Source organism: Rhinoraja longicauda, chromosome 1, assembly GCF_053455715.1.
Source record: "Rhinoraja longicauda isolate Sanriku21f chromosome 1, sRhiLon1.1, whole genome shotgun sequence".
Taxonomy (NCBI): Eukaryota; Metazoa; Chordata; class Chondrichthyes; order Rajiformes; family Arhynchobatidae; genus Rhinoraja; species Rhinoraja longicauda.
In genome coordinates this window covers 65,533,196-65,654,606 of record NC_135953.1, presented here as the reverse complement: position 1 = coordinate 65,654,606, position 121,411 = coordinate 65,533,196, and the positions used below count along the sequence as shown (strand labels likewise).

The 121,411-nt window shown below is 41.9% G+C and overlaps 2 protein-coding genes across 4 annotated transcripts; one reads left to right on the top strand and one right to left on the bottom strand.

The window, feature by feature from the left end:
- The first annotated feature begins 15,187 nt into the window (after nucleotides 1-15,187).
- Nucleotides 15,188-37,144, top strand: gnpda2 (glucosamine-6-phosphate deaminase 2). 3 transcript variants are annotated; one of them, XM_078399107.1, is made up of 7 exons: nucleotides 15,188-15,256; nucleotides 19,275-19,417; nucleotides 21,503-21,604; nucleotides 29,555-29,737; nucleotides 31,366-31,550; nucleotides 33,921-34,095; nucleotides 34,862-37,144. In XM_078399107.1, exons 2-7 carry the CDS (start codon nucleotides 19,294-19,296, stop codon nucleotides 34,924-34,926), a joined length of 834 nt encoding a protein of 277 aa, XP_078255233.1. In that variant the 5' UTR covers nucleotides 15,188-15,256; nucleotides 19,275-19,293; the 3' UTR covers nucleotides 34,927-37,144. The 3 variants fall into 3 exon arrangements, with proteins under 3 accessions (XP_078255233.1, XP_078255253.1, XP_078255244.1); XM_078399127.1 differs by having other exon boundaries at nucleotides 15,207-15,252; XM_078399118.1 differs by lacking the exon at nucleotides 15,188-15,256 and adding an exon at nucleotides 15,765-16,196.
- An 8,955-nt stretch (nucleotides 37,145-46,099) lies between these two features.
- Nucleotides 46,100-84,770, bottom strand: guf1 (GTP binding elongation factor GUF1). The gene is made up of 17 exons (XM_078399094.1): nucleotides 84,595-84,770; nucleotides 80,962-81,073; nucleotides 78,821-78,969; nucleotides 77,375-77,455; nucleotides 76,381-76,456; nucleotides 76,151-76,236; nucleotides 75,412-75,476; nucleotides 73,072-73,275; nucleotides 72,340-72,479; nucleotides 69,542-69,665; nucleotides 64,236-64,368; nucleotides 63,946-64,089; nucleotides 61,964-62,097; nucleotides 61,325-61,426; nucleotides 55,097-55,216; nucleotides 54,375-54,411; nucleotides 46,100-46,702 (listed from the first exon to the last, which is right to left on the bottom strand). The coding sequence occupies exons 1-17, from the start codon at nucleotides 84,757-84,759 to the stop codon at nucleotides 46,565-46,567; spliced, it is 2,010 nt and encodes a 669-aa protein (XP_078255220.1). The 5' UTR covers nucleotides 84,760-84,770; the 3' UTR covers nucleotides 46,100-46,564.
- Nucleotides 84,771-121,411: the final 36,641 nt, after the last annotated feature.

Here is a 121,411-nt window from a genome sequence, read left to right as displayed (position 1 = left end):
TCCTGGGAATAATGCAGAGGTTGCAGGATCAATTTATCCCAAAGAGGAGGAAAGATTCTAAGGGGAGTAAGAGGCACCTGTGGCTGACAAGGGAAGTCAAGGACAGCATAAAAATAAAAGAGAAGTATAACATAGCAAAGAAGAGTGGGAAGCCAGAGGATTGGGACTCTTTTAAAGAGCAACAGAAGATAACTAAAAAGGCAATACGGGGAGAAAAGATGAGGTACGAGGAAAGGTGGATAGTAAAAGCTTTATTAGGTATGTGAAGAGGAAAAAAATAATCAAGGCAAATGTGGGTCCCTTGAAGACAGAAGCAGGGGAATTTATTATGGGGAACAACGAAATGGCAGACGAGTTGAACCGGTACTTTGGATCTGCCTTCACTAAGGAAGATACAAACAATCTCCCAGATTTTCCAGTGGCCAGAGATCCTATGGTGATGGCGGAACTGAAGGAAATTCACATTAGGCAGGAAATGTGTTGGGTAGACTGATGGGACTCAAGGCTGATAAATCCCCAGGGCCTGATGGTCTGCATCCCAGGGTACTTAAGGAGGTGGCTCTAGCAATCGTGGACGCATTGGTGATCATTTTCCAATGTTCTATAGATTCAGGATCAGTTCCTGTGGATTGGAGGGTAGCTAATGTTATCCCACTTTTTAAGAAAGGAGGGAGAGAGAAAACAGGAAATTATAGAACAGTTAGTCTGACATCAGTGGTGGGGAAGATGCTGGAGTCAATTATAAAAGACGAAATTGCGGAGCATTTGGATAGCAGTAACAGGATCGTTCCAAGTCAGCATGGATTTACGAAGGGGAAATCATGCTTGACTAATCTTCTGGAATTTTTTGAGGATGTAACTGGGAAAATTGACAGGGGATGGCTGGTGGATGTAGTGTACCTTGACTTTCAGAAAGCCTTCGACAAGGTCCCACATAGGAGATTAGTGGGCAAAATTAGAGCACATGGTATTGGGAGTAGGGTACTGACATGGATAGAAAATTGGTTGGCAGACAGAAAGCAAAGAGTGGGGATAAATGGGTCCATTTCAGAATGGCAGGCAGTGATTAGTGGGGTACCGCAAGGCTCGGTGCTGGGACCGCAGCTATTTACAATATACATTAATGACTTGGATGAAGGGATTAAAAGTACCATTACCAAATTTACATATGATACAAAGCTGGGTGGCAGTATGAACTGTGAGGAAGATGCTATGAGGTTGCAGGGTGACTTGAACAGTTTGTGTGAGTGGGCGGATGCATGGCAAATGCAGTTTAATGTGTATAAGTGTGAGGTTATCCACTTTGGTGGTAAGAATACGAAGGCAGATTATTATCTGAATGGTGTCAAGTTAGGAAAAGGGGACGTACAACGAGATCTGGGTGTCCTAGTGCATCAGTCACTGAAAGGAAGCATTCAGGTACAGCAGGCAGTGAAGAAAGCCAATGGAATGTTCGCCTTCATAACAAGAGGAGTTGAGTATAGGAGCAAAGAGGTCCTTCTGCAGTTATACAGAGCCCTAGTGAGACCGCACCTGGAGTACTGTGTGCAGTTTTGGTCTCCAAATTTGAGGAAGGATATTCTTGCTATTGAGGGCATGCAGCGTAGTTTTACTAGGTTAATTCCCGGAATGGCGGGACTGTCATATGTTGAAAGACTGGAGCGACTAGGCTTGTATACACTGGAATTTAGAAGGATGAGAGGGGATCTTATCGAAACATAAGATTATTAAGGGGTTGGACACGTTAGAGGCAGGAAACATGTTCCCAATGTTGGGGGAGTCCAGGACCAAGGGCCACAGTTTAAGAATAAGGGGTAGGCCATTTAGAACGGAGATGAGGAAAAACTTTTTCAGTCAGAGTTGTAAATCTGTGGAATTCTCTGCCTCAGAAGGCAGTGGGGGCCAATTCTCTGAATGCATTCAAGAAAGAGCTAGATAGAGCTCTTAAGGATAGTGGAGTCAGGGGGTATGGGGAGAAGGCATTAACGGGGTACTGATTGAGAATGATCAGCCATGATCACATTGAATGTTGGTGCTGACTCGAAGGGCCAAATGGCCTACTCCTGCACCTATTGTCTATTGTCTATTGTCTATTGCATTTAGGAAGCATAGATCATGCGAGTCTCAGCTTATCCTGATGACAAATGGCCTGGCCAAGAACCTTGACAGCAATGTCATCATGGATTTAATAGTTTTAGACCTTTCTAAAGCATTTGATGTCATCCCTCACCAGAGACTGCTTTGGAAGCTTGACGTCTAAGGTGTTCGTTCCAACACGAAACGATAGATTTCCAGTTTTCTGACAAATGTCTTCAGCGCGTGTGTGTGAATGGAAAAAGCTCCGATTGGCGTCCAGTGTTAAGTGGTACACCTCAGGGCACAGTATTGGGCCCACATCTGTTTTTGCTTTACATTAATGACATCCATGAAAAAGTTACAAGCATGACCAGACTATTCGCTGATGATTATTTGCTGTACCGTCCAATTAAGTCAGCTTAATAAAGATTCAGGATTCAGGATATCTTTATTTGTCCAACAATAAGAGCAATAAAATAAGCAAATTACACAACCCCAACCAACACAAAACCCCAAAAAAAGAAACATCCATCACAGTGAGTCTCCTCCAGTCCCCTCCTCACTGTGATGGAAGGCCAGAATGTCTTTTCTCTTCCCCTGCCGTCTTCTCCCGCGGTCAGGCTGGTGTCGTTGCCACGTTCCAGGCCGCGCCGGATGGCCGACCCAAGCCCCTCGATCCGGGGTGGGTGAACACGCTGCCGCTGCCGCTGCTGCTGCACATCGGGGAGGTCATGGCTCCCGACATTGAAGCCCCCGCCGAGCAGAGAAAAATCCCGCGGCCTATTTCCAGGCCGCGCCGGATGGTGAAATGTCTGCGGCGGGCCGACCCAAGCTCCGCGATCCGGGGCGGGCGAACACGCTGCCGCTGCCGGAGCTGCCGATGTCAGCATCCACGCGGCCCGAGCCTAAGGCAAGTCGCAGCCGCTCCCACAGCCTCCGAAGACGGCCAGCTCCGCTGATGGTGAGTCCGGTCCGCGGGCTCTGCGAACCAGAGCCCTGGAGGCTGCCAGCTCCAGGAGTTTGGCCAATGGTAGGCCGCAGCAGGAACGGAGACCCGACCCAAAAAACAAAGGTCGGATCTCCGTTCGGAAGGTACAAATTTACAATTTTACAGGTCCCCCCCTCCGCCCCCCACACACACACAGTACACAACCACAAAAACACGACATCACATCTACAATTAAGACAAAAAAAACAACAAAAACACAAAGACAAACGGACCGCAGGTAAGCCACAGCTGCTAGGGCAGCGCTGCCATTTTGGCCATTTTCGCCTGGTTTCTTCAAATGCTCTTCAAAAATATCTTGATACTATGGTTGAGTGGTCACAACAATGGGGGATGCAGTTCAATCCTTCCAAATGTGAAACCATGCGTGTCACCAGGAGGAGGAAACCAGCAGAAAAATTATATAATATCCTGGGTGCCACCCTTGAAGAATCCAAACAGACCAAGTATCTTGGCATCAAATTACAGAACGATCTACATTGTAATGGTCAAACACATCCTGCAACGGTGAAAGCAACGGGTGTCCTAAATTTTCTGAGACGCAACTTTTATCATCTTTCAACTTCGATCAAGAAGTTATACTTCACCCTTGTTAGACCTCATTTCGACTACACAGTTGCAGCATGGGATCCATACACCCAAATAGAAAAATCTCTTCCATCGAACGTGTCTAAAGACAGGCAGCTCGATTTGTTACAAATACCTATGAGAGAGAAGCGAGTGTTACCGAACTTCTAAATTCATTGGGGTGGAACCTGCTCCAGGACAGACGTAAAGCCCAACGTTTGACCTGTTTTTACAAAATGTTAAATGCTCGACATAGATTACCAAATCTACACCAAACCCAAACCTATCAGGAGCAGACGAGAGCATTCAATTCAATTTGAGATACCAGCTACCAAAACAGATGTGCAACACAATTCATTCTTCCCTCGCACAATTAAAGCATGGAATAGTCTTCACCCTACTATAGTTACTCAACCAGATGCAACTACATTTAAAGTAGCTCTTCTTCTCCAAGAAGCCTTTCTTGCTTAAGTCCATACACCGCGACCTCCAGTTTAAATTCCACTTGGAATATTTTGGAGGATGTAAGGGGTTTTCTGCGCCGAGCTTTCGCCCGACCTAAGGTCCCCGTGCCTTGCTCTGGTCCCTCGACCAGGCCGCGCACACTGGTTCCCCGTGAGTGGTTCAACCCACTCACCCCCTACGGTTCTAGACACTGGACTTAGATGCAGGAGCGTTGATAGTGCAGAAAAACTCAACCAGACCAGATTTGAAGACCAGGGTTTAAATGGAAAAGGCTTTTATTGAGCGCTTGGGACTATTGTACATGAATGCTCTTCACAGTTCTATAGGACATATCTATAAGACACATACCGAATTACATGAATACTTTTGACTATGAATCATAAAATGCACAGTTCTACAAGACATATACATGAATACTTTTGACTATGAATCATAAAATGCACAGTTCTACAAGACATATACATGAATACTTTTGACTATGAATCATAAAACGTACAGTTCTACAAGACATATACATGAATACTTTTGACTCTGAATTCTAAAACGTACAGTTCTACAAGACATATACACGACTGTAAGATGGGGAACGTACGACACATCGCAAAATTGGCCAACACATATTTACTTATACACCCACGTTAATTAAACCACCCTCCCCTCTACACTAAACTATGTCCAGGATGTGCAGGATCGGGGTACATGCTCACCATGGGGCTATTACTGGGGTTACTGGCTGTTCGTGCTGCTTCTCCGCTGTTCTCCGTGAGGGTCGTGCTTGTTCCGTGAGTTTCTTCCTTCCGTTCTTCTCGGTGAGTCTCCGTTCTCCGTGCCGTTTGTTGCGTCCTCTGACTTCTGTCTTGCATCAGTTCTTCTTCCTCCTGGCTTGCGTTCCTTGCATGAGTTTAAAACCTAAAAGTCGTGGCCAGTTATACTATTCTGACCCGTCCTATCTCCCGCCAGATCTCGGGATCTCTTTGTTTCAAAGATGGGTATTTGAGTTTTCTCTCTGTTCTGCGTTATGTCCGGGGGTACCGGTGATGGCTAGACGGTCTGTTAAGCTATTTTCCCTTAAGAGGTGATGGGTGTAAATGGTTTCCCATCACTTGCCAGGTATGTTTCTATGGGCTATTGTGCCCCCTTAATGGGATTAACTGTGTAGGTCGGCTTGGGGCATTGTGAATATGCTGATGTCAGCGCCCCAGTGTCTGGACTTCGACCTGGTTTCGCGGGTTTCTGCACGGCCAATATCCATCCATTGTTCTGGCCGTGGCTTTGCAGAAACCTAGAGACTGGGCTGTAAGGTTTTTGCTTTTGTGGCTGGTCACGAGGTCCCGCGGCCATCTTAGGACCCACGGATTGTGACATCCCTTGGTAAACTGACCGCAGCCTTTCTCCGCTATCAGCCCCAGTCTCCCGTGTAAAATGTCCAAACTGCAGCTCTTTGGTTTGGTGTTGATTGCAGGATGAGGGAAAACTTCTCAAATCTTACAAGGACCAAGAACCAAGAAACCAAGAAATCTTATGCACTAAAAGTATTAGTCAATACAGGACTTATGATCTACCCTTATCACCTTAATCTACACTGCATTAATATTCGATGTTTGGGGTTGGTGCATCTAATATCTGATAGGCGCCAAAAAGGGTTGCACTGGTATGCTTGCCACCATTCTTATAGACAAGCTATTAAGATGGGATATAGTCCTATTTCTGATGCATACTGAGAAAATAGCGCCCAAGGGCGATTTGTCGTATACTATGCCTATACTGTTCAATTTCACTTCTATCACAAACTGTGATCAATTTGAAAAAACAAAAGACACCATCTGTAGAAAGAGAAAATGAATACGTTAGCAATCTATAATGCCCTCTTAGATGGAGAGAAATTGGATGTTGTTGATTGAGGCTTTCATGTGGAGGACAAAATGGAATGGGCGGCACAGTTGTGTAGCTGGTAGAGCTGCTGCCTCACACCTGGTTTGATCCTAGCCTTGGGTGCTGTCTGTGTGGAGTTTGCACATTCTCCCTGTGAGCAAGTGGGTTACCTCTGGATGCTGTGGTTCTTTCTCACAACCCAAAGATGTGCAGGTTTGCAAGTTAATTGGGCTCTGTAAATTGCTCCTAATGTGGATGCAAAAGTGGGACTATTTCTACCCTTCATAATTTCAACTGCCTCTATCAGATCTCCACGCAACCTCTTATGTCCAATAACAAATCCATCTTTTCCAATCTAATTATGACCCCTCATCCCGGAAACATTTGGTAAATATTTTCTGTAACCATTATTGTGTGCTTGCCTTGTCCCATAGCCCTTACTACCTTAGTTTACGAAACGTTATCAACCTGATTTAATATTAACAATTAACCAGATATCAGACTTCTACCACCATTTCTGTGCAGGAATACATCGTGATAGGATTGACCCCAATCTTTAGACTATGGCCCTAGTTCTACACTCTCCAAACCATGCCAATCATTTCCCATTATCTACCTTATCGGTTCTTGTTAATATTTAGTACACTTTGATCAAGTCAGCCTTTAACCTTCTAAGCCCCTGTGAATACAACTTTAGTGTGTGTAATTGCCGCTTGCTATTTAACCTTTGAATTCCAACTATCATTCACTCCAAGGCTAATATATCCTAACTAAGGTGCGGTACCTACAATTGCTCTTAGTACTGCACCTTATATCTTTCTTGGTTGTACACAATACCCTCTCGCATTGTAGCCCTGTAGATAAAGAGCAGTAGTCCACTGGCCTTTTTGAATACGTTTTACATTTGACCATAGTTTTAATGACCATGTGCACACACTTACATGCTTCGTTGATCCTGTACTATTTCTGGACGAACTCAACCAAACAAATTCCAACAATATCCCAACAACAGATGTTCAGCAAATAATGGGCTGGGTTGAGCCGCTCACAGGTAATTAAGCTACTGACCTACATGGCACAGCCATATGTCCAGCACTGCTGAGTGGCAAATGTGGGCACATCTGTCACTCTGCTCCATCTTATATTTATAATACAGAAGGAGGCCATTCAGCCTTTTGGGTCCATACTAGCTCCGAGAAGAACAATCTCACCCCTCTCTCATTCTCTATGCCCCATAACATTTTCTCCCTCACATATGGCCATCAATTACCCCTTGGGCCAGCATCAAATCCAGGTCCCTGGAGCTGTCTGGCAACTGTCAGACAATTGTTGCACCAATGTGCTGTGATGTGACATTTTCAGGACTGCGCAGCAGAATGCGATTATGAGCTGCAACACCAAAAGCTGATTTTTGGCCCTTTAGGTTAAGTAGGAAAAGATAAATGAAACAAGTTCATTGAATATCTTTGTACTTGTTATTTTTGATTCAAAACTTTTAATTATTTCTAAGTGAATTTTAATACAATTCAAATATTTTATTCTTTACATTTTTTAACATGTTTCAGGAATTTTAAATTTTATAATCATAAAAATATTTACATTATTGCATTGCATAGATGCATTGCTTCCTTACAGCGCCAGAGACCCAGGTTTGATCCTGACGACGCGTGATGTCTGCACGGAGTTTGCACGTTCTCCCCATGTCCTGCATGGGTTTTCCCCGGGTGCTCCGGTTTCTCCCCACACTCCAAAGATATACAGAATTGTAGGTTAATTGGTTTGCTAAAAAATTGTAAATTAACCCGAGGGTGTAGGATAGCTTTAGAGTGCGGGGATCGTTGGTCAAGCACAGACTCGGTGGGCCGAACGGCCTGTTTCCACGCAGTATCTCTAAACTAAACTAAACATTGAAAAACTGTTGCTAAGCATCGCAGACCTTTATCCAAGATGAAGCTCCATCCTTTGGCTGACATCTTTCGATGTCCTCTGCAGACAGTCCTTCATCAGTATGGTGCTCGAGGTATACTTGCTGCTGGGGGCTGTATCACACACTGCTGGATGTCTTTTGGGGGTCTGGGGATGGAGTCAGCTCACTCTGCATCAGCGAATGGCAAGTCTGGGCAGTAGGCCAAATGCCTTTCGATTCATTCTGATAATTTTCTGCTTCCCCTTTCTAATATTTTATGAGTTGCAAATCAACAAACAGGAATGTTCAATCAAAATGAATTATTTCTAAGTCAAAGGAATGTCAGCAGTGTTTGAACATTAGGCCCCTGCAATATTGTTAGCTAACACTTTTAAACAGCTGAAATGGAAGCGGTCTAGTTCTTAGGATCTGTCACTTTTTTGAGCCATTAGTTTCTTCATTACTGTCACTGTGCTCACGTTAACCTAGGTGAGATGATATTTGAAAAAAATCTTGTTTTAAAACTAAGTTTATCTTTGTCAACATCTGGCAATTTCAGTTCTGGAGAAACGGATTTACACATAGAATAGTAACACTTGTTTCTGCCAGCAAAACCTGCATTGACCATAAGCCAAATCAGTGCGACAACATAACTTTAAAAGGAATACATCATATAAACTTAGAAAACTTAGTACTTAGAAAAGAAATATTCTATCACCAGACTTGAGACATGTGTCAACTGCTTCACAAATAATAAAAATCTTGATGGCTAGACATCTATTAAAAATTGCTCTCCAGCCACTAATGCAACTTCTTTCTTTTCAGCTTTAAATCTTCACAATTACTGTGTTGTAGTAAAATTCATAAGCAGGCATTTGACAACCAACTTGAACTGTTTAAATAGAGACTGTTAGTGACGTTGATATTTTCTATTAATAATAACCTTGCCCACTTTAGTTGTTAATGTTAGATTAGCAACTAAATAACACAACTTTATTTCCAATGTTAGTTGTAAAATTGTTAATTCTACAAACCTTAAGTAAAGCAAAAGTTTACACCAAATCAGGAATTATTCCTTTTCTTGACAGTATGAAGGAAGATTAGTGAACGAACAGAGTTTAAACTTAACGAATGATCGTGTTCAAAACAAGACCTACAGGCTATAAATAATGTTCTAATTTTAGACTGTAGACAAATGGGCATCCAAATTTAACACACTATGTTACTTGTAATTTAGCGCCATTACTATATAAAATTTAAATAAAACCATAAAGATTTTGTAGTCGACAAATGTTAGGTCAGCCACTTGCTATTATTTTTTGTATGACTTATTATAGAGTTAACAAATGATCTTATTAAATGGAAGAGCTGGCTTAAAGGGCCATGCAGTTTATTTCTGCTTAATTTGGATGTAAATTGAAAAGAATGAGGCAACACAAGGAAAATATGAGACAAAAGTACAAAAGAAATGACATCCAAAAAAAACAATGGATGTCTCAAGTTCCAAATGTGTTGTTTTAATGAAGTCGAGCAGGTGGATCATGTAGATTGACCACTTAAATAAAGGAGGAATAAAAATTATTCACAATCCATATCAATGATTTGGATGAAGGGACCATGTATTATACATGAACAATTTTGCAAATAACATTAAGCCAAGTGGCAGTGTTGTAGGGAGTAGACAGAAAGGTTTCAGGATACCTGAGCTACTGTAAGTGAATGTCTGGAGACTTATCAGAAGGAATATAATCGAGAAACGTCAGCAGAACAGAATAGAATATATTATTTAATGATGTGATTAAAAGGTGTTAGGTATCAGAGGAACTGGGGGGTACAAATCACTGTAAATTAATGTTCAGAAACAGCAAGCAATTACTGTAGTAAAGCATATGGTATGTTGGCCTTTTTGTGGGAGGATTTGATTACACAAGTAAAAATGTTGTACTGTAATTAATCACGTCTTTGGCGAGACAACACCTCGAATATTGTATACAGGTCTAGTCTCCATACTTATGATTGTGATAAAGAGAATGCAATAAATTTCATGAAATTGATTTCAGATAATTGTGCATTTTCACCTTTTTCAAGTTTTTTTGTTACTTTCCATTTCCACTACTTTTCTCATTTGACCTCTCAATGTACTATCTATCCTAGATAGAATTTCACCATGTAATGGTGAAATCTATATACTAAACCTCTCGTTTGTTTGTTTGTTCCTGAGCTACAGCCAAAACGCTACACGATAGCGCGGCTTTGCTGTGACTGCTGAAATTTCGTTCGGTGTTGTGCCGAGTGACATTAAAGTTTTGTTATGTTATGTTATGTTATGTTACCTTACTCACCGTCGTCCCTTTGGTGCTAATGGAAATGTTTCATTGAAATTGGTGTTATATTTTTTAAGTTATTCACATTTTAAAGTTTAAACCTATCTTATAGAGAGGGAGGGGGAGGGAGGGAGGGAGGAGGAGGGAGGATAAGGGGAGTTGAGGGGGATGGAGTGGGGGGAGGGGAAGGGGAGAGGGGGAGGGGAGGGGGAGGGAAGGGAAGAGGGAGGGAAGGGGAAGGGAAGGGGAAGAGAGGGGGAGGGGAGTGAGAAGGAAGGGGGAGGGAGGGGGAGGGGGAGGGGGAGAGGAGGGGAGGGAGGAAGGAGAGCGTGCTGCACCAATGCAGGAGAGGTTTGGGCCCAACAGGTCCACTTGGTCTTGTTTTATCTAAATTCAGTGAAGTGCAGATCTTTACACAAAATGATATCCACTCCAAACAGAAACTGGTCCAACGTGTACTCGATGGAAATGTTCTTGTTCCAGAGCATGTTAACTGGTTGCATCACGGCCTGGTTCGAAAACTTGAATGCCCAGGAATGAAGTAGATCATAAAAAGAGGTGAACACTGCCCAGTCCATTGAAGGTTCTGATCTCCCTAGGGTTGCCAACTTTCTAACTCCCAAATACGGGACAAGGTGACATCACCACCCATGCCCCACGTGACCTCACCCAGCCAGCGGCCACGTGCTCCCATTCCACCAATGACGGCCGCCTGGGCTGGGAGGTGGCTTGCTATGCAACCTCATTAGGCGAACACACTCGGCCCCGCTTCCCGAACACACTCCATTAGCCTACACTGTCCGGGCTTATAGCGGTGTCTGGGCCTACAGCGGCGTCCGGGCCTACAGCGGCATCCGGAGCTACAGTGTCCGGGTCTACAGCGCCCCCCTGGACCTAATATGGGACAAGGGTGGTCCCATATGGGCCATACCAATTTAGCCCAAACTATGGGATGTCCAGGCTGATACGGGACAGTTGGCAAACCTACATCTGCCATCAGGAAGAATGTATAATGTTGGTTATGGGAACCTGAATTAATATGAAATTACTTTTAATATTAAATGACTTGCGCGATTGTACGCATGCACAAAGGAGACTTAAGATGGCTCTAACATGAATACAGGCATTTTTGAATACTTGTGTGTGTCCGAGACTTATTCATAGTCCAATTACAGCACAAATACACAACAATTTGGCGACGAGGATGGGATTCCTCCAACAGGAACAGATTGCGGTCATTGTGAAGTTTTCGCACGACCGAACATGAAGTAAATGACGCGGTATGTAATTGGAAAATATGGAACACACGCTCGCGAGTGCAAGTCAGCCCATCGATACAACCTACCGTACAAGCAGTTCTGTAGCCGTGCAGCGCAGCACATAGAGGCAGCCATAGCCAGCAGAACTTCAATCGTGTTCGCATGCCAGTAATAGCTAAGCCACCCTACATAGGTGCCGTGCAGCCCAAGGCCCAAGTTCAGCCGCTGCCATTTTGTCCCCAGCAACCGCCACCGACGGCGAGTATCCGAGAGTAGAGCAGCGAAGGCGATAACGGTTAAATAGTGTTGTTGTGAACCAAGTATTAATAGTGTAACCATGGCTAATCCAATTGTTGGGAATGTGCCCCAGTTAGAATCTGGTTATACTTTTGAGGAATGGACTGAAGTCTTGGAGGCATGGTTCACTTCAAACGATATCACGTCAGAAGAGAAGAAAAGCGCATTGTTCCTTACAGGTTTAGGAAGCAAGGGTTACCACACCCTACGAGCATTGCTGCAGCCAGCTAAGCCTGCAAGTAAAATGTGTCAGGAATGTAAGGATGCTTTAATTGCTTATTTCTTGCCAAAACCAACAGAAATAGTGCAAAGGTATAGATTCTATACCTGCACCCAAGCAAATGAAACAATCGCTTCGACAGTTAAGTGAGGGGTGTAATTTTTAAGGAACTGGAGAATATGCTGAGAGACAGATTGGCGGTAGGGTGTGCAGATGTGAACATCCAGCGGAAACTGTTGGGTACACCAAAATGATCCTTTGAGAATGCAATCAATATGGCGACAATATGGAGGTTGCCAAACAAGATGTAGAGCAGATCAAGAAGATCGGAAGGCCTCCAGAGAATACTACCTCCGTCAATCAGCTTCAAAGGATGCCGTTTGAACTATAGAAGACAAGGAGTAAACCAAGGACACCCAAAGACAAGGGTCACTAATCTAAGAAATGCTGGAGGTGTGGTGGCTGCCACGAGCCAGCAAGGAGCAAATTTCGAAATGGCAGATGCTTCAGGTGCTCTGGAATGGGTCGCACTAAGAGTCAGTGTGAGGTTGTTAGAGCCTACCAGCAGAGGAGAGGACAGTCTCAGAAAAAAAGCAAACTACTTGGAGGAGGCAGCTTTGAATTCATCATCAGAGGAAACCATGAGCCACTTGGACGATGAATCAATCAACAAGTTGTCGAACTCTGAACCGTATAAAGCCACTTTGATAGTGAACGGCAGGGAGGTACAACTAGAAGTTGACACGGGAATCCATGGACTATCGTACCAGAAGAAGTCTTCAGCAAACTCGATAAAGACGCTAGGCTAGATCCCAGTAGCATCAAACTAAAATCCTACACTGGAGTGAAGGTGGACATCTACGGTCAAGCAGTGGTACAGGTACAGCTCGAACCTCACCGTGAGCCCGAAAATCTGACCATAGTGGTAGTAAAGAAAGGTGAAGCCTAATGGGAAGAGACTGGTTAAGGAAGTACCCTGGATTGTTGTCAAAGCTAGTCAGCCAGAACACACCAGATTCAAGATTAAGTCCACCGAGTAGTATGCACAGTTTGCAAGATGCCATGGACACAGTACTCAACAGACACGCCAAACTGTTTGATAACAGCAGCCATGGAGTACTGAAGGGATACCAAGCCAAGGTATATCCACAAGATGAAAACAGGGGAACAAAGTTTTACAAGGCAGCTCCTGTTTCACATGCTGCTAGAAAGCAAATTGATGCTGCATTGGATGACGCTGCAGGATGGGATTATCAAGCCTGTGAAGACAGCAGATTTTGCATGCCCGATCATAGTTGTTCCGAAGCCAGATGGGAGAATGAGAGTCTGCGGGAACTACAAGTTCAGAAGAAAGATCCACACTAAACTTGACAGTCTGCGACCCGATCTCAGCAAAACTGTTCGAAGGAAGCAAGCCTCAATGAAACAGGCAGCAGATTGAGGAAGCAAGAAGCGAGTCTTTGATGTGAATGATCATGTCATGGTCAAGAACTTTACATCAAGTCCCACTTGGCTTTACGGAATGATAGCAGAAGTCATCAGTGAAGTCCTGTACAATGTAAAGTTGAGCGAGGGAAGAGTCGATCATCGTCATGTCAATCAAATGAGAGCGTACTTGCCAAAAGGTGACGAACACACCCACTTCCAAGAAAGAGAAGTGGTTCAAGCAAACTATCCACTGATAGTTAGGCCAACTCCAACCATAGGTGTAAATCCTGGAAGCACTTCAGAGAGGGACGAACATTTAATCCACAGTGATAACAAAACATCACAACCAGAGCCGGATATTGACGAACATTTAATCCACAGTGATAACCCAACATCACAACCAGAGCCTGATATTGACGAACAAATGAAAAATCCAACACAGACAGATAGGCGCAGGTCTAATAGAATTACAAGAACACCTAAAAGATTTGAGGATTATGTTCTGTATAAATGAACCTACGTATACACTAGCAATGTATTGTGTATTTTGTTTGACACATGTTCAATAGACAATAGACAATAGGCAATAGGTGCAGGAGTAGGCCATACGGCCCTGCGAGCCAGCAGCACCATTCAATGTGATCATGGCTGATCATTCTCAATCAGTACCCCGTTCCTGCCTCCTCCCCATACCCCCTGACTCCACTATCCTTAAGAGCTCTATCTAGCTCTCTCTTGAATGCATTCAGAGAATTGGCTTCCACTGCCCTCTGAGGCAGTGAATTCCACAGATTCACAACTTTCTGACTGAAAAAGCTTTTCCTCATCTCCGTTCTAATGGCCTACCCCTTATTCTTAAACTGTGGCCCCTGGTTCTGTACCCCCAACATTGGGAACATGTTTCCTGCCTCTCGTGTCCAACCCCGTAATAATCCTATATGTTTCGATAAAATCCCCTCTCATCCTTCTAAATTCCAGTGTATACAAGCCTAGCCGTTCCAGTCTTTCAATATATAACAGTCCCGCCATTCCGGGAATTAACCTAGTAAACCTAAACTGCACGTCCCCAATAGCAAGAATATCCTTCCTCAAATTTGGAGACCAAAACCAAAACTGCACGATATCGTAGGATATGCAGGTCTGTTGGTTGATATTATGTGACGTTAGAAATGAAATTGTGTTACCTACCTCCAGGTAAAAGGGGGAGGAATGTTGGGTATGGGAACCTGATTTAATATGAAATGACTTTTAATGTGAAATGACTTGCGCGATTGTACGCATGCACAAAGGAGACTTAAGATGGCGCTAACATGACTACAGGGGTGTTTGAATACTTGTGTGTCCGAGGTTTATTTATAGTCCAATTACAGCACAAATACACAACATATAAGAGTCAGAAAACTGCAACACAGAGGTTGAGGAACAGCTTCTTCCCAACAACCGTTGAGCTATCGACCAAACACTACCAACTTGAACTAAACTCTGAAATGCCTGGGTTTCATTTGAGGCTTTGTTTTTGTTTTGCACTATTTTGGGTCTTTTTATTTATTGAACTTCCTTTTTTTGATGGTTCATTATATTATCTGTTGAGTATTGTATTTGCAAGCCTGTCATGCTGCTGGTGCTGCTGGTGGTGGTAAGAATCTCATTTGGGGACATTTGACAATAAAATGCTCCTCTCTCTTTGCTCAACGACCCGTTTCAAACGGCCCGCGCCGAGCGGCCGGAGGTGACGTCGCCCCGAGCCCGCGCTCCTCATTGGCTGCAGGCGGCGGGAGGTCACGTGACTCGAGGCGTCCCGTGATCCAGGTGCGGCCGCGCGGAGACACAGAGTGGGTGAGTGAGTGGGGGGGAGGGTGAGAGTGAGGGGAGGAGAGAGGGGGAGAGATAGGGGGGAGGAGGAGAGAGAGGGGAGGGGGAGAGAGAGGGGAGGGTGACAGGGAGAGAGAGAGAGAGGAGGGGGGGAATGGGAGAGAGTGAGACAGGGGGAGAGGGGAGAGGGGAGAGGGGAGAGAGAAGAGAGAGAGAGATGACCACCACGTTGGGGGAGAGTGGTGGAGGTGGGGAGAGGGAGGGTGTGGTGAGGGGTGGAGGGAGAGGTGGAGGGGGGAGGGAGAGGTGGAGGGGGGAGGGAGAGGTGGAGGTGGGGAGAGGGAGGGTGTGGTGAGGGGGGAGAGAGAGAGAGGGAGGGTGGTGGAGAGGGAGGGAGGGAGGGGTGGGGGAGAGGGAGGGAGGGAGGGGTGGGGGAGAGGGGCTGCGAGGTCAGGAGAAGGGCTGCGGGCAGTAAACGTTGGAGTCAGGGGCTGCAGCAGCTGATCAGGGGTGGAGGATGAATGGGAGGGGGTGAGGGAATGATGGCTCAGGGCTATTGTACTGGGGGGCTGCTATACTGGCCCAAGGTGAAGGAGTTGTGGGGTTGTTTCCACCCAGATTTGTCACCTTGTGTGGAACAAATTGACGTACTGAGGGGTGATGAGGTGTTCCTGACCCCTTATATGCCCCGCACCCACCCCATAGAAAGGAGAAAACCTGGAGTTGCCTTTTCCTGTGGTGTGCTGTAATTGTGGACTTGCAAAATGTGTCCGAGACCAGTAAAGTGTGCTGTGTGCAGGGTGCAGAGAAGTTTCAGGGAGATGTAGAGAGGGGTGAGGGCATGGCAGATGGAATACAATGGACAGGTTACACCTGGCTAGGTTGTTAGAGCCAGGGGCCCTGTTCTCAACACAAAGAGTTAGTCATCCAGGTCTGAGATCTGAAAAATCTCTTCATCTAGAGGGTAGGGAATCTGAAAAATTCACTAATGAAGATGGATATAGAATCTTGATTACTGACCATGTTAACCAAAATTTTGGGGGATATTATCTATCACATTGGAGAACCTTGGACTATCTTTAATCGGATTGTACTGGACTTTATATTGCACTATATGTTATTATGTAACTTTATCCTCTATCTGTACACTGTGTATAGCTCAATTGTAATCATGTGTAGTCTTTCTGCTGACTGGATAGCACACAACAAAAAGCTTTTCATTGCACCTCATTACACATGAAGTACAAGGCATGGGCTTGATACCAGAAAGTGGCACTGAAATTGAAATAAACATCCTATCCTCCATATTTAAATGTTCAAAATTCAGGAGATTGGTGCTGGGATAGAAGAATAACCCTGATTTTAATGAGGAGCAAAAGTGTTGTAGCTGATATTTGGCCCCTCGGAGTGTGTTCTGAAGCTGTGGAACCTGAAAATTTGGCCCATAAAATCCTTGTTGCACTTGTTCCAGTGTGACTGTCAAGGATAAGGGTGTAATTTTTACAAAGTCTAACCATCGAGTGCCCATGTGCTAAGGCCTCCTTTGTATATTCAAGGGAAATATGCTGGGAAAAGTGCACATTTTTCCCTGGGGCTAGTTTCCAGAAAACAGTTCACTGCTCAATCAATCACTTTTTGGAAATGTATCTGTTCAGTGGTTTAGTTAACTTCACCCAAAATAACATGGGGATGTGGGTGGAATTTGATGTCTTCTTTCTTCATAAGCCCTTGGCTCCTCTAGGGAGCATAGGCCATTGACAAATGTCCTCCACCTCACTCAGTTGTTGGCAGTTCTTTCGAGATCTCCCCAGTTGAGCCCACTCCCAGACATTTCTGCCTGGACACCTCTTCTTCAGCTGTTCCTGAAGTGACCGCTTTTCCTTTTTCCTTGGGGGTTCCATTTCAGGGCTTGCCGAGTGATGCTTGTGGCAGGTTTTCTGAGGATGTGTCCAATCCAACTCCATTTTATCTTTCGAATTTGTAAGTCAATGGGATCCTGACCTTTTCCACAGGTCCACATTGCTTACTTTGTCTCTCCTCCAGATGTTTAGTATTCTCCTGAGGCAGGTGTTAATGAATGTTTGCAGCCTGTTTGTTGTGTGTTTTGTTGTTCTTCATGTCTCTGATCCATACAACATTACCTGCTTCACATTTGAATTGAAGATGTGTATTTTGGTGTTGATTGAGATGTATTTTGAACTCCAGATCTTCCTGAGCATGTTAAACACCACCCTAGGCTTATTGATTCTGTTTTTTATGTCTGCATCTGCCCCTCCGGTGGTGTCCACAACACTGCCTAGGTATGTGAATGTTTCTACCTCCTCCAGGGCAGTGTTGTGCATGAGGATAGGGTTGCTGGTTTTGGAGTGGATCTTCATCACCTGTGTCTTTGCTGTATTGGGTGTAAGGCCAAGTTCTGTTGCAGCTTGTAAGAGTCTGTCCGTCTTCTCCTGCATTTGTATCTGTGTATGTGAAAGGAGAGCTATGAAATGTGTATTTAAAGAGTCTTGCCTGATATTTTATAGTGGTTACATAGTGAAGGATAGAGGAAGAAATAGAGCGCGGCAACATTTTATCCCCAGTTCCTCTACATCATAGCTAAATCAATTATTTTGATCTTCCTAAATGCTTTACTCCATTTTTAAATAATATTCAAGTGATTAGTTATGGATGTCAAAAAGATACCCCCAGGTGAAGTGCAAGATACTCGAGAGCTTTGTATATACAAGTAATTAAAATTCAGTTTCATAATTATTGCCACCAATAGGGATCAGCCCTAATTTCTGCAAGTTCCTTATGTAATATATAAACGTCAATAAACTTCCACCCTTAATCACTTGTATGTAATATTGTACTAAATAGTTAAACTGAAAAAAGAATTTGGCTGAATTATTTTGACGTTAACATGCTCTATTGTATGATGCACCATAACTTTGAGTAAAGTTCCATTTTAAGAACTTAGTATCTTTGTCCTGTTGATAAAGTACCATTCCTTGTAAATAGATGTTTTCGAGTGCTGTACTCCCATGTGGCTGAAGCAACTTGACATCAAACGGAGGGCAGTTTCTGCAAACTAGGCTAGTTAATATAGTAGCTTTGTTATAGTCTGACCTGCTTTTGAATAAAAAAACCTTGCCATTTCCATTCATTAAATGAAGGATACCAATGCTGAACCAGAACTATTCTAATTTTTTGATCATCAGAATGGGTTTCACATCAGAGAGATTTTTAACAGAAAAGCAGAAAAATTAGAGAAATTGAAAACTTGTTCAAAACATTCAGTAGGTCAGGCAGCATCCATGGAGAGAATTTATCTTATCGCAAATGCTAATTGACCTTTTGCGTAGCTTGTACTTTTTCTTTTGTAAGTTAAGATTGAATGTTCAATCTATATGACTTAACCACAATTCCAATAACTGCCAAGGCATTTAAAAAAAAAGTTATGAAATACCTTTAACTTTTGAAAACTCTGCTGGTCAAATGCAATACAGTTAGAATTGTTGCTCTTCCAGTTGTTATCTTGGGTAGATTTCAAGGCCACTTGACTGGGCATGGAACTGAATATGTGACTCATCTCATGATTGATTGTGTTTATTGACAATGAGAGGCATCATGTCTTAGATGTTAAGTTACTTAACTTTGACACTTAAATTTACACTTGGCTTGACCAGATGAAAATCATGTAATTCCTAACTAAAATTTCTGCATTTACACAACATTGAATGGTTAATTAAGAGTTGGAAATTAGATCCAGAATGTTAATTATTAATAATGTTAAGTATTTTTATGTAAATGTGATTATTTTGTTCAGGAACCTGATATGCACCTGAAAGCCACAGGTAGAAAATATTTTTTTTGCTATCGCTTAAAATTCTATTGCCAAAGTAATTTTTCCCCTCATGCACTTTTTTCACCTCGGGTCATTAATGTGTAAATTGATACTTGAAATGCAATCTTAACTGCTGAAAAGGTTAGTTTTCATATTGACCTAAGATTGAATTTGTTTTGAGATTGAACTAAGATTGACAATCTTTCCCTGCAGAGATTTATTTTTCATTACAATGCGGTTGGTTATTCTTGACAACTATGACAAGGCCAGTGAATGGGCAGCCAGTTACATCTGCAATTCCATTGTTCACTTCAAGCCAGGCCCAGATCGATACTTTACGCTGGGTTTGCCCACAGGTATGTATTTCTTTTGCACAGCCTGAAATTGTTTTATTCAACTGCTTGATTATTTTACTGGGTTTTGTATTTTTAGATATCATTGTCTTTTAAAGGAAGACATTTTATGGTGAGTAAATGCAAGTGTACCTTTATTGGGAATATATTGCAGTCAAATGCAGTGACAGACAAATGGTACTATATTGGTCATGTGTGTCTTCTCATCCAGACGTGTGTGTCCAGTTCTTTCCAATTATTTTTAACTTGGGCCTGGGATGGTTGGCTTATGGTGCCTGCTAAAAACATATTAAACAACTTTGTACCCTTGTTGTCCCTTCCTATCCCTACTGCCTTGTAATTACCGTCACTGAAAAATAAAATAACCATAAATGCTGGAAATCTGAAATAAAAGCAAGAATGCTTGCAATGCTCAGTAAGTCAGAAGAGGAATAGTTAACTGATAGTTTATGAGGAAGTATTAGGACCCGAGTTGTATCTGTTTCCCTTTCCACAAATGCTACCTGATGTGCTGAGTGCTTCTAGCATTTTTTTATAATTGCATTCATCTTATCTGTGTTCCTCTTCAACCATTTTGGCTCCTTTCACCTGCTGCCTCAAGATTTATCCACTGACTCAAGACTTAATTTATCTGCATGTGTAAACTTGTAATCACTCTGTTTCTCATTTAGGTTGTTGATTAACCCTTGGGGGTATGTGATATGTATCTACTCTTGAGATTGCCTGCAAGGTCACAAATAGTCTGTTTCAGTTTTGGATAGTTATTGGCAGAGGAGGTTATAGTCCTGCAAACATGGAATTTAATGGGATAAATACCAACTAGAAGGATGTGATTGGACTAAAAAAAAGTTGTGTGGAAATTGAAAATTTTATGAGGTCTAGGGAATTTTAGTTGGGAATATTGATTTTCTTGGAAAAGGGATGATTGAATGGTGATTTACTTTAGGTGCACAAAGTTGAGTTGATGAATATGAAAGACCTCTCTGGCTTAATGAAATGAAAAACCAAGGAGCACAAATTTGAGCTATTTTGCAGAGGAAGTATAGTGGATTGGCAAAATCGTTACTCAGGTTGTAAGAGCATGGAACTTGTAAAACTGGTAGCGCCACAAATCTTAATTGGGTTCAAGGTACTTGAAGTATTACAGTCTATAAAAAAGTGTTTTTCTCTTGATCATTCTTTTTGACAAGCATCGATGCATTGAGCGAAATGACTAACCCCAGTGTCATAAATTTCTGAAGTAGAATTCTATAATTAGCTAATAGTACAGAAATTAATCATGAAATCTAGCAGTGGACAATGCTATTTGAATTCCAAAACATGTTTGAACGTTGTTTACCTTCATTTTGATATTGCACTTTGTTTCTAAGCTACTATCTACATTTATAAATGCAAATGGTAATTAGTTGGCAGTCACACAAATAGACAACATGAACCAAGTGTCCGGTATAGAACCTGTGTTTGCCATTTAAGAGGGCAACAATGTTCATAGGAATTCAGGTTTTGATTATTCCTGCACCCTCAAGATAGAGATAAAAGCCAGCTGTGCGTGTTTGCCTAGTTTTCACTTGAATTATGTGAATTAAATAGAATAGTTCTTTCTCTCCTAAGTTGCACTCAGAATTGAATGCACTTGCAGTTTATGTTTGTTTGGAGATACAGTGCGGAAACAGACCCTTCGGTGCACCGAGTCTGCACCGACCAGCAATCCCCGCACATTAACACTATCCTACACACACTAGGGACAATTTCCACTTATACCAAGCCAATTAACCTACAAACTTGGATGTCGTTGGAATATGAGAGGAAACCGAAGATCTCAGAGAAAACTCATGCAGTCACTAGGAGAACGTGCAGACAGCACCCGTAGTCAGGATTGAACCTGGATCTCTAGTGTTGCAAGCACTGTAAACTGTTGCAACTTTACCGTTGTGCTGCCCGTTGGTCACGTGCCGCCCGATGTTTATATTCCCTATATTCTCTAGTTATTTGTAAAGTTGCTATAATAAACCTTGTGGCTATTAGTAATGCATAACAAATGCTAACATAAAGTTTAAATATAAATTAGGTGTTTAATTATACTTCCAGGGAGCACACCTTCTGGATGTTATAGAAAGCTGATTGAATATTATAAAAAAGGCCATCTCTCGTTTAAATATGTGAAGACATTTAACATGGATGAATATGTTGGTGAGTTGCTTAGATTTAAATTCAACAATGTGAAATGAGTTTGTCAGTATTTCAGCAGAATCAAATATTGAATTTGAAACTGATCTCAGTAAAATTTGTTTACAATTGAAAGATTGTACAGGAAAACATTAGTCTGAAATTCAGTATTCAGCAATTGTTCCAAATTTCATACTACTTTACTGACCTTGAATGAATGCAGATGAATCAAGTGACCCTGTAATGAATTAAGGGGTACCATCCAAAGTCTTGTTACGCACTGTTGTAATATTAACATGCTTGCCAACTAGAGAAGATAATTATAAGTCAAGAATTTCATTGTATGTGCTTATTCACATAATATTATAGACAATAGACAATAGGTGCAGGAGTAGGCCATTCAGCCCTTCGAGCCAGCACCGCCATTCAATGCGATCATGGCTGATCACTCTCAATCAGTACCCCGTTCCTGCCTTCTCCCCATACCCCCTCACTCTGCTATCCTTAAGAGCTCTATCCAGCTCTCTCTTGAAAGTATCCAACGAACTGGCCTCCTCCACTGCCTTCTGAGGCAGAGAATTCCACACCTTCATCACTCTCTGACTGAAAAAGTTCTTCCTCATCTCCGTTCTAAATGGCCTACCCCTTATTCTTAAACTGTGGCCCCTTGTTCTGGACTCCCCCAACATTGGGAACATGTTTCCTGCCTCTAATGTGTCCAATCCCCTAATTATCTTATATGTTTCAATAAGATCCCCCCTCATCCTTCTAAATTCCAGTGTATACAAGCCTAATTGCTCCAGCCTTTCAACATACGACAGTCCCGCCATTCCGGGAATTAACCTAGTGAACCTACGCTGCACGCCCTCAATAGCAAGAATATCCTTCCTCAAATTTGGAGACCAAAACTGCACACAGTACTCCAGGTGCGGTCTCACCAGGGCCCGGTACAACTGTAGAAGGACCTCTTTGCTCCTGTACTCAACTCCTCTTGTTACGAAGGCCAACATTCCATTGGCTTTCTTCACTGCCTGCTGTACCTGCATGCTTCCTTTTCAGTGACTGATGCACTAGGACACCCAGATCTCGTTGAACATCCCCTCTTCCTAACTTGACACCATTCAGATAATAATCTGCCTTTCTATTCTTACTTCCAAAGTGAATAACCTCACACTTATCTACATTAAACTGCATCTGCCATGTATCCGCCCACTCACACAACCTGTCCAAGTCACCCTGCAGCCTTATTGCATCTTCCTCACAATTCACACTACCCCCCAGCTTAGTATCATCTGCAAATTTGCTAATGGTACTTTTAATCCCTTCATCTAAGTCATTAATGTATATCGTAAATAGCTGGGGTCCCAGCACCGAACCTTGTGGTACCCCACTGGTCACTGCCTGCCATTCCGAAAGGGTCCCATTTATCCCCACTCTTTATCATATCATATCATATATATACAGCCGGAAACAGGCCTTTTCGGCCCTCCAAGTCCGTGCCGCCCAGTGATCCCCGTACATTAACACTATCCTACACCCACTAGGGACAATTTTTTTTAACATTTACCCAGCCAATTAACCTACATACCTGTACGTCTTTGGAGTGTGGGAGGAAACCGAAGATCTCGGAGAAAACCCACGCAGGTCACGGGGAGAACGTACAAACTCCTTACAGCACAGCACCCGTAGTCAGGATCGAACCTGAGTCTCCGGCGCTGCATTCGCTGTAAAGCAGCAACTCTACCGCTGCGCTACCGTGCCGCCCTGTCTGTCTGTTGCTTTCTGTCTGTCAACCAATTTTCTATCCATGTCATTACCCTACCCCCAATACCATGTGCTCTAATTTTGCCCACTAATCTCCTATGTGGGACCTTGTCGAAGGCTTTCTGAAAGTCGAGGTACACCACATCCACCGACTCTCCCCTGTCAATTTTCCTAGTTACATCCACAAAAAATTCCAGTAGATTTGTCGAGCATGATTTCCCCTTCGTAAATCCATGCTGACTCGGAACGATCCTGTTACTGCTATCCAAATGCTCAGCAATTTCGTCTTTTATAATTGACTCCAGCATCTTCCCCACCACTGATGTCAGACTAACTGTTCTATAATTACCCGTTTTCTCTCTCCCTCCTTTCTTAAAAAGTGGGATAACATTTGCTATCCTCCAATCCACAGGAACTGATCCTGAATCTATAGAACATTGAAAAATGATCTCCAATGCTTCCACTATTTCTAGAGCCGCCTCCTTAAGTACCCTGGGATGCAGACCATCAGGCCCTGGGGATTTATCAGCCTTCAGTCCCATCAGTCTACCCAAAACCATTTCCTGCCTAATGTGGATTTCCTTCAGTTCCTCCATCACCCTAGAACATTTGGGAGATTGTGTGTATCTTCCTCAGTGAAGACAGATCCAAAGTAACGGTTTAACTCGCCTGCCATTTCTTTGTTCCCCATAATAAATTCCCCTGCTTCTGTCTTCAAGGGACCCACATTTGCCTTGACTATTTTTTTCCTCTTCACGTACCTAAAAAAACTTTTGCTATCCCCCTTTATATTATTGGCTAGTTTACCCTCGTACCTCATCTTTTCTCCCCGTATTGCCTTTTTAGTTAACTTTTGTTGCTCTTTAAAAGAGTCCCAATCCTCTGTCTTCCCACTCTTCTTTGCTATGTTATACTTCCTCTCCTTAATTTTTATGCTGTCCTTGACTTCCCTTGTCAGCCACAGGTGTCTCTTACTCCCCTTAGAGTCTTTCCGCCTCTTTGGGATAAATTGATCCTGCAACCTCTGCATTATTCCCAGGAATACCTGCCATTGCTGTTCTACTGTCTTCCCTGCTAGGGCCTCTTTCCAGTCAATTTTGGCCAGCTCATGCCTCTGTAATCCCCTTTGCTATACTGTAATACTGACACTTCCGATTTTCCCTTCTGCCTTTCCATTTGCAGAGTAAAACTTATCATGTTGTGATCACTGCCTCCTAATGGCTCTTTTACCTCTAGTCCCCTTATCAGATCAGGATCATTACACAGATTGATAGAAAAATAACTTCATGTTCTGTATTTCAAATTTCCTGTATTTGGAAATACTATTTATAGAGTGACACTTTTTACTTCAGCATAAATTTTCAATCCTGGGATTTTTGGGTTAGTGGCTGAACCCCTTGAATGGATAAAAGTAATATTTAATAGATCATGAAAGGCTTGAATATTGTAGCTGGCCTGGAATAAAGTGAGGATGGTTCTGGAGGTTGGGGGGAGGGAGTGGAACTGGACATGAATGTAAAATAGCTACCTTTTCCTCCATTTAAAATTTGACTGAAATTTGACTTTTGACTGAAATTGTCTATAATTAATCTTTGCCTCATCTCTTCTAGTGTTTGTAATCTCTCTCCTAGCAATGTTTATTGTTGCACAATGGTTTTGGATTGAAAAAATTCTGGTTAATGTTTTTGGACTTTTCAACTGAATGGGGCCAGTATGAGATTAAAATAAGGATCAGATTAGTTTATGTTCATACATCGATCAGCCAAAACATCATGACCACTGACAGGCGAAGTGAATAACATTGATTATCTTGTTACAATGGCACCTGTCAAGGGGTGGGATATATTAGTTAGCAAGTTAACAGTCAGTTCTTGAAGTTGATGTGTTGGATGCAGGAGAAATGGGCAGGAGTAAAGACCTGAGCGACTTTGACAAGGGTCAAATTGTTATGGCCAGACGACTGACTCAGAGCATCTCTGAAACGGAAGGCTTGTGGGGTGCTCCTGGTCAGCAGTGGGGAGTACCTACCGACAGTTGACCGAGGAGGGACAAACCACAAACCAGCGACAGGGTGTTGGGCGCCCAAGGTTCATCGATGCGTGAGGGCAACGAAGGCTACTCCGTCTGATCTGAACCGACAGAAGGTCTACTGTGGCACAAGTCACAGAGAATTTTAATGGTGGTCACGGGAGGAATGTGTCACAATACACAGTGCATCGCACCCTGCTGCATATGGGGCTGCACACGGAGGGCTAACAGGATATTAGGCAGGTGGTCATAATGTGTTAGCTCATCAGGTCATAATGTTTTGGCTGATAGGTATATGCAGTGTGCAATGAAGCTCCAATTAAACAGGATACATACAACAATGATGAACAGTAACAAATACAAAGAGTGCAAAGTAGCATAATGATGCAAGATTGTAGTGTAATCTAAAGTAGTGCAAGTGAATAAAAAAAGTACAATATAGGAATAATAGGGGTATGGATGAGGTGGTTGATTCAGGAGTCTGATAGCAGTGGGAAAGAAGCTATTTAGTCTGACATCTGGGGTTTCTCAGAAGGTAAAAGAAAAGGAATGGCTTGGCTGGCAGCAAGCATTCGACAAGGTCCTGTATTAAAATCATGAGAGGAATAGGTTGGGTAGATGCACAGAGTCTCTTGCCCAGAGTTGGTGAACCGAGGGCATAGGTTTAAGGTGAAGGGGAAAAGATTTATTAGGAATCTGAGGGGTAACTTTTTCACACAAAGGATGGTGGGTGTATGGGACAAGCCGCCAGAGGAGGTAGTTGAGGCAGGACTATTCCAACATTTAAGAAACAGTTAAGACAGGTACATGGATAGGACAGGTTTGGAGGGATATGGACCAAATGCAGGCAGGAGGGACATGTTGGCCAGTTTGGGCAAGTTGGGCTAAAGTGCCTGTTTCCACACGGTATCACTCTATGGCAGACATCCTTGATGATATAACCCACCATGAAGATGGACTAGATGCAAGGAATTGATAATGGACAGGTGTGTTCACCACTCTGCAGGCTTAGGCAGTCAGGCAGCGCAGTTTCCATCCCTGGCTCGGGTGTATCCTATCAGAATACTTTCTATAGTGTATCTGTAGTAGTTTGACAAAATTCTTGTGCACGTGCTAAATCTTCTCAAAAGCCTGAAATGTGCTTTCTCGATCACTGCCTCAATGTGAAAGACCAGAATTGATTACTGTTAATATGGATGCCAAGCAACGCATCTTTCCAGCAGACACAATCCTCATCACAACTCCATTGATGAGTACAGGGCTGTGTTTACTCCTAAACTTCCTTAGGTCAACAGCTAACTCTTTTGGCTTGCTGTTGTTCAGGGCTAGGTTGTTTTGATACCATGGCACAAGGTTCTCAATCTCTTTCCTGTACTCTCGTTGTTGATCCAGTTTATAAGTAGTGTCACTTAAAGAAAGGTAACTTTGAGGGTATGAGACGTGAATTGGCCAAGATAGACTGGCAATTGATTCTTAAAGGGTTGACGGTGGATATGCAATGGAAGGCATTTAAAGACCGCATGGATGAACTACAACAATTGTTCATCCCAGTTTGGCAAAAGAATAAATCAGGGAAGGTAGTGCATCCGTGGCTAACAAGGGAAATTATGGATAGTATCAAAACAAAAGATGAAGCATACAAATTAGCAAGAAAAAGCAGCCTACCAGAGGACTGGGAGAAATTCAGAGTCCAGCAGAGGAGGACAAAGGGCTTAATTAGGAAAGGGAAAATAGATTATGAAAGAAAACTGTCGGGGAACATAAAAACTGACTGCAAAAGCTTTTATAGATATGTGAAGAGAAAAAGATTAGTTAAAACAAATGTAGGTAGGTCCCTTGCAGTCAGAAACAGGTGAATTGATCATGGGGAACAAGGACATGGCAGACCAATTGAATAACTACTTTGGTTCTGTCTTCACTAGGGAAGACATAAATAATCTGCCGGAAATAGCAGGGGACCGGGAGTCAAATGAGATGGAGGAACTGAGTGAAATCCAGGTTAGTCGGGAAGTGGTGTTAGGTAAATTGAATGGATTAAAGGCCGATAAATCTCCAGGGCCAGATAGGCTGCATCCCAGAGTGCTTAAGGAGGTAGCCCCAGAAATAGTGGATGCATTAGTGATAATTTTTCCAAACTCTTTAGATTCTGGAGTAGTGCCTGAGGATTGGAGGGTAGCTAATGTAACCCCACTTTTCAAAAAGGGAGGGGGAGAGAAAACGGGGAATTACAGACCAGTTAGTCTAACATCGGTAGTGGGGGAAAATGCTAGAGTCAGTTATTAAAGATGGGATAGCAGCACATTTGGAAAGTGGTGAAATCATTGGACAAAGTCAGCATGGATTTATGAAAGGTAAATCATGTCTGACGAATCTTATAGAATTTTTCGAGGATGTAACTAGTAGAGTGGATAAGGGAGAACCAGTGGATGTGTTATATCTGGACTTCCAGAAGGCTTTCGACAAGGTCCCACATAAGAGATTAGTATGCAAACTTAAAGCACACGGTATTGTGGGTTCAGTATTGATGTGGATAGAGAACTGGCTGGCAGACAGGAAACAAAGAGTAGGAATAAACGGGTCCTTTTCAGAATGGCAGGCAGTGACTAGTGGGGTACCGCAAGGCTCAGTGCTAGGACCCCAGCTATTTACAATATATATTGAATGCAACATCTCCAAGTTTGCGGATGACACGAAGCTGGGGGGCAGTGCTAGCTGTGGGGAGGATGCTAGGAGGCTGCAAGGTGACTTGGATAGGTTAGGTGAGTGGGCAAATGCATGGCAGATTCAGTATAATGTGGATAAATGTGAGGTTATCCACTTTGGTGGCAAGAACAGGAAAGCAGACTATTATCTGAATGGTGGCCGATTAGGAAAAGGGGAGATGCAACGAGACCTGGGTGTCGTGGTACACCAGTCATTGAAAAGTAGGCATGCAGGTGCAGCAGGCAGTGAAGAAAGCGAATGGTATGTTGGCATTCATAGCGAGGGGATTTGAGTATAGGAGCAGGGAGGTTCTGCTGCAGTTGTACAGGGCATTGGTGAGACCACACCTGGAGTATTGCATACAGGTTTGGTCTCCTAATCTGAGGAAAGACATTCTTGCCATAGAGGGAGTACAGAGAAGGTTCACCAGATTGATTCCTGGGATGGCAGGACTTTCATATGAAGAAAGACTGGATAGACTCGGCTTGTACTCGCTGGAATTTAGAAGATTGAGGGGGGATCTTATAGAAACTTACAAAATTCTTAAGGGGTTGGACAGGCTAGATGCAGGAAGATTGTTCCCGATGTTGGGGAAGTCCAGAACAAGGGGTCACAGTTTAAGGATAAGGGGGAAGTCTTTTAGGTCCGAGATGAGAAAGTTTTTTTTCACACAGAGAGTGGTGAATTTGTGGAATTCTCTGCCACAGAAGGTAGTTGAGGCCAGTTCATTGGCTATATTTAAGAGGGAGTTAGATGTGGCCCTTGTGGCTAAAGGGGTCAGGGGGTATGGAGAGAAGGCAGGTACAGGATACTGAGTTGGATGATTAGCCATGATCATATTGAATGGCGGTGCAGGCTCGAAGGGCCGAATGGCCTACTCCTGCACCTGTTTTCTATGTTTCTATTGGTGAACTGAAAGATTGAGTACTTGGCCACGCACATGGGTGTATGTAGTTGAGCATAGGGGTGAGCACACAACCCTGAGCAGCACCAATGTTGAGGATTAGCATTGAGGAGGCTTTATAACTAATTCTGACCAATTCTGCCAGTCAGGAAATCCGAAAGCCAGTTGCAGGTCAAGGCCCCAGCATATAAATACCTTCTGTACATTGAAGCTTTAATTCAGTTTCATCAGTTCTGTTAGTTGCGGGAAAAGGGAAATTATTTTGGGTATCGTCTGTGTTTGAATTTCAATTTTATAAAAATGACATACAAAGTAGTAGTTGGAGCATGAATTCCACTCAAACAAATAACATTCTTTCCAATATTGTCTATTTTAGCATCAGCTCTGTACAGTATATTCTAAAGTGCAGGGCTAATGTATAGTAACAAACAAATGGTGCTGAAGAAAGCTTTAGTGACTGAAACCTTTAGTGCTGTACCTTTGTTATTTATTTACAACAGTTTGCTTGCAATCATTTGGAATTTAACATTGTGATTCTTTTTAGGTTTAAAATCTCTTTTTATTTTGCTGTTTAGCACTTCCAAGAGATCATCCAGAAAGTTACCATTCATATATGTGGAATACCTTTTTTAAACAAATTGACATAGATCCAAATAATGCTCATATTCTTGATGGTAATGCACCAGATCTGCAGGCAGAGTGTGATCTATTTGAACAGAAGATTGCTGATGCTGGAGGGATTCAGCTCTTTGTCGGAGGTACATTTTGTGTTCTTTTAAAGTGTAATCATTCTATATGTATGCCACAAAATGTACAAATTGAACTAAAAGCCTGATACTGAGAAATAAGGTGCCCAATGCTTTTAAAGTGTACTCTCAGACAGTCAATTTTTTTGGACGCAGGAATGTTGATGTTTTATTCTATAATTAAACTATAGTGCAATGTCCATTGCATTGTGCTGCAACATTATTCAAATGTTGTTCCGATGCCATTATGTAAAGTTTACCATATTTCTGGAAATGTGCAATTGACTGAGTTGGCCCTTCTTTGTTATTTTTACACTTGAATAGGAATTTAAATGTACTTTACTTGGGAAATGGCTCCATGAATCCATGGCTTTAGTGATTATATACAAAACACAGACAGAATACCTTTATTGTCATTCGAACCGAACGAAAATCATTTGCCAGCAGTCACAACAGCACAGAGCAAAAGAAAAAAAGAACACAAGACACACAACCCCAACACAAACATCCATCACAGTGACTGCAAACACCCCCTCACTGTGATGGAGGCAAAAAAACGTCCTCTCTCTTCCCCCATGCCCCTCCCACGGACAGACAGCTCGACCCCTACCGAGGCGACCGACCCGCGCAGCCCCCGCAAGGAGATGGAAGGTCCCGCGGCCGAGCCGTACCGGGCGCTGGAAAGTCCCGCGGCCGTACCGGGCTATGGAAGGCCCCGTGGCCGAGCCGGACCGGGCGCTGGAAAGTCCCGCGGCCGTACCGGGTGATGGAAGGCCCCGCGGCCGAGCCGGACCGGGCGATGGAAGGCCCCGCGGCCGATCCGTACCGGGCGATGGAAGGCCCCGCGGCCGAGCCCCGTCCCGAGGAAGAGACCTCAAAAAAGAAAGGTTTCCCCCACCACCCCCCACACATACACAGCCAGAAACAAACCACCCCAACACAAACGAAAAGGAAAAAGGACAAACAGACTGCCAGCGAGCCGCAGCCGTTACGGCGCCGCCACACGTGACAAAACACCTATTTTGTGCCTCAATTGGTAAGCCTACTAAATGGAAATTTGCTAATGATTTTCAAATTATCATTCAGTAGCATTTATATAAGAGAGAAAACTGGTGTTAAGTTTCAAATGATCAAATTCGAACATGGTAAGGTCAAGTATATAATAGTGAATTGATATTTTCAGTATTTTATTTGTAAAATTAGTCAGCCCAGATTAAATTATGGTGAAGAACATTTTGAGAGTTTTCCACTTTATAGTTGGACACTCCTTGTTGTATATTTATTAATTAATGCCCATTTTAATTTTAGCATCAGTTTAAACATTATTAAGGCTTCCTCTTGCAGGCAGAAATGTTGTTATCTAAAGCAGTACACTTTCACCAAATATTTGTGTGCCAGAATATATCAACCTAAATTGCCTCTCTACGTAAGGTATAATGTTTAAAGGCATATTTCCTTATATATGTTAAAGTTCTAAATGATAATTAGCTAAAAGTCCACCTTTTGTTTAATCATTAAGAATCTTATTAATGCATGGAAGGCTTATAGCTTTAATTTTGCTAAACATTTTAATATACATGTTTTTGTTGTTTTGCTATTCAGGTTGTTGTTTGTAAAATATGTTCACATTTTCTTTCTAGGCATTGGTCCTGATGGACATATCGCTTTCAATGAACCTGGATCCAGCCTAGTGTCAAGAACAAGGGTGAAAACATTAGCCAAAGAGACCATTCTTGCGAATGCCCGATTTTTTGATGGTGACCTGAAAAAAGTGCCTAGCATGGCATTAACTGTTGGTGTTGGAACAGTGATGGATGCTAAAGAGGTAATATATAGAAATCTGAAAACATTGCAGATTTGGAATTACAGGACATTTGCTTCTTAAGGTGTACTCATTATAGACCACTTAATTGTTTAGTTTTAGTGGAGACTAGACCAAGTGGACCCATTGGGCCCAAACCTCTCCTGCATTGGTGCAGCACCCTGTTCTCTCCCCCTCCCCTCTCTCCTCAACCCCCCCTCCCTTCTCCCCCCCTCCCTCCTTTTAAACTTTAAAATGTGAATAAGGGGTAGGCCATTTAGAACGGAGATGAGGAAGAACTTTTTCAGTCAGAGAGTGGTGAAGGTGTGGAATTCTCTACCTCAGAAGGCAGTGGAGGCCAGTTCGTTGGATGCTTTCAAGAGAGAGCTGGATAGAGCTCTTAAGGATAGCGGAGTGAGGGGGTATGGGGAGAAGGCAGGAACGGGGTACTGATTGAGAGTGATCAGCCATGATCGCATTGAATGGCGGTGCTGGCTCGAAGGGCTGAATGGCCTACTCCTGCACCTATTGTCTATTGTCTATTGAATAACTTTAAAAATATAAGATCGATTTCAATAAAACTACTTGTATTATCACTAAAGTGACAATGGTGAGTAAGGTGGGCCTAAAATTGTCACGCTATCGTGTACCGTTTTGGCTGAAGTTCAGTCACAAACAAGATAACAAACGAGAGTTTTAGTATATAGACTAGAAAAGAGGGCCCGTTGGGCCCGTCCCCACACCCCCCATTCTCTCCTCCCCCAGCCCCACTCTTACTCTCCAAGTGTGCCCGTTGGGGAGGGCCCGTTGGGCCCGTCCCCACACCCCCCATTCTCTCCTTCCCCAGCCCCACTCTTACTCTCCAAGTGTGCCCGTTTTTTTTTTTTTCCTAATCAGATGTTTTTGTTTTTTTTCCTAATCAGATGTGCAGTACTTTGGTCAACGTGGGTTGTTTTTAAATGTGCTATACAAATAAAATTGACTTGACTTGACTTGACTTGACTTGCAATAACAAAAAAGACTTCTTGGAAGCTTTTCGAAACAATGTAGCCGTCACAAGCTGAAAACTAAATCCTTGCTGAAAACTAAATGATTTTCTGGAAACTTTTGGAAACAAATGTAGCCCCTTGAAGAAAAGGGTTAGAAATGAAAATTTAAACTTTAATATCTCTCTAGCTTTAAAAAGGTAGCTTCAATTTGAACGAAAGTACTTACAATAGTTGCCCAGGTTAATGGTGAATACGGCGGTACAAAAATCGTAGCGCTTTGGTGTACCGTCTTGGAGGAGTAGGGTTTGTAAGTTAACTTCCGTACATACACACATACATCCCTACATACGAACGCAGAGTTTTAGTATTATATAGATATAGAAGATAGATATAGATATATAGTCGTTTGCCATATTCCAAGGAATAATACGTGATAGACAAAAGGCTAGAACATGAAATACTGTATTAAAAATATATATATTTTTGAAGTTTGTTACTCTGAACTACCAGACTATTTTGTATGCAAAGTCAAGAAAATGCATGGTCAGGTAAGTCTCTGAGGTACTGCAAAGTTTACACTCAACCGGAGAGGTTCATTCTGTTCCTTCCTGTCCTTTTCCCTAAAGGCAGTTTGGAATGGAATACTTTATTGTCACATGTGACAAGACACAGTGAGATTCTTTGCTTGCATACCCATTGTATACAAATAGCAGTTTGTGTCTGTGATACATAATGTGTTTGGAATTTACTGTGCACCAGCAATACATCAATGTCTGATTCAAAAACATCTTTGAGCAGTTTAGATGGGGAGTTCCCAGAATAGGATACTGTATACTTTATAAACCAAGGTTTTTAATGTTTTGGGGATCTGCTTGTAGTTTGTGCTCGATTTGGTGAAAGAATATCATGCATTAATTATATGAATACAAGCTTCTACATGGCTATGCTCATATTTTGGGGCAGTCCAATATAGGTTCAATGGATTGGGGAGGGCAGTAATGTATGGACAGATGTGATTTGTATCCTGTATTTTATGGTAATTAAAAGTTCTCCATAAGCCACACTTCAATTGGTTCAATGGTATGAATTAGCAATGTGGTTTAAGATATGCATATTCAGATATTTATTTGAAAAGTAGAAACTAATTTGAATTAAGTTGGAAAAACTCAGTCCACGTTTATTGCTCAAATGCTATATTTTGCTGTTAATAATAATAATAATGCATTACATTTATATAGCGCTTTTCAAACACTCAAAGACGCTTTACAGGGATTATTAGAACATAGAGAAGAAAATAAATAGATAAATAAGTAAACGAACAGAAAAAGGAGACCAGTTTAATACCAGTTTCTTGATCAAGATGTGTAAGATTAAACTAACTTCGGTTTGAAACTTGTTTTTATAGGTAATGATTCTCATCACAGGAGCGCACAAAGCATTTGCATTGTACAAGGCAATAGAAGAGGGAGTCAATCATATGTGGACAGTTTCTGCATTCCAGCAACATCCACGTACAACCTTTGTTTGTGATGAGGATGCTACTTTGGAGCTTAAAGTTAAAACTGTGAAATATTTCCAAGGTAGGTAAAAATGCTCAATTGAATTTGGGATAAAGATAACAGCTGGTTGTGATTGAGGCTGAGCATGGGGGAAGTGGGGCCAGGGTTGCATTTTGTTTTGGGCATTTTTGGTATTGAGTTTTAGTTATTAGTGTCTTGTGGGTGTGTGCCGAAGCAGCGCGTGAACTCTCAGGGTAGCTGGTGATAAAACATAAGCATTCACTCTGCTCAACTTATTCAGTGCAATGATTATTCCAGGTAAACACAATTATTCTTTATGAAACTTGATATAAGCACCACTTTAATTTCTTTCAAATATAGAAATATGTTGAACCTATTCATGTGACCATTTTTTTGAACAGGGAATTAATTGTGCTGTTCCTATACAAATTTAAATGTATCACAAGTTTAAAATGGCCATTTAATTAAAAAAAAAAAATTTCTGTTCTAATATAAACCAAGCCTCAACATGGAATTGTTTTGCATATTGTTTGCATGATTTTGTTGAATCGTGTAAATATTGATCAAAACAGCTGTCATAATCTACTCCATTATTGGAATGATTCTTCCGCAATATGATTGTAAAATGCTTTCACTTATTTAAAAGGTTTATTTGGTGCTGTGCCATGCAAATCATTTTGATTTGCCGTTTTTCCTGTGAATGGTAGTACTTTGTGATGCTGGTTATTTTGATAAGGTGACTTGTGCTTCAATAGAGGATAATGCATTTAATGTATCCTAGTGTCTTTTTGGAGTCCTGCCAACTAATGAAACATTTATTTCTTAGGTTTAATGCATGTGCACAATAAACTTGTGGAACCATTGCATAGTATGAAAAGTTACAACAACTGAAGAAACTAAAATGGGAAAACTTCCCATCATGCTCAGCTGACCAGAATGTGAAAAGGGCATTGCTAAATTGAGTACTGTGCAACTTTTTTTATTGACAAACTCATGTAAATTAAGCAAAATGATTGTGCTGAAGTAACTTTGAAATTCCTTTTGCATATTCAGTATTCTTCTTTCCTGACCTATTTTTTGTACTCTGATCATTAACCATGAATATTTAGTTATTTATAACAAAGATCTTACAAAGAATGTACAAGGGGAAAAATAAATGGGTCATGGGAAACATCAGCAGGCAGTCTCTAGGTTCCGCGTGTTCCATTTGCTGAGAGTTGGCAACTTCACCACACACTTTCACACTAACAATCAGCAAGAGGCTTAAATCTATTAAACCATCTGTGACACGCCACATATTTGGCATTGGGATATCTGTGCTTTCCTTCATAAAGACTTCTCGCTTTAGCTTGAATCTCCATTGGGCTGATCCTTTGTATTTCATTTCCCATCCACAAGGTGTTTTCTATCTCAGATGCCACCTGATTGCTGCTTTGTAATTGCAGTTGATTTTAATGGTACCGGACCTTTCACATGTTTCTTTATACATTGTCCTTCAAATTCATATTTACAGCTGACATGAGATTAGAGTGTGTCTTTGGCCCCCCTTCAAACTTAATTATTTTCATCTTTTGCTCTTAACCACTTCACCCGTAAGAGGAGATCCAGCACTCTTGCTATCGCTTGCTTTCCAATCCTTTTGCAATGTTTTTGAGGGTGATTATACTAAACGTGAGTTGGTGTATCTGCCAATAACCTAGAGTATATATGGTAAATGTTGCTTCCTAGCACGTGCTTCCAATTGCAATATTCATCTGCCTGCACTAGTTTGCATTTCTACAACTTTCCTATCTTGATTTTTTTAATTTTGGGGAAAATTTCCATGAAAGTCAGATTTCTGTAAGTCAGGTAACCCAGGCAACCCTTGTACTTGCAAAGATAATGTCCATTCCAAAACATAATTTAAATAAACATTCCAAATTGGTGGTGATCCTCAGTTTGTTTTCTCACATTCAGTAACTTGGGGCACATACACATTGAAAGACCAATTTGCTGAAATATTTACTGAAGGTTTTGTTTATTGCAAGTTCCTTGGCATCTTTAGAAATATTCAGTTACTTGCATCTACTACATGAACTTTAAAAGTGATATAATCAAATTTATAATGCGCACCAATTGTTTTGTTTCACAATCTAAACAACCCAAGGAACAAACGCAGTTTGTTTTTTGTTACTGCCTCCTTCACCTATTACAATGTGGCACATTGTGCTATTGTTGGAGTACATTGAAATTAGTAATGACATACAAAGTTACAAATTTAAGATTTAGCTAAGTGACTCAACATCTATTTTACAAGCCAGATGTAGAAACTTCAAACTGCAGATGCTGGATTACAAAAAAAGACCGTGCAGAAGTAAATCATCGGGTCAGGCAACAGCTCTGGAGAACATGGATATGTGATGTTTTGGGTCGGTTTGAAGAAGGGTCCCAACCTGAAACATCATCTTTCCATGTTCTCCAGTGATGCAGCCTGACCCCTTGAGTTTCTCCAGCACTTTTTTTAAATTTTACAAGCCAAATGGAAACCGTATAACGGTTAATTTCTGTTATAGATTTGATTTCTGTTGCACTTTTAATGCTTTATTATTTCACTGCTCCATTTGCCTTGACATTGTAATGACCAATTGTTTGCTTTACTTTATATTTGTAGTACTAGTGCAATTAATGAGACCATCTTATGTTATTTTAATCATGGCAATTAGTGGAAGAAAAATCATAAATGAGTCTATTTCTATCGACTGGAAACATTTCAGAAAATGGCAATGCTTTGCAAGGAAATGGCATCAGAAGTATTACTAGATTAAATGTTTACCAGCTAAGGTATTATGTTAGCAGGTATGGATCATTTCAGAAAACCTAATTTAAGATATTTTCGCACACTTGAGCATTAAATTGAATTTGATAGATGCTTGATTTCCTAAAGATGCATAAATTGTACTGAATACAGATGTTTGCTGCATTAAATACTGCTTCATGTTATAGTGGATCTGAATGTTAAACTTTTTGTATTAGCACCGTTCCTGGATGACGAACTTGTGCATTCATATGCAGCAACTTATCTTTATGCCTTAATCTAAATTACCTGAACTGATTTATGTATAATCTCAATAAAGGCTTTTTAATAACATTTGTATTGTTATTGTACAAATTTCAATTCTTGAGAGAGATGAACACTTGGGAAAGTGAATGGCATGTCTTGAAGACAGTCTGCATTACAGTTGAAGTGCTAGATATTCTAAAACATGAAGTTGGAGTAACTCAGCAGGTCTGACAGCATCTCTGGAGAAAAGTGATAGGTGACGTTTCGGGTCGAGACCCTTCTTAAATACCCTGATTAATGAAGGAAAGTGTGCCTAATGTTGTCTTCGCTGTGTACCTGTGTCAGCACATTTAGGGAACTAGGTACCTGTACTCGTAGATCTTTGTTGTACAGCCCTCTGACTCCTACCAAGCCAATTCTGTATCCAATTGGTGAGCTCACCCTGCATACCATGCGATCTAATGTTCTGATGGGGCCTATCTTGTCAAAGGCCTTGCTGAAGGTGATATAGACAATGTCTACCACCCTGCCCTGTCCAAAGGTACAGCTAATTAAGTGATTGATCGTATTTCTTGGTATCCTGTTAACCTATTTATTATATTCAGAGGTTTATGGCTGTTACTGTTTCATTTGCCTGGCTCTTTTATTGCATACTGCCTGGAAAAAATATCCTTCTGACCGTTGACAGATTTTGATACTTCCTAACACTAAATAATTCATGCTCAACTGGACTGTCTGACCATGATGTATAGCCATAATAGATTTGTAATGTTGTAATGGGCCTGGTTCTGGGGAATAAAATAGAACAAATGGGGTGTAACAACAGAAATTGTTAGCTACAGTGACTTCAACATGATTCAGTTTGATAATGTCTGGTCTATGAAAAGTAAATTGCTCCTTTGCACAAACGATGGCCTCAATAATTTGAAGGGAGGTTGGAGGGAAGGGGGGGGGGGGGGGGGGGTCCAAGATTGATAGATTGAAAAACAAGGATGTAGGGTAATTGTACCTTTCATAACCTCAAATCACCCTGTACACGGCTGGAATATAAAGTTCTTCTAAATTGCCATCTCTGTGGTGATGTAGTAAAAGTCAAAGAGCAATGAGATGAGGATTAGATCTTTAAAGTTGAGTGAGGGGTACATTTGGGATCAGAAACAATGATTTCTGGTAGTATTTCTGGGTCTCATTTAAAACATGGTCTCATTTATGTGACTAAAATATAATTTTACACTGCTCTGACCATTATCACAACTGTTTGAGATTTACAATGCAAATTGAATTTTCATCAATTTTAGGTGTGACTGATCCAGGAATATTTAAGTGGCTGGAAATCACTGAAATGTATGGTTATGATTTTTTTTGTTGCTGAGATTTGAAAGATTTCCTCCCTAAAATAGATGTTTACCATTTTTTCATATTACATTCTTTGCTCTTTTATATATGCATGATTGTGCTTATACATAGTATAATTTTACCGGATTGTATGCAAAACAATTTCACAATATCATGGTACATGTGACAATAAAGTAACTTAAACTATGACAATATCTGGACACTCCCCAAACACACTTCTAGATGTGAATTTTGAAGAAATGTTTTTGTGCAGGTAGGTGAGAACCTAAAAAAATTGTGGAACTAATGAACAAAACTATGAAGTATGAAAATGTTATTTCACAAACATTAAACTTAAGTGGATTTTGAAATTAATCGTGGATATTTTTTAAACATTTAAATTGCTGCAGTAAATTCAGATTACAATAAGGCTGATTGTGGCATTACAGGAAGTATGTGGGGGCTTTGGAGAGGGTGCAGAAGAGGTTTCCAGGATGTTGCCTGGATTAGAGGTTTTTATCAGAGGTTGGACAAATTTGGATAGTTTTCTTTGGAGCATTTGAGGCTGACCAGTGACCTCATAGAAGTTTATAGATTTATGAGAGGCATAGATACGGTTAATGGGTTTTTTTCTTCCCAGAGTGGAAGGTAAAAATACGAGAGGACATTGCATTAAGGTGTGATGAACAAAATTCATAGATTTACAAAGCAAGATTTTAAACTTTTTAAAATCTGGAAATGATGGACAGACATGAAAAGTCAGGAAATGAAGGTATATGAGCTGTTTAAATTAGCATCATGGTTAGCAAATACATTGAAGGCTGAAGGACCTGTTCCTGTGCTGCACTGTTGTGTTCAGTGTGTTTTACTATTACAGTATTTAGAACAGCAATGATATGTGAGCATATTAGATTCAAAGCAGCTAGATCCTTTAGTAAATGCTTTTGTTGACACTTTTAACAATTCAAATAAAATGTCATTAATACGTAATATCAGCTAATACTGTTCTAATACAAGTGAATGATTTCCATAGTCTAATAGCAGCCGTGTGAGTAATGAATTACCTTTTGCATTCATTCGTGATTAATGGATGGTCCTTCCCGAAATTTAAAAACGTTTATGAATGCCAAAATATGACAAATATTGCCTGCTTTCGGAGGAAACTTCATTGTACCGAATGTTAAAATTAATCACCTGAAAAACTCCAATCTAAAATTGCAGAGAGCACCTGCCCCATTAAAATCAATAGACACTTGACACAATGCGCCCATCTTTGGATTCGGGAGGTTTTGGATGACTCTAGTGTTATTTTATAATGACAATTTAATGATCTTTTCTGACAACATGGTTATTACTGTAAATGCCTAACTTCAATTTTGTGTAGACAGGGAACTGGTCTTTGCTGATTTTCCTTGCTTTCTCTTTGTCTTTACACATCCAATTTGAATCATTCACCAACCTTTCCCTGCATTTGTCATTATTTATTGCACTTAGTGCCAAGTCCTGGTTGTAAGTTAGAGTTTATGATGTTTTACTGTGGGTACAAAGATTATGGATCCAAAATATAATACAAAATCTGAATAACAAAACTCTGTATTTATGACATCAAAATCAATTTGTCTTTTTTCAAAGTGCTGTAGGTATCCCACCAAGGAACTGATTATATCAAGTTATCTGGGAAGCTTATGATCGCAGGTAAATTTCTTCAGTTTTCGCATTTTTGAGCTCCCTGTCTTACTGATTTGTCTCTCTTCATCCAAGCTATTCATGTTCTTCATGACTGGATTTGTTGCAAATGCAATTTTACCCCTTGTTTCACTGTTATTTTCAAGCCCTGCTCCCATTCCTATCTTTTTTCCTTCATTTCTTGGTCACTAACATGATCTCATCCTCACTGATTATCAACATAAGTGTACCTCTACGCTGCTGGCTTAGCCCCCTGCTCTTCTCCCTTTACTCCCAGTGTGGCTAAACATAGCTCCAGTGCCATTAGAAATTCGCTAATGACACCACTGTTGTTGGCTGAATCCCAGATTGTGATGAACGAGTGTACAGGAGAGGGATAGCACACCTGATTGGTGCCGCAACAACATCTCTCAACATCAACAAAACCAAGGAACTCATGTAGGAAGGAACTGCAGATGCTGGTTTAAACCGAAGATAGGCACAAAAAGCTGGAGTAACTCAGCGGGACAGGCAGCAGCTCTAGAGAGAAGGAATGGGTGACGTTTTGGGTCGAGACCCAAAACGTCACTCATTCCTTCTCTCCAGAGATGCTGCCTGTCCCGCTGAGCTACTCCAGCCTTTTGTGCCAAGGAACTAATCGTTGACTGCATAAAGGAGAATTCAGGAGATCACATGCCAGTTTTCATTGGTGATGGAGTTAGCAGCTTCAAATTCCGGGGGGCTAATTTCTCGGGTGACCTCTCCTGGGCACAGCACATAGACATAATCACAAGAAGGTACACCAGCATCTTTACTTGGAAGTTTTTTAAGAGATTCGGCATTTCCCCGAGTATTCTGACAAAGTTCTACAAATGTACGGTATCATCACCGGTTGCATCATGGCCTGGAATGCAAGAGGCTGCAGAGAATGGTGGACTCGGCCCAGGCCATCATGGGCAAAGCTCTTACATCCATCAAAATCATCTACATGAGAGGGATGCTCCATCAAGATCCCTTGTTACTACTTTGTTATACCTTGTTACTACTGTCGAGCAAGAGGTACAAAAGCCTGAAGTCCCACACCACCTGGTTCAATAATAGCTACTTTCCTAGAACTATTGGGGTCTTAAACAGACCAGCACAAGCCTAATCCTACATTGGCAATAAAACACAACAGACTGCCTCTTGCATTACAAACGACTAATTTATTGTTATTTCTGCAGATTTTTTTCTTTTGCTGCAGAACTTGCGTAATTTTTGAATAATTTATTTTGTGTGTTGTCTGAGTATATGCTTGCTATGCTGCTGCAAATAAGATTTTCATTGTATCTATCTCACCAATGTTGTGTGCATATAACAATAAACTTGACATGTTCTTTCATTATTTCCTGTTTCTCTAGGTGCGGTAGTATCGTTCTTTCAAGTGTTCCCTTTGTTCTTCCTGAAATTGTGCCATTGTTGCATTGTCAGATCACTGTAACCTCTTTCATTTCCTCTTGTTTCTTGTTTCCCACCTGAAACTTCAACGCTAGAAACCCACACCCATAGTCCATTGTATTGTTCCCCTTTCAATTGATCTCATACAATTCTTTGCTGATCTTAATTGAGGAAAATATATATTTTAAAGTTAAAGACCATCCACTTCTTCCTCCATTCTCGCCTAAATACAAATGCTTTTTGCTGATGTGGACAAGGAATTTGCATTGCAACAATAAATATTTGCCACATTTGGTAAGTTGTCATCTTCTGTTCACCCGTTAAGCATCGCTACAACCTTCCAACTTGGATTGAATTATCATTCTAGATCCTTTGAGATAAAGGCTATCTTTACCACAGATTTAGTTTTGAGTCTTGCTTCATCCACAAATGACACAGATATTTTATCATGGACAGGCATGTGAGTGAGGTAAAAAAAAAAGGAAAAGAGCCAAGTGCTTGCGCGAGGCGTACAGCGGGATCAAAACAATTGGAACATTTTTGAAAATGTACACAATTATCAGTTTCAAGCCTCTTTAAGTGCATTTCAAAGTAAAAACAGACATTACAAAATAATGTGAATGTCACTGTACACTAATAATTTTTTTTTAATTGACTGAAAATGTTTAGTTAGTGATTTGTCATTTTATTCTTTTCCTTTGCCATGCCTTTTTGTTACCTTCATGGTGTGTTTGTGTTTTGCTTTGGCTGCTGCTGATAACAAGTTCATCTTGGATTGGGCTTTGGAGGTGGGGGCTGAATTTGGGGATTTTGTAATCCCAACAACTTTTCTTTTTTTTCTCTACTATGTGGCGTCACCCGAGTGTTTTGCCACTCCCTGATCGAACCCGCGGCACGGAGATCACGTCGGGGTCACCAATGTGGCGGGACTCGGTACGGTCCAGCTCAGAATTAGACTAGGCGCCTTGTAGTCTGGTTAGGAGGGTTTTATTTGCACAGCAAACGAACAGCACACACCCAAAGCACTCTCTCTCCTCACACTCCTCGTGACCTTATCACCAAAGCCTGGTGCATGAGAATCCTTAATGTTGAAGCAGTCCTCAAGCCTATGATTAAAACTTGCTCAATGGATCACTGGATGTTCTTTAGAGCCAATCTGCCGAATGATGCAATGTAATGTCATTATGAAGACCTGGTAGCCTACATATACTAATGTGTTATGTGCACAGAAGTGGCAGCAACACTGGTGCTCCATGTTCTTAAAAATGGTCCTCTGGGCAAAAACACATCTTGTGACTATTGGGTGGCGCAGCGGTAGAGTTACCGCCATACAGCGCCAGAGACCTGTATTCAATGCTGACTATACATTAATGACTTGGACGAAGGGATTAAAAGTACCATTAACAAATTTGCAGATGATACAATGCTGGGTGGTAGTGTGAACTGTGAGGAAGATACTGTGAGTTTGCAGGGTGACTTGGACAGGTTGTGTGAGTGGGCGGATGCATGGCAGATGCAGTTTAATGTGGATAAGTGTGAGGTTATCCACTTTGGTGGTAAGAATAGGAAGGCAGATTATTATCTGAATGGTGCCAAGTTAGGAAAAGGGGACGTACGAGATCTGGGTGTCCTAGTGCATCAGTCACTGAAAGGGAGCATGCAGGTACAGCAGGCAGTGAAGAAAGCCAATGGAATGTTGGCCTTCATAACAAGAGGAGTTGAGTATAGGAGCAAAGAGGTCCTTCTGCAGTTGTACATGGCCTTAGTGAGACCGCACCTGGAGTACTGTGCAGTTTTGGTCTCCAAATTTGAGGAAGGATATTCTTGCTATTGAGGGCGTGCAGCGTAGGTTTACTAGGTTAATTCCCGGAATGGTGAGATTGTCCTTTGTTGAAAGACTGGAGCGGCTAGGCTTGTATACACTGGGATTTAGAAGGATGAGAGGGGATCTTATTGAAACATATAAGATTATTAAGAGGTTGGACACGTTAGAGGCAGGAAACATGTTCCCAATGTTGGGGGAGTCCAGAACCAGGGGCCACAGTTTAAGAATAAGGGGTAGGCCATTTAGAACGGAGATGAGGAAAAACTTTTTCAGTCAGTTGTAAATCTGTGGAATTCTCTGCCTCAGAAGGCAGTGTAGGCCAATTCTCTGAATACATTCAAGAGAGAGCTAGATAAAGCTCTTGAGGATAGCAGTCAGGGGGTAGGGGGAGAAAGCAGGAACGGGGTACTGATTGAGAATGATCAGCCATGATCGCATTGAATGGTGGTGCTGGCTCGAAGGGCCGAATTGCCTACTCCTGCACCTATTGTCTATTGTATATGGATGCTGTCTGTAGGGAATTTGTACATTCTCCCTGTGACCATGTGGGTTTCTCCGGTTTCTTTCCACACTCCAAAGACGTACAGGTTTGTAGGTTAATTGGCTTTGGTAAAAATAGTAAAATTATTCCTAGTGTGCAGGATAGTGTTAGTGTATGATTGGCACAGATTTGGTGGGCCGAAGGGCCTGTTTCTGTGCTATTTCTCTAAATCTCACTGTAAAAGATTACAGGCGGCAGACTGGAATAAAAGTTTTAAGGTCAAATTTGGTGGTTGATATTCAGTGTAATCTGAATCCTAAGTATTTGCTTACATTTATTCATGGCTCAACATTGGACAATCAATCATTTAAAACTGAAACAAAAATCAATCTTTTCTGTTTACCCTCATTGCATTAAAATGGAAGGAATTAAGAAACTTAGGGATATATGCGTATGCACACTAACAGTTTCAAATGTTTTAAGCAGATGAATGCTAACAATCCATCAATATGATCTAAAAGACTGACATGTTTGTTAGAAAAAAAATCTCTTGTCATACTTTCATAAAATATTAACCAAGATATATTTGGCATACTTCCAAGCGGTTCTAAAAAATGTCATTGGGCTTTTAAAGTAAATTTCAATCAGAGTGCACCATACATAGTTCAACTTCTAAAATACAAATTTGTCGAAACCTTAATATTAGATTTAGCATTTAACATTAATGGCAATGTTCGTTTTATTATTAGCAGTTTATTTTTTCCAATGAATTTGCAGTACATTAGTGTTTGAGGAGTTGCAAACTTTCTCTTTTCCTATTTGAATAAAGGCTAAAATATGTCATCTATTGTGTCTACAATGGCATGCACTCTTTCAGTAGCCCTGGGAGTTAAGATAGTTGGCTTCCGTTTGAATTCTGGCAACTGAGGCCAATGTAGGAACCTCAGACCCAACTACATGGAGGTAATTGTGTAGGTAGTAGATGGGAGCTTGCTTGTGGTGATGTGCATTAGAGGTGAGAAGATTGATAAGATGGTGGTGGAGGAGTGTGGATGCTTCACATCGGTGTGCACTGGAATTGATTATGATTATGCCCTGATTATGCTCATGGATACAAGTCATGAAGTGTTGTGTATCTCTTCTGCAGTTTGTGGATGATCTAAGCTTGTTCCCTTTGGAGAGACCTAAGGTGCCCAGTCTTTTTCAGATATTCCTTCACTCTTAAGAGGTGGAGGGGTAGGGACTTTAATTGAATGGCAGGCACACTACATTTTTCAAGAACAAAATAATATTCTTGGAGATTTTTTCTTTACTCTTGGAAATCTGAGAATAGGGTGTTTGATGTGGGGAGGAACTGCATCTCATGCAGTTGCATGCGAAACGGTCCTTCCATAATACATAGTCATCACCCTGGCCATATCTTGTTGTTCATGTTGTGTCCAGGAACAGTTATTCATAGTCATACAGCATGGAATCAGGCACTTTGATTCAACTCGTCCATGTCAGCCAAGATGCATCTCAATAGTCTGATTAACCTGCGTTTGTTTTTAAAAAAAAAATCATGAGTCTTGGATCTGCAGTCTCTTGTGACTCCTGGTGGAAAAGACTGCAAAAAGTATGTACAAGTAAAGTCTTTGAAAATCATCCTGAAACGGTCACAGAACCCATGGCCCAATGATTTGTGCTCATCTAACCGTTTCTAAGACCTGGAATATCTGCAGCTGGTATCTCAAAGCACTGGAGAGCTAATGCTGAGCAATCCTGCAAAATCCTCAATTTATTAGCAGAACAAATGGACCAACATTAGCATCATTTCTCAAGCCAACATCCGTAGAGCTGAGGCCCTAAATGAATGCAGTTCATGACAGATCACATTAAACATGCTTGATGTTGGACCTGGCTTTTTCTCCTTTCCTTAGACCTATTATGACATCACCCAGATGGACGGCAAAAAGGTGAAGGGTAGACAGTGTTGCAGGAAAAACAACACATCCCCACTGACTCTTGGGAATCCCTAGACCATAACCATTCAATGTGGAGAAAAATATTTCAGGATGACATTGAGAACCCCAAGTCCATGTGCTGGGAACACACATAGTCCTGCCAATAGAGACAGACTACTTCCCCAATAGTCCACCTCACCCTGCACCTCCCCGCCCTCGTTGTAAATTATGTACTTTCCGCATTGGCTTCATCAGCCACCTAGAACTGGAGTAGGTCATCCTCAAACAAAACATATATTAAAATTGCATTTATGTTTCAAAGTGAATTTAATTCCACTTGACAAATATTTACAGTAAAAATAAATACTTCTGAAAAAGCAATCTTCATCACATCATTGATACAGAGAATTATGAAACAATTTTTTCTCACTGGTCTTAATTTTGGATTTGAAATGGCAGAGATTATGCAGACTGGCTCCAACTGTTTGAAAAATTCCACACTATTGTACAATTGTATTTATATACACCCATCATACATGTTTTGAAGTATGTGACTGATGTATATGAAGAATCCATTCCACTCTTAAGCTTGGCCATTTTATCTCCTTGCCGTATGTGCAGAAGACAAAGAACTTAATATTTGATGCAACATTAACTTAATGTCTGAAGGGTCTTGACCCTAAACGTCAACCATTCCTTCTTTCAAGAGATGCTGCCTGTCCCACTAAGTTACTCTAGCATTTTGTATCTATCTTCGGTTTAAACCAGCATCTGCAGTTCCTTCCCACACATTAACATTTACTTTACTTGTCTTTTTGTCTTTTTAGTACATTTATGAAGGCATCCTTTGGTATTTCCACATTGCCGATTTTCCTCATCCTTTTCTTCCCTTCAGCTTGTCTTTTCAGAAGCTTCATTTTTCGAGTTATGTCTCCACCATACTGAAAACAATAAGGATTTTGAGTACACACATGCAACAAAAAAAGTGGTTGACAATAGGAGGCAAGTTTATGGCTGCAGGATATGAATGAACTGGACAGGGGCAAATGACATTCAAACCAGAGAAGTTGGAAGTAATGGATTTGGGGAAGGACAACAAGGAAACAATGCGAGAGAACACTTAAAGGTACAAAGGAGCACAAGCATTTTTGAACCACAGATCCTTCAAGATGACAGGAGTGATTAATGAAATGATTCAAAGAACATGTGGGATGTTTTCCTTTACTGGCTATTACATAGAGTATAAGAGGTTATGCTGAAAGTATATACAAGACTAGTTTAGCCACAGTGCGAGTACTGCACATAATTCTAGTCACCACCCCCAAGCAAATCTAAGACCAGTGGAAAAAAGAGAGACATTACATTTTCTGGATCTGTTTCCCTTGGAATAGTTTGAGCTGAGATTTAATTTTGACAGATTAAATAATAAGGGAAATGGATAAAGTAAACAGAAAGGAATTCTTTCACTTAACAGTGGGGTGAAAAAACAAATTTAAATTAATTGGTAGAATTAACAGGAAAAGGACGAATTTGTTCTACATCCGCAATGTAGTGGAGGCAGAAACCTGCAAGGATCCTGCAAGTTTCTTCTCCACAACCATACTTTTAACATAATTCACTGGCAGAGCACGGCCAGAAAATTGCTCGTGTAGATTGGCCAATAAATTGTAAACTTCCACACTCTCATGAGAATGTCACAGTAACTGCAACATACAAGGGTAAATGCTTACAGTTCCAGATGGAACGGTGTGCATAAACCAGTAATTTTGCTGAGCACTGTAAGCATATTTATTCCCAGTGGAAGTTAGCTAATCTGATTAAAAATTATTTAAACAGCACAGGTGCCACCTTGTGGCCTTTTTAAGAACTGCAGGCATCTAAATATATATTCAGGAGTTAAACCTTTGAATTTGTGAAAGCATAATTGTACAATTTTAATGCACTAATTCCTCCAGTTCAATCTTTTTTTTTAACCTTTCATTAGAGCAGCGCAGTAGTAGAGTTGCTGCCATACAGTGCCAAATACCTGGATTCGATCCTGACTATGGGCAGTTTAGACTTGAGATAAAGGGAGGAAAGGGGCCCTTCGGCCCACCATCCTTGCTAACTAGCGATCACCCAGTACACTAGCACTAGTCACCATTTTTTACCGAAGCCAATTAACCTACAAACCTGTTTGTCTTTGGGAGGAAACCGGAATAATCAGAGAAAACCCATGCGGTTGCAGGGAGAACGTATAAATTCCGTGTTGTCTGTATGAAGTTTGTTCATGCTGCTTGTGACCAGGTGATCCGGTTTCCTCCAACATTTCAAAGACAAACAGGTTTGTAGGTTAATTGACCGGTAAATTGTCTCTAGTGTGTAGGATAGAACTACTGTACGGGTGATCGTTGGTCAGTGCGGACTAGGTGGGCTGAAGGGCCTGTTTCATGCTATATCTCTAAAGTCTATTTAAACTACACTAAGTTTTCAAATTCTCTTTAGTACTATGAAATGTATGTGCCAAATTATGGTATTATGATCAGTTATGTACTGTGGAGTAGGAACTTGTTGAAACATGTATCATGCACCAAAAATGTAACTTCCCCTTCATCATTAGCACAATGTATTGTAACACAATTATGATGTGTAAAAATTAAGAAATATTTCGGAAAAATAGGGTAGACTTGTAAAGTTCAACAGACAAGTGCATTTATCAATATTTTCACTTATTTCTGAATAGTGTTAGATCCAAAGTGGTGTGGTCATGTGATAGGAGCAGAATTAGGCCATTCGGCATGTCAAGTCTGCTCCACCATTCAATCATGGCTGATCTATCTCTCCCTCCTAACCCTATTCTCCTGCCTTCTCCCCATAACACCTGCATTAATCAAGAAACTATCTATCTCTTCCTAGACTCTCCAACTAGTGGAAACATCCTCTCCACATCCACTCCATCCAAGCCTTTCACCGTTCGGTAAGTTTCAATGAGGTCCCCTCTTATCCTCCTAAACTCCAGTGAGTGTAGGAAACAAAATTACCAATGATCTAATTATTTTATGGCACAGATAGTTATACTATAACAAGTGTTTCCAGAACACAAATTGGATACAATGTGAGTGACGAATTAGGAAACAATATTTGCATTACGCGGGCCAAATTGGTTATAACACAAATTTGATTGGGAACTAGAGTATATTTTAAAGTTATTTTGGAAAATGACAAATATAAACAAAGCTGTCTTCAATTAAAACTGTTTCCATATAACCTCCCCAGAGCAATCAAACACTGCTGTCTCTTAAAAACATGTCACTGCTTTAACTGCAGGTGGCCATTAAAATTTGCAAGCAATCGCTTCTAATGACACTTGTGCAACTATACCTGTAGATCCATGTCTGGTTTTACTGTTGTGCACCCGGTCCATAATCCAGGCCGGGTTTTGTACTGGGTTACACTGGAATCAGGCGGGAGACTGGAGGTAATGGAAGCCAGCATCTGTACTGTAAGGCCCTGCTAATAAAGGACTTGTATATATACCTGAGTGCCTCTCAATGAACACACTCACAAACATGGTGTCAGAGGTGGCCGTTATTTAGCTTTTGGGTCACCACAATTTGTTTCCTCAAGACTTTTGACGTCTCTAGCCATGGCTGATTCTTTTCGGAAGCCTGATCCACTTGTCTTCGACGGCAATATTGGTGAACGTTGGCGCACCTTCGAGGAAGATTACGATGTATTCATTGCTGCTGCACACCACGACAAGAATCCCCACGTACAAGCATCCATTCTCCTCAATCTTGCAGGTTTGGAAGCAATCCGTCGGGCGAAACTCTTTGTTTATGCTGAGGCTGTGCTGGATGCGGCTGATGCAGTTATCACACCTGCCGAGACGATTCACGACCCTGTGTGCCTTAAGAATAAATTTCGGCAGCTGTGTGCTCCGCAGACTAACCTTATCATGGAACGGCACAAATTCTTTACATGTTCCCAGAAACCGGGTGAGCCGGTTGAAGCCTATATCAACTCTTTGAAATACGCCGCGTCAAGTTGCAGATTTGGTAACCGCTGTGATGAACTCACGAGAGACAGGCTGGTGTGTGGTATCACCAACGACAAATTGAGAAGGAGCCTTCTGCGTGATTGCGATCTTACCCTCGCTAAAGCGATTAGCACCTGTCGGATTTATGAATTGACGGATGTCGACACAAGGACTTTGAGTGCCGTGCCTCAGCCTGTTTTCCGCGTTGACTCGACGGGACCATTTATCAGAAAGGAACGTCGACCGTTCAAAGTGACACAAGCCCAACCTGGCAGGGCTGGCATCAGCCTCGTTAGTGATTGCACTAATTGTGGTTACTCTCATATAGCCAAATGGGAGAACTGCCCGGCTTTTGGACAGATTTGTCATGGCTGCAAACGGAGAAATCATTTCTTGAAGTGCTGCAGAAGTTCCAAGACGATTGGGTCAACACAAGCTGTACATTTGATACACCCAGAGCCTTCACATGACTTATCAGATTGTGATACTGTAAACTTCAATACACCTTCAGTGGATGGAATTCGCCTCAATGCACACTCTGTCCAGGGCCAGTTAATTAAGCACAAAGATCCCATGGTCACATTAAAGATAAACAATGTGCCTGTTGTTGTGAAAGTAGACACAGGTGCGGCGTGCAACGTCATATCTCTTGCCGAGTTTTCAAGGCTTCGTAGAGCTGAGGAATTAAAAACATGTGACGCAACCCTCCAGGCATACGGGGGGAACGAAGTGCTTCCTATTGGAGTGGTGGAGCTACGGTGCCACCTCGCAGCACAATCGTACAATGTACAATTTTACGTTGTTGATGGCACAGTCGTGCCTCTCCTTGGCGTTGAAGCATGTATCGACATGGGACTGATTTCATTCGGCAAGGCCGTGCATCAGCTTACGCCAGTCCCAGACTCCACACAACAGATCCTCGCGAACTATAAGGATCTTTTCAGCGATGAACTGGGCAAGCTGCCTATCACTTACTCAATGACTATTGACCGGGATGTGAGACCCGTGGTCCGCCCTGCTCATCGCGTCCCAGTTGCCATGCGAGACCGGGTCAAGGCAGAGCTTGACAGGATGGAAGCTATAGGAGTTATTACTCCTGTTACGGAGCCCACTGACTGGGTATCCTCGATGGTGGCCGCGACCAAGAAGGACAAGCGGGAGATACGTATATGCATCAACCCGCAGGATTTAAACACTGCACTCAAGCGACCTCATCACCCGATGCGCACTGTGGAGGAGGTGGCCGCACACATGGGCAAGGCCACAGTGTTCTCCGTTCTCGATGCCAAGACCTCGTTCTGGCAAATTCCCCTGGACCACAAATCATCTCTGCTCACCACTTTCAGCACATCCTTCGGACGCTACAGATTCCTGCGGATGCCGTTCGGGATTAACGCGGCCAGTGAAGTGTTTCAACGCTCTATGGAGCAGCTCTTCGACAGATGCCCATGTGCGATTGTTGTCGATGACATTATCGTGGCGGGTAAGGACGTACAGGAGCATGATGTTAACTTAACGAAGGTACTCAATCGTGCCAGGGAGGTACACTTAAAACTCAACCCCAACAAGTGCATGTTCCGTGTCAACAAGGTAAAATATGTAGGACATGTTTTCACCAATGAGGGCCTCAAGGCTGATCCTGAGAAGACAGCAGCCATCAGTGAGATGGCAGTTCCGACTGACGTCACCAGCCTACAGAGGTTCCTGGGCATGGTGAACTATCTTGGCAAGTTTATTCCTCACTTTAGTGAACTCTCCGCTCCACTGCGACAGCTATCTCACAAAGACATTGCATGGACGTGGGATGAGCAACAACAGCGGGCTTTTGACGCTCTCAGACACCTGATGTCGTGTCCTCCCACCCTGGCATATTTCGACGTCAATCGACCAGTTACTCTGACCTGCGACGCATCCCAGTATGGACTCGGTGCTGCGTGCCTGCAGGATGGCCAGCCCATTGCTTATGCCTCAAGGACCATGACAGACGCGGAGACACGCTACGCACAAATCGAGAAAGAACTGTTGGCGGTTGTCTTTGCATATGAAAAGTTCAACGATTACATTTTCGGCAAGGCTGCCATTGTGGAGACCGATCACCAACCACTGATTTCCATACTGAACAAACCACTCCATGCTGCCCCGACGAGACTGCAACGTATGCTGCTGCGTCTCCAAAAGTACGACATTACACTAACCTACAAACCCGGCAAGGACATGCACCTAGCTGACACCCTGTCCCGTGCGCCTAGGAAGACCTCTAACGAGCATGCTGCCGAGAAGGATTGTTTTGATGTCATGATGGTCGATCATCTCCCCTCGTCTTGTTTGGAATTGTTGGTGGCACACACGGCAGAGGACGACACGTTGCAGTCGCTTGCGTCCATCATTCGACACGGTTGGCCGAGCAAATCGCATATGGTACCATTCTCTGTACAACCGTACTTCCCCGTTAGAGATGAGCTAGTTATCGAGAACGGGGTCATTATGAAAGGCCACAAGGCGGTGATCCCTGCCTCACTACGGCAGCAGTATTTTGACGCAATACATAGGGGCCACCCTGGCGCTGAGGCAACGGTTCAGCGAGCCAAAAGTATGTTTTTCTGGCCTGCTATGTCTGACTACGTGCACCAGAGGGTGCAATCATGTGCGGTGTGTAACAGTTTGGCCCCACATCAGCAAAGGGAACCACTTTTGCTGCACCCGGTTCCTGATTTACCCTGGTCCTCTGTGGCCACTGACATTTGTGAGTGGCGTGGCAATCAATATCTGGTTCTGGTGGATTCCTATTCCGGATGGTTCGAGGTCGATTTGCTCCGCACAGTTTCCTCAGCGGCGATAATTCAAAAACTGGCGAGACATTTCTCGGTCCATGGGTCTCCTCACACCCTCATGTCGGATAATGCCGGTCAATTTACCAGTCAGTGTTTCAAGGACTTTGCCATGCGCTGGGATTTTAAACACATCACCAGCAGCCCGGAGTATCCACAGTCAAACGGGCTAGCCGAGAGGGCTGTCCGTAGTGCCAAACAGGTCATGGAGAGATCCAGAAGAGCCGGGTCTGATGTATTCCTGGATCTCCTCAATCTCCGTAACGTTTCACGTGACCCGGTATTGGGTTCGCCGGCCCAACGATTGATGTCCAGACAAACTCGTACCACCCTTCCTGTTGCAAGACACCTGCTGCAGCCCCATGTTCACGAGCCCCAAGTTGTTCAGGCTCAGCTGCAACATAAACGGCAGATCCAGAAGGCGTATTACGACAGGTCTAGCCATCCTCTCCAGCCTCTGTTGGGGGGTCAGACGGTCCGTCTGCAGACCCAGAAGGGTCATGATCGTCTGGGTGTAGTTAGTGGGACCTGCCAGGAGCCGCGGTCCTATCTTGTCCAATCGGAAGGAGGAACCTACCGGCGGAACAGAAAACACCTTCTACCGGTGAATGAGCCGGTGCCATCTCATCCGCGTTCACATGGCTACACGGAGGTCGCAGATGGCAGGTTACAGACCAATGGTGGCCAGGCGTCGGCAGACCACAAGCTGGTCTTAACACCAACAAAGGAGCCGGTGATGGAATCACCCATGACTTCACTGGTGCAGTCTCCTGTGCAGAAGGCCGTTGCGAGACCAGTGCCGTTTGAACCACCACCCATGGTGCTGACACCTACAATGGGTACGGCGGAGGGCTGGTATTGTACTCGTGCAGGACGGGTCTGTAAGCCCAATCCCAAGTACCAAGACTGTGGCTAGACACTTGCTATGGACTCTGGTTAATTACGGTTGTTACCGTTCCCCTTTTGTTTATCTTACTCGAGTTGTATCCTCCTCTGTTTAGCGTTGCCGTGGTTGTCTTTTCATCCCTTGTATTAGGATGGGGGTAAGTTGTAAGTTGTAGTTGTTTCATATTGTTATCTAGTTTGGGGGGCTTATGCTTAAGAAGGGGGATGTAGATCCATGTCTGGTTTTACTGTTGTGCACCCGGCCCAAATCCAGGCCGGGTTTTGTACTGGGTTACACTGGAATCAGGCGGGAGACTGGAGGTAATGGAAGCCAGCATCTGTACTGTAAGGCCCTGCTAATAAAGGACTTATATATATACCTGAGTGCCTCTCAATGAACACACTCACAAACAATACCCTCTTAAACAAAGTTACATATTGTATTTTAGTAACTTTTTTTGCAGTAACAAAAAAGTTTTTGCAATTAAAACTTAACTTGGCTGTTGCAACTTTGTGAATTTCTAGCCCCAAAACCCCCATTCTTCCTCTGACATATTGCCTTTACAATATGATTTTTTATAATAGGTTTCTTAGGAACACAATGATCGTATTATAGCAGAACAACCTGCGATATTTTGTAACAGATGTATTAAATTTTACTCATCACAATTTATAAAAAGGTAAATTAGCAATACAGTTGCCTGACATTAATGATAATTCTAATTACATTCTTTGAAACACTGCAATACAATTTTAAATTAACTTAAATACAGTTAAAGCACAGTTTTGCAACAGACTGAACATTGAATTGGTACTTTGATAATACATCTTAATCGTACATAGAGACTGTTTTTCTTACACAGGAACAACAAAACTACTTACACATTTTGCCAAGACATTTTTTCTCACAGCTTTAATACTGAAAGGGAAACAAAAACATTCAGAATAAATCTTTGATGGAATGTAACATAAATCCTTGAGAACCTGTGTTAAATAATTCAATTAGTGATATTTTCACATAATTCATGAGAGAATCCTGAAATTGGATTGAAAACTAGAGTTCATCCCCAGGTAGTTACTTAAACAATGTTTAGCAAAGTTATCCTTAATATGTGTTGGGAATCAGAGCCAATGATGTGTCTAAAGGTATTAAGACTGACGATGAAGCTTGAATCTGAGGGGTAGAACAGCACTTTATGAACAGTGTTGAAAATGTTTCACTTACAATAGCTTGATGGTTTATTGTCATCTAGAATTCACGTGAAGTGTTTAAAATTCTGAAATTGCTTAATTATTGAAGTTTAATTACTTTGCACAAAAGCAAAAAAATGTTTAAACATAGGTTACAAAAAATCAAATTTTCATTTTGTAAATGAAATTTTAGAAAAGTAAATGTAAGTGAAATTCAAACAAATCAAATTTTCATTTAGTAAATGAAATTCAAAATTAATCAGCAGACACTGGTAATCTGAACAAAAGAGGAAAGTGCATTTTTTTAAACTTCTTCCTTCAAGGCTCACTCAACCTGTTATTGGAGAATAATTCACTAATTCGTCTTTATTTGACAAAAAGGACAAGTGGCAGTAAATATATTTGGTACTCACGTTTCTCTTGCTATGACTTTGCTGCCTATTGCTGCCTGAATGGCGATTTCAAAAAGTTGCTGTGGTATTGTCTCCTTTAAACGTTCTGCTATTGCTTTACCAGAAAAATAAGCTTTCTCCCTGAAATAGACATACAAAGAACTCATGAGACAATACAAAATGTAATAACACTGGAAATTAAAAAAATGAAAATACTGGAATCACTCAGTAAGTCAAAAGGCTCCAAAGAGAGAGGAGGGGAGATGATGATGTCTCAGAACTCTTTAAAGAGATGGGATTTTTTTTAAACAACAAACAATTGTCAAGGATAGATCAAATCTAGATCCAAAACTACCTTTCCATATTTTTACTGGTCCAACCGCAGGGTTAATTTTGCTAGGTGCACAACCAGCAATCTTGCAATTAGTGTTCAAGGGACATTAAATTTGTTGCACACATAGAACATAGAAAAAAAGGTGCAGGATTCGGCCTTTCGAGCCAGCACCACCATTCAATATTGTAGATTGGTTATTTCCTACTAACCAATTGTAGCACATTACAACGTGTGTACGACTCCACTCATTACAAATATGATCGTGGCCAATCATCTAAAATCAGAACCCCGTTGCTGCTTTCTCCCCACATACCTTGATTCCTTTATCCCTAAGAGCTATATCTAACTCTCTCTTCAAAACATCCAGTGAATTGGCCTCCACTGCCTTCGGTGGCAGAGAATTCCACAGATTCACAACTCTCTGGGTGAAAAGGTTTTTCCTCATCTCTGTCCTAAATGGCCTACCCCTTATTCTTAAATTGTGACCCCTGGTTCTGGACTCCCCCAACATCGGGAACATTTTTCCTGCATCTAGCCTGTCCAATTCTTTAAGAATCTATGTTTCTATTAGATCCCCTCTCATCCTTCTAAATACCAGTGAATGCAAGCCTAGTCAACCCACTCTTTCATCATATGTCAGTCCCACCACCCCAGGAATTAACCTGGTGAACCTACGCTGCACTCCCTCAATAGAAGTAATGTTCTTCCTCAAATTAGGAGACCAAAATTGCACACAATACTCCAAGTGCAGTCTCACCAGGGCCCTGTACAACTGCAGTAGGACCTCCTTGCTCCTCAACTCAAATCCTCTCGCAATGAAGGCCAACTTGCCATTAGCTTTCTTCACTGCCTGCTGTACCTGCATGCTTACTTTCAGTGACTGATGTACAAGCACACCCAGGTCTTTATGCACCTCCCCTTTTCCTAATCTGACAGCATTCAGATAATAATCTGCCTTCCTGTTCTTGCCACCAAAGTGGATAACCTCACATTTATCCACATTATACTGCATCTGCCATGCATCTGCTCACTCACCCAACCTATCCAAGTCACCCTGCAGCCTCATCGCAGCTCACACTGCCATCCAGCTTTGTGTCATCGGCAAACTTGGAGATGTCACATTTAATTCCCTCGTCTAAATTGTTAGTATTGTAAACAACTGGGGCCCCTGCACCGATCCTTGCCGCACCCCACTAGTCACTGCCTGCCATTCTGAAAAGGACCCGTTAATTTCTACTCTTTGCTTCCTGTCCTCCAGTTCCATGTCAATACCATGTGCTCTAATTTTGCACATTAATCTCTTGTGTGGGACGTTGTCAAAGGCTTTTTGAAAATCCAGATTCACCACATCCACTGGCTCTCCTTTATCCATTCTACTTGTTACATCCTCAAAAAACTGCAGAAGATTAATCAAGCATGATTTTCCTGACTTTGACTGATCCTGTCACTACTTTCCAATAACATCTTTAACAATTGACTCAAGCATCTTTCCCACTACCGATGTTGGGCTAACTGGTCTATAATTCCCTGTTTCCTCTCCCCTGGCTACGCTCCAGTCCAAAGGAACTGATCCAGAGTTGAGAGAATGGAAAATGATCCACAATTTCAAGGGCCACTTCCTTGAGTACCCCTGCCCCAGAAGAGATCCCAGTACCTCACACATCCAATTCACTGTTACATTTTGCTATGTATAAAGGAAAGAATGAGAAAACATGTCAGGTTTTTTTAAATAAATTGTATATTTCAAAGAATGCCTAAGAAGGGTTATTTTGCACATTTCCGTCCAAAAATTCACACACTAAGATTTGCTAGAAACTGTACCCTGATAATGACATAAGCGATCCAAGTATCTTGGATACTGGTGAACAATGGGAATATGTACCACCCGATCCACTGAACTAAATGGACTGGGAAAAAAAAAGGGACTGAGAATGTATTAGAATAGAACTGATGGACTAAAGGTCAAATTAAGTGCAGAGTAGGTAGAGTGCAGAACATGATGGAAAAAATAAAGAGGAAGTCTTATAAAGGCAGCACAGAGTGAGAATGCTTTCTCTGTCTGACGTTGAGACAACTGAGTAATTCCTCTATCAATCAAATCTGGGGACCACATTAGTGTACTAGTCGTGTACTAGTTATGCGCATAATTTATACACAACGATTACATTTGTTCTGCAGATATTTCTCTGCTTTCAGAGGAGAAGTCATTGCCATAAGTTCTACTTCCTAAGCTCTTTAAATAGACATTGTTTTCTGACTAAATTGACTTTGGTTGCTGTACAATCAACAGTAGTGTGCTCAGTCACTTCCACCATAGGTCTAAATCATAGTGTTATCAATATCTGAAAATTATTCACAACCTATATGTATTAATAAACTGTCAGTTGATGAGCATGATCCCAGTGATGATGGGGTAAATATATGATGTGTTTGATGGTTCTGGGCTTGTACTCACCAGAGTTTAGAAGGTTGAGGGGGGGGATCTCATTGAAACCTACCGAATAATGAAAGGCCTGGATAGAGCAAATGTGGAGAGGATGTTTCCAGTCGTGAGAGGGTCTAGGACTAGAAGGCACAGGCTCAGAATAAAAGGACATACCCTTAGAATGGAGATGAGAAGGAATTTCTTAAGCCAGAGGGTGGTGAATCTGCCAAATTCATTGCCACAGATGGCTGTGGAGGCCGGGTCATTGGGTATATTTAAAACGGAGATTGATAGGTTCTTGATTAGTAAGGTCATCAAATGGTACAGGAGAAACCAGGAGAATGGGGTTGAGAGGGGAAAATAGATCAGCCATGGTTCATGGGGCTTGATGGGCTGAATGGCCTAATTTTGCACCTATGTCTTATGATCTTATATATCTACAGTTTATTTTTGAAAAAAAGCTGATCAGCAGTGATTTGCAAATATTACAACATTAAAACTGATTGCTATGCTGGCAATGATTAGACTTACTATGCTGCAATGATTTTACTGGGCAATAAATTGGTAAATGCAGTGTGTTTGTGAACATCACAAGGTGCTGATTTTGCACAGTTGAGTGCTGGAATTTGGCCAGCAACCCGTAAAGCAAATTAAAGTGCTGTTACATCCTTGCTGAATGCTCCAGAGTGATTTGTACTTATATAATGCAAGTTTCATTCTGCAAAATTGGATCTATTGTTTAACTATTAAAATAAATCTTCAGAAATTTGGGCAAGAACCTTGGACTGCTCTGGTAAAATGGACATTTCTAGTGGGACTTGACTATTTCAATCAGTGAAAAAAACTTCCCTACTGTTATTGGTTCTTAAAATTCCCGATTGAGGCCAACATTGGACGTTTCAAATATTTCATAACTTTTCGATGGGTTCAGCTCATTACTTTTGAGAGGCTGGGTAGTAGGATTTTGGAGGAGAAATTACCATTATTATGCACCTTTAGTCTGTTATGTGAAGTATAGAGACACAGAAGAAACGGCAGAAATATGCCGATGAGTCCAGTCCAAGGCAAATCACTAAATCACCAAAAGAGTAAAGACCTAAAAGCATAACCTCAGGTTTAGTGTGAACATTTTGAAAGGGGAAAGATAAGGCTATCTTTTATCGTGGACAATTTGCAGAATCACCTCCAATACCTCTGCATTAAAGGGAGCATTGCAGTGCAAATACATCAACTTTGCAGTTCTGAACATTTAACCTGCTTTTATGAGACAGCACATCTTATCCAAAAGGGCTATGCAGCATTTAAAAGTTGCTGATTCATTTAATAGACATTGAAAATAGGTGGAGGAGGAGGCCATTTAGCCCTGCGAGCCAGCACCTCATTCATTGTGATCATGGCTGATCATCCACAATCAGTAACCCGTGCCTGCCTTCTCCCCATATCCCTTGATTCCGCTAGCCCCTAGAGCTCTATCTAACTCTCTTTTAAATCCATCCAGTGAATTGGCAGAGAATTCTCTGCCTTCTGTGGCAGAGAATCCCACAAATCTCTGGGTGAAAAAGTTTTTTCTCATCTCAGTTTTAAATGGCCTCCTCTTTATTCTTAGACTGTGGCCCCTAGTTCTGGATTCCCCCAACATTGGGAACATTTTTCCTGCATCTAGTTTGTCCAATCCTTTTATAATTTTACATGTTTCTATAAGATTCCCTCTCATCCTTCTAAATTCCAGTGAATACAAGCCCAGTCTTTCCTCATATGACAGTCCCGCCATCCGGGGATTAACCTCGTGAACTTATGCTGCACTGCCTCAATAGCAAGGATATCCTTCCTCAAATTAATGGATGTATAATTTTGTCCAAGGAGTAAGTCATGGATTTTGTGCGCCATTAACCAAAACAAATGACTTCTATAGGAATTTTCAAAATAGCCCACCTTCTCAGCTGTCAATGTAAATAATTCTGTGTTGTGGGTTTGCTTAATTACTGCAAAATTAACATTTGTTTGGCCTGTTTAGAACCATTAACATTTAGTTTACTTACATGGGAAAGCTGTGTAATGTAATATTTAACAAATTACCATCAACCTGCATGCAACTTTAGGAAATACAGTTATGAGTTAAGAGTTATAGACCATACAGCAAAGAGGCACTTTGACCTAATCTGCCTGTGATGATCTACGCTACTCACTTCTACGCTAGTCACTCCTGCCTGTGTTTGGCCCATATCCCTCTAAATCTTTCCTTTCCATGTACATGTACAAATGTCTTTTAAATGATGAGACGAATAGATTGGGTCGATATCTCTTGCCCAGAGTTGGTGAATCGATGACCAGAGGACATAGGTTTAAGGTGAAGGGAAAAAGATTTATTGGGAATCTGAGGGGTAACTTTTTCACGCAAAGGGAGGTGGGTGTATGGAGCAAGCTGCCAGAGGAGGTAGTTGAGGCAGGGACTATCCCAACATTTAAGAAATAGTTATACAGGTACATGGATAGGACAGGTTTGGAGGGATATAAACCAAACACAGGCACGTGGAACTAATGTAGCTAGGACATGTTGGCCGGATTGGGCAAGTTGGACCGAAGGGCCTATTTCCACACTGTATCACTCTATGACTCTAAATGTTGTTATAGTACCTGCGTCAACTAACTCCTCTCTGGCAGCTCACTCCATATACCTACCATCCACTGTGAAAAAGTCACCGCTCAAGTTCCTATTAAATCTTTCCCCCCTCACCCTAAACCTATATCCTCTGTATCTTCATTCCCCTTCTCTGGGTAAAAGACTCAGTGCATTCACCCAATCTATTCCTCGCATTATCTTATACAACTCAATAAGATTAATTCTCAGCTTCCTGTGCTAAACAATAAAGCCCAACCTCTCCTTATGGCTCAGGCACTCAATTCCTGACAATGTCCTCATAAATCTTATCTGCACCCTTTCCATCTTATGACATCCTTCATATAGCAGGGTGGCCAAAACTGAATACAATACTCCAGATGAAGCCCCCTCCCAACATCTTGTTTAACTGTAACATAACATCCCAATTAATACGCTGACTAATGATAGCCAATGTGTCAAAACCCTTCTTGACTACCCTATGGTGCCACTTTCAGGGATTAAAATTCACTAAATTGTAATTCTGCGAGCTATGGATATTTTTGTATCCCTTGGGAGATGTTATGAAACCTAAATTGTTGTTCTGTTCTGTATTGCAAAGCACACCCTATAAAATGTGATTCATTATTAGTATTTTTACATGAACAGTCCTCGTTCTTCTGTCGCCTTTGTCTCCTGATGCCTTGTAATTTAAAGACCAGTTCAAAAAAAGAGGTCCATCTTACTGCAGGCATGCCATCTAAATCAGTGAAAATCTATTCAATTTGTTTTCCATTATTCTTGATCAGTATATATTTAGATCCAGAAATCATAGTTTACAATAAAAAAAACAAATGCATAATTGCATCTGTACATCTACAATATGTGACAAACCTGTGCACAACCATTGTGAGTTCCTCCACACATTTTCCATTGAGGTAAATATCCATCTTAATTAGGTCAGCTGCCTGGTAACCTGCATCTTCATAGTCAAAACTACAGTAAAAAACAAAATTAAAAAACTTGTTTAAATAAATACACATAAAATAACTAATAATTGCAGCTGTAAACTGAATATTTTATTCACAATATAAAATAATAATATTTTATTCATATTGTGGGACATCAGGGAGAAGTCAGGTGTCCATGACAATGATGTTGGTTATAAAATAGTGGGTGGCACAGGTAGGGTAGATAGCTAGTCCCCATGGTAGGGATGTTCTAAAACTAGAGAGCACATATTTTGTGGGCTGAAGGTCCTATTTTTATGCTGTACAACTCTGTGACTTAATAAATGGGAAATGGATTCTTATTTCACTGGCAATTGTCTATTTACTTTTTGCTTTTATTTCGGAATTCTAGCACTCCACTTGACCACTTTCCACTCCATTCCCCCACTCCTTGCCCCCACAATCTTCCTTGCATTGATTTCAATTGGCACGATTATCATTTCCTTTCCACTTCACGAATAGTTACTTCCTTGGTTTTTTGTTTCTACTTTATACAGATAAATTAGATTTTATATATTCCTACCTGGCATATCCTGAAGAAAGAGATTTTAAACTGTCGTAAAAGTCTACCACAATTTCATTTAATGGAAATTGGTATTGCATCATAACTCTCTGATCATCAATGTAAACCATATTCTTCTGAATTCCTCTTCGATTCTAAATCAAACCAGTAATGAAACATTTAATTCAATTCAAACAAAGTTCAGTAATACCTCCAAACAAAGTTTACCTAAAAACATCACCACTTACTTTCACTCAGTAAATAGCATGCAGAAAAGATAAAGAAATGTTACATTACAATGAAAATGAAAAAAAAATGTTAAAAGCTGCTTACTGTTACCATTGGTAATATTGAAATGCACTTCAACTGGTGTTTTAAAGTTCAGATGTACTAAATGAAAAGGTACCAGAGAAATCAAATTTCACTCACTGAATTCTAGAGGCCCATTTCCTGTGTGAACAGTGATACTAAAACAGAAGTCCATGCATGGTGAAATACTGGGTCACCATTTATTTTTTGGAAATCACAAAATTAATTTGGATGGCTTATCATTCAACTTCTGCTATGCAGATGTAAAATCTGAGAAATATCTAATGGTATTATATCTGGGACACAACTGTAGAATTTAGTAATAATTAAATATGTTTATCCCACATTAAATATGTTTATCCCATTTTTCTTGTAAGCTTATATCCCCAGGATTACATTTATGCCTTTTTCATGAAAGGCAATCTCTAATTATTGATTTGTTGATAGACTGGACCTAGCGTGGTTCATTTTTTTGAATATTATACAGTATAATCTCTAGACTCCTTGTTAGAGAAGCAAGTAGAGGTTGTCAATGTTGAGAGTATATACCTGGCTGAAGCATAGTTTTTCAGTTCTACTCACCCAGCAGCACAGGCAATTATCGGGCCATTCTGGCCACAAACTGCAGTCTTCTATTCATCTCTTGGGATTCATTCACCTATCGGCTATAATGTCTCACACGTTTCCCATTCAACATTTTTGCAATAATAAATTTACCTTTCTCTTTCCCTCATCTTTTGAATTGAATTAAAATTGGAAAGATGCAACATGGAAATAGGCCCTTTGGCCCGCCGAGCCCATGCTGACCATTGATCACCTGTTCACACTAGCTCTATATTATTCTACTTTTGCATTTACTCACTACACTATGGGCAATTTACAGAGGCCAATGAACCTACAAACCCACCTGCCTTTAGGATGTGGGGGAATCTGGCATCTGGAGGTAGTCCAAGCAGTCACAGGGAGAACATGCAAACTCCACTGACAGCACCCGAGGTCAGGATTGAACCAGTATCTCTGGAGCTGTGAGATAGCAGATCCACCAGGATTCTTCTTTTTCCCCCCATCCCTCTTTCATTTACCTACACTCCAAGCTTCTTCCTCTGCCCACTGCTGCTATTTCACTAGGTTCCTATCAATTGTTGTATGCAATCAACTGACATTTAACACTAATTTTAGCATCTCGAATTGCTTCCTACACGTGTTTGCAGTAAATCCTGCAGAGATTTTTAAGATTCCATCTAAACCAATAAACTCTTAAGGAGAACTAAAGGCACAAGTCAAAAGAGGGCCAAGAATAGTAGTCAGGGCATATGTGGGAGAAGTGGAGAAAGATCCAGAGGATAAGTGACCAGTAATATGGACAATGACACTATCTTTAAATGAAACCCTACTTTAACTCTTGCGCATACTGCTATTATCAGAGTATAAAAATTGCAAAAGTGGTTCCATTAGCAGGAAGCAAACTCTCTCACATTCAACAGTTCATCCCAAAATAATTAGATCTCAGAGAACAGGACCTCACTAATGATCAAACACATTTATTTTTATATTTCATTTCATCTTTACTATCTTTTGTTATTTGTTAAGGCCACTGTTTACTTCTTGGCTCAATTGTTTGGAAAGAAAACCATGCATTACATTATATGAAGAAATAAACTGTTGATTATTGCTTTCCAGCAGATTAATTGTACCTGACAAAGAGATATTATTTTCCCGATGAAATCATCAGGACTGAGGATGGTGCCGATGACTACAGGTTCCAGATATTCTTTAACTTGGCTCTTATCAGGAAAATGGCATGGATTTAAAATTGTAATTTCTTCTTCTCCGTATTCCTAAAATAAAAGTAATATATTGTAGAAATTGTTACTAATTCTTTGAAATTATATTATTAATAAAAGCTTAGCCAGTCATAGATAATTTCTCAATGCAATCAGACTTCAATGTATTAGGTGCGAAAAGTGATTTAAAGATACAGTACCTTAATTAATTTGCTGGATAATAGCACTGCCTTGTATGGAACTGTAGGGGCAGTAAGAATGACTGATGTATTGTACTCTTGTTCCAATCGTTGATTGAATACCTCCATGTGCAAAAGTCCCAAAAAACCTAACCTGGCAATCAGAATGATTAATTTATCTTCAACTATAGAGTAACATCTATTTATTTCTACAAATACAGCATTGTAATGTAACTTAATGCAACTTAGTGATTGTAAACATATTTACAGAATATATACATTAAAGTTTTTATGACCTTTAAATAATTAACTGCAGAATACGTGTCTGTGAATCCAGATATTTTCCATTATGAGTTTTTTTTAAGCTAACTATAACACTGAAATGGAAGGATTCTAACGTTCTGAATTCTAAGTGCTTTTACCCTTGGTCCCTTCTAACATTATCTTTGTGAAAGAACACTAAAGCAAATTAAGGACCATAATCACCAAATTGCTAATACACGGCTATCCAATTTCATACATGTACCATGTGCGTCACAGAAAGACTTACAATAGCTTGGCTGGTTTTATGTTGACATTGGTAAAAAGATCACACCAGTGTGCAAATAGATTAAGTTACAAAGAAAATAAAAAATGCACAATGCTAAAACCAAAATACATAGAAACATGTATCATAATTCTTATATTTACCAGGACTTATTTGGAGTGTGAAAATGTAAAAGGGATGATAGTACTGAATCAGCAAGTTATTGCAATAGTCAATGACACTTGACAAAAGGTACTCCTTTTGTTCTGTGCTTGTCATAGTAAGACAGGAAAATCCCTGTCATTGAATGGCTGTAGAAAAGTCACTCCTTTTTCGTAATGTAGAAAAAAACATCTTCTTAGACTCTATTACTTAGTTCACCTAATATCCAGAAGAGGTTGGACAAACTTGGTTTGTTTTCTTTGGCGTGTTGGATATTGAAGAGAGACCTGATAGAAGTATATCAAATTATGAGAGGCAGAGGTAGGATAATCTTTTTCCCAGGGTGAAACTATCAAAGACTAGAAAGCATAGCTTTAAGGTCAGAGGGGCAAAGTTTAAAGGAGATGTGCAGGGGAAGGTTTTTGGTTTACACAGAGAGTGTTAGATACCTGGAATGAGCTGCCTGGAGTGGTAGTGAAAGCAGATACAATACGTTATTTAAGAGGCTTTTACATACTCAATCTCTCCTCATATGACAGACCTGCCACCCCAGGAACCAGTCTGGTGAATCTATGTTAACTTTCTCTGCAGCAAGTAGATGATATTTTTTAAGCGCAAGGAGTTCAAAACTGTACACAATAGCTCAAGGATGTTTACCAGCACATCCTATATAATTTCAGTATCATATCTTTACTTTGTATTCAAAACCAATTTGTAGTTAAGCTACTATTCTATTTGCCTGCCGTGCTTGCATGTTACCATTCAGTGATTTATGTGCGGTCCTTTAAAACATTGACAATTTTGAATCTCTTACTATTTAAAAATACTCAGCAGTTCTGTTTTATTGTAATAAAGCAGATAATTTCATATTTTTCCACATTGTATTCCATCTGCCATATTGTTATCCATGTAAATAGGCAGCATCTCTGGAGAGAAGGAATGGGTGATGTTTTTTGGTCAAGACCCTTCTTCAGACAGTCCGAATGAAGAAGGGTCTCAACCTGAAAACATCACCCATTCCATCACTCCAGAGATGTTGCCTGTCCAGCTGAGTTATTCCAGCATCTTGTGTCTATCTTCGATTTAAACCAGCATCTGCAGTTCCTTTCTACACTTGTCCATATACTTAGCCGACCTATATTTATTGGAGGAGCACCTGAGGAAGATGTACTCCGACAACCTGAGGCATGAGCCAGTCACCATTCCAGACGACATGCCACCTATTCACCCACCTGAACACCCGATGGACACAAGACCTCCTACATGGAAGGAAGTGGAGAACACAGTTAAACGAGCAAGATCAGCATCAGCCCCAGGGCCCAATGGCATTCCATACAGGCTCTATAAGAACACTCCTGGTGTCCTGAAATACCTCTGGAAGTTAATGAAAGTGGCGTGGGGGAAAGGAATCATACCTAAGGCATGGCGATGGGCAGGAGGGATCCTAATTCCCAAAGAAAAGAACTCCTCAACCATTAGCCAATTCTGCCAGATCAGCCTTCTGAATGTGGAAGGAAAGATCTTCTTTGGTATTGTGGCCCAAAGACTCTCTGCGTTTTTGCAGAGCAACAACTTCATTGACACGTCAGTGCAGAAAGCAGGGGTACGTGGTTTCTCAGGATGTCTGGAACATGCAAATGTCATCTGGCACCAGATACAAACAGCCAAAAAAGAAAAGAGAGATCTGCACGTGGTTTTCTTAGATCTTGCCAATGCCCCCATGAGACTCTTTGGGCAGCTTTTAACTTCTTCCAGGTCCCAGAGGTCACCACAAAGCTGGTAAAAGCTGGTAAAAGCTTACTTCCAGGACCTCCAGTTCTGCATCACAACACAGGACAACACCACCGCCTGGCAGCACCTTGAGATAGGCATAATGGCGGGCTGTACCATCTCTCCTCTGATGTTTACCATGGCAATGGAGCTAATCATTCGAGCATCACGATGGGTAGTTGGAGGGGAACGCTTGAAGAGTGGGCTGAGTCTTCCTCCAATCAGGGCGTACATGGACGACATGACTACTATAACAACAACAAAAGCATGCACCAAACGCCTGCTGGATAAACTCCAGGAAAACATCAAATGGGCACAAATGGAGATTAAACCCAGCAAATCCTGCAGTATTTCCATCGTCAAAGGCCGGCTCACTGATGAGACAATACCAACTGTCCTGGAGAAACCTGTCAAAAGCCTCGGGCGATGGTACACCGCACACCTCAAGGACGCAGAGCAGGTGGAACAACTCAAGCAGGATACAATCAGTGGCCTCAAGCAAATCAACAACACTGCTCTCCCAGGGAAGCTGAAGCTTTGGTGCCTTCAATTCGGTCTGCTGCCCTGACTCATGTGGCCAATTACCATCTATGAGGTCACTTTATCCCATGTCAACCAGCTGGAGAGACTTGTGAACTCACAAGTGAGGAAGTGGCTTGGGCTACCGAGATGCCTCAGCAGTATAGGGCTCTATGGGAATGGAGCCCACTCACTGCCAGTCTCAAGCCTGGTGGAGGAATTCAAATGTGCCAAAGCAAGGCTGGACATGACACTAACAGAATCCCGGGACCCAATAGTTAGAGGTGTCGCTCCAACCCTAGCAACAGGGAAGAAATGGACTCCAGCAGCAGTGGTACAGGATGCAAAATCTTCCCTCCGACACCGGGACATAGTGGGCCATGTCCAACAAGGCCGAGGGGGCTTTGGCCTGGGAGTAATGAAACCTACCTGGCAAAAGGCTACTCCAGCTGAACGTCGGCACCTGGTGGTGGAGGAGGTGCGTCGCCAAGAAGAAGCAGCCAGGTGTGCCAAAGCTATATCTCAAGCCAAGCAAGGCCGCTGGATGAGGTGGGATAGCATTGAGAGGAGGAAGATCACATGGAGTGAGCTGTGGAACATGGAGTCAAGTATGTTGAGCTTTATTATCAGAGCCACATATGACGTCCTTCCCTCTCCCATAAACTTAAATCTTTGGCTGGGAGAGGATCCAGCCTGCCCTCTGTGTGCAGTTCCAGCAAACCTCAAGCACACCCTGGTCGGTTGTAAGACCAGCCTAACACAAGGCAGATACACCTGGCAACACAACCAGGTGCTGAGGTGTTTGGCAGCTGCACTCGAGTGCAAGAGAGTTACCACCAACGCCATGCCTATCAATGCCCAGCTAACATTCCCGCAAATCCCATCGTTCATCCGGGAAGGAGAGAAACGGAAGACTACCACCTCGCCTCTCAACTCATGCCCACTGAGCGCGGCCAGAGACTGGGAAATGCGGGTTGACCTAGGCCAGAGGCTTTCCTTCCCAGTTGAAATCGCAGCTACCAACCTGCGACCAGACCTTGTCCTCTCGTCCAACTCCTGTCGGCGTGTTTTCATCATTGAGCTGACGGTGCCCTGGGAGGAGGCTGTGGACGAAGCATTTGAAAGGAAAAGGCTGAGATATTCCAACCTTGCAGTGGAGGCAGAGGAGCGAGGTTGGAGTGTAAGAGTGCATCCAGTGGAGGTGGGGTGCAGGGGCTTTGTAGCCAGTTCCACTGCAAGGCTCCTGAGGGAAGTTGGAGTCAGATGGCAGGCCCAAAGGAGGGCAATCAAAGAACTTGCAAATGCCGCCGAACGGAGCAGTCACTGGCTGTGGCTGAAAAGAAAAGATACTGTCTGGGCTGCCACGTGACCATCTAGAGGCTAACCATAAGACACACACCCAGGTCTGATCACCCTGCGGTGGGCCTGCCTCAACTGAGGGTGTCTTGTGATAAAAGGCCAAAACACCCAGTGACGTTGAGGTACACAACTGAAGATGTGTCTGAATGGTAGCAACATTACCTAGTGGTCACCCCCAAGAACAACACCAGTCAATTGTAGTGCAAACCTTAGGGATTGTAACATCTAGTCCTACTAATCAAACTTGAAGCCTCTTTGCATCATCACTAGTCACATTCCTGCTTAGTTTTGTTTCATTAGCAAGCTTGGAAATGAAGCATTTAGTCCCCCCAAGTCAAGTCATCAAAGTAGATTGCGAATAGTTTGGTCCCAAGCACTGATCCTGTGATTCATTAGTCACAGCCTACCAATCTGACAAGGACCATTTATCCCTCCTCTATCGTTTCCATCTGCTAATAAAGCAGATTCTGTATCAAAACAAGCTTTATTTCAAAATTCAAAAATTTGTAGATATTGAAATTGGAAGAAGCCTTGTTTCCAAATTATACACTGATCACAATTTAATCACACAAGGTCACATTCAGTTAAATAGTGACCCGTTTCATCTATATCCAATGAAGTTAAGTTGTTCCTCCCAGTAAAGTACAAAGATCTATAAAATATGAAAAGGAACCATATACAAACCCAGTCATTTACTCTTCATAAATCATAAATACTGTTTTAAATGAAGGTTCAAAGAGATGTCATATCAGTGGAAGACGTAGAGGCTGATTTTTTTAAAGTCTGAAAAGTAATTAATGCCCTCGGTGCAATAACTGTTTCATTTAAATTCTTAATTTCTTAATATTGGTAAGCACATTCTACCGAAATAAATGCTAGAGATCACCAACAATCCTTTGCTGAGACTTAGTTCAATACTGTACCGAGAAGAACAGTATTGAATTACAAATGATGAAAAGCCACAAATTAAGGTAACAATCTTCCCACTTACCTCCAACCAGCCCCCAGGGCTGGGCTGCTATCCCGGTGAACTGTCACACTGGAATCATTCAGTGTCAACTTCTCCACCGCTTTCCTTAAGTTGGTATACTCAGATTGGTCAACAGGGTACATTCCTTGGAAATTAAACCGTTACAAGGGTCAGAATACCAAACTCAATACTGCATTCAAATTGACGAGATTGTACAAGGTATGTTTGTGGATGGCACTAAAATAGGTGGTATCGCAGACATTGCAGACGGTTATCAAGAATCACAGCTGGGCAAGTGGGCTGAGGAATGGCAAATTAGGTTTAATTCAAATAAGTGTGAGATGTGACCTTTTGGGAGATCAAACCAGAGCAGGACCTTAAATGTGAATGGTAGGGCTCTGGGGAGTGCTGTGGGATCTAGGAGTACGTATATAGTTCCACAAAAGTGATGTCACAAGCAGATAGCGTGGTGAAGGCGGTTTTTGGCACACTGTCCTTCATCGATCAGGGAAATGAGTCCAGAAGTTTGGGACATCATGTTCCACTTGTACAAGAAGTTGGGGTGCCAAACATGACAGGTGATGTTTCAGTTCGGGACCCTTCAATACACATCATTCTCCCAACATTTCCACCACCAGGCACAGCTTCCCATCCGTATTCCTTTCCACTTTATATAGAGACCACACCCTCTGCAACTCCTTTCTTCAATCATTCTGCCCCACCCAACCTGCCCCTTCCCCAGGAACTTTCCCTAGCAACCGAAGGAGATGTCCCTACAGCTCCTCTCACTTCCATCCAGGGACCTCAGCAGCCCTTCCAGGTTCACCTACCTCTTCAAATCTTGCCAACTACTTTTGGTGTTCACACTGCGGCCTCTTTGACTTGGTGAGACCAAATGGAGACGAGGCAACCATTTGTCCAAACACTTGCACTTGGTCTACCAAGGCCTGCTGGAGCTCCTGGTTGCTAACCATTTCAATTTTCCTTCCCATTCCCACCACAACCTTTCTGTCCAATGCCAGAGTGAAGCCACATGCAAATTAGAGGAACAGCACCTCATATTCCACTTGGATAGCTTACAACCCAACGGTATAAGCACTGAATTCTCCTATTTTAAGCAATATCCTCTCTATCCCCCTCACAAGCCCCCGGTGCACACACATTTCTTCCACACTGCTCCTTTCGTCGCTTCTGTACGCTCAACTCCCATCCCCAAGTCTCACATTCCCCTATAATCCTTCCTCTTTCCCCTCTCCCCTACCACCCATATCTGCCCCCTCTGGCTTTATATGTCACTAGTTTTCTCTGCCAATCACACCCTCACCCCCAACAAATAATTTGGTCAGCTATATATTTGATTTTATTTTTAATAATTGATCTTTTGAAAAACGTAATCACAACAATCCTGTACTATGTTTTGAGTTTATTTTATTATTTTGATGTCTCTGTTAAATGGGGTCCATCCTATATACCAGGGATCTCCAAACTATAGCCACATCCGGCCCGCCACGAGATTTTATCCGGCCCACAGCAAGCTCTTTGGCGGCGTGGACTGGAGGCAGAAGGTTCACCGGAGAGCGGATCGCCACCGACCCAGAGCCGGGACAAGGCCAGAGATCACAGGCCTCCTCGCAAACAACAAACTCAAGGAAACTTCCCTCCCTGCTGCCGCCACTGCTCACCCCAGGGAGAGAGATGGGGGGGGGGGGGGGGGGGGAAGAGAGTCGGTGCGCCGCTCCTCCACTCTCTTCCCTGGCCCCGTCTCCCTCTAAAGCAGCGAAATAAGAACAAACACAAGTGAAGCTTCCCTCCTCGCCGCCGCTGCCGCTCACCCCGGGAATGCCGGGGTTCTGAACAACAACAACACTTGTGTTTGTTCTTATTTCGTTGCATTAGAGGGAGACGTGGCCGGAGAAGAGAGTGGAGCAGCGGCACAGATCTCGCTGGCTCTGGGAGAGAGGGAGAGAGAGGGAGGGAGCAGCTCTAGCAAGTGGCGGCGTTCCTTCACCGGACCCTCCCCCTCCCTGCGCTCCCACCCGCTGCTCCCTCTACCCCGATTCTCTCCCCCCCCCTTTCTCTCTCACTCTCTCCCAGTGGTGGTAACTGTATTTTTTCTGTTTTATAAATAATTGTATACCTACGGTATATATATATATTCCAATATTTCAAGCTCTTTTTAAAAATGGAATATTATTTATTTGTTGCCATATAAACCAAATGTAAACTAACCTAACCTAGTTTAACCTTTCCTAATCTAATCTAACTTAACCTAGTCTAAACTTTGAGTTCATTAGATTTATAAAACGTATTTATTTTTTCCTACGCCCCGTAAAAATGTGCCAAATATATAATGTGGCCCTCATGCTGAAAGGTTTGGAGGCCCCTGCTATATACCATACAGTACAGTACTTTTGACCATCAGATATTAATATAAAGTCCTAGGGTTAAATATACTTGGGACAGAACATCTACTGGTTTAAGATTGCTGGCTAACCAACTGCTTTGCTATTTGTTTCAGCATGGCTGCAATACTTCAGAATGGCACAGAAAAGTAACAGACTGTCCTTGCATGGGGAGTCCAATACATTCCCAGAAAGTTTTGAGAGCTGGGTGAGGTGCTGCCCCCTGCTGAACATTCAGTAACACTGCAGACCAGTTAAAAAGAAATGTTTGAAAATAATAATTTAATATTGAAAAATATTATCAAATACATAAATCACCAACTGTCTCTTTAAGGGTCAAGAAAAGCTAACATGAAAAATATTCTAAAATGCAAGTTTGTGCATTAGTTGCTTTATCTTAACAGCAATGTTGCTTACCTGCAAAGACCATTGGTTTGGCAGGTTTGAACCCTGCTAATGGCTCCACAGGTTGTTTCTGTAAATAAAGGGTGTCTCCAATCTGTGCTTCCTTCACCACCTTCATTCCAGCTACCATGTAACCCACTTGTCCAGCACACCTTTAAGTTACAAGAAGCATGATTACTTTGCTGTGGATTTGGCAACTGGGCTGTAATGTTCAGCGAGAATTACATTCCTGTACAGCTACTCAGGTGAGCCTACATGTAGAAGGTGTAATCTTTCAGATTCGACTGCACAGTCATGATGGTCCTTCTGCTCTTTCAGGTAAATCTGATACAATAGTAGCTTTACAAAAATAATCAAGAGAATTGACCTCCCTGTCCTGGCCAATTCTAATGCCAATGTAGACAGACATATAGATAGGAAGGGGTATGGGCCAAATGCGGCAGGTGGGGCTAGTATAGATGGGGTGTCTTGGTCAGCATGTCCAGCGTGTCTTGCGCCAAAGGACCTGTTTCCATGCTGTATGACTGTGTTATCTTCACAAGAAATAATTATCTGGTAATTATTACATTAATATCTATGATAATACTAATATTCATACATTACCACAGCGACGTTATAGAAGTATTTCATTGAATATACTGTGTCTTACAACATTTCAAGGTTGTGAGAGGCACTACATAAAGCAAGTCTTTTTTTTTTAAATGACTATTTATGAACATGAAATTGAAATTGTAAATTCCTTACAGCCTTTCTACTGGGTACTGATCAGGCCTTAGGATTCCGACTTCATTAACTTCATACACTTTCTTGGTGTAAGATGACATTATTTTGTCCCCCTTTTGCACCAATCCATCAAAGAGTGCAATGCTGGCTATAACTCCTCTGTAATGGTCATAGGTGGAGTCAAACACCAAAGCTCTCATTGGATTTGAAATGTTTGCCCGAGGCCTGAAATGAGAAAGTACTTTGTAATTATTTTATTCGGTCAATTTTAATTCAGGTGTTAAAAAATACGAAACAAATTTTAAACAAAAATATAACAATGACAGAGATCAAAAATAACATAACAGCAGACTCAGGCCACGGTTCTCATGGTGTGGTTAAACCACACCACACATTAGATCATCTGATAAATGATGACATAGAATTTGCATTCAGTAGCAAAGAAATAGTACTTGCCATTAACCTGGTGTAAAGATACCCAGAAAAGAACATTCTCAGGTTCTGGGTGCTCAGGTCATCTTTTCCAATGTCAGTTTCAGTTTAAGGCTTTTTACAAATTACCTGTGGTATCCAGCAACAGCAGACATGCTAATCAGCTAATCAAATTAAAGACTGCTCACTGTGAGACAAGCAAGGAATACAAAGATCTGAACAGAGAAGAAAAAGAATCAGAATAAAATTGATTTTTTAAACTAAGTCTGCCATTTTTATTTTTTGCGTGGGGTTATGAGACTCCAAGTAGATTTTTAAGGGAGTGGTCAAAGAGATTGTTCAATGATGATTATGACAATTAAAAACTCAACTTATTCCTGATTGAACTAGACTGTTTCATGCAAGGATAGTATACAAGTAGATGAAATTCACAGCACTTGTAATTCCATCTGTGCACATTCTGGAGCGACTGTCAATAGCTTTTGGATTGCTGCCTTTGTGGCTCCAAAGGTTGCTGTCAGACTTAAACAATAATAACTACAAATTCTAATAGTTTTGCTATTATTATGACTGGAAGCTGTTACGGTCAAAGTGATCAATAAGGTACATAATCTGTTGAAATATCTGATCAAATTTACAGCACTATCAAAATGTAGTTTATTTTCCATTTTGAGAAAATGGCACATTTACTCAATACATTCACAATTTAATGGACATGAATCACTGCACTTGAAATTATGTTTGGAATTAAATTCTTTACTCAGGGTGAGGCTGTAAGAATTGCAGTTATTGCCTATCTCTGTAATCCTTCTTGAACTGAAGTTTGCAGAGTCAATCAATAGCTATACCAAATCTTCTTCATTATATGGAGCAAGTAAGAACAAGAATCTACTTTGATTTGGTTACTCACTGTCATGTGTTATCGGTGTTTTAGAACAAATGTTCTGCTGTATACATTAATAATACAACAGACTTCAACTCAAACAAACCAGGTTTCAGTTTATTTAGTTCACTGTAATTTGACATGAGGATTGAGAGGGCACATGAGCACGGTCAATGTTCAAAGGTGAACTAGAAAATGCCATTTGATTCTAAAATATTTATGTGCATTAATTCATCAAAAACTGAGTGTAATTGTAATAACCATTTGCCATTATATTGATGTTAGAATAATCATTTTTATGTTTCATCTACTCAGAAAGTTTAACATTTTTATACTTCTCTCTTGTTCATTAAGTGACAAATAGCAAATCAACTTATTTTCTCCATGTTCATAAACCTCTGCTTAACATCAATATTATAAGTACTAACATGTTAGTTTTACTCCCTCAGTCGTCATCATCCCATGTCCGACCTCTGCAAATCAATATGACACCTCCGTTCAATATTGGGTTTTCACCATCAGCCAAGAACAATAGCTCTATCACGTTTGATTAAAGGCAGATGTAAGGCAAATATGCCATCACAATATATCAATGAGGTAATTCGACACATTTCAGAAACATGTTTATCAAGCAATTTTGCAAATATTTAGGAACCATGATGACATTAAAATTAACCCTCACTGACAGAGGTTATGGGGAGAAGGCAGAAAAATTGGGTTAGGAGAGAGATAGATCAGCCATGATTGAATGGTGGGTAAACTTGATGGGCCGAATGCAGACCTCCCAACATTTGATTTTACAAATTCAGAATTTTGATGTCCAAAATTCATAATATGGCGCGGCGAGGTGAGGCCGGGTCGGGAGGTCTGCGAATGGCCTAATTCTACTTCTATTCCTTCTGACCTTATGATTTTTACGATCAGCATGTAGCCATCCTGGAAGCAATCATGTTGCTTGTGACAGGAGCCCCATTTTCACTCGAGTAAGAAGGATAAGCGAAGCATATCATTAATGTCAGTAAAGTGCTAATTTAAGTCATACTTACGGTGGTATTTTTTCAACAACTGCTTCCAAAACTCGATCTATATTTATTCCTAGTTTGGCTGAAATCTGTAAGAATTAAAGTATTCAGTATAGATACTACAAACCTCTTTCAGAATTCCTGAACTCTGCTTCATCTAACTGTATCAAATTCCTTTGTTTTTAAACGGAGTCAACTGGAGTCTCAACTATTTTTGCAAGATGGATCAAGGTACACCTCATGGAGCAAAACAAATCCTGACCCCTATTTTAGCTCAGGCACTGCAATGTGGGCAATGGTGTTGAATTTCAATATCAATAATTATATACTGTCACTGTTAAACTAAATTGCAGGGTTGGCAGGATAAGATGAAATCTATTTTGAGGCACCCAAGCAAAACACCATCTTATATGTGAAAATGTCTAGGTTACAAAGCCATTATGACTGATACCATCTTACATTAGTTTACTTTAGATAGCACTCGGAATAAATAAATGTTACTGTGCTATAAATTATGAATTTATCTGTTGTTCTATATAAAGAAACAGCCTTGCTCTGTAAATAAAATGAAAACTACTGATCAATGGGATGTGTTGCCACGCATTGCTGCTAAACAGCTACAATAAATGTTGAAACATTCGGACACCTTGGGCCTAACATTAATAATCATCATGTGATGGTATAACTGGGTAAACTTTTAAATGTTTTTCACTGGGTAGGGGCATTGAACAATCAGACAAAAGAAAAAGAGCAAGATTCGTACCCTGATACATTCTTCTTTAGGAATATCAAAGACCTTTTCAATCTGTTTTTCAACCCTGTCAGGGTTTGCATGCTTGAGGTCAATCTGCAGAAATAATAACACAAATATTTGTCTTGGGTCAAGAACAAAAGCAAGTGGCTACCATTTTATTACATTTGGAAATATTAATGGAAATATGACACTGCATTTTAAATAAAAACAACCATAAAGAGAAAAATATAAACTTTCCTTGTTTATCACTGGAATTATCATTAGCTGCGATTCAAAGGCAAGGAAGAAGTTTGCCACAGTCTGTGCTTGAATACCCTGAGGGGAAAAAAATACAATTAAAATGGATCCTGAATGGGAAGACAGGGTAAATATCGAGATATTTCCAAAGGATATTATTACTGGTTTAAGGGGTAGTTGTTAGAATCTAAGGTGCATAGGAACTTGTTCTCACCTAAGATGGTGAATCTCTGGAATTCTCTACCTGGTGGGGATGGGGGGTTATTGAAGGTTAGATCAATGGGTTTATTTAAACAATAATTGGATAAATTATTGAAGGATCAGGGAATTAGGGACTATGGGGAATGGGCAGAGATGAGGCCTGGGACATATCAGCCATTAATGGTGGGGCAGAATCGAGGGGCCAAGTAACCTATTCCTGCTCTTATTTTCTTATGCCTTAAATCAATGCACTGTACAAAATAACATGTTCCAAAAGAGCAGGTGGTCCAAGGAACATTTTGTTACAAAATAAACTGTTTGAGTAAAGTCAAATATTCTCCAAACTCATCTACTGTCCGAAGAAGAGTTCTGACCCGAAACATCACCTATCCATGTTCTCTAGAGATGCTGCCTGTTCAGCTGAGTTACTCCAGCATTTTGTGCCTTTATTAGTGAACCAGCATCTACAGTTTCTTGTTTCTTCATCTACAGTAATGCTTGTTAAACAAAATTTGCAACTACGATAGTGGAGTTTAAGAGGCTTTTTGATAGGCACATGGAAGTGCATGGAACAGAAGGATATAGATCATGAACATATGAAATTAGTTTAACTTGGCATCATGATCGGTACAAATATTGTGAGGCAAAGGGGCCATTCCTATGTATCTTGTGTATTCCTATGTAGATGTTCTATGGATAAAATTCCCACATTGGCATTTCTTGATGGAAAGGACGTTTTGTGCACTATACCAATGTGAATGTAATAAATATACAAGCTCAACCAGATCAATTTACCTCATTGGCATCCACTATCAAGAGAACACCCTGACAAGCAGACAATGATCGAGAAACTTCATAGCTGAAATCCACGTGACCCTGCAGAAAATAATAACTTTTTGAGTAAAGATACATTTTAGAATGAAAATGTATAATTTTTTAATAACAAACAATTGCATAAAGTACATATCTAAATGCAGTAAACCCAAGCCAATATATAACTTTACCAATATGCCACCAGTCCTAAATATAAGAATCCACTGAAGCTCGGAGTATGTATCTCCCAACTGGAAATATGGCAAAAGACGTCAATTAATTTAAAGCAATCAGTTATCTGCAGATCCCGAGTCTACGTGGAATAATAGAGCATTGGAAATAGGGTAGACACAAAATACTGGAGTAACTCAGCGGATCAGGCAGCGTCTCTGGAGAGAAGGAATGGGTGACGTTTTGGGTCAAGACCCTTCTTCAGACTGATGTCAGGGGATGGGGCTGGACGAAGATAGGATGTAGTAGGAGACAGGAATGGTGGAAGAACTGGGAAGGGGGAGGGGATAGAGAGGGAAAGCAGGGACTATCTGAAGTTAGAGAAGTCAGCTGGGGGGGTAAACTACCCAAGCAAAATATGAGGTGCTGTTCCTCTAATTTGCGCTGGGCCTTGCACTGGCAATGGATGAGGCCCAGGAAGAGAAAGGTCAGATTGGGAATGGGAGGGGGAGTTACAGTGCTGAGCCACCGGAAAAACACATTGGTTAAGACGGACTGACCGGAGGGGTTCAGCGAAACGATTGCCGAGCCTGCGCTTGGTCTCGCCGATGTAGAGAAGTTGACACCTGGAACAGCTGATACAGAAGATGAGGTTGGAGGAGGTGCAGGTGAACCACTGCCTCCCCTGGAAAGACTGTTGAGTCCTTGGATGGAGTCGAGAGGGGAGGTAAAGGGACAGGTGTTGCATCTCGTGCGGTTGCAGGGGAAAGTACCTGGGGATGGGGTGGTTTGGGTGGGAAGGGACGAGTGGACCAGGGAGTTTCGGAGAGAACGGTCTCTGCGGAAAGCAGAAAGGGGTGAAGATGGGAAGATGTGGCCAGTAGTGGGATCCCGTTGGAGGTGGCGGAAATGTTGGAGGATGATATGCTGTATACGACGGCTGATGGGGTGGAAGGTGAGGACAAGGAGGACTCTGTCCTTGTTACGAATAAGGGGAGGGGGAGCAAGAGCGGAGCTGTGGGATATTGAGACCCTAGTGAGAGCCTCATCTATAACTTTGATAAGGTGGGAGGTGAGGACATTTGATGGGGTGGAAGGTGAATAGGGAGTGTGTGTGAATTCCTTTGTACCTGTGAACTACAGGACAGTCCCAGCCACAAAAGTGATCTTAGATGGACCAGCTTGAGATCAAATATTTCTTGTCCTTGCCTTAAGCAGAGGAGCTGATAATATCAAAGAGGGCATTTGCAAACTTACTGGTGTGTCGATCAGGTTTAGGAGGTAGGTTCTTCCTGCATGCTTGTAAAAGAGAGTTGCTGTCTGTGCTTTCACTGTAATACCTCGTTCTCGTTCCACTTGCAGTTTATCTAGTACTTGTTTGTTGTGTTCAGTCTTGATAATTGCCCCTAAAAATGCATAATTTAAAATGTTAAAACATGTATTTTTGTTTCTTTCATCTTGCAATCTTCAAATGTTATACTATGGAAAAAGTAAGTTGAAATTGTTCTTTTTAAGTAGACACATTTCAAAGGGAAAAATAAGTCCATTATGAACAAACAGAAACCAAGAGCTAAAAGATCCAAAAAGTTGCCTATCCATTCCCCCCACAGATTTGCTCAATTACCATAGCATGTTGTGTTTAAAACAGCAGCTAAAGTACATTTCTAAATACAGTAAACCTGCCAATATATAATGTTAGGGTCTCGACCCAAAACGTCACTTATTTCTTTTCTCCAGAGATGCTGCCTGACCCATTCAGTTACTCCAGTTTTTGGTGTCTATCTTTGGTTCTTTCTATCATATGGCCAACATGCTTCTGATGACTCAAAATGTAAGAATCCACCAAAATGTGCTTAAAACTGAAGGCAAACCCCCCAAATGCTTTAACATAGTGACCTGCCCTCATATGGAGGTTTATTTTTATCAATGTTACTTTAAAACATGTTTGTTTTTTAATAAATTTCTTCCAATATTAAATCTACTCACTATGACTTGGTCATTGGATTCAGAACAGCCTTAATAACCGCCTCAACAGCACTATCCTACGCACTAGCGCGGCACAGTGGCGCAGTGGTACATCTGTTGCGTTACAGCGCCAGAGGCCAGAGTTCGATCCTGTCTACGGATGCTGTCTGTACGGAGTTTGTTCGTTCTACTCAAGTACGGAGTTTGTGACCGTGTGGGTTTCTTCCAGGTGTTTCTTCCCACATTCCAAAGATGTACAGGTTTGTAGGTTAATTGGCTTTGATAAAAAAATTCTAGCGTACAGGATAGTGCTAACGTACAGGATGATTGCTGGTTGGCGTGGATTCAGTGGGCCAAAGGGACTGCTTCCTTGCTGTATCTCTAAAGTCTAAAGTATAATAGAAGACAGAGTAGAAAGAGTGGTAAAGAAGGTACATGGCATTCTTGTCTTCATGGGTCGGGGCATTGAGTAAAAGAGTTGGGAAGTTATGCTGTAGCTTTATAAGACTTTGGATAGGCTGCATTTGGAGTATAGCAAGTAGTTCTGGTCACAATATTACTGGGTGGATATAGCGGCTTTGGACAGGGTGTAGCAGAGATTTTTTTACCTGAATTAAAGGACCATAAGGACAGTTTGAACTAAAACGGATTGTTTTCTCTGGAATACCAGAGGCTGATGAGAGATCTGATCGATGTATATAAAATTATGAGAGGCATAGATAGGATCTACAATTGTAACCTTTTTCCAGGATGGAAATGTCAAAGTCTAGAGGTGAATGGGGCACTTTTTTTTTTTACACACAGAGGGTGGTGGGTGCCTGGTATGTGCAGCCTGGTTGGTGGTGGAGATACATATGATTGTGACATTTAAGAGGCTTTTAGATGGGTATATGGGTGTGCAGGGAATGGATTATGTGCAAGCAGATTAGTTTAGCTTGGCATCATGTTTGAATGTGTGGGCTGAAGGACCCTTTCCTGTGCTGTACTTTACAGTTCCATATTATTTTGATCATTTATTGGGATAGTTAGCTTCTTCACACAGTATCTCTGACATTGGTGGTGCTTCTTTCTATTCAGAGTATGCTTCCACCATGAAATAATTCAAACAAGGGCCAAGGTATAATTGTAAGCTGTTTCAATACAGCAGGGAACAATTGCACAAAATAAATATAAAATTATAAAAGACCAGCAATTGAAGTAATATACTACCATAACTCTAAAGCTTACCATGATTGCACTATCCTATGAAAAATGTTATGAAATGGATTTGAAAATCATTCATTGCTGTAAATATTAGCTTGGTATAATTTATTATTGTACAGTGATGAGCTTTTTTTGTTGTGTGCTATCCAGTCAGCAAAATGACTATACATGATTTCAATCAAGCCGTCCATGGTGTACAGATACAGGATAATAATCAAAAGATAAAGTACCTGTTATTTCCAGAAGTCTATCTGCAAGTGTACTTTTCCCATGGTCTACATGCGCAATTATGCAGAAATTTCTAATATTTTCAACTGGAAATTTAGACAGATCGTAGTTTTCCTGGAAAAGATTATGACAATTGTGACCATTGCGTAGGAAAGAGAGGGGAAACAATTCATCAAAAAAAACAGAACTAGTTGGCTCATGGTTTTCCATAATTAATAAAATGATGTTTTATACATTTGGTTCAGATTCTTTAACTTCAACTATGATAATGCGGGAATGGAAACGTTCTGCTGGTCAGCAGACACCAAAGACCATTTCAGTAACCAAATTAATTATCTTGCTTAACCAAGCGAAGAATGATCTACTTGATGTGAGGAAAGGAATCAATGACTAGTGTGTGAAGCAAATCTAAAATACATGTCAAAAAGCACAATTGTTTAACAAACTATCGGTGAAGCTGTGATTACTTTCAACCTCTCAATGTTCAAGTAAGCAAATAACTATGTCAAAGGAGGATCTTAAATACAGAATTAAGTGGAAGCTGAAGGAAGACATTCCATTGCTCCAGGACTATACAACAAACACATAAATGTTTTAAAGGGGTTGCTGAAACACTACTACCACATGTGTGCACTGCTTATTTTATCTTCACAACAAACATAAATGATCTGAATTTAAGATGATTGAATTATATTGCCCTTGGATAAATTATGTATATTGGTTCATTAATAAAACATACCATTCTACCTTTTATCCTTAATATATACACAGTGGATGTTCAGTTAAACACAATATTTTGGACCAGATCTTAAAGCTACAGCTTTAAAAACTGTAGGGATGTGTGTGCAATTACTACTTGCTCACTTTCACGCAATTGCTTGAAGCGGCAAAAAAACCCTTGTATAAACAGAACCGTAGTCTGTGAGTTATCAATGCGACCAGTGCATAACAAAACTCTAGGCCAGTAGAAACAAACTGCAGATGCTGGTTTACAAAAACAAAAGACACAAAGTGCTGGAGCAACTCAGCGGGTCAGCAGCATCTCTAGAAAACACGGATTGGTGAGGTTTCGTGTCAGGACCCTTCTTCAGACTGATCGAGTGAGGGTGGGAAGAACACTGGAAGAGAGGAGGGGCAGGACAATGCCTGGCCGGTGATAGGTGAAAATATACAAAATGCTGCAGTAACTCAGCAGAGAACATGGATAAATGATGTTTCAGCTCGAGACTCTTCTTCAGACTGATTGCATGAGTTAGGGAAAAAAAGATAGAAGAGTGATGCTCCAGGGTTGTTGCCCGATTCACTGAGTTACTCCTGCAGTTTGTATCTTTCCTTGGTAAACCAGCATCGGTAGTTCCTTGTATCTACAAATAATAGGTGGATAGAGGCGAGGGAGGTTTTGATAAGCAGATAGTTGGACAAAGGCCAGGGTGAAAAGACAGATGGTGTGAGACGAAAGGATTGGAGAGTTTCGAATTGAGAAACTAGAGGAAGAAATGTAGGTGGAAGGGGAGGGCGTGTGGAGAAATAGGTGTGAGTCCAGGTGGGCTCACCTCTCAGCCAGTGGATTGTAAACCATGTTCAAACACCACCTTTATTCAGTATGAGGAAGAAACTGCGGGTGCTGATTTACACCAAAGTTAGACACAAAATGTTGGAGTAACTCAGCAAGTCAGGCAGCATCTCTGGAGAAAGGAATGGGTGACGTTTTGGATCAAACTCTTCTTCTTCGTCTTCTTCTTCATCATCAGTGGGTCCACTCAGTCTGAAGGGTCTCGACCCGAAACGTCAGCCATTCCTTCTCTCCACAGATGCTGCCTGAACAGCTGAGTGAGTTACTCCAGCACTATGTCAATTTCATTCAGTGGTGTGGGTGGGGGGGCAGCAGAGGCAACGACACGCATGTGCGGGCGAAGGGGCGGGACAGAGCTCGCGCCACAGACGTCACAATGCAGCGTAGCATCATCGCCCAAAGATACTAGAGGAGCAAGATAGACCACTCGACTCTAAAAACCGTAGTAGGTCATGGGTAAATTTCAGCACCATTTTAGTAGGCAGATTATGTGTGCTAGACTAGGCAGTGTTCACAACTCTGCGATTTCTTCGTATATAAAATGTTTGCCAACAATTATTTTTGTTCAACTTCTTGGATGTTGATAGTTGACATTTATAACTATTTCTTGAAGAGTTGCTGCTTCGTGATCTTTAAACTTTGGATGTCACTGATTGAATATTTGCACAAGAGATTCACTCTGTATCAGGCCAATTGATCATATTTAATGAACTGTTCTTTGCTTTCTCTGTAAATTTTAATTTCACCTCCACGAGCTGTATCTCTTTTTGTTTTATTTTAAAAAGTCATGGAAGCAGAGATTTGGCATTTGCAAACAATAGAATCTACTGTATCCACAATATAATTGAAGACATTTAACTTTATACTTAGAGCCAAGAAAATTTGAATGGTGAATTGATTAGTTAAAAACTCTTGACAGACACTAAAATGACCAATGCTGCCTGACGTGGTACAGAAGCATGAATCCAATTCAAATAGACACAGTGGTGGAGTAAATCACTGGGTCAGGCAGCATCTCTGGGGGGGGGTGAAGAGCTGGTACAAATCAGGACCTGATCTTTTAATTGGTCAGCTGATATGCAAAACAGTGCAACCCTGTATATCTTGCACACAAAATTATGTAAATCTTACCATGAATGACAGAAATAAAGTGTAATCCTTGTTTGCGAAGTTCATTTTTGAATGATGTAAAATTGAAGGGGGGTTGGTGCAATATACTGCTAACCCATAAATGTGTCGTTATAAGATATTCAAATCGCCTTTATGGTTTATGTACATCATGTGAAAAGTAATATGAAGAGAGAAATAGAACGTTGCTTTAAATCAAAGTTGCTTCTGATCCATGAGAAGGAACTTTGAGATCTATTTAGTGTAAGAAAATAACTGCAGATGCTGGTACAAATCGAAGGTATTTATTCACAAAATGCTGGAGTAACTCAGCAGGTCAGGCAGCATCTCAGGAGAGAAGGAATGGGTGACGTTTCGGGTCAAGACCCTTCTTCAGACTGAACTCGACCCGAAACGTCACCCATTCCTTCTCTCCTGAGATGCTGCCTGACCTGCTGAGTTACTCCAGCATTTTGTGAATAAATACCTTGAGATCTATTTATCTCTATCTTGCCTCTCACACACAAACACACATTCATATATATATATATGTTAAATTTGTGCAGAGTGTGTGTTTGAGCAATACGAGGCAAGGGAAACTGCACAAAAGAGGGGACTGGGGAGGAAGGATGAGAGGGAAATGGGCAGAAACAGTAAGAAATAATAAAATTAGAGAAATTAAGCAGGGGGAAAACATTTTAAAATAAAAATAACAAAAAAATGTGAGTTGATAGATGAGCTATTTTCTGCACTTTAATGGTATGATCACACATACTGTTCCCCCACAACACTGATTACACTGCGAGAGGCAGTAGGAGCGGCGGGGTTTGCTTACTAAAATGGCGGCTCCGTTGCGCACTGCACTTCAGAGTCGGAGTCAACGGCGTGGTCCGTCTCGCTGCGCGAGTACCTTGGTCACCGCCCAACCGACGCTGTCCCTGTCCCGGGCCCTCACCTTGTCCCGCTGCGGCTTATTCCCCTCCACGGTTTGCTCTCCGCTATCTTGAGAGGAGACTGTCCTCAGCCCGTCCTTCCGCCGGTTCCGGCTGATGTGGAGGAGCCGGCGAGCAGCCCCCGGCGTGGGCAGCCGGGCCAAGGGACGCAGCAGCAGCAGTAACATGGCGACGGCGCCGCCGAGCAGGCGGCCGTGTGCGCAGGCGCAGATCTAGACCTTGACCTCTGCTGCAGCTCCCAGATGCTGCCCGTCCCGCTGAGTTACTCCAGCATTTTGTGTCGGTGTAAAACAGCATCTGCATTTCCCTCCTGCAACATTTTAATCCCAATTTAAGTGTGGGGAGTTTTTGAAAAGAAATGGAAGATAAATGCATCAATTTCTACCACTGGGCTGCATGCTGCCCAAGCGAATTATGAGATGCTGTTCCTCCAGTTTGCATTTAGCCTCACTCTGACAATGGAGGAGGCCTAGGACAGAAAGGTCAGTGTGGGTATGGGAAGGAGAATTTAATTGTTTAGCAACCGGTAGATCAGGTACGACTCAGTGAAGGTGTTCAGCGAAACGATCGCCCAGTCTACGTTTGGTCTCGCCAATGTATAAGAGTCCACATCTTCAACAGCAGGTACAATAGATGAGGTTGGAGGAAGTGCAAGTGAACCTCTAACGTGAAAGGACTGTCGGGGTCCCTGGACAGAGTCGAGGGAGAAGGTAGAGCGAAAGATGTTGCATCTCCTGTGGTTGCAGGGGAAGGTATCTGGGGAGGGAGTGGTTTGGGTGGGAAGGGGTGAGTTAACAGGAAGTTGCGGAGGGAACCGTCTCTGCGGAAGGTGGAAAGGGGTAGAGATGGGAAGATGGGACAAGAGGTGGGATCCTGTTGGAGGTGGCAAAAATGTTGGAGGATTATATGTTGTATTCGATGGCTGATGGGGTGAAAGGTAAAAACTAGGGGGATTCTATTCCTGTTGCGACTAGGGGGAGCAAGGGCGATGCCGTGGGGTACCATGGAGACACGTGTGAGAGCCTCATCTATGATGAAAGGGGAACCCAGGTTCTAAAGAATGAGGACATCTCTGATGTCTGATGTCCTGGTATGGAACACCTCATCTTGGGCATAAATGCGGCGTAGATGGAGGAATTGGGAGTAGGGGATAGTGTCTTTGCAGGAAGCAAGGTGGGAAGAAGTGTAGTCGAGATAATTGTGGGAGTCAGTGGGTTTGTAATAACCGTCAGTCGATAGTCTATCTCCTGTGATGGACACTGAGATCAAGAAGAGGGAGGGAGGTGTCGGAGATGGTCCAAGTCAATTTGAGTGCAGGATAGAAATTGGTGGTGAAGTCCATGAGTTCTGCATGGGTGCAGATGGTAGCACCGATGCAGTCGTCAATGTAACGGAGATAAAAGTTCGGAGATAGGCCCAGTGTACGCCTGGAACAGGGATTGTTCAACATACCCTTCAAAGAGGCAGGCATAACTGGGGCCTATGCGAGTGCCCACAGCTACGCCTTTGATTTGGAGGAAGTGGAGTCGAGGAACGTGGAAATCATTTCAGTGGGATAGGGACAGGCAGAAACAATGGGTATGCCAGGGCAGTTGTGTTTATGGATTTTGGGGGAAAGACTGGACTGTGCGGGGCTTGGAAACGACAAGATTGGAGGCTGTGGAAGGCAGATGGCAGGAAGTAATAAAATCAGAAATGGTCTGAGATTATGGTCTAGTGCTCATCTGTGGGGTCATGGTCCAAGGATAAGTAAGAGGAGGTGTCCGAAAGTAGGCGCCTAGCCTCGGTGCGGTAGAGGTCAGCGTGCTGGACTACCGTGGCCCCTCCCTTGTCGGCAGGTTTGATGATGATGTCGGAGTTGCTGCAGAGTGAGTGAAGGGCTGTACATCCAGAGGGGGTGAGATTCGGGTAGGTAAGGGGAGTGGAAAACTTGAGACGGTTGATGTCACGCCAGCAGTTAGAAACAAAGAGGTCTAAAGAGGGTAGAAGACCGTCCAGGGGTGGCGGGAGGGGGACTGGTGGAGACGGGAGAAGGGATCATCACTGGGTGGTGAGGACTCCTTCCCATAGAAAAAGGCACGGAGGTGGAGGAATGTTATATTGGTACAAAATGTATCTTTATCCTGAGACTCTGCCCCTCGTCCTTTTGCAGCTAAGGGAAACAAAAATAGCAGGACTGACATTTTTATGCTGGATGTGCAAATATTGTTCTAGTTGCCTTGTTTGCTTGGGCAGCTGTGAGGGGGATTTATGAACCGTGATTTTAATGCAATTAGTAGAGTGTGAACACTCCTCCTCGTGGCTCCAATTGCTGAAACATCTTTACATATGAAACTAAATTTAAATCTAAAATGAAACTTAGAAAATTGTGGCAATGGTCAGCTAATATTTCAAGGTACACATCTATCAGGTGAAAATTAGAACTAGTAATGAAATGTTAAAGTGCTGCATGTGTGCAGGAATCAATACTAATACAGGTCAATACTAATACAGGTCCACCACTGATTTGCTGGCATCTTTGGTTCCAGAGCATTTCTCGATTATCCGTTTTGCCGGACCAACAGAGGTCATGGCCTCCGAGAGGAGTCCCAATGGTACCGCAATGGTCTGCCTAGGCAGTCAAGGAGCAGATATGACAGCTCGCGAGAGCTGGCGAGAGGAACGGATGTGCCCACTCCGACAGGGAGAAAGCCTTGGCCGCAGGGAATAAATTTGACTTGTCAATGGGCATGGAAGTCGGCTATTGGGACAGATCTGTTCCAGAGACCCGGTCGTAGGGAGCAAATTCGACTCGTCGATCGGCTCAGAAGTCCCAATAAAGTCAAGATCGGCCACATCACATTTTGGGGGCACTAACGGGGGGGGGATTTCAAGTGTGATCACATAATTTTGTCTGGATTAAAGGAGGTGCCGGACTACCAGTTACTGGAAAATCAGTGGTGGACTTGTACAATAATTCTGGTAGAAAACGAGAGTTGACCGAATTAGACTGAAACAAGGACCGTTCCACAAATCTGTCTAAAATTCCCAAACAGCTAGATATTTTCAATGGGTTAATTTGATATCTGTCAGAGGGGAAATATTCAAAGCAATCATTAAAGTTATTGTAGAACGGCTTTTAGATTTTCTTGCAAAATCAATATGGATTTGTGAAAGGGAAACATTGTTGATGAATTTCTTCCTTCAATCGGTCTGAAGCAGTGTCCTGATGTGAAATTAGTTATACTAGCATTTTGTCTTCTTTAGTATACAAGCAGTTCCATGTTTCTACTTGCTGAATTTATTGGTTGCTGAATAATATGCTGTGAATGAAGGGGTAACCAGGAGATATACAAAATGTAGATTTCCAGAACACATTTGATAAGGTGCTAGATCAAGGGTTATTGGAGATAATAAAAGATCACAGTGTAGGAGGTTTGATATCAGCGTGGATGGAACTGGAATTAGATGTAAATGGGTGACATCCACCATCATGAGATCTTTTCAGAGGCTAGTTATGGAATGCATTAAATCCAGTCTACCCAGTGGCCTTGATCCACTGCAGTTTGCCTACCGCCACAACAGGTTCACGGACGATGCCATCACCCTAGCCTTACACTCATCCCTAGAACACCGGGAGAAGAGAGACACCCACGTCAGACTCCTATTCATAGACTGCTACTCTGCCTTTAATACCGTTATACCATCCAAGCTTATCACCAAACATCGTGGGACTTGGTGTCAGCATTCACCTGCAACTGAATCCTGACTTCTGACCAACAGACCTCAACCAGTGAGGATAGGGGGCAAATTATCCTCTACGATAATCCTCAACATGGGGACTCTGCAAGGAAGCATTCTCGGCCCCCTTGTTTACTCCTTGTGCACCCACGACTGCAGCCATGTACAAATCTAATTCAATTTTCAAATTCATGCATGACATCACCATTGTGGGCTGGATGTCAAATAATGATGAGACGGAGTATAGTAAGGAGATTGCGAACCTCGTGTCCTGGTGTTGAGACAACAACCTTTCTCAATGTTGGCAAGACAAAGGAGATAGTAATCGACCTCAGCAAAGCGTACACATACCCCAGTTTGCATTGACGGTGCCGAAGAAGAGATGGTTGAAAACTTTAAATTCTTGATCATATCCTTCTCGACATTGTTGGACACTTTATGTAGACCTGTGTGGGCGAAAAAAAAGAATGATAATTTCTTTCCGCAAATGGATTATCACTCACATCAGATTCAAATAAAGTACATGGATTTATCTAGCACAATTGAAGTACTAAAGATGAGCTGAGGACTATGTGAAGGTTATCGGTTATCAGAGGAGCTTGTTTTTAACAATGATATTTGGGTCTGTTCTTTTTTTCCACCCAAAGTTTCTAATAAGGGGCATTATTAAATATACACTTGTTGCTTAGTATTATCTGGTTTTAAGTATCTGGTTCATAAACTTCAAAAGAAGTGAGTGTTGTTGGAATATTGAAATATTTCTAGGCCATTGTTTTACTATGGTACACAACAAATCCATACACCACCACAGGTTATGCATTAGCAGAAACCTTGCTAAAGAAAAGATTGGGAGCTTTAGTCAATTAAATTAGGTTTCTAAAGTTTAACAGGAGCAGCTGAGCTAAAGGTTGTACTTTGACACTTATCACATGAAAATGTCTCAAAATGATTATAATATCAAAATTAATGTAAAGGTTTTAGCCCACTTAGCAAGTTGAGCATACAGGTGGGAGGGAGAATCCATAGTACAACATTGCAGAATCACGAGAAACTTGATGACAAAATGTCCTCGTAGGTCTGTAGAGAGTTGAGGCATATTGATCACATGCAGGCAGATAAGATTAATATATCTTGGCATCATGTTTGGCACAGTGGGCCAAAGGGTCTGTTCCTGTGTTTCACTGTTCTAAGATGAGCCAAATCTTGTGGAGCTACACAGTTATAAAATTGTATCTGGGTTGAAATCCAAGCAAGTCAAACCGAGGAACAGACCCTTTGGGTCAAATTCAGAAGCAAAGGTTTCAAAGCTGAATTGACACCAAACCTTTTTAGACATTAGGAACTCTCGAAACACCAGTTATTTTACTAAATTTACAGTTATTGTTCATTAGGTGCATGGAGTCATAGTCATAGAGTGATAGAGGGTTGAAACAGGGCCATCGGCCCAACTTGCCCACACCGGCCAATATGTCCCAGCTACACCAGTCCCACCTCCTGCATTTGGTCCATATCCCTCCAAGCCTGTCCTATCCATGTTTCAAGCTGTTTCTTAAATGTTGGGATAGTCCCAGCCTCAACGATTGTGGCAACTTGTTTCATACACCCATTACCCCTCAGATTCCTATTAAATCTTTTCCCCTTCACCTGTCTTCTGGTCTTCGATTCATTTACTCTGGGCAAGAGACTCTTTTACATCCCTCATCCTCCTGCACTCCAAGGAATAGAGTCCCAGCCTACTCAACCTCTCCCTCTAGCTTAGATCTTCTTGGTCTGGCAACATCTCCGTAAAGCTTCTCTGTACCCTTTCCAGCTTGACAACATCTTTCCTATAACATTGTGTCCAGAACTGAATACAATACTCTAAATGTTGTCTCACCAACGTCTTATATAACTGCAATATAACCTCCCAACTTCTATACTCAATACTCTGACTGATGAAGGCCAATGTGCCAAAAACCTTTTTGACCACCTTATCTACCTGCGACTCAACCTCTGCTCTACAACACTCCCCAGAGCCCTACCATTCACTGTGTAGGTCCTGCCCATATTAGACTTCCCAAAATGCTACACCTCACATTTCTCTGTATTAAATTCCATCAACCATCCCTCAGCCCACCTGGCCAATCCATCAAGATCCTGCTGCAATTTTTCACAACCATCTGCAAAACCACACATTTTTGTATCATCAGCAAACTTATTAATCTTGCCATGTATGTTCTCATCCAAATTATTGATGTAGATGACAAACTGTACCGTGCACCAGCACCGAACCCTGAGACACACCACTAGTCACAGGCCTCCAGTCTAAGAAACAACCTTCCACCATCACCCTCTGCTTCCTTCCATTAAGCCAATCTTCTATCCATTCAGCTATCTCTCCTTGGATCCCATACAATCTAACCTTCCAGAACAGCCTACCATGCGGAACCTTGTCGAATGCCTTACTGAAATCCATGTGCACAACATCTACAGCTCTACCCTCATCAACCTTTTTGGTTATGTCTTCAAAAAACTGCATATATTCATGTTTTTCACTGTTGCTAAAAAAGGAGACCAGAATGCAATGTACCTTTTAATTATTTTCTCAATATTGTGATTGATTTTGATAATTGATTCATATGATGTGACTTTTCCCTCAACGATTTCAGTGAGTTTGGATTATTGCACCAATAGATTAAGACTCACCATTTTGATAATACATGTGCTACTTTTTAAATTAATCTCTGCCTCTTAAATATAAATTTGCTGTGTCTTTGTATTATGAAGATATCACAGATCAGCCATGTGGAACTGTGAGACTTTCATGTGCCTACAAAGATAAATCTCAACAAATCTGAGAAGCAGGCCAATGTGTGCAAACTGTTAATGAGTATTCATGGTATTCATAGTAGATTAGGATTTTTTTTCCAGCGTGGGCCTCACAAGCACAATACGTCAAATTGGTGACATTAACCTATCACGAAGTTCCAATTTAGGTATCAACCACGAATATGCAGCATTGCTAAAAATAGCTCTTTCCAAATCTCCAAGGCAACTGTACACAAACAAGAGAAATAAGTAAAGCAAAAATGTTATGGCTATGGCGGCGCGTGCAGACGCAGCGGCCCCACGCTCTCCCAATTTTTCGAGTGTTTTTAATGTTTCCTCAAGTTCGTCAAGTTTGTTAAGTTTGTTAAGTAGACAGTATAGTCGTGAGTTCTTGCTGGACAAGAAAATAACAACATCAACAACACTGGACGCTACGTTTGCAGAGGAACTTAGCGGCCTCAGAATACTCTGCCTGACCTCGGCCTCGAGTGCTGCCCCCCGGCTGGAAAGGAGACGCCACAGGCGGTGTGAGAGGAGACGCCGCAGACGGTGTGAGAGGAAGCAGAAGAGGGGTAAGCGCGGAGGCATCCGGGCTAGGCTAGCGGCTAGCCCACACAGACCGGCTATTCCGAGCATGCTAATGGCTAATGTACGCTCACTGGACAATAAAATGGACACTATAAGACTTCTCCGGTTGACCCAGCGTGAGGTGAGGGAATGCTGTGTTTACGTTTTCACGGAAACATGGCTTAATGATAACATCCCGGACTCCGCTGTTCAGCTCGACCGGCTAACATGCTACCGATCGGACAGAGCTACGGTTAGCGGGGGGAAGACTCGCGGCGGCGGTGTGATTGTTTACATCAGTGATGCTTGGTGTCGGGACGCTGTGTTGGTCTACAAACACTGTTCACCGTTGGCGGAGTTTATGTTTGTGAAGTGCCGGCCTTTCTACCTCCCGAGGGAGCTAACAGCTATCCTGTTAGTCGCTGTTTACATCCCTCCCAGTTCCAACAACAAGGACAGAGAGGAGGCACTCTGTGAACTGTACCGGGCCATCTCTGAGCAGCAGACAGCACACCCAGATGGCTTTCTCATCGTAGCTGGGGACTTCAACCATGCTAACCTAAAAACTGTCATGCCTAAAGTATACCAGCATGTTGATTTCCCAACACGAGAAAACAACACCTTGGACCTTGTTTAGACGACCATCAAAGGAGCATACAAGGCTTCCCCCCTCCCCCACATCGGCCTCTCTGATCTCCTCACCGTTCTGCTGAAACCGGCATACAGACCCCGGGTGAAGTCACCAAACCGGTTTCAAAAGAGGTACGTGTGTGGTCAGAGGACAGCACAGCTGCACTCCAAAACTGCTTTGAGACTACAGACTGGGACATGTTCAAGCAGGCAGCAACATACAACAACACAACCAACATCCAGGAATACACAGAGACAGTTACAGGATACATCACCAAATGCATTGATGATGTGACCCACACCAGAGCCATCACCATCCGGGCTAACCAGAAGCCATGGCTGACAGGGGAGGTCCATGGGCTGCTGAGGGTCCGCAACGTTGCCTTCAGAGAGGGCAATCCAGCCGGTCTCAGAGCAGCCAGGGCCAACCTTTCCAGTGGCATCAGGAAAGCCAAACAACACTACACCCGGCGTATCACAGCCCACTTCAGTGACAGCAGCGACACACGGAGCCTGTGGAAGGGTATTAGGACTATCACGGACTACAAACCCTTACCACAGACCTGTGACAGTGACACCTCTCTCCTGAACGACCTCAACGGCTTCTTCGCACGCTTTGAAGCACAGAGCAACACACCTGCGCAGAAAACAACTCTTCCCCCCCCAACGACCAGGCTATTTGTCTGTCTCCAGGCAGTGTGAGGAGCACACTGTTAAGGATTAACACCCGAAAAGCTTCTGGACCTGACAACATTCCTGGTCGTGTGCTAAAAGACTGCGCAGCTGAGCTCACAGATGTCCTCACAGATATCTTCAACATCTCCCTGAGCCAGGCTGTTGTTCCCTCGTGCTTCAAAGAAACCACCATCATACCTGTGCCCAAGAAGTCTTCTCCATCCTGCTTCAACGACTACCGCCCTGTAGCGCTGACTTCAACCATCATGAAGTGCTTCGAGAGGCTGGTCATGAAGCAGATCAGATCCAACCTCCCCCCTCCCTGGACCCGTTTCAGTTTGCATATCGAGCTAAGCGGTCCACTGAGGATGCCATCTCCTCTGCTCTACACCCAGCCCTCACCCACTTGGACACTAAAAACTCATATGTTAGGATGCTGTTCATAGACTTTAGCTCAGCATTCAACACCATCATCCCCCAGCAGCTGGTTTGTAAACTAACAAATCTGGGCTTCAGCCCCCTTCTCTGCAACTGGCTGCTGGACTTCCTCACTGCCAGACCCCAGTCTGTACGGGTCGGCAGCAACACATCGGACACCATCACGCTGAGTACGGGGGCCCCACAAGGATGTGTGCTAAGCCCCCTGCTCTTCACCTTGCTGACCCACGACTGCACACCCACCCACAGCTCCAACCACTTCGTCAAGTTTGCGGACGACACAACCGTGGTGGGTCTCATCAGCAACAACGACGAGACCCACTACAGGAAGGAGGTGAACCAGCTGGCCGCGTGGTGCACAGACAACAATCTCTTCCTGAATGTGGAGAAAACAAAGGAGATTGTTGTCGACTTCAGGAGAACGCACACCCAACACCCCCACCCACTGACCATCAATGGTGCTGCTGTGGAGCAGGTGAGCAGCACCAAATTCCTGGGGGTGAACATCACCGAGGATCTCCCCTGGAGCAACACCACGTCCATCGCCAAGAAAGCCCAGCAGCGCCTCTACTTCCTCCGCAAACTGAAGAGAGCGGGAGCCCCCACACCCATCATGTACACTTTTTACCGAGGCGCCATTGAGAGCATCCTCAGCAGCTGCATCACTGTGTGGTTCGGAAGCTGCACAGCCTCCAGCCGTAAGATCCTGCAGCGCATAGTGAACACTGCTGAGAGGATCACTGGCGCCTCACTCCCAACACTCCTGGTCCTTTACACCACCCGCCTCACCCGCAAAGCATTGAGCATTGTGGGTGACCCCTCCCACCCCTCCAACAGCCTCTTCACCCTCCTGCCTTCAGGGAGAAGGTTTCGCAGCCTGAGGTCGAGCACCACCCGACTAAAGAACAGTTTTTTCCACCAGGCTGTCAAGATGCTGAACTCTCTCCCCTCCCTCCCTCCTCTCTCCCCTGCCCCCATTGGACTTGGACTTTAACACCCCACACACACGCACATCCAGCACCAGACACTTTTTTTTAAAAACGCTGCTATGGACAGGCTTTCCACTACTGTTCATTATTTTTTTATTGTAATATATTCATCTTCATCTTTTTTTCATTGAAGTGACTATATTTTATATTGATTGTTGTTTGCTGTGCCTTTTTAATTTTAACTTAATTTAATGCACTTTATTCCTCGGGATTGTGGGAAACGGTATTTCGATTTTCTGTCTGTGTAAACTAACTGGAAATTGACAATAAAGTTGACTTTGACTTTGACTTTGACTGAAGAATAGACCTGAATTGCCAGGATTTTGAGGATGCATTTGGCTTGAGAAAATTTTCCTTCCTGATGAGCGTGGTGACTTGACAACAACATATGAATATGCGGGGTCAGCTTCCACATGTCACTATTTGAAGTAGGTGTGCTTCACCTTTCATGAAGCAGATGATATTTGTCATCTGCACTATGAATTTTGAGCGGCATATTAGCACATACAGTACATCAATAAACTTAACAAAGTCGTCAACCAAGAACTCTCTAGAAGATGGCACTGAATCAGTTTAAATTCAAGAAAAAGATTGATAGAATTTTGTTTTAAGCATGGATAACATAAACCAATGGAGAAAAGGGTATGCAGATGGATGAACTATAAATTTAATAGTCTCCAGAAGTCTGAAGTCCACCACGATGGAGGTGGAATTCTCTGCCTCAGAAGGCAGTGGAGGCCAATTCTCTGAATGCATTCAAGAGAGAGCTAGATAGAGCTCTTAAGGATAGCGGAGTCAGGGGGTATGGGGAGAAGGCAGGATCGGGGTACTGATTGAGAATGATCAGCCATGATCACATTGAATGGCGGTGCTGGCTCGAAGGGCCGAATGGCCTCCTCCTGCACCTCTTGTCTATTGTTCAGGAACAGCAACTTTTTTCCAATTATCAGATTTTTTAATCAATCTGCATGCCCCTAATCCTACCTCGACAACAAAACATTTACAGGCCATCTCTTGCACTACCATGGACTTTATTTTTTTTTGTGTGTTTTGAACAAAAAATTTTTGCACAGTCTTTTAGAAATGTTACCTGTAATTTACATATAATTTTTTTGTGTGTCTGTCTGAGTCTATGTGTCTGTGATGCTGCTCCAAACAAGAATTTTCAATGTACCTGTTTTCTCACTATCCCTATGCATATGACAATAAACTCAACCTGACTTTCAATACATCATTGGATGTATTGTCATCAGTCATAGGTCAACTAAGTTTTGGAATCCTCTTGGAACATCTCTTTATCACTTTGCTCCTTTTCTTTGTAAAACAAGTCCCTTTGATGAAACAATTAAAATTCTTCCTGAGCAAAACATAATGTGGTGAAGTAATTCAGCAGGTCAGGCAGCATCTGTGAAGGGAATGGATGGGTGATGTTTTGGGTCTAGACAATTCTTTAGACATTCAGAAAGTTGTAGGAAAGAAGCACTTTGTAGTTTGCTCAAGATGTCAGCATCGGCAGTACCTTGTGTCTCCAATGTCATTCCTAACATCTTGTATGGATTGTCTAAGGAAAATGGTCATTGGAGTTCAATCATCAAAGTTTCAGGTCATCATTGTGGAAATTCCTCAGGGAACTGGTCCTGAGACCAACTATTTTCAGCCAGTTCATCAATAACCTTTCTTCCATCAAGGACAGAAATGTAGATATTTGCTGATGATTGCATATGTTCAATTGCAATCACATTTCTAGATATATTCAAGCATAGGCTGATAAATAAAATTTCCACCACAAAATCTGCCATGAAATTACCATACCTGACAAAGGAGAGTCCTGAAACTTATTGGTATTGCCATTGTTGAAATTCTTCTCATCAACTTTCTGGGAATCATCATTGTCTAGAAGACCGACTGAAGCAGCCACATAACTACTGTAAAGCTCTACAAATCTGGTCTCCAATTGGTTTGAAATTCCAATGTATCTCACAGTATTCCCTCGAAAAAGGCTGAACTCCTGTTTGCAGACTCACTTTAAACTTACTGAGGAAACATTTCCCATGATCCCTTTAAATTCACCAGAGCTCCATTTCCTGCACTCACTTCAAGCTTACCTGATTCCTAGTTCTCCCAATGTCTTTAAACTCTCTGGGTTGACTGGAAAATGTATTATACTACTATATTATGTTCTGATGCACTATAACATATAAAAATCACAGTAAAAATGTGTTTGGATATTTATAGGAGTATTCTATTGTCCAGAAAATCTGCAAGTCAGGTATTACCAAGGTCCCTAGGGAGTTGGATTATCAGTACTGGATTTACTGACTGCAGTTTCAAGAACAGCCAGAGACGGGGTATCCTGTGACTAATAACTCACAACCTGACACCCTAAAACATTTCCCCAACTATAAGAAAAGTCAGGTGTGCAAAGATTGAATGCATCTCCAACAACTCTCCACAAGCTCAACACTACCCAGGAAGAAGCGACGTACTTTATTGGTACCTCATCCACTACCATTGCACTGTGGCTGTCAGCTACAAAATGCATTACAATTATTCTCCATGATTACTGAAGTAGCATCTGACAAACCCAGTCAATTCCACCACCAATAAGAACAAGGCAGCAAGTTCATGGAAACACCAGGTTCCTTATCAAATCATACACCATCTTGACTGGACTTACTGTTGGGCAGGGAATGCTGCTGGGTAGAAAATTCCTGATTCAGAGCAAGCAACCGTTCCTTCATCAAACTTACTCCATGGCATTGGCCAGAAAGCCTGCAGTAGTTTACCACACCTTCTCCATGGCAAACAGGGATTGAAACTAAATGCTTGGCTCACCAGAATTTACTTACTTACATAAAAGAATAAGTAATCACAATTAAATGTCCACAAAATGTTTGGTGAAGGAGGCATAAGCAACTGGAGATGCTGGAATCTTGTGTAGATCTTACGATATACATTAATGACTTAGATGAAGGGATTAAAAGTACCATTAGCAAATTTGCAGATGATACTAAGCTGGGGGGTAGTGTGAATAGTGAGGAAGATGCAATAAGGCTGCAGGGTGACTTGGACAGGTTGTGTGAGTGGGTGGATACATGGCAGATGCAGTTTAATGTAGATAAGTGTGAGGTTATTCACTTTGGAAGTAAGAATAGAAAGGCAGATTATTATCTGAATGGTGTCAAGTTAGGAAGAGGGGATGTTCAACGAGATCTGGGTGTCCTAGTGCATCAGTCACTGAAAGGAAGCATGCAGGTACAGCAGGCAGTGAAGAAAGCCAATGGAATGTTGGCCTTCATAACAAGAGGAGTTGAGTATAGGAGCAAAGAGGTCCTTCTACAGTTGTACCGGGCCCTGGTGAGACCGCACCTGGAGTACTGTGTGCAGTTTTGGTCTCCAAATTTGAGGAAGGATATTCTTGCTATTGAGGGCGTGCAGCGTAGGTTCACTAGGTTAATTCCCGGAATGGCGGGACTGTCGTATGTTGAAAGGCTGGAGCAATTAGGCTTGTATACACTGGAATTTAGAAGGATGAGGGGGGATCTTATTGAAACATATAAGATAATTAGGGGATTGGACACAGTAGAGGCAGGAAACATGTTCCCAATGTTGGGGGAGTCCAGAACAAGGGGCCACAGTTTAAGAATAAGGGGTAGGCCATTTAGAACGGAGATGAGGAAGAACTTTTTCAGTCAGAGAGTGGTGAAGGTGTGGAATTCTCTGCCTCAGAAGGCAGTGGAGGCCAGTTCCTTGGATGCTTTCAAGAGAGAGCTGGATAGAGCTCTTAAGGATAGCGGAGTGAGGGGGTATGGGGAGAAGGCAGGAACGGGGTACTGATTGAGAGTGATCAGCCATGATCGCATTGAATGGCGGTGCTGGCTCGAAGGGCTGAATGGCCTACTCCTGCACCTATTGTCTATTGCCTATTGTCTATTATCACTAAGTACTGGAGTAACTCAAAGGGTCAGGCAGCATCGGCGAAGAACGTGGGTAGGCTATGTTTCAGGTTGGGGCTCTTCAAATAAGCGCTATATAAATGTAATGCATTATTATTATTATTATTATTTGGTTATATTCTTCTTGACTAAGTCTGATGTAATTGCAAGATTTTGCTGTACCACTAGATGGGGCTGGTTCCCTTTGAAAATGTATATATTCTCCATATGATGCACTGACAATGTTTGGAAACAAGTTCTATATCAACATAACACTTTTATTACTTCAGTACAATTTTAAGGGGAAATTGTGAAGAATAATTTAGACAATAATAATGAAAGCAAAGTTCTTGTGAATTAAAATGGGTGTCAAACCGGGACCAATATTCCGCAACCCAAGGAGACGTCAAACATCTTAGCCAAAACTAGGTCAGGTAATTCTTCAGAACAGGTCAGGACAGGTTTGTAAAACTTTCAGCTTCTTACGTCCTCCAACAAGGAGTCTGTTTTAGATATTTCTATGGAAATTTAGTAATCCTGAACAGTGGATGCTGCTCAAGTTACTAGAGTAGATGGGGCATGTGACTCGTGTAGATGTCGGCATGGGCAAGTTGGACTGAAGGGCCTATTTCCACATGTGTGACCCTATGTATCTAACTCTCATCAGCTATCATAATGACATGGTATTTTAAAATTCATCTTTAGTCAGAGACTGCATAAGTAGACCTCTCCATTCTCCTGTGCTTTGATTGTTCATGATAGATTACCTTCCGGTGACTCCTGGTTGTGAATTTGTGAAATTCTCTGCCACAGAGGGTAGTGGAGGCCAAATCACTGGATGAATTTAAGAGAGAGTTAGATCGAGCTCTAGGGGCTAGTGGAATCAAGGGATATGGGGAGAAGGCAGGCACGGGTTATTGATTGTGGACGATCAGCCATGATCACAATGAATGGCGGTGCTGGCTTGAAGGGCCGAATGGTCTCCTGCACCTATTTTCTATGTTTCTATGTCTATATTTCTACAATAAATCATTAATACCAATATGCAATACAACTCCCTCAAAAAATGAAATTGCCAAATAGCTTATTTGGTGCAGCAGCAGGTGGCACTATTAGCAAAGAAAGAATAAAATTGAAATTACTAAACAGCTATTTGTGGCTGGCTGACACAGTACTCCTTTTGATTTGCTGCTCTAATTTCTCTGAAACATTCTAGTAAATTATCACAGTTTTCTGCCTTTGACCTGTTTCGATGGTAAATGCATTTGTCTTAAAATAGTGATTAAATTTAGTGAATTACAAAATCCTTTTAAGCTTTTATAATGCAATGTATTTGATGCACATTAAGAATGGCAGTAGGGTCACTGAAATTGATTCTGTGCCAAAAGGATTAGGTGGAGCAGAAGATTTTATTTCCTGTTTCTACCATCTCCTACCATAAAATGGCCTAACTTGGATATTTGATAAAAAATGGGGCCAATGTGTGCTGACATGCATCCAAGGCAGAAAGAAGAAACAAGCTTGCATTTACTTAGGGGTTGTAGGAGCCATTTTGTGTTTATTAGCTATCTTAGCATATTATTATTATATTATTTTGTATCCTGTTCTATTATTTTTGGACACCAGGGGGTTGTCGTGAGATAGTACTAGGCTTATGTATATGGCCTGGGAGGAGCCAGAATTATGAGTATAATTCACCCAGCACTGACGTAATGCTTCAGTAACACCAGGAGCCTGCTAAGATAATAGGGTTTTTAGCAGCCCACTCGTGACACCAGGAGTCTGCTAGATATAGGGCTCTAGCAGGCCATACAGGACACACCAGGAGCTGCTAAGACATAGGGTTTTAGAAGTCATAGAAGATAGGCCAAGCCTACTAAACATAGGGTTTTAGTAAGTCAGTAACAGGATACGAAGGAGTGACGGTGAGATGGATACGAAGGAGTGACGGTGAGATACTAAGTTCTTACCAAACAAACAAAGTAAACGACGGGAGATATACTAATCTGTTTTGTATTTTTACTTCAATGATCTCTCTGTTGTAGTTTTGCGTCAAGAAATATCACTCCACCTCTTTCGTGAACGGTAAGTTTAAGGACTTTATTGGGAAGGACTAAGTAGCCGCTCTTGGGGTTTTCACAAAATCAGCTCATTCCCAAAGAAATTTATAATCACAGAAGTATTTTTGTCACGTAGTATTTATTACCATGTAGCAAAGGTAGAAGCCAATTTATTTTTAGCAAGGATCTAAAAGCAAATAGCAATACTTGTTGAAGGTAAAATAATGAACAGGAGGATGGGGGGGATGCCCCTGGACTTCTTTGAAAAGTGCTAAGAGCAGGTTATATCCAATTGAGAGGAGAGAAAACATTTCACTTTAATATATCAGCAAAAAACAAGAAGTTCAACTGAGGCAAAATTTGCCAAACTGGTCTTAGTGATGGTGTGGATATGTGGTCTGAAGCTCATCTCCAGGTCAAGTTTGATACCAAGATTGTGAACAGCCTAGTCCAGTCACAAGCAGTTCCCAGGGCAAAGACCAAAGACAAACAAAATACATATTTTGCTCATTTTTACTGGTTGTTGGTCAAACAGCCTCAGAATTTAGCTAGAAGTGGTGAGAAATGTTTGATGATGTTGAACTAGTGTTGTCGGCTCAGATACAAACTAGGTCAGTAGTATGGAATGTTACTGAGCAGTAGTTTAATTTGAAGAGCCCTTTGGCCCACCAATTCCATGCTGACCATCAATCACCCATTCATACTAGTTCTATGCTATCCTGCTTTCTCACCCACACCAGAGCACCTGGAGCAAACCCACATGGTCATAGAGAGAATGTGCAAATGTCACACAGATAGCACCTGAGATCAGGATCAAACCCAGAACTCGGAACTTGTGAGGCCGAGTTCCACCAGATGCATCACTGTGCTGCCCTCATTAAAAAGATGATAATGAGGAGATGCCCAAGGACAGACTCTTGTGTGACATTATATGGAATGGTAAAAGAGAAGAAGGAGATGGTAAATGTTTGGCAACAATTGGTTAAATTAGATAGGGATAGTATTGAGAACAAAGGAGGACCCGGTGTGGGGGAACCACCGTGAGGGAGTTGGGGGGCTGGGGGGAGGACATAGGAGGAGCCGGCGTACTTTGTAACTTTGTCAGCGCCGTAGGTAGCCGCTATTTGCATACCTTGGGTATGCAAGCAAATAATTTCACTGTGTCTTGTCACATGTGACAATAAAGTATTCCATTCCATTCATCGTCTGTCTTATAAGAACAGTATTTAAACATAAATAGAACGTTTTTCATCACAATCCAAACTTGCTTCTTGAAGGAAAATAGAAATTGATTCTTCAGTTCCCATTAATCAAAAAGGTCATAGCTGAACCAGTGCCTCTTCATTTTCCTGCCCTGTCTCCAAATCCTCTGATTCACTTACAGTGCAGGTTTTACCACTCGCAACCCTGAATATACTCAGTAACTGAGCATGCACATACCAGAGAAGAAAATAGTGAGTTCAAAGGATTTGTAATCTTCTGTATTGAGTAATTGCTCCTCATCTCACTCCGAAACAGATGATATCTTGAGGTTACCTTTGGAAACTGGAGAATACTGAGGAAATCCAGGTCGTCCCAAGAGAACATGCAATCCCCACACAGTCAGCAGGATTGAATCTGGGTCGGGGTTTAACCTGTGTCTCTGGCACTGTGAAGTAGCAGCTCTACTGCCTGCACCAATATGATAGAGGGAAGATCAGTGATGAATGATCTGATAATGATAGGGACTAGTGTATTGCTCCAAGGAACTTCAGCAGTGATGGCTCATATCCTAGCTGATAGACTTCCAATACAACCAACCATTTTTGAGCTACTTACGAGGCCTAATTGTAATTAATTTTTCACAAATTCCAAAGGAATTCAGTCTAGTGCAGCCATAACGTTAGAGCAGTGGAAGGAACTCTGCAACAGAACTCTGAAGAAAGGTACCTAAGAAAGATGTAAAATGCTGGAGTAACTCTATGGGTCGGGCAGCATCTCTGGAGAACATGAATAACCAAAGTTTCATTGAATTCCTCCAGCTTTTTTTCTGTGCTCAAGATTCCAGCATGCAGTCTCATGTGACTCCTGGGGTGTACCAGAATGCATCTGTTTTATCCATCTTTGGATCAAGGCTCCAATGACATAGCCCCATTTTTAATACATTCTACAAAACATCCAAAATTGGCTTGATCATCAGAGGCAGACTGTATCATGACTGCATCATGACCTCCTGACTCTTATACACATTGCCTCGGACAATGAAGGGAAGTGCAAAATCCTTCTGTACATTAATGCTGTTAAGAGTCTTGCCATTAATTGTATATTTCCCCTTGCACTCGACCTTCCAAAGTACAACACCACACATTTGCTCGAATTAAACCCCATCTGCCATTTCTCCATCCATTTTTGTCGTTGATCTATACTTTGACAGCCTTCCTCACAATCTGCAGTGTTGACAGTTGGCATTCGTGTAGTCAAAAGAGGCTAACATGATATACAATAAATGATAAGGCACTAAGGAATGTTGGTGAACAGAGTGAGCTTGGGGTTGAAGTATATAGTACCCTGAAAGTGGCAATACGGGTTGATAGGATGATTTTTAAAAGGCATATGGCATGCTTGCCTTCAGAGGTTGGGGCATAGAATATAAAAATTAAGATTTATGTTGTGACTTTATAAAACACTGGTTAGATTGCACAGTGTGGTTTGTGCAGTTCTGGTCACCATACTATAGGGAAGGATGTGTGTCGTTTAGATTAGTTTAGAGATACAGTGTGGAAACAGGTCCTTTGGCTGACCAACTATCATCTGTTCACACTAGTTCCTATTTCATCCTGCACACGAGGGACAATTTACAGAAGCCAACCGTCTTTGGAACATGGGAGGAAACTGGACCACCTGGAGGAAACCGACATGGTCAGAGGTAGAATGTACAAACTCCACACGGACAGCGAGCGCCCGAGGTCAGGACCCCAGCGCTGTAAGGCAGGTGGTTGCATTGGAGAGAGTGCATAGGAGATTCAGGAGGGTTGTGCTTGAATAGGAGGGAGCGAATGGATTGTTCAGCTTGTTTTCCCTAGAGTCATGAAAGGTGAGGGTAACCTCTCAGATGTAATTAAAATTATAGAAGACTTAGATAGAGTAGATAATCAGAATTCTTTCCCCATGGTGGTGTATCAAAAACAAGAGGGGCTAGGGTTAAGGTGGAAGGAAGGAGTTTTAAAGGGGATTTGGGGAATGCTTTTTACATGGGGAGTGGTTGATTATCTGGAACATGCTGCCAGAGGAAGTGGTAGAATCATTACAATCATAATATCCAAGAAACCTTTAGACAGACATTTGAATAAACAAGATATAGAAAGATATGGTCCCACTGCAGGCATTTGATATGCCTAGGTTAGTATATTAACATTTTATAGATCAGCAGGAATATAATTTGTTTGAGTTATGGTAAAGCAGTATGAATGAATGGTTTAAAGAGCTTGACAGGCCAGAATAATCAAATGCTTTAAACATTCCATAGGCCTGGTTAAGGAAATGAGACTAAAGAAAAAATATTCATTTCAGTTGCTTAATGTTTTGAAAATTTGAGTTTAGTTTCAAAAGCAAACAAAGTAGGAAAAAGTGTCAAGTGGCAGGAAGGAAACATTGATTTTGGAACTCCAATTCAAGTAGAGCTCATTTTGATGGACAAAGGTCTGGTCTCTCTGATGGTTATAAAATCCTACATTGTAATTGTGAGTGCATCAAAATCACTTGGGATGCCCTGAGGGTGTGAAAAGTTCCGTTTAAATTGCTGGCTCTTTTCTTTCTCTCCATGAGCTTTAATCACAATCCTGCTAAGCCATACATAACTCATCTTAAATAGATATTTGGCTTTTATTTGGTATGGCACTACACTCGTCAGCAAGCTCAAATGTTCTTGTGTGACAACTTGCTGGAAATGTGAGCTGATAATGGCACGTTAAGAAAAACTGGGCAAGTTACCATGTAAAATCAAATCAAATAAAGAAAAATAAAATTAGCAGCATAAGGACTGAGGAAAAAATTGCAAATTAGAGAGTGAATTCAATATCAAGAGAATAATTGTCATATGCACTGGGATTGGAACAATAACATTTTTACTTGCTACAGCTTTATAGGCACGCTAATGCAATAGTGCAACAAAAAAATGCCATGAACAATAATGCAATAAATTACCAGTTATGTTTCTGGTGTAAGAAAATAACTGCAGATGCTGGTACAAATCCAAGATATTTATTTCACAAAATGCTGGAGTAACTCAGCAGGTCAGGCAGCATCTCAGGCGAGAAGGAATGGGTAACGTTTTGGGTCGAGACCCTTCTTCAGACTGAAGTTATATTTCTGGTATTCGTATGGTTATTTTTAGCATCTGGACTGAGATGCAATGAAAAACTTGTTTGTATGCTATCCAGTCAAATCATACTAAACATGAGTACAATCGAAGCATAAATGTACCGCAAGGTACAATAACTCAAAGACAAAAAATACCAGAGTGCAGAATATAGTGTTATTGCGTTACAGTTACAGAGAAAGTGCAGATAAAATAATGTGCAAAAGTGAGAATTAGGTAGGTTGGAAGATGGGGACTATACCCTTAGCTTATGAGAACACCATTCAGTGGTTTGATAACAGCAGGAAAGAAGCTGTTCCTGAATCTGGTGATACGTTTTCAAGTTTTTGTATCTTCTTCCCAAAGGAGAGGAGAAAATATGGAATGACCAGCATATAAATGGTACTAGATAACCAAACCATTACATTGCATGTTGATATACATAGTGCAACCAATACAAAGCCCTTAGTAGTTTGGTGCTGAGTAGAATTGTGGTTAGGGATGTGCATTGTGGTTCAAGAGCTAGTTGTTTGGTGGGGAGAAGCTAATTTTGAACCTGAAGGTAACGGTTCTCAAGATCCTGTATTTGTTTTCTAATGGTATGGATTGAGTGTGTGGCAAAAGCATTGTGGGTCTTTAATGATATTCACTACCTTCTTGAGGTAGTGTTTACTATAGATCTCTTTGATGGCGGGAAGGTCATTACCCATGTTGGACCAGTACTTACTTACTTATTGCCCATTATGCTTCCTGGCATGTAGGGCAACAACGAAGGTCCTCCACTCCTGTCTGTTCTGGGCTAGTTTCTGGACACTACCCCAGGTCAATTCCATAGTTTTCATTTCCTCCTCTACAGTTCGACGCCATGTGGTTTTGGGTCTCCCCCTTTTCCTTTTCCCTTCTGGTGTCCAGTGCAGGGCTATTCTTGGGATGCTGTCTGGTTCTCTTTGACATCCGTCCTAATGTCTGTCGATAGCCCTGGAAGTCCGTCACGCCCAGTAGTGTTGATTCCTTCAGTTGTTGTTTCCGTAACATATTCGTTTTACGAGGCGGGGTTGTTAGCCCTGGAGGACCAGTGGATCGCTCTTTGTCTCATCTCTACCCTTCGACCTGTCCAGCATGGGAAACCCTAAAAGGAGACAAATCTCCCTCTGGCATAGGTCTAGGGGTCACTGAGACACACAAGCTCCCCGACCACGACAAGGTTGCAATCCAACGGGGAGATGTTGGACCAGGCAGTGTCCAAATATTTCTGCAGCTTCCTTCGTTCTTGAGAGTTCGAGTTACCAAACTAGGCCGTGTTGCTTGGACCCTTGGTGTTCTGTTGGGGAAGCCAACAATCAGCTCCTTGGTCTTGCTAACATTGTTCCGGAATCCTTTAACCAGATTATCGATCTCCCTTCTGTAATCTGACTCAGCATCACCCGCTATTCTTCCAACAATGGCGATAAGCGTAATCAAGAGGAACGTAAGGTTTCATTATGGGAGAGTAAAAAGCAGAAAGGGAAAGCAAACAGTAATTATAAAGTATAAATTGATTACTTATTGTGATCTCTCAAAACAATTAATGTTTGGAGGAATGAGTCTCCATACTTAATACATAATCCTCATTACCAGATAGGTGACTGGCAGTAATTATGATCTATCTTTTATGCACTAGACTGAAATAAATAAAACATGATTTACGGTGAGTTTGGTTTATATCTTGTGTGCAAATCAATTTCATGGCATACATTGCATTACAACAGTAAGAAAGACAGTTCGATTATAATTATTCAGAGTTAATGGTGGACTGGTGGATCCCAGATGTCAGTGTTTAGATATTTGACTTTAAGTGTGCATTTGTTCATTACCAAAACTAACTGTACCACTTGCACATAACTAATGGTGAGTAGCATCTGCTTCCCCATTATTTTGACTGCTAATTATGATTCATTAATTTGTATTTCTCAACAGGCGACCATAGAAAATGGAAATAATTTACATTGTACCTCCTCAAGGAGAGGAGTATCTTCACTTGCGTGACTGTCCACTTCTCTTTGCAGTATCTTGTATTCCTGTGCATGGAATTACCATACCACCCTATGATGTAATCAGACAGAGTACTTTCTGCAGTACATGTGTAGAAGTTTGTATTTGGAAATATACTCTAACTGTATGAGCTTTATGTAAACAATGAATTTCATTGAACCTTGTTGCATAGTGACAATAAACTAATCTAATCTGATATATATTAAACTGAGGAACTGGATGATAATAACATGAAATCACCATAAAGAAGGGAATTGGCTTTGTAGCAACTTTTTATCCGCTCAGTTAATGCCAAAACCTCCGTTGAAGACCTTGAATGATTTTGAACTCAAAATATCTTCCTTCAGGCTCTCCCATGGCTGCTGCTTCTGCATGTGTGCACTGACTGCAGTATTGATGAAGATTGCACTGGGAGCCCTAAAACATGACCTTCCATTAAGAAAGTATGTCCCTGTTTGCAGCATACAACATTTTTTCCATATGTACATATGTACACACACATACTCAAAACAAACAATAGTAGAATAATAATAATAACAATAATAATAATAATAATAATAATAACAATAATAATAATAATAATAATAGTAATAATAATAGTCTATTGTAGTTCAGAGCTTATTTTAGGTTGTAGTGTTTAATAGCCTGATGGCTGTAGGGAACAAGCTGTTCCTGAACCTGGACGTTACAGTTTTCAGGCTCCTGTACCTTCTTCCCGATGGCAGGGGTGAAATGAAATGAGTGTGTGGCCAGGATGGTGTGGGTCTCTGATGATGCTGGCTGCCTTTTTGAGGCAGCGACTCTGATAAATCCCTTCGATGGTGGGGAGGTCAGAGCCGATGATGGACTGGGCAGTGTTCACAACTTTTTGCAGTCTTTTCCGCTCCTGTGCTTTCAAGTTGCCGAACCAGGCCAAGATGCAACCAGTCAATGTGCTCTCTACTGTACACCTGTAGAAGTTCAAGAGAATCCTCTCTGATATACTGAATCTCTGTCATCTTCTCAGGAAGTAGAGCTGTTGATGTGCTTTATTTACAATTGCAGCAATGTGCTGGGTCCAGGGAAGATCTTCGGAAATATGCACACCGAGGAATTTGAAGTTTTTGACTCCACCTTCGTCCCGTTGATATAAACAAGATTGTGGGCCCTCATCTTTCCTCTTCCAAAGTCCATAATCAGTTAATTGGTTTTATTGATATTGAGAGCCAGGTTATTGTGCTGGCACCATTTGGTTAATTGGTCGATCTCACTTCTATACTCCGACTTATCACCATCTGTAATTTGTCCAACAATGGTGGTGTCATCGGCGAATTTGAAGATGGAGTTCGCACTGTGTCCGGCTACACAGTCATGAGTATAGAGCGAGTAGAGCAGGGGGCTGAGCAATAGTAAACTGGGGGAGTGGGGGAAAGTGTCAATAATGTCCACATGAATAAAGTGCTATTCTGTACAAATAAAGTTGGATAAGTATAAAAATGGTACCTCGTTATCTACCAAGATCAATGAATCATACTCAGAATCTTTGAGTTCAACGGCACTTATAAAGTCTGTGTCATAACTTGCAACATGCCCTAATGGCCTTTAGGAGATCTTGCAGTAAGAACATTGGCAAACTCATTACAGGGGTAGATTAGCAAAATACAGTAAGTTCCAGCAATGGGAAATAAAAACAAAAAAATGGTGCAAATATCCAATAGTGTAGTGGGGAGAGAGACAGAATTAACCTTTCAAGTCAATAACCTGTCATTAGATGAACTCTTTCTCTCCGTGCAGATGCTGTTTGACTGAATTGACTGCATTTTCTGGTTTTACAATAACAGTGAGCACACATAAAGATGCTTCATTAGTTACAACACATTTTGACACCCAAAGTTGTTATTGCCTGAAAAGTCATCCATGACTGATTTCACCAAATTATCTATATTTTATGGAAGAATATTTTATTCACTATCAACTTCAATGGGATTTCAGAGGCAGAGTACCACACTGACATTTCTACAAAGAACATTGTGTGCTACATTTCACAGATGAATTTAAAGCTATATATTAATACATAGAGGCATAGAATCGTACAGTATGGAAGCAGGACCTTTGGCCCAACTCGTCCATGATGACCAAGATGCCCCATCTAAGCTAGCTCCATTTGCCCGCATTTGGTTCATATCCCTCTGAACTTTTCCTATCCATATAGCTGTCAATTAAATGTTGTTATTGTACTTACTTCAAATACTTCCTCTGGAAGGTCATTCCGTACCCATCAGTCTCTGAATGAAAAAGTTTCTCCTTAGGTACCTATTAAATATTTCCCCTTTCAACTTAAACTTATGTTCTCTGGTTCTTGATTCCCCTATCTTGGGTAAAAGATTTTGTGCATTCACCCTGTCCATTCCCTCAATACAGTTCTTCTTTAAGAATGGTGATATTTCTAAAGACTCTATGTTGCTGGCAAGACCATTTGTTGACGTCCTATTACTATAGCAACATTTCATGGTGGTATAACAACTGTTTGATGGTACTATAACAACATTTTTGGTACTCCATTACATTGAAAAGACATTTGGACAGGTACATGGATTGGAAAGGTTTAGAGGGACATGAGCCAAAGGCAGGCAAATGGGACTAGTCCAGATGGGGCATCTTGGTTGCTATGGGCAAGTTGGGCTGAAGGGCCTGTTTCTGTGCTGTATGAATCTATAACTACAAACAAGTTCAAATATCCATTTCCTATGGAAAACCAATTCTCCCCTTCCTTCAATCTGATTATCTTTAGCCCTGTTGCTGGTATGATTATTACTTCCTGTCCTAAACTTTGGGTTTGTCCAATGTTAGGGTCTTACAGAACTGGCAATGGCTGAAAATATCTGGAGGTAAAAAAAAAACAGAGTGGTTATAAATTTGACCATCACCAGTAACCTGTAGCTTTCAGATCCACTGGGCACCAGGGTATTTAGGGGACTGAAAATGGCTGTGTTCAACTTGACCAGAATGGTCTTTGCTGTGCAAGGCTATGAGCTGTTGTTATTGATCAACCTGGTCTAAATCTCTAGTCCAAACTAAGGCAACACAAGTAATCTGATAGAGCAAACTTTTCGTGCAGAATATCATCCCTAAATTGGGCACAGTAACCTTCCTGCAAATGTATGTTACACAAACTCTTTCTTACTAGCAGCTGAGGAAGCAACCGTGTGCACCCGTTAATCATTGACTGTCTAAGATTGCTTAGCTCCTTGAATAGCCACCACATACTTGTCTTAGTTTCAATGGTGACTTTCAGGAAGCCCTTGTAACCTGTAATCCTGATATTAAAATGAACCAGTGTGTTGAAATAATATAATAATAATAATAATATTCATTTATTGTCATTGCAACGAGTACAACGAAATTAAAAAAATAGCCAATCCTGACGGTGCGTACAAACATATATGCAATAAATGCAAAAACAAATAAATACAATTATATTAAGTACAAAGATTTTTTAACGGTGTTGCCTAGTGCAGAAGGTAGTGTTCAGTTCTCGTATGGCCCTGGAGTAAAAACTGTTCTTAAGTCTGTTTGTTTGGGATTTGATCGACCTGAAACGTCGACCAGAGGGCAGATGAACAAACAGACGGTGGCCGGGGTGGGATGGATCTTTTATTATTTTGCCTGCTCTACTGAGGCAGCGTAGGCTGAACAGGTGCTCCAGGGAGGGCAGTGAGCAGCCGATGATCTTCTGGGCCGTTGTGATGACCCTCTGAAGGGCCTTCCTGTCCTTTTCTGAGCAGCTGGTATACCATGTGGTTATACAGTATGCCAGCACACTCTCGATGGAGCAGCGATAGAAGGACATCATGAGCTTCTCCTGCAGGTTGGTTTTCCTGAGGATCCTCATGAAGTGGAGTCTCTGCTGTGCCTTCTTTACTGTGGTGATGGTGTTGGTAGACCAGGTAAGATCCTCTGCGATGTCCACCTAATTGAGCAATTAGCTTATCCAAATTAACAGCCGCTTCTCCCAGAGGTACTGCGCACATGCAGTCTGACAAACTGAAGTTAAGAAGTCAGCTCCTGACAGTGGCTTTCTAACTTGCTGCTAATATCTTCCCTTTTCATCTCTTCACCCACTCACAATCACGGTCGCATATTAAAATTCAGTCCGAGGTCTCAGTGCAATATCAGTAATTGCTGGTTTTGCAGCAACATGCACATCACATAGATCAGAGAATATAATTTTCCCTACCAATCAAGGTATATTGTATATTTCTATCCCTTTGCCTGCAGTTAAATCCACTGCAACTTCCTGAAATATCTTTTTTTATTATCTGAATTTGATTTCCTGTTAGGAATATACCACGACATGGGGGAATGCAATTCCGCCTGTGCATGAAACAGTCACAGCAGGTACAGGGAAGCAGGCAAGATATTTTTTACTAGTTTTTAATTTGCATGGATAATTGGAATCAGACTTTGTCAGGTGTGTTATGCAGATTTATGAAGCAGGCTCGAGTAGGGCAAAAATTTGGGCTGATTCCGCAGGCATTGCTTCACAATCTACCTTCACTGTGGGTTTTATTTTAGGGTCTCAGTTCCCAAGTACAATTTACAATGATTCCTGCCCTTTGCCGACACGAGAGTTGGAATGAATTCTGCTCTGTCTGCTTGATTGGTTGTTGCAACTGCTGGTGTTCGGTCCTCAGCTCATGAGGAATTTATGTATGTTCAGGAAACAATCCAGCAATGTTTCATCCACTGAGATGACCACCTATTACGGACCATTAAAATCTTGAACAGTTTGAATTGTCACTTGCAGGCGGAATGAGTAAAAGGATTAAATGCTGCACAGGTGAGATGAATGGGATCCGTGTTGCAAATCTAAGCCGCACTGAGTTACAGTAACTGCTCTCAGTCTGAAGAAGGGTCTCTACCCGAAACGCACCCATTCCTTCTCTCCTGAGATGCTGCCTGACCTGCTGAGTTACTCCAGCATTTTGTGAATAAATACCTTCGATTTGTACCAGCATCTGCAGTTATTTTCTTACAGTAACTGCAAGGATCATTCTACCATCCACTGCTATATAAGAATTGTTTAAACCTGAACCAGGCTTGTCTAAATGGCATTTTTACACAGTAAATTCTGGTCAATAGCTGGATCGACATGTTTAGTTTAGTTCAGTTCAGAGATACAGCGCGGAAGCAGGCCCTTCAGCCCACTGAGTCTTTGCCGACCAGCGATTCCCGCACACTTTCACTATCCTACATACACTAGGGAGAATTTACAATTTTACCAAGCCAATTAGCCTATAAACCTGAACGTCTTTGGTGTGTGGGAAGAAACTGGAGCACCCGGAAAAACCCACACAGGTCACTGGGAGATTCCTTCCTTTGCTGTCTTTCTAACAAAGCCTCTTTTGTATCAGGGAGCCAAGGTTACACCCCATTCCCTCTTCACGCTCCAGCTTCTGAGCAACAGGGTGGTGAAGAGATGAGGAGCCCCTTCCATTGGCAGCTGTGGCCCCTTGACAAAGATATTCACATTTTATGTACAGTAGAGAGTGATGGAGGTGTGGAGATGTGCATACTGAGTCACAACCTGCACCAGGGCAAGACCTGGCCACTCCTTCTTCTCCCCTTTCCCATCTGGTAAAAGGTATAGAAGTGAGCAAATGCACACCTCCCGATTCAGGGACAGTTTCTTCTCAGCCGTTATCAGGCAACTGAATCATCCTACCACAACCAGAGGGCAGTCCTGAATGGTTACCTGCCTCAATGGTGACCCTCGGACTATCTTTGATCAGACTTTACTGGCTTTACCTCGCACTAAATGTTATTCCCTTATCATGTGTCTATACACTGTAAATGGCTCGAATGTAATCATGTATTGCCTTTCCGTGGCTGGTTAGCTCACACCAAAAGCTTTTCACTGTGCCTGTATTGACACTGTACACGTGACAATAAACTAAACTGAACTGAACTGAGGAAAGAGTGGCCCAAGTACTCGCTCCATGTAGGGTGAAGTTACTCCAGAAAATGTAGTTGTAGACTTTGTTGTCAGAACCCATAAACAAAGATTGTTGGGCAGAACCATGATTTGTGCATTTGGCTTATCTGTCTGAAAAAAATGTGTGAAATGCAAAGGAGCACATGAAGGTATCGATGTCCCTCTGTACAGGTCTTTGTGCAGAATTGGGAGCTCACAATCTCTAGAGTTGTGGATACTTGTGGACCCAATCATCATCCAGTGTCTGATAGCCAAGGTCTCATCTGATATTACAATGAAACAGAGTGTTGAAATCCACCTAATTGAGCAAATAGCTAATACAAATGAAGAACCGCTTCTCCCAGAGGTACTGCACACATGCAGTCCATCAAGGGTGTACAGGGAGAAGCCATCAATGTTAGAGTGCCAGAGTGGAAGCTGTGATTTCTGGCAGACAGTCTACCATGGATCTGGATCCTAGAGCTTAGAGAGGTCTGAAGATGTGACTGCCTTTCACCAATCCATCGCAGTGGGAGCTGCTTTACGTCCTCCTCGTCCACCCTGGGTAGTTCTACGGAACTGGCAACATTTGCAGCAAAGCGTCAACTACGGTACTCTGAAGCACCAATTGCCACTTTTGATTGTTGTAGTTGACATACGAAAGAAGAAGACCAATCCATCCGTCAAGGAAGATATAGAACTGCAGAAGAATCGCCTTGGGGCCAGGTAGTGGCTGCATGGAACAATAAATCAGCTGTCTTCTTTCAGTAAGAAACCATTCACATCTGCAACAGCCATTTCACCAGTGCCCTTGCGGTTGATTTCTAATCAGGCAAACCATGCAGCCATCAGTCATGATTGAAACAGCACAGTTCAGTTCAGTTATCCAGCCTCAGGAGGGCTCATGCGCATCACCTGTAATATCCTCCATTTCATACCAACAGACCCCCATTATCACGACTGCAGCTGAGAAATATTGCACAGAAGCAATTAGACAGACATGTTGAATGGAGGCACCATTTGCATGTACATGGCTGATTAGATAATGTCTCTATATATGTTTTGTCTTATTGAATGCAGTATAAATAACAAATATTCAGAAAATATGCAAAAAATTCCAGCCAAGTTGGCATGCATGTAGAAAAGTAGTAAGTTTAGGTTTAGGTTTATTGTTGTCACGTATACCGAGGTGCAGTGAAAGGCTTTGTTTTGCATGCTATCTAATCAAATCAGGGAATACTGTAAGTATTACAGTAAATGGAACAGTAACCGATGTTATAGGTATTAAGTCAGCCTTCTTTCTTAACTTGATATTTTTATCTGCATGCATTACTGCAATTAATTGATTTAAATCAAAATATGTGCGAGAGTTTAACACATCTAAAAATTAGCAAAGAAGGAGTTGAATTTATGCTCAACAAGGTTCTGAAGCTGAATGTCTTGCTTCTTGTTTTTGTTATTGAACAGCACAGAAACTGCGCCAGTACAAGTTTCTGCCAGTAATTTATGGATAATCTGAAAAAACCCCCACCATTCTTCTTGTCATTCAGTGGAGAATAATACCACTGTCGGCCTTGGGGCTTTGGTGCAAGTGTGACAAACACTGAAAGCAAAGATAAGGCAAACTCCTGAAAAGTAATTTTCTTCGCTGGCTCCAAGGGAAAAAGTTGCATCTTATTCAGGGATTTTGAATTGAAGTTATGAAATCTCCTTTTCAAAGCTTTTTTTTGTGTGAAGATCTTCAGCCTGCAGCAATACCTATAGTAGCTGATTCACATCAGCAGAACAAATAGAGTGTACCAGTAATTATTCCCAGTGGCGACGAGCCCAATGTGCCTTATTCTGGAGCTCACTATTGCCACGAAAGTTGATGGATCTGTAAATTGAAAAGAATAATGTGGCTCTGCTTTATTTTGTCTTTGGGGGTTTATTTGTCCCACAGCAATATGCTTTGAGTTTAAGTAGACCACAGACCAGTTAAATGTGAATGAACATTTTATCTTAAATAAAAATAATTATCCTTCAGCAGCAAATGAACTGGAATCAATAAAAGAAGGATGTCTTTGGGCTATATATTTGGTAAAACATAAGTGCATATTTCAACTATGCTTTTAATTTTTCTAATTCCATCTACATTGGCAGAACCCATGGAGAACGGAAACACATAAACCTGGGACGAGGGGGCAAGGTTTGAACTAAAATCTGAGCGCTGGTCAAATTCAGTGTCTCAAACAGCATCTGAGGAGGCAAAAGATGTAAATCAACATTTCAGGTCGAGACCCTGCATCACGACAGAGGGTAGAGGAAAGATTCCCAGTATATAACAAAATGTAAAAGGTGGGATCGAGGATGGTAGGTGGAGGAGGGATCAGGTAGAACCATTTTGGGGAGGAGGATGGGAGAAGTGAATAAACGGACATGTTTAGTTTAGTTTAGAGATGCAGTGCGGAAACAGGCCCTTCGGCCCACCGAGTCTGCACCAACCAGCGATCACCCTGTACAGTAGCACTGTCCCACACAATTTACAAAATCAAATTAACCTACAAACCTGTACGCTTTTCGAGTGTGGGAGGAAACTGGATCACCCGGAGAAAACCCGGAGGTCACAAGGAGAATATACAAAGTCCATAAAGACAGTAGCCGTAGTCAGGATCGAACGCAGGCCTCTAGCGCTCTAAGGCAGCCGCTCTACAGCTGCACTACGATGCCACCCATAAAATTAACAAAAGCCAAAAAATTAGCTGGTGGAAGAACCCGGTAAATCAGACAGCATCTCTGGAGGGAGAAGGTAGGCGACATTTCAGGTTGGGAATAAAATGACCTAAAATAGCAGACACTGAAAGCTTCAGATAGCCATTGTAGACAGAGGGCAGACGCTCCTCAAAATGGTCACCTCGACTGTGCTTGGTTGTGCGAACAGAATGCAGTAGACCAGTTGGAATGAAGGAGGTGAAACGTGACTCATTTGGAAGGGCTTTTGAGATCTCTGGATGGTCGAGACATGGAGGGGTGGGTGGTGGCGGTGGGGGAGTGACGGGACAGGTGTCATACTTCCTATGGTTACAGGAGGCTGTGTGGGGAGGGATGAGCAGACCACGGAGTCATGAAGAGAGAGGTCGTCACATAAAGCAGAAAGGGGAGGGGGAGAAACGAAGATGTGACTGATGGTAGGTTTTTATTCACAAAATGCTGGAGTAACTCAGCAGGTCAGGCAGCATCTCAGGAGAGAAGGAATGGGTGATGTTTTGGGTCGAGACCCTTCTTCAGACTGATGGTATGTTCATTAGTCGTTTAGTTTAGTTTAGAAACACTGCATGGAATCAGCCCCTCCAGCCCACTGTCCACGCTGACCAGCGATCACCATATGCTAGTTCTATCCTAGACACTCGGGACAATTTATAGAAGCCAATAAACCTGCACGTCTTTGGAATGTGGGAGTAAAATGGAGGACCTGGAGAAAACCCAAATGGCCACAGGGAGAACCTACAAACTCCGTACAGACATCACCCGCAGTGAGGATTGAATCCGGGTCTCTGTGGCTGTAAGGCAGTAACTCTACTGCTGCCTCACTGTGCTACCCATGTTAGAGCTGGAGAAACTGGGCGGCATGGAGGCATAGCGGTAGAGGTACTGCCTTACAGCGCCAGAGACCCAAATTAGATCCAGACTATGGGTACTTGGCTGTATGGAGTTTGTACGTTCTCCCCGTGTCCTGCGAGATCAGTTTCCTCCAACACTCCAAAAACATATATATGTTCGTACGTTAATTTGCTTGGTATAAATGTAAAATTGTCCCTAGTGTGTTTTAGGATAGTGTTAATGTGCGAAGATCGCTGGTCAGCGCAGACTTGGTGAGCCAAAGAGCTTGTTTCCACATTCTATCCCCAAACTAAACTAAAAAAATGGTGGCAGATGATGTGTTGGATGCAAAGGCTGTTGGGGTTAAAATTGAGGACAAAGGGAACTCTATTGCTGTTCTGTCTGTGGAGAGGGTGGTGAGAGTGGAAATTAGGAAATGCATTGTGAAGACTCCATCAACAAAGGGAGGGGAAGCCAGGCCTCACATTGAAGGAGGACATTTTAAAAGCCCTAGAGCAGTTGGGCTCATCTTGAGAAGATTTGTGAGGGAGATTGAGAAATTGAGAAAAGTAATGGCGGCTGTGTGGGAGAAGGTATGGTTGAGGTAGGTGTAGGTGTCGTTAGGTTTATAGAATGGTCACTGCTCTGTAATGACAGTGGCACAGACATCACTGTGGCGCTGCGGTAGTGTTTCAGTGGTAGAACAGGGTTTGACCCTGACTACAGGTATTGTCAGTTAGGGAAGGAATAAAATATTATTATTTCAATATCATTGATAATTTTTTAATTAACCCTTCACTTTTTTTGGAATATTTTCAAATTTGTTTCCAACCAAACTTTAATCTAATTGAAGAGATGTGATGCCTGTTTTACATCCCAACTGTTCATAAGCTACAGATTGTAAAATTAGGCAAAGTGCAAACCAGTGTCTGATTTGAACATGACCCTCGCCTGGTGGATATGTTAGGTTTAAAAATACCATCATTGCACCCACCAGGAAAAATCTTTCTCTGACAAGAGCAATATTTAATGAAAATATTGGAGTGTTCTAGTTTAGTTTAGACATACAGTGTGGAAACAGGCTCTTCGGCCCACCGACCCATACACACTGGTTCTATCTTACACATGAGGGATAACTTACAGAAGTCAATTCACTTGCAAACCTGCATGTCTTTGGAATGTGGAGGAAACGAGAGCACCCGGAGAAAACCCATGCAATCACAGGGAGAACGTACAAACACCATAAAGGCAGCACCCGTAGTGTGGATCCAACCTAGGTCACTGGCGCTATAAGGCAGCAACTCTACCGTTGCACTTTCTAGTGGTCGGTTACCTATGACCTTATTATAACATTCTTGCCTCATTAATAGGCACATGCATATGTAAGGGATGGAGGGATATGAATCACGTGCTGGCAATGGAGATTAATTTTTGGCATCATGTGCAGCAGGGACATATTGTGGGCCAAAGGGCCTATTGCTGTGCTGTACTGTTTTATGTTCTTAGTGATAGGCTCCATGCTGAGTTAGAGTCACACACTAATTAAAAACTCATGCCCAATATACTACCTGTTGATTAAGCCTGATTTGTATAGCAAGAAATTGGCATCAAAGCATAACAAGGGTTTGGCATCAATTTACTGGAGACACATGATGCAAATCCCCTGCAGTCTGAAATTTTCAATCAAAAATCAATGCCTATTTGAAGAAGATGAGATAATACCTCCTGCGGCATGAACTGATGCAGGACAAATCTCACAATAAACTCTCGGGGATTGTGCTCAGTCTGGCCATCTGGACCAAAATTAAATTTTTATTTCAACATCGCCATAAAAGAGGCATCAGTTAAAAAATATCCAATTCCTTATTCCAATAGCCATTTCTTCTCCCTGAATTTTAAGTGGAAGGACAGATGGAATGGCAGGCTGTGAAAAGTTACCATGTTGCTGTTAGTTGTACTCCAGTATAAGAAAGGTGAGAAATTGAAATTACAGCTAAAAATAAATCTTGTGAGGTTGCTTTTAATTATGCTAACACTCAAGATTTCATTTTAAACTACTGCTCAGGGAAGTTCACCAGCTCAGTACTAATGATGAGGGCTGAGGGGCAGAGGACCTGGATCTTCAACCCTATTGTCACAAAAGTGGTGCTAGGCTAGTAATCCGTCCAAGTTGGTGCCCCAGTGCCCAGATGATGTAGTTTAGTTTCAGTTTAGCTTAGTTTAGAGGTACATCATGGAAACAGGCTCTTCGGCCCACCAAGTCCGTGCCGACCAGTGATTCCTCATGTACTAGTTCTGTTCTACACACTGGGGACAATTTACAGAGCCAATTAATCTGCAAACCTGCATGTCTGTGGAATGTGGGAGGAACCCGGGGCATCTGGAGAAAACCAACGCGGTCACAGGGAGAACGTGCAAAGTCCGTATGGACAGCGCTCGAAGGCAGGATTGAACCCGTGTCTCCGGCGCTGTAAGGCAGTAACTCTACCACTGTGCCACTGCATGATCCTTGGACAATGGGAGACTGGATGATGAGTAAATGCACTGAAAATACGGGATCTGTATCTGTGAGGGTACAGGGAGGGAGGTTACCTTCTTTGCACATATTAGCATCACAAAGATATACAGCACTCGAACAGGTCATTCAGCCCAACTTAGCCATGCCAGGCAAAGTGACCTTGATTCCGAGCCTTCATATGGGCCATATCCCTCTGAACCTTTCATATCGATGAACTGGTCCAGATGTCTTTCAACAGTTACACACTAGCCTTTACGACTTTGTCTGGCACCTCATTCCATGTATCCACCACTCTCGGTGCCCCTCAGATCCCCTTTATATCTTTTCCTGCACACTTCCTAGGCCCCCTAGTTTAACACCCCCCTGTCCTCGGAAAAAGACTGTGACCATCCACCTTATCCACACAAGCAGTGCATTTCAGGCCCACACCATTCTGTGCATAAAAAGCTTGCCCCACACATTTCCTTTAAACTTTGCCCCTCTCATCTTAAAATTATGCCCTTGTCAAATGTCCTTGACATTTTGACTCTGGTGAAAATGTTCTGATGGTCTACCCTAACTTCATCTTATAATTTAATTTACTTCTATCATGCCTCCCCTTCACTCCCAACATTCCAGAGAAACAATCCATGTTTGTCTAACTGCTCCTTATAGCTAATATCGTCCAATCAAGGCAGCCTTCTAGTAAACCTCCCCTGCACACAATCCAGAGCTCCCACATCCTTCCAATAATGGGGTGACCAGAAATGCACACAATACTCCAAATGCAGCCTGACCAAAGTCCTTAAGACTGCAACATGACTTCCTGACTCTTATAATCAATGCCGTCTGATGCAGACAAACATACCTTACGCCTTCTTTACAATTCCCTTAGTTTGATTCAGACGTCAATGCTCCCAACTGACAATGTGCTTGGCCATTGAAGGTAATTAGGTCGGGAGATGGTAGGCCTGCATGTGGTGTTGGGAAGTGGAATCGAAGGCCTGCGTTAACAACAGTCCTGGAACAGAGGTGATGATTATGTTCAGTACTTTGATTTACAGGTACATTACTCGCAGTACTCGGTACTAACATTAACTTAACATGCAGAATGTTTGGGGTTGGTTTTCCCAAAGATAACTAATACTACTAATGTCTGCTTCACATGAGAACAAAAGATGGCAGCTGTCTGTCCATTACCATGGGACATCCTGTGCACAGTGCATGAGTATCTCAAACACATTTCTGACCCTTCACCTGGGCACCTGGAAAATGGAATGTGCAAATAACACTTCCAATTTTCCTCTGGAACAATGTTGTGTTAAATTCTAATGAATGACTGATAATGGTAGACAATAGACAATAGACAATAGACAATAGACAATAGACAATAGGTGCAGGAGTAGGCCATTCGGCCCTTCGAGCCAGCACCGCCATTCAATGTGATCATGGCTGATCATTCTCAATCAGTACCCGTTCCTGCCTTCTCCCCATACCCCCTGACTCCCCTATCCTTAACAGCTCTATCTAGCTCTCTCTTGAATGCATTCAGAGAATTTGCCTCCACTGCCTTCTGAGGCAGAGAATTCCACAGATTAACAACTATATGAATATGAGCCATGCTATTGTATGATAAACATAAAAATAAAGTTTTACAGTATAATATGAAAAAAAATTCTCTTAATATCCCTGAAATATTTAATCAATTGATAAATAAATTAACTGATGTAGTACCTGAAATATGTTTATCATCAGGTTATGAGCTGCCTTTGTTGATCTCAAGATGACAGTACAAGGATTGTTAGCTTTGAAAGATGGATTTAAAGATAGTTTTGAATAGATTGAAAGATACAGCATGGAAACAAGCCCTTTGGCCCACTGAGTCCGAGGGATGACAGTGGAACAGCAATGGCAGGAATTTCTGGGAATAATCCAGAAGATGCAGGATCATTTAATTCTAATGAGGAAGAAAGCTTCTAAGGGGAGTAAGAGGCGACTGTGGCTGATAAGGGAAGTCAAGGACAGTATAAAAGAGAAGACGTATTACATATTGTGAATGAGTGATCGATGGTCAGTGTGGAAACATAGAAACAGAGAAACATAGAAAATAGGTGCAGGAGTAGGCCATTCAGCCCTTTAAGCCCGTACCGCCATTCATTGTCATCATGGCTGATCACACCACTGTGCCATTTGCTTTGTTTTCTTTAGCTGGTGTAGAGAGAGAAATTAAGGCTGTCATTTTGACTAATAAGGCTGTCAGGGATTATGGAACAAAGGCAGGTGAATGGGGTTAGGAGGGAAAGGTAGATCAGCTATGGTTGAATGGCAGAGCCGACTTAATGGGACAAATGGCTTAATTCTGCTCCTGGAACATGAACTATGTCGAATGCAAATTGGAAAGTATGAAACTGAACAAGGACAAACTTTTAAGCCCACATGCCAATTTGCTGCTTGGTCTTAATCCTAGAAATAAATCTTCCAACTTTCCTTGAAATGACAGTGATAGGGAATAGTTCCCTATCATTATCATCTCAAGGAAAGCAAAGTGGCGGTAGGAGCTATCTTGCTTCTGAGTAAGTTTCTGCACTGCTGTGGGCCAGG

Excerpts from the sequence above, each read along its gene's own strand:
- guf1 (XM_078399094.1), bottom strand. The coding sequence starts at position 84,759 with ATGTTACTGCTGCTGCTGCGTCCCTTGGCCCGGCTGCCCACGCCGGGG. Across the intron at positions 81,074-84,594 it reads ATAAGCCGCAGCGGGACAAG|GAAAACTACGATCTGTCTAA; the intron begins GTGAGGGCCCGG and ends AATCTTTTCCAG. Across the intron at positions 72,480-73,071 it reads CAGTACCCAGTAGAAAGGCT|GTGTGCTGGACAAGTGGGTT; the intron begins GTAAGGAATTTA and ends TGTAACTTAAAG.
- gnpda2 (XM_078399107.1), top strand. The coding sequence starts at position 19,294 with ATGCGGTTGGTTATTCTTGACAACTATGACAAGGCCAGTGAATGGGCA. Across the intron at positions 21,605-29,554 it reads TAACATGGATGAATATGTTG|CACTTCCAAGAGATCATCCA; the intron begins GTGAGTTGCTTA and ends TTTGCTGTTTAG. Across the intron at positions 29,738-31,365 it reads GATTCAGCTCTTTGTCGGAG|GCATTGGTCCTGATGGACAT; the intron begins GTACATTTTGTG and ends TTTTCTTTCTAG.